At 45.3% G+C, this 143,654-nt stretch overlaps 2 protein-coding genes across 2 annotated transcripts; both read left to right on the top strand.

The window, feature by feature from the left end:
• The first annotated feature begins 8,704 nt into the window (after positions 1 to 8,704).
• Positions 8,705 to 9,450, top strand: SF3B5 (splicing factor 3b subunit 5). Its single transcript, XM_054197012.1, has one exon. The coding sequence runs from the start codon at positions 8,879 to 8,881 to the stop codon at positions 9,137 to 9,139; it is 261 nt and encodes an 86-aa protein (XP_054052987.1). The 5' UTR covers positions 8,705 to 8,878; the 3' UTR covers positions 9,140 to 9,450.
• A 26,709-nt stretch (positions 9,451 to 36,159) lies between these two features.
• FNDC1 (fibronectin type III domain containing 1) lies at positions 36,160 to 108,257 on the top strand. Its single transcript, XM_054197139.1, has 20 exons — positions 36,160 to 36,252; positions 63,189 to 63,398; positions 65,140 to 65,238; positions 66,416 to 66,530; positions 67,242 to 67,429; positions 68,074 to 68,181; positions 71,502 to 71,690; positions 72,408 to 74,783; positions 76,660 to 76,781; positions 78,583 to 78,694; positions 79,634 to 80,014; positions 84,726 to 84,791; positions 86,732 to 86,893; positions 88,888 to 89,118; positions 90,236 to 90,344; positions 98,620 to 98,699; positions 100,789 to 100,818; positions 103,049 to 103,210; positions 104,302 to 104,424; positions 106,416 to 108,257. The coding sequence occupies exons 1-20, from the start codon at positions 36,162 to 36,164 to the stop codon at positions 106,529 to 106,531; spliced, it is 5,070 nt and encodes a 1,689-aa protein (XP_054053114.1). The 5' UTR covers positions 36,160 to 36,161; the 3' UTR covers positions 106,532 to 108,257.
• Positions 108,258 to 143,654: the final 35,397 nt, after the last annotated feature.

The raw sequence follows: 143,654 nt of genomic DNA, 5'->3' as shown, positions 1-143,654 counted from the left end.
CTGCTCTCAACACTGTTTTTTTCTCTAGATTTATGGCTATCTGCTTCTTAAAGCACAGGTACTGTTTCTGTTTCTCTGGCTGATAGAGCATTGGACAAACTACTTTCTCTCAACGCAGAGTTTTTTCCAACTCCTCTTGAGCATCAGATCTTCTCAGCTAAAAGCCCAATTTTTCCTGCCACAAACAGCAGTCAAAACAATATACCTACATCTGCAGGAAGATTTTGGCTTATGATTTCTACGCCACTGTTTTGGAATTCTACGTATGCACAAAAGATGCACCTTCTTTCCTAACCCTAATATACCATTGAAAAGAGCTTATTGCGAAGTCCTTTAAATAGGGTAATAAAAGTCTCTTAAAAAACGTGAAAAGTACGGATGCTGGGCTTTTGACTTGAGCTCCGTGTGAGGATTTATTAGGATAGTAATGGTGACTGGCTTCAGTAGTGCAGGAAAATACAGATTTTTTATTTTCCCCTGTGTGAAGGAAGAAACAGTTGGGCAGATCCCAGGGGTTATGGGAGAGAGAACTGAACAGCAGAGCATTTCAGAAGGAGACATTCCATGGGTACCACTGAAATGACTCAAAGTGTAATTAACGATCCCTTCTATCCCCAAATACAGGTGCCTGTGCATTTGGGAATGAGATGAGTATCAAATTGCAAACTGAGTCACTCGACAAGCTTGTTTTACCCTTCCAATTATGCAAGCAAGTTTGTGACTCAGCATCTGCACAGGTCTGTTCTCCACTGACACGACAAATCAGTTCTGCAGCTGAGTCAGTCAGAGCAGCCCTTTTCACACTGATGAATCCAGCAGGCAGCCACGGTATGGGAAAGATCTTGGAGCCTTTATTCTGTGTGCAGCTACCTATGTGAGATAGAGTAAATGCATTTTAAAGGAGAATAATCTTCAGCTCATCTTCACACAAGGAACTAATTAAATGGGGGAGAGAAAAGATGTCACGGGATTACACTGATTGGCATTCATGGTCCTTTAACTAAAGGAGATTAGATTTTCTTTCCGGTAGCATTTTCTGTTGCTACTGTTGTGTGTTCATCCCTTGCTTATAAAAATCATCCGGCAACTTGCTGTAATTGCAATTGTAGTTGAGAAATAATCTCTTTAATTGTCTTTGACTTTTCTTTCAAGGGTTGCAAATAATTTCCTACATTTACGAGTGTGATAAGGGTGAAGGTGTCACGCCAGTTACAGGCAGCGACAGACTCATGCACACGTTGGCATGGGAATCTGCCCCAGCCTGTTCCTGGCATGCCGGCTTTTTTTGCTGGCACATCTGGGACCGACAATAATCTTTCCTTACCCTTCAGGCTTGATCCTTTTGAGGTGCCAGGTACGAATGACTGTTGCCAGCGGTCTTAGCGCTTGAAATACCCAACGCCTCGCACCTACTGAGAGAACCCCTGGGCTGAATTTGGAGCTGAAAGTGAAGAACCCACTGGGGAGATTGCCCTTCCCTCTCTCTGCCTGTCAGAAATACATCCCATTAGTCCTGTTCAAAACCAGGTATCTTTATGCCCATGCCCAGAGGTGAACCTCACCAACAGCCACATTACTTGGCATTATCATAATCCCACCGTGAGGCCCCACTGCGTGAACTGTGGTATGAACACTGCAGGAGAACGCCTTAGCCAAGGGATGCTCGTCGTTAAGTTACACGAGGCTGAAAAAGATAGGGAAAAGGGAACAGAGAGTTATGTTTTGCCAATGTTTTAAGTTCATACTGAAGGCTATTCACAGCTATATGTGAATACCGAATTGTCTATTCTTCACAACAGCTATTCTGAGAGATGCATTAGCCACCTTCCACGCCATCTACGCACATCCTGTAGGGCTCCAGCTCGCAACCCCAGCACCATTTTCACAATGACTGGTGCTTTTCTTAAAGCTTCTGTCCCTGCAACCATTTGAGCACGTGAAAATTTCAGCTTTCATTTTCTAAACTAAGTACCTTCAAATATATATATACATATATATATATATAAATACAAATAAGTATTTTCAAACATTTATGGAGAAAAGCAAATGCAAACTGAAGGAAATATGGAGTCTCAAAATGCAAAAAGAAAAAAAAAGACAGCAAAGAATATATGTTACTTAAAAACAATGGCAAAGAAAAATCACCATTTGAAAAGCCCACTTAAAAATTTCCAGGTGCAGGTGGTTTCTGAGTGCCTGGGTTTGACAATACTTTTCCAGCAGTTTTTTGGATTTTGTCCAGTTCAAGGTTTCTCAGTCTGCATGGTGCTGAGGAGGTAGGGAGAAATATTACAAGCTAAAGCAGATAACATCTTTCTGCTGTACTCCTTGCATATGTTTGCTTTCCCAAATCAACAATTCTATTTCAAACTTTCAAATCACATGCCAAAATGCATAGATGCAATGGCTGTCACCATACATTACTAACATTGTCCAATCTTGGCTATAAAGCCACTTGCTTCCAGTGGCTTACTCCTTGTCAGTTCTCAACACTCTGGGTTTGCTTTTTTATTTTGAGGACCTGGTGAACTAAATGATTTTCAGCTTGTGGCAAACAAGACATTCCCAAGAATGAAACCAGCAAGCAAGGCGACATTTGTCTTGAGTTATCAAGAGCTGTGCTTGGTGCTACACGTTTCTCTATGGTGCTCAATGTTTTGAATTATTATGTTCTTTCTGTCTTCTTAAAGGTAATAAACAACAATACTTTGATAAAGCTGAAAGTGAGAGGCATTGCATAGCTTTATTAGTGAAAGCTTTAATTTTACAGCAAATGCAAGAGGCTTATGTACGTTTCTTATTTCAAACGAGGAAGTTCCCAACCCAAGTTGAAAAACAAGCGGTTAACTGGCAGTTACTGGTTTGCCTTTTCCTAGAGGTGCACGGAAGGAACAGTTATATTTTTCTTTCTCTAATGATGCTAATTTCCTGAATATCCATTGCTGCCCCCTCTCTCTTTTGCTGACTGCCTCACGAGCAATCCACAGCCTGAAATTTCATAACGTGAATTAGTACAACACGCACCAAACAGACGAGTTGATGACTCCCTGATACCAGTGGCTCCCTGCTTCTCCAGCTGTTATTTCTGACTTTTATGAACTGGCTGGCTGTGCATTAACAGATGAGTTTTGCCCTTGTGCAGAATACAGACGACAGATTTTTGTCGAGATAAGGATGATGACCCCAATGTCCTCTGTGCTCACTGCAGAGCAGGAGGTGAAACGGTGAATACTTGTGCACGTGTGTGAATGGGGGGGGAAGCTGGAGGGGAAAAAGCCTGGTTACAGGTAGTCTTCCTTGTACAGAACATTTTTAAGTACCATTCTGAAGAAATCAGTATTTTTAAAACATGATACTTACGTGGCAGATAAAAAAAGAAACAGCTGCATTAAGCAGCTTCAGGAGTCAGACTTAAAAAAAGGAAAGTCACCTCCTCTGTCCTTACTCTTCCCTGCATATAGAAAGAAGACAAAGATAGGATATACAGAGCTACTCAATGGTCAAATCAATTTCTTCTAATTTAAGCTTGTGTACGTTTCTGATATCTTCTCTAGGGCCTACTTAAAGATGTATCTTTCATCACTGCTATTTTGTATACCTTATTGAACACAATTAATAGCTGTATTAGCTGCGACAGTTTACCTGGGGTGAAAGAAGGAAAGACACCCACAGAAAAGTGTGGGCAGAATACAGCTGCATCTGGGATAGTCCTGTAGTCTTCCCTAGTTTTTTTTGCATTTACTATTATTACTTCATTTTATTTCAAAATGCATGACAAGAACAAACCTTTCCCATTACAAAAATGTATGTGGACACAAGCAATTTCAATTCACCTGGCAGACTATCATTAGCTCTATTTTTATCCTGAAGCAGTAACTAATCACATTAGTGGAGGGGCTTTTATTTTCAAAGTGATGGCTTTGGAATAGAGAACTTCCCTCTAAAGAGCAAGTGAGAGCAGCCTCTCCCAGACCTCCGCCGCACTCTTGGTAGAGGTGCTCCGTCTTCTCCCTCCCCTCTGCACCACGTTTCTCAGCTCATCGCATTATTTCAGAGTCTCATCTGTGAGCGCTGTGCTAGTGACCCCTGCTGTGGCTCTACCGTTAGGGTGCTCCTACACCACGCTAGGAAGTTCTCAATGGCCTCTAAATGAAGCTAATTAGATTGTGGTACATACCTAAGGCACACAGCTGTTATTCAAAGGTATACCGAAGAAGGAGTAGTGCGTCATGGTAATTTTCACAAGCAAGTGATGGAGTGTGAAGCTACTAGACCAAATCTGTGCCCTCCATAAGCTGCTCCTCGCAAGGGACGGTTAGTGCAGGTCACAGATCTACTCAGTTTGACAGAGAAGGGGCAATTAACCTGATCAAGACCTTTAGGTTTTCACTCTGCCATCACACAACAAAAGCGTGCTCTAGAATATATTATTTTAGAAACGCTCGAGGGAGTTTTAAAAAAGCTTAGTGCATAACTCTGGTGGCATATGATGCAATGAAAACCAAACAAAAATACCCTAAAAATGCTGAAACTGACATTAAAAAGAATTCATGATTTTCAGTCCAACATTTCATTTCCAGCCAGCTGCAAATCACTCGGTACAACAGCCTCCTGTCCCAAGGTTTGATACACCATAACATATCAAAGCCCGATGCTGCAAAACACTACCCCATACTAAATGATGCCTGTCCTGATCCTCAGGTCAAGAAAATTTTTCAGCAGTGAACTTCTCCAGTTGCAGTCCGATTTAAAATAATATGATTCTCTTTTCCAGACAGGAACATCGATACACAACAGCTGGAAGTGTATGCTTTCAATGGTAGGATACACAGTATTGTTTCTTTTCCTATTTTGTATTCCACATTTTTATTCCAGCTTTGGCAAAGAATCAGCGGCACAACCCTAAAAGAAGCTTTCAGATATTTGGGTATTTACACACTATAAAATCAAAACAATATCAAAACACAGTTTCTAGCAGTCGGTCTAGAGAAAAAAACTTTTTTTTAAGTTTAAAACTTAACCATGCTTGCAGGGGCTGTATTTTCTCTGTCTCAGATGCAGCCCCAAAGGCTACATGCTGTGGCAGTGTGAAGGAATATTCCTACACTGGAGCAAAATCCCAATTCTGACTGCAAGGAAAAGAAATTAGAGGAGCTTACGCAAAACAAATTGGAGAAAGATACTTGCTTATGAAAACTGGTTTTCACAGGACCTCTGAGAAAAGCACTAAAAAGATCTTCCACATGTTACAGGGCCAAAGTAAGGGCTTCCTGCGGCTGTTAATGTTGGTAGGCTGGTAACAGCATTGAGAAACCGCACACATTACAAAAAGGCTTTTGCAGTGTATGTGATGACACAGCAAATCTGAGGAAAGAAAAAGACCATGCAATTAAAGAAAAGTAATTTTTGCGGCCTACTAAAAATGCTAAGTGGTAATGTGACCCCTGCAAATAATTATTTAAGAACACTGCTACAGTAGAAGCAATACATTTCTAAAGAAAATGCATACTTTTAACAAAAAGGGTAATTTCTCACATAATGACATTAATTTCTTATTTTTTTTTTTTTACTTTCTAGCACCATTCTTTCTAGGCTAATGCAGCCTCAAGCATTTTTTTTTTCTTGCTCTGAAATTGTATTTGTAGGATAAATCAATATAGTGAAGAACAGAGGAATTTCTGGAAAAAAAAATTATGGCATGTCTCTCCATTTTATCATCTTTCTGGGTGTGTGTTGGATATCCCCTTGTTTGTGAAGTATTTATGGCTTCACCCTTCTACCTAAAGAGTCAGTAGGAAATTAAAAAACTCATTTATATCTTGCAGTCGACTGCCACTGTCACTCTGTTGGCCTACCTGCCTCCTCTACCCTCTTTCTCTTCTTTTTGGAAGAGCAACCAACTCCCGTTTTACGAAATAAGTTTCTGCAGGTCCAACCCTGACATCCAGTGGCTGCTGCCGTTCACGACCTGCTCCTGGGGTCTCGACCATTCGAATCTTAGCTTTAATCTCCAAATAGATTATTTCAGCATTTAAATCAACACATTACGTGATTTCCATAAGTAAGCATCGGTTGTTTCAGAGTTGTTTCAGACACTAATTATTTATCAACGTGACTTCAGAGACTAAGACAAATATATTTTAATAATTATATTTAATAGTATTCAGTACGAAACCCTTGAAATATCCCAGAATGCTAAATTATTGAGGAATCCTAATCGCACAAGCGTATTACCACTCAGTGATAATTCTCTCTGTATAAAGTCTACATCCGTGCCTGCATGTGTATTTACATCCTCTCCCGCCCCCCAGTCACTTCGTATTCCTAAACTTGAAATGAAAGTGCCCCCGTGCTGCCATCCGTTTTACAAGAAAAACAACACCCAACAACAGATTTTATTTTTGCGCGGAAGAAGAAATGGAGATAAAGTGAATATAATCAAATGTAATTCTTCAAAGCTAGCAGCTGAAACTTTGTATTTTTCAGGTGAAATTCCAAGTTAGGTAATTACTTGCAAATATTTGTTATTTGGCTGTTGGCTGGTAATTTTACTACCTATTTTTTCTTCCTAGTATTAGTAAGCTTGTCGTCTACTCTCAGCGGAATTTTTGATCAAAGCCAATATACAGTGAAGTTTTTGTACATCTTTTCACAGAGTTCTGGATGCCTGAACGCAGTGTTTTCATCTGGCTCACTATCAAGCTTGCTGAAACTTTCAGGTTTACACTTCCCTCTCAGGGTGTTTTTTTGAACTAGAACGCTAAGACCTGTTTGGTTTAATGCAACTATTACTCCTAGAAACTCCTGCGGCAGCTGCAAGAGATGAATAAGATTCTGGGCGTCTTTTCTATTCTGAAAACTGATTATTTCAATCAATACATCTCCTGGCTTAGAGTTTCCAAGATGATAATTTGAAAACACCTCTGAGATCAGTCCTATGTGTCACTGTGTTGGCACTGAACATCTATCAAAAGTTAGTGTCCTTCATACCATCCTGCTTTTTATGAATATACCATATAAAAAAGAAATGACAGCTTTCCCATGTTCAGAATATCTCTTTCTTTGTCTTTCTATATACCAGCATATACAGACACTCCTGAGGAGTTGCGTGTGTTTGTTTTTTTCTCTCTTGGTCTCTCTGGAAGCAACCACAGAATCCAATTGCTGTATCCAGCTGTGTAAACTGCTTCCTGCTAAGTAAGCCTTGATAACAATGACTCAACAGATCCTCGTAAAAATAATACTATAAAAAAAATTATAGTCTTCATTTAGTTCTTTGCACTAAAGGGTAAGGACACTTCAGAATGTTGTTTTGACATTGTTTTCTGTGGCCTTGGTTTTATAAGATGCTTGCTTTTAAGCAAGGAGCTTAGAATCAGCCGGGTTTTCACAGAATATTTCTGTGGATTTCTTTTGACTACAGGATGTTTACAAGGCCAGGAAGAAATAAATCAGTGTCCTATTGGAAAATTTCCGGCAATGTGTCCTTCCTATTTTAAAACAAGTAATTAAAAACACTACCATCATATGAAAGCGGGAATCATTTCATGTATTTTAAACTTAACTTTATGTAAGCTCTTGAAGAGAGCTGGAGAAGAAAGACTACTTATGTGGTGGATGATAAAATCTATCTCAAGCTCCATTTTGACCAAAGAAGATAGGCAATTCAATTTATAATTTCTGTGGGGTTTACATCTGCTTTTAACATTCACGTAAAAATACTACCTGCGCTATCAAAAAAATCTTTTTTCAACAGTAATACTTAACTTTTGCTTAAATCCCTTGACCCTGCTCAGCTGCAAAGCCTGTCTGGGGAAAAGTAACTAAGGAACCTCACCAAGGTACAGGGATGGGACCTGCAGTACTTCCCTCAGCTGCATGTAACAGGCTGAACCTCACCAAACTACGTATTTGGGGAGGACCCGCAAATCACAGAATCACAGAATGGCAGGGGTCGGAAGGGACCTCTGGAGATCATCTAGTCCAACCCCGCTGCCAGAGCAGGGTCACCTACAGCAGGTTGCACAGGAACGCGTCCAGGCGGGGTTTGAATGTCTCCAGAGTTGGAGACTCCACGATCTCTCTGGGCAGCCTGTGCCAGTGCTCTGCCACCCTCGAAGTAAAGAAGTTTTCCCTCACGTTCAGATGGAATTTCCTGTGTTTCAGTTTGTGCCTGTTACCCCTTGTCCTGTCATTGGGCACCACTGAAAAGCACAAACGCTGTGCACTTCTTCAGCCTTTCTCTAATATGGACTTCTTCTATGAGAACCCCCCCAGAAAGCGCTGCATTGCCCTCTAGCCGAGCCAAGGGCTAAGGAAAAGGAATGTTTTGGGTTGCTCTGGGCACCTCCTGGCTCTTTTCCTGGCAGCTTTTTCTTTCTCCAGAGCCAGAATCCCTGTGCCGCCTGTTTAGGGAGGCAAAAATGAGATGCCGTTTATACAGAGACAATGCCAGGAGCTGGGATGAGCTGTGCCCTGAGGGACGGCCCTCAGACTCTTGCCGTACGGGCCAGGCCGCAGGGCCGGGAGGGGATGGTGGTGGGGGGGGTGGGGGGGGCGGGCCGCCTGCGCACGGTGCCCTTCGGGGCCCGGCCCGGCGCGGAGCGAGGACTACAGCTCCCGTCATACCCTTCGGGCGTGCTCCCATCGTGCACCGCGGCAGGAAAGCACGTATCCCCGGGAATTATTAATTTTTTTTTACTTTTAATCTTCCCTTCCCGAGCGGACCGCGGAGCAGTAAATAACAGCTTTCGGCCGAGGGCCGGGTAGGAACGGTGGTTGCTGCGCTCCGGTCGGAGGGGCGGAAAAGGTCCCTGGCGTGAGGGCACGTTACATCATTTCCGTTCGCCATCTCGTTCCGCGCCTGCCGGCCGCCGCCATGACGGACCGCTACACCATCCACAGCCAGCTGGAGCACCTGCAGTCCAAGTACATCGGGACGGGCCACGCCGACACCACCAAGTGGGAGTGGCTGGTGAACCAGCACCGGGACTCGTACTGCTCCTACATGGGCCACTTCGACCTCCTCAACTACTTCGCTATCGCCGAGAACGAGAGCAAGGCACGCGTCCGCTTCAACCTCATGGAGAAGATGCTGCAGCCCTGCGGGCCGCCCGCCGACAAGCCCGACGAGTCCTAGCCCGCTCCGCCCGGCTGGGCTCCCCGAGGGCGACTGCCTGCCTGCCGGCCGAGCCCGGCGCCGCTGGGCTGCCCCTGCGCCCCCGGGAAGGCCCGAGGAGCCCCCTCAGCGGGCCCGGGGAGCTTTGGCGTCTGCGGCCCGCCGTCCTCCTGGTTCCTCCGCTTCCCTGCTGTGGTGTTCCCTCGAAGGACTCTGACGGGGAGAAAGGCTTGTAAAATGCCAGCTTCTGGACAGCTTCGACTCTTTTAACTGTACAATCGTTCGGATTTTTTTTTAAATGGGAAATAATAAAACTTATTGGGCGTTTGTAATGTTTTGTTTGGTAGTCTGCTCTCAAGAGGCCTTTTTTCTAAAAGGAGTGCTGATCACTCAGTATTAAGCTGCTCAGTGCAACCATCCGAGGCGGAAGTCCCGGATACTTTGCAGGCAGCATTTTCCCCGCCGGGGGGAAATGGGTGCTTGCTTAACTGTGTTGAGGAGAGAGAGGAAGTTTGTTGACACTCAAAGGGTTTGACCTGTTGTTAGTGTTTATTGTGTGGGGTGATTTGCGTAAGTCAATTGCTTTGGTGTTTTAAAACTCCAAAATGGATTTTCTTTAAATACCATTTTCTTGCCTCATAATCCTCTTGCCTGTACTCTGAATTTTCCAAACCTTGATTCTCTGTAATCCAACTTAGCTACTCTTTTTTTTTTTTCCTAATGCTTTCTAGTCAACTAGTGATTAAATTTTTTTTTCTATGTTATGCTAAACAAGTGTATTGTGGGGTTAGAGACTTAATATGGAATAGGTGATGCAGAGACTTGGGAAAAGCTAAACCATTTTTCCATATGACTGCTCCAGATTTTTCTTCCCAAGAGAAACATAAGGGTTACTCACTACTACTTTGAAGTAAAATGCCTTGAGATGACACAATGTTAGACTGCAGACTGAACTGATGTTGATTTTGATTCGTCACTTAAAATAGGCTTTGTTTCAGTTGTCATAGTAAGAATAAATTTTTGAGTTCTAATTAATGGGAAGACCTCAAAGTAAAACTTAAAGATATGTTGCTTGGAGAAATTCAGTGCTCTCGTTTCTGATGTGGAGCATTGTAACTGTAGGTGAGTTTTTTTTATTGTGGGTTGTGTTTGGGTTTTTTACATTGGGTAGGAAAATTCAGTGTTTTCTGATCCTATTAAGACTATGCAAGCTTACCAATGTTTTTTTTCTTAAATCGGTGATCTCAAAACTTTTGAGTGATAAACTTCTCACACTCTTTATTGGGTTTTATAAAACTAAGCTGTTCATAATACTGTAATAAAGTAAGAAAAAGCATGCAAGCTCTTGAGGCAGCATTCAAGTCAGTACGTCCACCTTCTGAGGAATTCAGAGATGGCATTTTTCCAGTTTTGTTGCACTTACTAACATGAGGGCATGGGTGAAGTGGTCCGAAATAAATTTTACCTGCAAGCTTTGTGGGGAACAACTCCGGTTTCTCACTTTCCACGCAAGCTGTAGCAGGTGGTTTGAAGAGCGTCTTTTCTTCACGTACTGAGGAACGTGGCAGAAAGATTTTCCTTAACTGAGTTCAGGCACTTACGAGAAGGTATGCAATGCAGTCTTAATCCAGCAAGGTTACTGTTACTCTTAATAAAAGTCTGTTCTATTACCAAATCTTAGGAACTTGCCTTTTCCATATGCGAGCAGGCAACATGCTTAGTGGCGTGGACGAGTCCCACGGTGAAAGCCTTTTTCTCTTGTCTTACGTGCACCATAGCTACTCTGTCCAGAGAGAAGAAAGAACAGAAGCAGCAATTACTTAATTGCATCGCCCCATGAGTAGTTCCGTAAGCTATCTTGTCTGATGGCTGGGACTCGGGAACTGGAAGAGCTGGAGTGAGAATACAGGTGCTTTTGTAATGGGTTGGAAACGGAACTTGCAATGTTTTGTGAAGGCAAGTCTTGAATCTCTTACATGGAAGGAAGAAGCAGAAACTGCAACTTAATCTGCTTATGCATAAATTGGAACTTAAAACACATTTCAAGGAAGATTTATTTGAGTATAAACTGCTAACAATTAGCTCTGTCCATGGGTATTCTCGATACTCACTCAATACATTTTAAAATATGAGCAACAAATACATGATACGTAAGTAAAGATAAATGCCCCCTTGCAGGCCAACTCTTTGTTATAAAGGCCAAACAGCCTTCAGGGACAAGTCAGAGTTACGCGGTGGGTGAACTTGCTGGTTCTGCTGAGTATACTCACTCAAATCCCCTCTGGACGCGGGGAAAGGCTGTGGACGTTGTCTATCTGGACTTTGGTAAGGCCTTTGACACCGTCCCCCACAGCATTCTCCTGGAGAAGCTGGCGAATCATGGCATAGACAAGTGTATGCTTCGATGGGTAAAAAGCTGGGAAGGCCGTGCGCAGACAGTTGTGATTAATGGGGTGAAATCCTCTTGGTGGCCAGTCACCAGTGGTGTCCCTCAGGGCTCAGTTTTGGGGCGAGTTTTGTTTAATATCTTTATCAATGATCTGGATGAGGGGATTGAGTGCACCCTCAGTAAGTTTGCAGATGACACCAAACTAGGTGGGAGAGTTGATCTGCTTGAGGGTAGGAAGGCTCTACAGAGGGACCTGGACAGGCTGGATCGATGGGCCAAGGCCAACTGTATGAGGTTTAATAAGGCCAAGTGCCGGGTCCTGCATTTTGGTCACAACAATCCCAAGCAATGCTACAGGCTTGGGGAAGAGTGGCTGGAAAGCTGCCCAGCAGAAAAGGACCTGGGGGTGCTGGTGGACGGCCAGCTTAACATGAGCCAGCAGTGTGCCCGGGTGGCCAAGAAGGCCAACAGCATTCTGGCTTGTATCAGGATTAGTGTGGCCAGCAGGAGCAGAGAAGTGATGGTGCCTCTGTACTCGGCACTGGTGGGGTCTCACCTCGAGTACTGTGTTCAGTTCTGGGCCCCTCTGTACAAGAGGGACATTGAAGTGCTGGAGCGTGTCCAGAGGAGAGCTACCAGGCTGGTGAGGGGTCTGGAGACCAGGTCATATGAGGAGAGGCTGAGGGAGCCGGGCATGTTTAGCTTGGAGAAGAGGAGGCTGAGGGGAGACCTCATTGCCCTCTACAACTCCCTGAAAGGAGGTTGGAGAGAGGTGGGTGTTGGACTCTTCTCCCAAGTGAACAATGACAGGACCAGAGGAAATGGTCTGAAGTTGCAGCAGGGGAGGTTTAGATTAGGTATTAGGAGGAATTACTTTACTGAGAGAGTGGTCAGGCACTGGAGCAGCCTGCCCAGGGAGGTGGTTGAGTCACCATCCCTAGAGGTATTTAAGAAACGTCTAGATTCGGCACTTCAGGGCATGCTCTAGTGGCAGAGATTGTAGGGGTTTGGGCTTTTTTTTTTTTTTTCTCTTTTGTGTGTGCATGGTTGGACTTGATGATCTCAAAGATCCTTCCCAACCATGAAGATTCTATGATTCTGTGATTCTAAGCACGTGCCTCTGTTTTAATGTGGTGGGAAAAGGTTTTTAGAGTGTCCATGTTAAGTAATGATTGTGAAGCATTACAAACAGTTTCTTAAAAAGTGGAGAAAACCAAAGGAAATTAGAATTCCTAAGAATTCAAGGTAAACTTGAAGAGAATTGGGAGACACTGAAGAGCATGTTTCTGGACTACAGTATTTTTCCTAAATCCCAAAGCATATTTAAAACCAATGAAGGCAGTGAGCTCTTTTACATTTTAGTATTGGAAAGGGTAAAGCATCCTAAGAATAGGGTTAGTTATGTGTGCTACTGGGATGCATCTGTTTTTTACCTCTGTCCTGATTGAAAGATGAAGTATGAGGTGAAAGGAGAAAGGTTTGCTTCTGGTGCCTTAATTATACATGATTCAAGAGGAGAACCAAGCTTGACTTTTACAGAAAAAGCATGCAAAGCTTCATGCTAAGGTGGTTTATTTTGCTCATAAATCGGTTATACTTAATCCGGAAAATATTGCTGTAGAAGTGCACTACCACCTTCATTTTTAATGATGTTTGTTACCATTCTCTTGGTAACGTGGCTATCTTTTCCTCCAGGTAGCATAAGTGTGAGGTTTACTACTTATTTATAAATTAAGAAATCCTGGCACTTTACTCAATTTAGTATATTCCAGTTACTTTTTATTATAAGTGAGTATTTCTTTTTTTGCTACACCAGAGGGCAGCAAATAATGCTGCTACGCAACTGAAGGCACAGATAACTATTAGAATTGCACACTATCTTGAAAGGTTCCTTTGACAAAATAGATGGATACTTAAAAAAATTGCTACAACTTTCCAATAGGCAGAAATACTTAACTTTTTCCAACGGGATAGCTCTAAGATTCAAAACATATATTACACCTTTTGTTCACCATGGGTGAATAGAGCAGTGTGGGAGCCCTAGGACTTCACCATAGCTCTATAGTTCTGAATACCTTCATTTTTCTATTTTCTGATTTATCAGAATGATAGCAGTGCATTAGTTAACATTTGCATAGGGAAATAATTGCACTAGTGAGTTATTTTCCGCAAACGGTAAAAGTTGGGCCATTTCTTTTGCTTTAGTCATAGTCAGCATAAAACTCAAGGTGTTTTTAGGATCATTTGCGTATATTAAACATTCATGGCTGATAACATTCATAGTCTGTTTTACCATCAGGATTTTACTTCAGCACATCAGATAATTCCTTTTTAAAGCTGAGCTATATTAAGCATCACTGGTTTCCAAAGTTTCCGAATCCCCATCAGAGCTCTGTTGGTGCTGTGCTGTTGAAGTGCTAATTCCATAGAGTTTCTAAAGCAAAATGAAAAAAAAAAAAGCCAAAAGACCTATTTTGTTTCATAGTACACAAAGGAGTCTTAAATGTGCACTCACAACTTCATTAGTTGTTTCTCAGTCATTAACACTTAATCATGCAATATTTCATTTTAGTACTATTATTAGAATACATTTATAAATCTATGCTCTTGTGGCTAACTAAAAATGCATGCTTTCCACTGCCTTGAGGCTAGCTTTATTGCCCAAAAGAACTTAAATGCATTTTAAACGTATTAAACTGTGGCACATTTCAGTAAGTTAGGCATCCTTGTTTGGAAATTCCATTAATGTTCCCTTATCCCTTGTCTATTTGTTGTTCTCCTCCTATATTCTTCTTTTTCTTAATTTCCATCAGATTTGATTTGACAAAGGCCTTACGAATATAATGCAGTACAGTGTATTCTTTGGTGCCCTTTGAAACTGAGCCATCGTTCTATCATGAAGAAATGTGTCAGGATGCTCACGTTTCTGTGAGCATTTCTGAATGGTTCTGACTGCCCTAAAAATACAGCTATAGTAACATTTTTCTTGGGTTCAGAACTGTAACCTTTTGCTTTTTCATTTTCATGCCAGCTTGATTTTTATTGCAGTAGCACACAAAATATGCTGGACTTCCCTGCCCCCCCCGCCATTAACACATAGCAGAACACTCGAACGCTCCCTGCCACAAGTAGTTTATAACTCAAATTTGTTTTGAAACCCACCTCAAACAGCTGGAACAGTCCACCTCAGAAACGTCTCCTCAGACTCCTTGTTTTTTGTGAAAAAGAAATGCCCCATGTTTCCCTTTGCAGCACAGCTGGCTTAGGAGTTCTTCACAGCCTGATGCCTCTTGGGTACTGCAATGTAAATGCATCGCTGAAATGGTGTTAAGATTAAACTTGCAAAGTTAGGATTTGTAAACATGCTACAAAGACATGAGGTTTTGTTTAATGTCTCACTTCTCTCGTCAGGTTTATGGCTTGACCACACACGGCACTGGCGTAACTGGATAGTGAACTGCTGTGGACAGACTGAGCATAACCAACTGGATATGCAAAAATGGCTTTAAGTTGCTTTTGCTAAGGAAGAAAACATAGCATGTTTTATATTCTGGGCCAGAAGCTACTATAATCTGTGCAGAAACTGTGGGGTAATAACCTGCAGGCTACTGTGTAATTGGGTACACGCGTAGCTAAGAACACGTGCATAAAGCCCAAAAAATCAGACTGCTATAATTAAACATTGATCACAGTGCACAACAGGGCAGACATCACACGGCACAGGCAACCAAGTCTTGCATTTCCTCCTGTTTAAGTAGAATGTAAGTATTGTTCTTTTCATATAACTTAAAAAAAAATCTGCTTCCTAGTTTTTTAAAAGGGAAATTAATCCTAATATTTACCAGCCTAGCAATTCTCCCATCACACATCAGCAGCTATGCTTGATCCTAAAATTTTTAGTATGCATCAAGTACTAAAAATTTATTATTTTGCTTACTCTCTGAGCTACAGAATTAATGGAGAAGCCAAAGGATATTTAGAGGTGGAATGTTTTTGTTAAATACTGTTTTCCAAGAACAAATAGTGAACTTCCAATGTCATGTTCAGGACATAGTTAAAATTAGTTAAATTTGAAGCATATTTCTTCACGTGCTACCTTTCCAGTGGTAGCATGGACCCAGTGTTTAAATAGTCATCTTAATGTTATTCTGATAAAATTTCATGGAGTAAAAAGAAACGTTAGGAAAATTGTGACTTTAATGGTTACTGTCTTACTAAGTGTCTTAGTCCATGTTTGTGGGGGAAGAGAAAGTAATGTGAACAGGGAAAAATCTGATCTATCGAAGTTGGTACCTTTAAAGCTGAGCAAAATAAAGCATACTTTGTTTTGATCTGAAACGATCAAAGCAGTGGGTAAGGCTATGGGGATGCTCTCGATGTCTCTCTCATGTCTTTCTAGTGCAGGGCCTGTGACAGCATTACTTTTTAACTGTAAAGAAACAGGGTTTCAAGGATTGTGTTGAAGAACATAGCTGCCCTTCAACTCTCCTTCAGTTGTGTCACTGCCAAGACAACATTGCACGTAAAACTTTGAGGCCTTGAGCTGTTAGTTCTCTGATCTCCGTTTTGACGAAGAACCATAACATGAAACTCATCAAAAAAGGAAAAAAAGATTGAGGATGTAAGGATATGTAGGACCTGCTCCTCCTTGCCTCTTACTTTTCCAAAAAAATTTTCACATTAGTGAGTGGCTGAAAGCAGGCTCTTGTTCAATCTATGGAGTAGCAAATCCCACGAGAACTAGAGGAAAACATGTTTCTTTAGTATTTCTTTCCTCTTTCTGGTACGTCTGCAAAGCTGCAGTCTGGTGAAACCCAAACTAATCTCTTTTCTGCTGTCGTAGCACAATAGCACAGGTTCCTGACACACTCCTGTCATTGCCGATAAGGCTGATGGTTAGCCTTGGGATGAGCTGAGGCTGGTACAGGATTTTCTGAACTTTGCAGCATTCATATTTTATGTCCTAATTGGTATAAATAAATATTGAAGAAACAAATGTATGATGCCGATGAATGGAGAATAGTAAAGACTTTTGCTTTCTGTTTCCTGCTGACAGTGTACCGCTAGTATAACTAACGTCACACTTGGACATCTTGAGTGGAATGTGTGCAGATTTCAGTACTTCATATATTAAAAGGCCGAGGGTGCGTTTTGCATTATTAGACCACTGTTCGTGTTGGTTTAAGAGATGACCGTAACGAGAACGGCTAAGCTCACTTCTCACCTCCCAACTGCTCAACGGTGCCTTTGGGGTTGCCCTTCAAAGCTTGGGGCGGGGGGTGGACCCTGCAGGGTATCACTGGGTCGGACCTGGTCAAGCAGGGCCTCCACAGGCTTTCCTGAGAGTGTGACAGGCCCATCCACTGTCTGGGAAAGCAGCTTGCACCCACATCAGAGCTCTGGGACGTTGCTAAGGAGCTGCAACAGGCCTTCCTACAAGCGGCAGTAAAGCCTGTTTGTTTAAGGAGCTATACGCTGCTTTTCTTTGCTTGTTAAAATATTTTCCCTCTAAGCAATTGGTCCCGAAGCAGCTATTTGCAGGCAAATCTGTGAGCAATTTAACTTGTTGCGCCGCAGAGCTAAGGGCGGCTGTCCTGGGGTGACCCTGGGAAGCTGGAGTGAGCGAGCGCCTTGGCAGACAGCTCCCCCAGCGCTCTGCTTCGTGACTTCATTCCCAGTATTTTGACTGGTTGTTTATGAGGAGGCTTTAAGGGAAGGAGATGATCCGTATGCTCATCAAGCAAGCCACAGAAAGCAACTGGGGCTGTGGGATCTCAGCAGCAGCATAGGATGACTCTCTTGGTGGGAAGTCAAGACTTGGGGCAGTGCAGGGCCAAAGCGTGGCCCTGTGAGGCTTTGCTCACTTGCAGGCTAGGACTTACCAACCTGAGCAGGGCACTTGGATATTCGATCTGCTAGTCATCCAGACCTCAATCTTATCCAGCCATTTTAGCTGGAGCTTCCCATTGAACCACAGACTGAGCTTCAGGTATTCAGCATCTCTCTGGTTCAGGCCTTTAGTTGACTTCTCACTTCTGCTGATGAAATCTTGTACCCTGCTCTTGAGTCAGGTGAAGGAACAAGAATATGTATCCTTTTTTTTGGAAAAAGCAGATCCATATAGCAGCTGCCTTTACCACAGCCTAAACATGGTGAATTCAGATATTCATCATCACGGTAGTTTGGTGTGAACTAACTGATCATCTCCTCACAGTGCCTTATGGACCACAGGTATTGTTTTGGTCAGTAAGCAGAGATGAAGCACTCCAAGCTTTGGCACTTCGGCACACTGAATAACTCACGTTAGAGATAATATGTTCCCCTCCCTATGAAACTGTTCCAGATTAGGGACAATCCCTTCTCTGCGTTCACTTTTACAGTCTGCCATCTGTGCACCGTCCCTGCCTAGGTGCTTTGCAAGCGAAGGAGGAGCCCCAATAGGGCCTTCAGTCTCTTCAGAAGAAACATATATGTGAAACCCTGTGGAAGAGAAGGTCCCCTAGGAAAACTGACAGAATAAGGGCCAGGAGCGTCTCTTTCCAGCTGCCTGAACTTCATACCAAAATCTTGTGGCTGAGAGCTCCAGAGCATGGGCCTCATCCTGCCAAGGGTATCACTCCGAGCTGCTGTTTCTTTCTCAGATATGAAGCATGATGCTGATGAGACAAGGAAAAGCCAAACTTAAAACTCCGAAAACGAATTGAAGCATCACTCTGCAACACATGCAGCTCACCAGTGAGACTGCCAGCACTTGCAGAGAGAAAGTGAGCTGGAGTCCCATAACGTATGAGGACCATGTTAAGGCATTATCTTTTGGACATGATGTATGTTTACTAGGAAACGAGGAGGTGAGGGGCAGTAGGATTGAGGGATTACAGTGCTTAATAGTTCTTAGAAAAAGAGATTTCATCCCTCATGCTGCCCTTATGGCAGTTAGCTATGAGTCTTTTGCTGAAAGCTTATCTCCCCCACAACTTCTCCAAGGACACTACCAGAAAACCGAGCGTCATGAACGAGGAACAGAGCATTTTTCTTGGCAAAGCTGAGCAGAGAACTTCAGGCCTTGTCTACACAAAGAAGATAAAGGAGGATGTGAATGCAAAGCAAAATGCCTGTTCCTGGCTATCACTTTGTGGGGAAGCTCTTTTCCTGCAATAAAGATATCTTAAACTGAAGATAAGGACTTGGGAACAAGTTACTTGTGGTAAATTAACTGTGAGGACACATCGGCTGCTCCACGTCCTTACTTTAGTGTCAAATACAAGGTCTTCTCCCTCTTTCCTTGGAGGTACTTCCCTTGCATCACTCGGGCACTGCAGGCAAAAAAAAAAACAGGGCAGAAAAAACCCCTCAGGCAGCTGCCACAAAGTAGTTAACTACAGTGTGCTGCAAGTTCAAACTCTTATTTCCCTTGCTCTTACCCACATGTTTTTGGTGTGAGCCATTTAGGGAACCAACTGCAGTAATTCAGGATGAATCTCTCACGCTGAAGGGTAAGAGTGCCTCGGCAGACCGGGGAGCAAAGAATTGCAGAGAACTTACCAGGGCCCTGTGAATGCGTCCCAAAGATGTAGGGGATGGCAGCCAAGACAGCAGGTCAATCCTTGCTTATAGGCATCTCCCATTTCTCCATGGTGGCCAGGTAAGAAGATGGTTCAAGGACCAAGGGTCACACACCCACAAAATAATACTTCTCTTTGTGCATGTCACAGCTTCATCTGGTTGTTTTGGGGTGCATTCAATGAGTCACATTAAAAGTTTTTATTAGGAAAGCAGTAGCCTCCAGTCACAACCAGAATGTGATGATTTTGTTGTTTGCCAGGCAAGGTGGATCCGTGGGGTGCCTTTGCCGCTGTAGGATGGGGCAGGGGTGCTATGGGGCATTTCTGAGGGCACACACCCCCCTGCTGCACCACATGTCCCCACCAGCACTCAGCTTACCCCACCAAGCTGCAGGCACCCACCTGAGGCACCTGAAAATCAGTGGCCAACCCTGTAAAACTTTGTAATTGTTGGGGGGGGATTCACACCTCAGAGGGCAGCTACAGCCTTTAGTGGCTTGTTCTTTTTCCCTGCTGGTCAAGCCCTCTCTGACTTGCCTCCTGCTGAGCTACCACGGGGTGCGTAGGGTGAATTGAAGGAATAACCGGGTTTTCTCCAGTGTTTTGCTTGGTTTGGAGACTATCCCCATGCAGTCTTGTGGCTTGTTTGCAGGGCTCCTTTTGTTACCTGACAGGGTTTCATCAGAGAGAGTTGTGTCCCCTCCATCTTAGTGCACAGGGGGATTAAAGACACGGGACCGTTGCTGCTGCAGTAAAGGAGACAGCATTGTGGCTGAATTTCCAGGGAGCAGAGCCAAAGTGCCACTATTTTCACCCAGACTGGGGAACTAGTGAATTTCAGGCCTCTCTGTGACCTCCTTTGCGTATCATGTTTAATCACTGTGTCCCTGATGTCAATGGGTCTCCGAGCAAGAGGTCAGCACTGAGCTTGACTGTTGGCCCTGGTGTAGCCTCAGTGCAGCCTGCTGCCTCCCTCTCCTTACCCAGTCTTCCATCGGTCCTTTCCATCCCGTTTTTCCCCTGTAAGCAGCTGGCTACACTGTGACACACCACCCACAACAGTCGCGCTACTTTGCTGCTGCTTGACACCCCAGCCATGCAACACTTCTTCCTGGTGCTGATACCTTGGTTTCCTTCTTTTAATGATGTTTGAGGAGAAAAAAAAAAATCTTACTTTGGCAAAGCCCATTAGCCTATGAATAATTGCTCTACTTTGGGCTGTCAGTGAGCAACTGGCTTGTGTCAGCTGCCCGGACAAATAATCTGGGGAACGCTGTAGCTTCAAATTAACTCTATCTGTACACATTTTGAGGTACACTTGCATGAGAATCACAGACCTGGGCTGGAGACCTTCCAGAACTGAATTCTCCCCCACAGTCGCTATGGCTAGAGTAAACAGCAGAATGCCATCCGTGGAGTTTATAAAAGCAGTCTAGATGGGGAGCAGTAACTCTGAGTAGTTTTTCCATGGTGCCAGGGTCCAGGCAGTGTCAAACCCACAGCCCCGTTGCAAGGTTGGGCACTGGCATGATGCGCTGTGGCCCGTAGTCACCTGCTGATGGGCAGCTTCCCGTGGGGACCTGCCTCTCTCACCGCACCAGGCAGCCGGCGGCTGCCTCACTGGTGAGGAGTGTGGCTGCAAGGGAGGAGGGCCAGAGACTTTGCCAGCTGTGGGTGACCATGTCGGCATGCAAAAGGCTGGCTTCTTTTTGGGGACTTTACTGGGTGAATGGTGTACAGCTATAATTGTTTTTTGTGCTTGTGGTGCCCCGGGAGATCATCCCAAATCCTGCTGTCAGGCCCCTGGGAGCACAGTTCGTACTCCACACCAGGCTCGGTATCTATAGCATCGTGCAGCATCTGCCTGCCTGTAAGACAGTCTCGTGGGGCTGTGTCATTCCTGGACCACAGGAGCATCCTTCAGCTCCCTACAGTGCCATGACTGCGGTAAAAAAAAATCTCATGAGCTGACACTTCACATGTGTACGTGCGTGTGTATTATACACAGACTGGCCAGCAGTTGAATAATGTATTTTCAAGTGCTGCTCCTTCCAAGTATCATCTTGGCACACTCCAGATATCTATCTTTCACTTTCAAACCGAAGGAACACTGACTCATCTTGAAAATCTGTCTTACGAAGCTGTGGCTTATGAAAACATGCTCTTCCCAAGGATGCCGCTTTGTTTATCATTTCATGTTGCGGAGATGTGTTGTGGACGTGCAGATCCTACAAAAAAACCCCTCACCTTCTTGTAAGAACACTGCAACTGCTCATCAGATGTGCCAGAAACAAGTACATGCCAGAAACAAAACTTGAAAAGGGCAGGAATCTGCACCACGGACAACGCAGAGGCTCGAGCACTCTGAAGCAACAGCAGCTCTTGTCCTTCTGTTTTTACCCCGCTTTTCAAATGAGTTGATTTAACATAGTGAGATTGTTGTACTTACAGGTAACAATTGTGATTTCTCCTTTGCTGGTCTGTGTACCTGGAGGAGGACCCTGTAACACCCACATCTGCTTAGTTTCAGCTTCAAATCCCTCCTTAAAAATATGTTTAGTTATAGTACTTCCAAAAGACTTGACAGACTTGGGCTGTCTCCCTGTTTCTTCATGCTCTTCCACATCTTTCTAGAGTCATCCCATTCCCCAGCCAGCGGTTAGACCTTTGATGGTTATGGGGCCGGTTTTGATTTGTGTGTGCTCACTGCTACTACTGAGAAGAGAGAGAAAAACTGCTTAAAATAGCAAGATTAAGTTATTTGGGTAGTTCATTAGATGGTCTTTGAGCTATTGGTTCAACAGTGTTACCTGTGCGTCTTTCACGATTCCAATAGTCCTTGCTTTGTACCACCCCGTCGCTCAGGAACTCATTTGCCAACGGGACAGCATTTAATGCACAGAGGTGTGATGGGCTGGGCTGCCACCAGTTGCAGTGGCATTTACAAGTGAGTTACAAAATGATGGCCAGGTCGAGATGTTCAGCTGCGTGTTTGAGGACCTCATCCTGCTGTCCATATCTCTGTGCCATCCATACCTGGTCCTCTGGTTTGGCCTCCACGCTTTGATTACCTACATCTTTGCTGAACAGCGTCTAAGGGAGGAAGACGGTGAGGCAGACCTTGCCAATGAGCTGGGCAGCCCCACATCAGCAATATCTGCTGGTCTCTGCACCTATTCCAGCATGCAGAAAAGAGAAGAAGGGGTTGGCCATGAGCTACACAAAACTTCGGGGCTCCGAGGTGTTGCCTGGGAAGCATCCCCTGTCCTCAGAGAAACTTTAACATTTCAACATTTATTTTTGTTCACGTCAATGAAATGAAAAAACAAAATACTGAAAGGTTTTGTGCAACAAAGTATTCCAAACTGTTTTGGTTAGGAACAGCTGAAACGTAAAGTTTATTTTATAATGTGAGCGTTTACACCCAGTGAAGAAAATGGAATCCAACTTAAAAAACCCACTTGAAATAAAACAGTACGATGCCTTTTAAAACCATTTTGTTGACACTTTGATGAAGATCAGTGCATTCTCCTAAAATATTTCAAGTGTAGTTAAGGCATTTTCCTACTTCAATACTATTCTCTAAAAAACTTTTAACTGTTTTTATCTGACCTAGAACGCTGTCTCTTGCTGCAATTTAGCCATTCACCAGGAGGTGGGGCTCAATGTCTTGTAAGTGAACTAGAATTGGAAGATAATTTTTACAACGTCCTTTGGATTCGAGGGCTTGAAATGTGTTTTCTCTCCCCCCTATTTTACAGAGGAAGTCCTTCTGGATCCGCATGACAGCTCCCCAGGCCATAAAACCTCAAACTTGGGAGGCTTAAATGTTCCCAGCCTGTCTGATCCCAGTGTAATCTGATTGAGCCAAAATATCATAGAATCGTAGAACCTGTTAGGTTGGAAGGGACCTTTAAAGGTCATCTAGTCCAACCCCCCTGCAGTAAGCAGGGACATCTTTAACTAGATCAGGTTGCTCAGAGCCTCATCAAGCCTGGCCTTGAATGTCTCCAAGGATGGGGCCTCCACCACCTCTTATCATCATTTAAGACACATCAAAGTCCAGAATCCTTGTTCCAAGAGCAAGAATCATTGTGACCCTGGAGATGCTACTGACTTTCTTCTGGCAACTAAGCAATGGGAGAGAGAGGAGCATTCACCTCATGTTTCCACCCCAGTCCCAGCAGGAACCGAGCACAGTCCCTATGTACCTGCAGGCAGAAGCTGGTCAGCTTGATTTCTGCGTGGTGAGTCATGACACTGTGCTCCATGCCCCTCTGGGCAATCTTGGTCTCACACAAGCTTCCAAGAAAGCTCTCTCTGGCACCCAAAGCCCTGCTGCCTTGCAGTGGAGACTGCTTCTGTACCAAGGTGTTAACTCCTCAACTGCAATGATTATGCTGCAGTACGGATGGCGTGGACCCAAACCCCACAGTGCCTCAGGGTCGAGTGTCTCCGATATTGAACCGGAATTAATTCTCTGCGAGGCGGCGACAGAGCAGCAGGGGTGGCTGAGGGTGTCAGCCCTGTTGCTAGGACGCTGCACAGCAATGGGCTGCAGCAGAAGGAGCTTTCTCAGTGTTTTCTGCTTAGATACAAAATGTTGCTTAAGTCCACTCTGGGTCATGCCAGGTCATGTTTAGGTAGATATCTGGAAGCTTTGGCTGGCTGCTTTATGGACGTGCTCAGGACCAAGTCTTCATACTGAACAGTACTTGGCTCAAACCACAGCATGTCCCGCAGCTTTCCTCAGCTGTAGTTTGGGAGGAAGGATAGCTGCCTTCCCTGCACACTGCAGGGGATGTTTGACTCAGAACAGCCCTTATTCATGGGCCTCTTTTATGGGTCGCCAGAAAGATTCATTTTGGGTTCAGATATCTTTGGTGCAAGTTCATTTAGATTCTTTTCCTGGAGCACGTGGGTGGGATGAGGCGCTGACACCTCCTCTGTGTGTGAACTTTCTACTGAAATTGGGTGACCAGAGCAGCTGTTCTCTGCAGTGGATCTGCAGATTCGAATCACAGCCACAGAGATGTCTGTTTTGGGTCACACCGACGTTTCACCTAGATCAGTGTCCTGTCTTTGGCAATGGCCAAAGGCTGGTGCCTAGGGAAGGGGATAAGAATAGAGCAAATGTATAGTGATTGTTCCCTACAGTACCCATCCGACCAGCAGTGATTTCCAGCTGAGAAATTTATTGAATTAGTCGTGGTACCTCTACATTTGATAGCCCTCTTAGAGACTTTGAGTGGTTCTAGTGGGCAGTTTTCTTAGCTCCTCTTTGTCCCATAGCTAATTTCCCACCGCCTCAATTTAGAGACACTTTGAAAATTGTTTTGCTCTAATGGACCCATTGGAAATCACTTCAGAGTGGAATGCAACAGATTCCTTTCGTTAGCCATCTATGTGCTGGCTATAATGATTAGTGAAGATTCAGTACTTTCAGTTTTGCACCATCCATCAGCCATTCACTCAAGGCAGCAGAACCTAGGACCAGTGGCCAAAAAATCAACCTATTGAATCAGAATGAGTGGCTCAGTGTCCCCTCATGAAAAAGAAATGAAAAATCATTTTCTGCATATTTTATTTCAAAACAACAGTCTTATCTCCATTTCAATTAGTGTGTTGTTTATTAACAGTGAAGGTAAGTCCCACTGCCTATTCAAAACACTCCTCTCTTTTGCATCCTGAAAAACAATCAATAGACTCATAGCAGTATTGGCACTTAGCAGAAGTTAAGCACAACTAAGAGCGATGTTAACACGGCAAACCCACTTACTCAGGAAGTTCTTGAGACAAATCTGAAACGCAGTGTTCCTGTCTGGCAGCAGAAGACAAATTAAGCATTTTTCTTAGCTTCTAAAATGCATTTAAATGCCAGCGTTCTCATGGGGAAAATTGGTTTCTGAAAAGAATTTGCATCAAAATTATCTTTGTACCCACTTCCCTAGAAAAGAGTTGATTGTCCTTTATTTTCATAACCTCTGTGCCAAGTATCCCAAGTATGAGGAAATATTGAGTCGTGCATCCTATTTGCACCAGCGGTTTCCCTTCAGGCAGCCTCTTCTGCCAGAAAACTGATGCCAGTTCCCCTGGCAGTTCAGTCTGGATGGGGCACCGCCACCCAGTGCAGCCCTGACGCGGAGGTGCAGCAGCTATGGACCTTCTTAATTCTGGTGCTGCCAGAGCCCAGAGGAAGTTGAAGTCTTGTTCTTGTGGCAGTTATACTGCAGGAGAAAAGAGATGAACCCTGCCAAGAAGTACCTACAGGCAGAAAAAGGAAAGACGTACAACAGCCAGGCAGCGGAGACTGCTGAGAAATGACCACAATGTGGTGATGGTTTTTCAAAGCTGAGTGCCTGCGGAGGTAATCTACATTACTTGGAAGTATAAATGTGAAGGGAATTAGTTAAATGTCATCTCCATCCATCTGCATGGACATTCTTGTTCAAACTGAAGATAACTTGGTTGATGTTATTAAGACAGTTTCACTTCACAATTTTCATGAAATACGGTGAATTTTTCTGACTGTCCCAATGTGGACAGGCCATGGTACAACTCCATTTTCCAAGCTGGGGCTGGAGGAAGGAAGGATTGAAGGAAGAGGGGTCATTCTGCTTAGACAGGGTCAGAAACAAGAGAGCAAAGTGCCTCGTTAAAGAGATGAGGCTTGAGCAGAGACCAGCCCTTGTCAGCAACTCGTCACATGCAAAGGTTCTATAAGGGAGAAAGCAAGGCAATGTCAAAGGCTGAAGGATGATAGAGGCTGAGAATGGTCACTTAGGGAAGGTCTGAAAGGTGAAAAGAGAAGCCTTTGATCAGGTGGAGCCAGCAGGTGCTAGGAAGCAAGCGAGCAAAAATAGAGAGTTAAGAAAATGATTTTGAGTAATGCTCTGAAGGGAGTAGGTGCAAGAGCAGACAAAACTGGAAAGGAGGAGGGCTGTGAAACGATGTGAGAAGACATTACAGAATTTAGAGACGCTGCAGAAGATGAAGAAAACTGAGACATAGAAACAGTCATACCCAGAGGAAGGAGGAACTGATGATATACAGGAAAAGGACCGAGGAGACTTAGAGGAAGCTGGTATTGACCCGTCAGGCACTGAGAGCAGTGCTAACGCAGATACCATCATCGCAGTCAAGCAGACCAGTGAGGGAGCAGCTCATGGCAAAGGCGAGATCCGTTTCAGTGAGTTTGAAACGTAGACTACAGCTGCAAGGCAAATCAAGGGAAAAGCGGAAAGATGCCAGATAATCAAATGGGCACCAGTGTGGAGGTGAGAGCTGGCGAGGGTGTGGTTGGGAGGAAATGATGTAATGGAAAGTTAAAGTCCAAGGGAGGTCATCCAAGACTTACCATGGGACAGCAATGCCAGGATGGGGCAGGAAGAAGAGTTGGATGAAGTGGCGATGATGGAAAGAGGGTGAGTAAGAGCAGGGAGTGTTGGAATTAATTAGTAATAATGAGAAGAAACCCCCCCCAGCTTCCCTCCACTTTCCTTGGAGTAGAGGGCTGGACCTTGTTACTAAGAAAGGTGTGGGAGAGAAAAGGAAGGAATAAGAGGATCACAGGAAGAAGAAATGGTGAGATGCTATCTGAGGATGAGGAGTGAAAGGTAAAAAGGGAGGAAATATGATTAGGCAAAGGAAAACTGAGGGAGGACAAAGCGTCAGTTCTGGAGAGGACAGGGAGGTGGGTGCAGTTGGAGAAGACCTTTTAAAAATGCTCCTTTGACTCCAGACTCCGGGCTGCTTGCAATTCCTAACAGAAAGGGAGAGAAATGCAGGTCCCTGACACTCAAGACGTGCCCCCTACAGCTGCAGCGTGCTCAAACCATCGCTAGCTCTTCCTCTGCCAGGCTGAGCTCCATCTCCCTTTGTGGCACCTGGATCCCGACAGTCCATAATCCCAGGCCAGGTGTCTCAAATAATTAAGTACCTTGTCCCTGAAGCAGAGAAAGAACTTCATCAAGGCAAAGCTGAGGGGTAAACCACCCTGGATGACACAAATTGCAGAGAAGAGCTTTGTCAGGGTTGCCCTATGCTGTGTTTCCAAACTGGTGCTTCAAGTACGCAGAGCCACCATGTGTTGGAAAAATCTTTCTCCTGAGGCAGCAGCAGCAGAGCTGTGCCCCTCCCAGCGTGGTGGTCTCGTGTTCAGCGAAGCATCCCCCTTGTTTCCGGGTCGTGGGCAGAGCCGGAGCGTGTTGGCAGCGTCCTCCAGCCCCACCCGGCAGCCCCAGCTGTGCCTGGGGGGGACAAGCTGCGCTCCGAGCTGTCCCCCATGAGATCAGCCAGGCAGCGCCGTGCCACTTTGGGGCCGTCCGTCTGAGCCTACGCGTCCGATGGGGATGGTGACTGCACGTTCAGGGAAACCTTCTTCGGGCGACGAGTCCTAAGAGCCAAATACCAGCAGCGCCTGCCGCCAAGGACTGTGGCAGAAACACCCGGCCCTTGTAGGGCGGCAGGCAGGACGTGGGGCGGGGATCTGGCCTTCCTCATGGCCCTGGTGACAGTCAGACCATTCATGAAGAAATCAGGCACAACCCTTCAATGTTTTGGGGGTCGGCTTATGCAACAGCAGCATTGTTTCCAGCCTCCAGGCTGACATGAAGATTTAGGCAATGGGGCTGCTCGGCGGGAGGGCTCTTGCTGAAGAGGAAGGGGAAGCGCAAACATCTCAGCGCTGCAGGAGACTTGCTGGAAGTGTGTAAGGAACCAGGGGGGCTCCGGCTAATTGCTGTATGCAAAATGAGTGGGAGGCAGGAGGTCGTGGCCAGAACCCCCCTTTCAAGCTGGCATTAAACTGCCCATGCTCTGCGTGGCTCGGAGTGCTTAACAGGTCTGAGTGACACTTTGCCTTCATGTTCATCAGGTAGCATGTTGTAAAGCTCTTTGGGAAAGCTTGACTTTAAAATATATATAACATCAGTTTTTCTTGCAGGGGGGAATCATATTTTTGGGAAGATCTCTTGACCTCAAAAAGTTCCTTTGTTCTTCTCGTCTATCTAATTACCGAAAAGTCATGTCTGGTCAACACTTTTTCAATTATCTGTTTAAGATCTGCAACCACAAATAACTCTAAATATTTTAAGTCTTTGTGAATCACCCTAAAGGTTAGAAATCTTTTGTCTTTCTTCCAAATGTCAGCAGATACACCCACAGTTAATTCCAGGTATTAAATAACACAGGTTCAAAGTCTCCTAAGTCTGCAGATCACCATCTGCATTTTACCATGTTTTCGGGGTACTTTTACGGAGGGATAACATGACCTCAGCGATGTGACTGGCAGCAAATTCATGGGGTCATGCTGTTTAGCAACTGGAAGGATTAGTCTTGACTAGTGAGATGCCTCTCTGCCTTGTAGCTGACAAAATCAAACACTAGTTTGAAATTCATTGCACTGGGTGCCTGCCAGAAAATGCAATGCAATGCAGTTTATTTGAATTCCAAGTGTTCTGAGCAGGGCTGAAGCTGGAGTAAACAATATCCCTAAAAAAACACTGTGAGAGCAAAGCAGTTGCAGTCATTAAGGAAAAAGCAACCCCAAGCCATTGATCAATCTTAGTTTTTTTCTTGCCAAATAGAGACATAACAATAGCCTGCTTTTTTAGCAGAAGGACCTCAGAGAAGGAATATGCTCTACTGCTGTAAAAAAGTAGGGGTGTCTTCTCACTCCCAAGTTTCCAGGAATGACTTTCTTGGAGGTGCCTATTGGGAATGGGCTGTCTCTTGCTCCCTGGTGGAGGAGCAGGGGGAGCATTAGGGAAAATGAGCTTGGACAAGTCTCTAAATCAACAGTGTTTATATGGGTCCAGGAGACATTTATTAGAGTTCCCAACTCTAATAAATGATGAATCCTCTGAGGCTCTTATCATCACGAAGCATGCCTGATCCTCTCACAATCCCTGTGAGTGCCGAGCCTGGTGAGTCCTTTCCTCACAGGACCAGAGCTCCCTGTCCTGGTCCCTGTCCCCATCCCCATCCTGGTCACTGTCCCAGGGCTGGCAGCACAGGAGCTTCCCTGCCATCACTGCTCTGAGCTGCTGGCTGTGGTGTCACCTGGCAAAGAGAAGCAGCGAGTAAGGGCAGCCTCTCCTGTGTCCTCAATGCTCCTAATTCCTGGCAGGGCTGTAGTTCCTGCCGGAGTTAAGCAGTTAAGGAGTTAAGGGCAGGGGGATGAAAATGGGGGTCTAAAAGTCCTAAACTCTCCATCATGTAGCCAGGCTGTGCTGCAGGGCCTGTCCATGCAACTCAGATGCCCTGTACCCCTTGGAGCTGTGATGAAAATCTGTTTATTATTTTCACCAAGTGGCATAGGTCAGGGGTTTGTGTAGAGCCCCAACCTGTATCTCTGCTTAAGGCTTCTTCCAGTGCTGTGTCTTGATGTTACCACCAGCTGCAATGTGGACGCGCAAGAGCCGTGCAGGAACTGCAGCTTTGAAACTCTTATGTGCCTTTCCTGTTCAGTGATCTTCCGTTGTGGGGGGCTCAGTGCAGAGGGGTGAGGCATTTTTTCCTTTTCTAGTAACAGCCAAAGTCATGTTTAACTTGGAAGAACCCATAGTAAGAATGGCCAAGCTGACACACCTTTTGTTAGACTGCTGCTTGCCAAGACAAAGTTTTAGGACTCAATACTTTGTGAAGTTGAAATGGTCTTGAAGGTGGGCAGCCAAGGTTGCTTCTCTCATGATGCCCATCATCAAAGTTCATGTCAGTTCTTCTTTCTCCTGGCAGTTCACAGAGTGTGAACACTGATGTCCAGGCATCACACTGGCAAATGTCCCATACCTCTGGGGACTGTGTGCTTCAGGCAGTCAGCAGCACCTAGGTTTGACAAGCTTCAGGGCTTGCTTCATTTACCCACCTTGCTTTTCATTGAGTTGTCAGTCCCAGAGCTGGTCTCAGGTTTTGTGACACCATGCCAGAGCACAGGGAACTTGTTCTTGAGGCTTTAAATGTAAATTTTGCAAAGGCTTTCATAAGCAGCACTCGTATTCTGCTATTTTATTGCTGACTAGTTGCAGTGTTGAAAGGTGTCTGGTGAAGCAGCAAAGGCTACGACTCTACATGGCGGAATTACTCAGTCTCACCCAGAGATGAGGAATGGGGAATCATGGCATCATATTCTTACACTCACTATTCTGACAAAATCACATTGTAGAGTAACACAGTACTATCTCCATATCCATAAACACTCAAAGGAAAATACTCATTTGCTTTAGAAGTTGAAGCTGTTTAATGGAGAGCAACAGCAACCTCTTGCTGCCACCCACTCTCATCATATCAGATAATTAGTGTCTATATAGGTAGAGTACTGGAAAGAGAAGATGGAGAATCAGGATTTGGAGGCAGATGCTACCATCGTAGCAAAAACTGAGACACTCCTGCTGAGGCAGGCTGATAAAAAAGCGAGAAAAATGACCAAATGAAAGAATCTTAGAATAAGCAGACTAACATAACTAACTTCCGGAGGCGGCAGGCTGGGGTGCCATACCTTCACAAGGCTGCAACCCCACAAGCCCCCAGCTCCCAGCGCGTTCACACTGTAAAACCACTGTCCTGAGCGAAGCGCGTGGTGCTTCCCAACTGCTCTGCTCGTGCTGCTCTGCTTCCTGTGGTTGGCTCAGCCTTTGCCCAAGCCCTCCTGGCTGGGTGGCCTGACCGGCTGTCTCAACAGCCATTTTCATGGGGCTTGCTCTCTGGACCAAGGCACGCTTGCACGGCACGTGCCGGCAGAACTTGGTGTCTGCTTGGGGGAGAAAGTTACAGCTCATGTCGTGGCATTTGGTGCCACAGGGCTGGAAACCAAACCACCCTGCCTTGGCTTTGTGGGAAGGAGGAGCTGCTAAAATAGAGCCCGACAGAAGTAGGGCCAGGCATTTCGCACCTAAAAGTCACAGAATCGTAGAATCATTTAGTTTGGAAAAGACCCTTAAGATTATCGATCGCTGTCATTTTTGTGAGGAGGATGGCATGAAAAAGACACGGTTTCAGACATAAACAACTCAAGAAGCAAGGAGCGCCAGCTCTACAGCTGCCTGAAAAACCTTAGTTGCTCCTTGTTTGTGTGCAGGCATTCTTTAATGACATAATCTCCTCTTTTTTAGTTTTTGTTTAAATGAGTTTACCAGATGGGCACTGAAGAAGTCAGACAGCATTGACATTCATCTGGTAATTTAATTTAACTTAAACAACTTTTCAATTTCTTCTGACAGTTTGTTTTCAACCTGTATCTCGAAGATGAATTGAGTAAATATCCCAAAAAGCTTAATGAACACGGGCCTGAACCATTTCATTATTAAAACAATGGAAATCTTCCTTTTGATTTCAGTGGGAGAATTATCAAAGCATATAAACAGAAGTAATTAACAATTACAGTAAAGAAACTACTTGCATACAAGCGATCACTAGAAGAAGAGGCAAAACTCAGCAAATAAATTACTGATTAAAAGTGATTTGCCCATAGCAAGTATATGTTCTACCTTGTCTTTTTTTAAAAAATGAGCATTTACTTCATGTGATGCAGCTGTCTGTGCTTCTACCAACCTGTGCACATGCTTACACTGAAACAGGACAGCCTGCAAGGAAGAGGGGTGCTTACCAGGTGCTCATAGGAGTTTTCTATGGCTGGCAGGCATTTTCTGGTTCTCTTTCAGCCTCTTTTCTCTCTGTTAGTGGCCTCCAACGGAACTGTGGACGTCAGCCCAAAAGCATTACACGATTAACATGCTTACTGTTTCTGTTCATCTTGAAGTAAAATAGATGCTCAGGTTTATGTATATAAATAATCCTTACACTTTGTGCAGGTTTAACGTTAAACAGATGCAAAATGTTTACAGGACAAGGGTCTCAAATCATTTAAACAGATTTATGCTGAGCGGTGATAGCCATTAGAATAAGCGGTCAGAAACTCCCCTAGCAGTGTTTCATGCAGCATTCCCACTTTCTTGTGCATTAATAAAGCAAATGTCACTGGAATTTAGTGGAAGGCTGCTATGTTTTCACTTGGATCCAAAGCTGTGATTGCAGCTCGTGTGGAAGCTCGCTCTCTTAGATGCTCATCACAGCAGATGTGGCTTCAGCTGCTGGGTGCTGAGCCATGCCTGTTTGGTAGCCCCTGCTGCCACGTCCATACCTGCACTGGTGCTGGGGATGAATCCTGCCTGCTTATGCCCAAGTGAGCTGCAGCCAGCACTCTGGATTGCAGAGGAGAGAAACTCTCTGTATGGAACCCTTGAAGTTGCCTGTAAATATCTGGGCAATTTGGCTTACTAAAGTTCTTCTTTTACATGCCTGCCTCTGTCTGTCTCTTATAGTTATAAACCTACCCCTACAAACTGGTGGGATTAGCATTTTAGCTCAGAGGCTGCAGCTATCTTTCCTTTGCATTAATGACAAACATTCTAGAAGTGAAGAGTGAATAAGTTAATTGGCCAAATGCAAAAAGCTGTTTTGTTAGCTGGTATAATTAGCGGAGCTCAAAAGTGAATGAAAGGAGATGAGGCAAGGAGCTCTGCTAGATTGTGCCAGCTGAGGACCTGCTCCAATGAGTTTTTTAGAAATTCAGCAAGCAAGCTGCTGGTGTGCTGCATCTTCTCTGCTCGGGGATTCTCCAGTGGACAGTGATCATTTGTCTGGCCTCAGTTGGCTGGAAAGAGAAGCATTAGCATAAACAAGAGAGAAAGTATCAGCAACCCCAACTATCCCTTGTCTTGGTTTGAGCTATAATTTAATCAGATGTTACACTGATGCCAGCTGGGCTAATTACAGAAAATGCCTTTCCTCCAAAAAAACAAATTGCACATTACCATGGGAACAACCCCATGCTCATTGAAACATGGCATCTTGGTTGATTCCTGAGTTTATCACATTCTCTCTGGAATTCTGCCTTTCAAATGAAAAACCTTTAAGGCTGCACAGCACGTGCAGGTGAGCAGAGTGGGTAGTTTCATCCAGGCAGGTGGCTGCACTCCTGCAAATTCAATCCTCTGTCTGCCCTGGACGCACTTGCACTGGGTGAGCTGTGAAGAAACAGCTGAGGGAAACATAAAACCTTTCAGATTTGTGAACTCTACGAAGATTCACCGTTTCCAATACATCCATATACCATTTTCCCTCCCGCTGGAAATTGCAGTGTTTTGCCCTTTTCAGAGCTGTTATTTAAAAAGCAGGGAGTGGGTGCGAGCCTGCTGAGCGATGTCAGCTCCCGTGGAGGGTCCCCTGCGTTGCCTCTGCCACCCACAATGAAGCTGGGAGATGGAGGGGCATGCTGAGGCTGTGCCTCCTGCCTTGCCAGGTACCCTCTGCTGCTGAGAGCAGGCTCACACGTCCGTGTCAGGGAGCACTGGCACAGCTACATTGTCCAGTATCTACATCCACTGCAATTCACAAACGGCACCGTGTTCAACAGTACTTTCCTCACACAGAAATGCTCTTGCTACAGATTTTAGGTGGGATTTGGATCTCTGTGATGTTGAGATCCCAGACTCTAATAGAACTTTACCCAGTTCTATTTGATAAAACTTTTGACCCAAACATTCAGATCTCTTGGTTTGGGTGTTTCCCCGCCCCAGCCGTCATACCTTGTTGGTGGAGTTTACTTTCTCTCAGGAATAGCTGCTTCCCCACATGAGAACTGCATATATAATTAACTAGTCAGTGTTCGAGTCAGTCCTTGATTCATAATCCAGAAAAAGCCTTTAAAAGTTGCACTCAGGGTGCAGGTGGCATTTGATGTAGAAGGCTCGCTACGCTCAGCACCCCACTGCATGACTGCTGCTATCGCACTGCAGGCTCCATCCTTGAGGAGGCCCCTCAGGAAGGGCAGAATCAAAGCCAAAGGGGGGGTAACGAAGCAGTGATGCTCAAGCAACAGGGGCAGCATTCAGAGCAATGAGGGGAACAGTGAAAAGTGAGAAGAGGAGAAAGTTACCAATGTTGCTCCTTTCAATGTGGAGACAACAGGCTGCAACAGGCAGCAATATATTGAACGTGTGGTATTACAGATGTGCCTTACCTTGAGCTGTCTGAAACCCTGTCAACTAGAGACTCCTTTTTCATATGCTGCTTTGTTTTTAAAAGCCTCTCCCAGGCTGTAGCAGTCAGGTTCTGGGAGGAAATATTCCAGGAGTGGTGAAAGACAGTCTATCGGAGACCTCCGCAGCTGGGGGCTGGGATGGGCTCCCTTTGCTTGTCACAGCATGCCTATGCTGTCACATAATTTGGCTCCTTGCTTCAGTTCTGGGCTACGGTCCCCACCTTGCAAATGGCTGCTAAAATCTCAGACCACTCCCAGGCTCCCATCTGGGGTGCAAATGATCACCTTGCTCTGCAGCAAAACTCAGGTGCAGTTCTGCAGGGGGCTGCCCCATACCCAGTATGGATGAGCAGGCCCCAGGTTTGGCTCCCCATGCTCCAAAGAGCCCTCCAACACCACCTCCACCATAACATCGCCAGGGTGTGCAGCCCACAGCGTTTTGCTGTAAAAATCCCATGCAGCTCGCCAGTTAATACCGTCTTCCCCTCATTTTGGACACTGCAAACTGAAAAAAACGCACACACATAACACCCGGGGCCCAAAGGCGATGGCGTGCCTGCTGTTAGCAGCAGAGACACCGCTCCCATGGGCTGGGGGGTCTGCGCAGCTCAGGCGGGAGGGCTGGAGCAGCAAGTGGGGCCAGAGTCCCTGGAGCAGGTACGTCCAGCAGCAGAGGTGCAGCCTGAGATTTTGGAGGTGGCTCTGTGTTGGTCCCCCACACACTCAGCCACAGGGCTGTGCAGCAGCACGCCAGGACGGGTGTCTGGGCAGAAGCAGGTGCGGAACTGGGACCTGCCAGATTCCTGTGCGAAGCCTGCCCATGTTATTTGCCTTCCTTTCAATTGTGCTTTTGCTTGTTTGATCTATTTGGGATTATTATTATTATTTTTTTTTGCCAGAAAATGTGGTGTTTATTTTTCCCAGTGCCTGCAGAAACTTTTATATCTTATGTTTCCCTCCATAGCAGGCAAGAACTGTAATGCGTCTCCACCCCCTTTTTTTTTTTTGCTTAGTTTCTGCAGCAGAGGACCCATTATTGATTGTTGTGAAAATATGGGTCTCCTTCAGTGATGCAGCAAAAAGTAGATGGGGAGGTGGAGGCAACCAGAGAAGTCTAACTGAGAAGTCCAAGACTGGACTGAAGCAAAACCCCCCAGCCAGATGTGAGGCAGAAATACAGAAAGAACAAAGGATGACATGAAGAAGGAAAGACACCATGTAGAAGTTCTGTACAGTCATTCATATTCCAGCTGCGAGGTGGTGGTGGGGGGTACCCCTGAGCCTCCCCCATTCTCTAGCAGAACTGATAGCTACAGCTCCGTGAGCGATGTCTCGCTGCCAGGCAGCTGCCGAGGTTGCAGTGCCCGTGGGCAAGGGGAAAGGAGGTCAAACCCAGCGCAGGCAGGGCTGTGTGGGCAGGGCCGCCGTGCCACTGTGCTCCCCGAGGAGAAGGCTTGGGCAGGCGGCGGTGTCCACGCTGTCACCCACACCCAGGCCAGAGCCCAGCCTCATGCCCAGCCTCGGGTAGCTTCTCCGTTGCTCGGGCAGGAGCGGAGGTGCCGGTGGAGGGAAGTGATAAAGGTGGCGGGCAGGCCGCCCGGCCAACTGAATGCCCACCCCGGCCGGGAGGACGCAGTGCCACGGGGGACGAGACGAAAAGGTGCGTGTGTAACACGCGTGGGGCAGCTGAAACTCCCCTGGGTGCAGAGGGACAGGCTCTTCTCCACGAGGAGAAGTTTTCAGAAGGAGCCAGGTGAGCGCAGGCAAAGGGCCGGGGGATACTGCGGGGACCGACGGGCGGGGCGGGGCGGGTGTGCCGGGACGCGGGGCAGGGCAGGGCCGGGCCCGGCCCCGCAGCCGGGGCGGGCAGGGGGTGCCGCGGGGGGCGGAGGGTCGGCTCCCGCCTCCGCGGGGCCGCCCCGCTGCAGTCTCCCGGCAGCCCGGGAGGAGGAGACGGCGGGGCGCTCAGGAAGCAGCGGGGCAGCCCCGCGGAGACGGACGCCGGGCGGGCGGCAGCTCCGCGCCCCGCCGCTTCCCGCCACCCCCGGCCCCATGGCGGGGCCCGCCGCCCCCCGCGCCCCGCCGCGGCCCTGGGCCGCCCTGCTGCTGCTCCTCGCCGCCCTGCTGCCCGCCGCCGCACCAGGTAGGCAGCCGCCCCGGCGACAGGCGACCGAGCCGGGCAGAGCCACCTGCCGCCGCCCCCGTGTTTGTGCCGGTCCCTCCGGCTGCCCTCCCTCAGGCTGGGGAGGGAGACCCGGGCGGGGAGGGAAGGGGGGGGGGGGGTGGGCGGTCTGCAAAGACGGGGCAAGCCCTGGCGCCGAGGGTCTGGGGGGTCGCCGGGGCTCTGGGAGAGCGGGACCCTTCGCGGGTCAGCCCGCGGCGGCTCGGCTGCGCTTGGGGCAGCTCCGGGCTTCCAGCCCGCCCAGGGGCGCTCCCGGCCAGACGTGAGCTGAGGGCAACCGAGGGCTGCTTCCCGCTTGCCTCTAGCCCGTGGCTGCCTTATTCCCGCTGGCACCGGGTGCTGGCCCCTTCGTCCCGTCGAGCCCCGCTCCCTCGGTTCACGGCGCTGACACCGGGCAGACCCCGCGCCGAGCATCTCTCCCGAAAGTCGGGCGAGATCCCTCTTTTTTCTTCATTCCCGCCGCCGGAGCACTGAGGATCGGAGCCTGGATCAGGCCGGGCGAGGCTGGGGCTGCTGTCAGGGTTCTCCCGGCGCTCAGCCTCGGCTTTCAGCTGCTCGGGAGGTCGGGTCGCGGGGTGGGGTGGCAGATCTTCCCCGTCCTCTCCCGCCTGGAAGCGGTGTACGTTCAGTGCAGCCCCCGCGGCACTGGCTGCACCGCGGGCAGTGCTGCCTCCCGGCACTGCCTCAGCTGGCGCCCGCAAGGTGTTTGCACCAGAGCACGGCTAGAGGCAGGGTGTAGCGGGACGTATGGAGGCATTTCAGCACCAGATTTTAACTGCTGGGGTTACAGTGGCCAGGGCGGTACGGGGACACCTGCTCCCTGGCTCTGGACACAGTGGCTGCCCCATCTCCAGCCCGATGCCGTAGCTGCAGTGGAACCAGTCAAGGATGGTCGCATCTCACCCTGTGGCAGCTCAGGGCTGGGCAGGATCTAATGTCACCCGTGACTCCTGGGGCGTTTTAGTGTGCACCTAAGCAAACTGGAAAGATCTGCTTAATCTGGAACAAGGAAAAGATCTTCAAGGCTGGTTTGAAGACCCTACACAGCTCTCTCTTTGTGGGCTGCTGGAGGTGCGTGGCCCTCAGGGTGCACAGTCACAGAGTGCGTCTGCAGGAGGCTGAGCGAGCGCAGCTTTGGGCGCAGGTGCCCATATATCCACTGCTGTCTCTTTCTGTGACGTGTTGTGCTTGTCCAGGTTAAGCCTGGGATCACTCTCCTGGAAGTGGGTTTGCAGTAACGCTGCTTTGCAGCGGTGGGGAGTGGAGGGGGAACGGGGTCTTCTGTCCCTGGGGCTGCCTGCCGGCAAGCGGGAGGAGAAGGAGGGAAGGCAGCATGGGCGACATCCATGGGAAATGTCATAGCCTGTGAGGAAAAGTGTTAGCTGTTGTGACAGGCAGGCTTTTGCTTCTCTGACTGTGTAACATCTAAAGTGATTCTAGGGGAGTCTGAAGCTTTACGGATGTTACATCCAAAATTTCAGTACAGTCTTTCTTCGTTTGCAGTCCCACACCAATGTGATGTAAACCCAAGCCAATTTCTGAACAAACCCAAATGTCTTGGCATAGCGTTGCACAGAGCGCTGCGTGCTTCCCAGCTACGGACCTCTGGAGCGCACCAAAACCTGCTGGAGTGGGAACACTGTGCTGTCTACCCCCAGAGGGGCCGTACAGGACTTGGGTGTGGGCTGCATGTGTGTTCCTTCTCCCTGGTGGTGTGCTGGCCACGCTGAGTGGGCACCACTTTCCTTTTCCAGCCTAGGGAGTGGTTCATAAGCCACTAAACCCAGACTGTGCCCTGAAGAAGTGTAGTCTCAGGCAGGAGGGCTAGTGGGTCCTGGAGTCCTTTCTCAGGGGTTAAAAGCTATTGCTGAGCGCCTTTGCTGCCCTGCTTCCTCATCTTCTATCCATGTTTGAAATGGTCCCTTCCCATTCTGCTTTCCTCACCTTTCCAGCACGTGTTCTGTCGAGGTGACCTGTCCCAAACTCACTCTGCACTTTGGAACCTTTGCCTGAGTGTTGTGTCTGGGAGGCAGGGCGGCTGCCTCGGCTCAGCCGAGGGGCTCTGACAAACGAAATGAAAGAGCCCTTCATTTTTTTGTCTGTGGAAAGAGAAGATTTTTCCCCAGTGAGGGTCTGTCATTGGGCTGGTTCTCTCATTGACTTCCCTTCTCTTTATCAAAATGCAAAGTCAGCGTGGAGCCTGTGCCCGGGATTGCTATGTGCAGTCTCTCGGGCCAAGGAAGTGTAAGAGAAGGGTGTTGTGCTGGAGCCAGTTTAGGGGGAGATCCCATTTGTGTTTTGCCAAGAGAGATTTTGGTTGGTTGCAGCCAGATCCTGTGTGTGGAAGGATGTAGAACACACACTGACAGCAGAAAGCAGCCCTTCTGTAGAAATCCTCCTCAGCTGCTGTTATACAAACAATATCCAAGCACCACCTGCGGCCAGTGGCAGAAATTTGGGAGAAATTTTAGGAAGAGGCTGAGCTCAGAACGAGAGCCTTGCTGACAGCAGCACTAACTCTCGTTTTCCCCCCTTGGCTAGACTGTGTGACATAAACAGAGAAAGCAGGAGTATCTCCAAGGGAATTTTCCACTGCATTTAGCTCTAAGGAATGTATCTTCTCAGTTATATAGGGCAATGCTGTAATGGTCTTAACTGTATAGCTCTGTACCAGCCTCTGGGTGTGTCAGAGGTATGAAAGCCCTTGTGCTGTCCAAGTCTTAATTCCAACTCTTCAGACAGCACATGGACCGAGGTTGGCTGTACATGTGGTTAGGAAGATGCTTTCAGAAAATAGAGGGGGGCTGAATAGATCATGGAGCAAAATAAAGACATGGCATGCTTTTTCTCTGCCTGCAGAGGGAATGGGATCTTGTCTGTATGATCTAGTGCATTGAGTGAGTATTCATACACCCAAAAACTATAGCTCTCTCCTCAGACACATTCAGTGCTCAAGTCACATGGACATTTCTCATGCAGGACACTGAAATGGTAAATGTGGCTTGTGAGTCTCAAGATAACTGAGGTTGGACTTCATGTCTGCTGCAAGTTGTCTGTAGCCATCTGCAGGTGGTCCAGTATCTTCTGATCAATGAAGCAAAGCAGTATTTTCACCAGGTTCAATTTCTGGTGCTCTTCCAGGAATCACAGTTTCTCTAGCTGGCAGCTATGTCACTGTGTCACCCAGCTCTCTCCATCACTGGGGAAGTGCGCAGGTGTGTGGCTAAGGTGGCGTCGGGATGTGCTGGCATCAGGCATTGGATCTTTTAAGTTTACACTGCTGCAGTTCAGGTATAATCAGGACTGGAACCTTTTCCTGACCAAAGACCTCCAGAGTGAGCCTGTGTTTGGTAGCCTCAGTGTGATCCCAAATATTCAACAACCTGCAGCGAAACCAGCACCTTTTTTTTTTTTTTTTTTTTTCACAGTTTTGAAATGTCAGGATCCACTAATGTTGTTTAACTTGAGTTGCCTGTCTTCATAATTAGTATTTCCTAACTCCCCTCCTTGCCTTCTCAAACGAACTGTTCTTAACTAGGTGCACTCACGTATCATGGGAACATTTATCACTTGTTGCGTGTGTGATTTACACTGAGGGGGAGGAGGGAGCGTGGATGTTTAGCTATGCCTCCCATGGACCGCTAACGCACTCAGCAGGTGAGGCGGTCACTTCCAGAGGGAATGGCATAGACATTGATGTGCCATTCTCTCGGGAAGCCCCATGCTGCTTTTTTCTCCCCGAAGCTGCAGGTGGACTGCGCTCTTGAGCAGCCTTGAGAGGGCTCTCACAGCCCTGCAGCCCTGATCCCTCGGGCAGGTACCAGCGCTCCCTCTTCTGCTTCCCCCTCCACCCCAAATCGCCGCTTGTCTTCTCTGTTTTACAGCCCCCTAAAGCAACAGTGGTTTCACTGGTGTCTTGCACTACAGTATTGCCTTTATTACTTTGAGTGCAGTTGAAATTTTATTTGCTTGGAACTACGAGTCTACGAGTGTTTTTGTTATTCCCCAAGATGAGAGATCGCTTCACCTCGGCAGCCCGTGCCCCTGCCCGGCATGGAGAGAGGGATGCACCGCCTGTGTGTGAGGCAGTGAAAGCCAGAGGGGAGCAGCAGGTCTTGAAGCTGGGGAGACCCTTTCTTTCTGGCTCATGAGGAGACCAAGTATTTTGCTTCCATGTGGGCTGAGAACATGTATTTTCGCTATATTTGCACTGACACCATAGCTTCTAAGGCTTATGTCTTCAGGGCAATAAAGGAGTGATGGGTCTCCTGGAGAAATGGGAGGTCGTCTGGAAGATCCTTTGCTATGCGTGACCCAGTATAAAACCTTTGAATTCAGATTTACATTTTTTATGTGTTTGCTATACTGCCGCTTATTCTGCTGCGCTGTTGGCTGCAAAACCTACAGTCTGTGTTGAATGTTCACAAACTGCAGTGCCAAAATAAGCACTGCCAAGATCAAGACAGTGGCTTAAAAAGCACAAGATTTAAAAAACAAGAACTGCTGAGATATTTTGCTTTGCTGTCTGTTCTCTGAGTCTCCGGGACACACATTTCTAAGCTTTCCTCCACACCCTGGATGTCTTAGAGGGGCAGTTTGGGTTAGCCTGCATCTCCACTGCCTGCCTCTACCAAAGGGGCACTTAGGCCAGCAAGGGGATTTTGCACTGACCCTGTACCTGGTTAGATGGACTTCCTGATGCTCTCATCCCAGCTTTCGCATTTATTCTTACTTGTGGGTACCAGCAGCGTTTGCCTGCAGCACCTCCTTAGTTGGATTCATTTCCTTTGTGGAACGTACAAGCACCTGGAAAGTGTCAGGTTTCCCTGGTTCCTCTTTAAACTTTAGGAAAGCTTGTAATGAAAAGGAACTTTTTCTACGGTGGACCACACGGTTGAGTGCTTAACTACTACACTGGTAGCAGAGTTAACAGGAGCAACATCAAACAGTGTTTCCATGGTGGCTCCTTCCTTGCGTGGTCTTGGCTTGCCTGGGGAGATGGGAGGTTGTGCTGACAGCTCATGTGCTTCTGGTCCCCAGCAAGACCTGTGGAGGCTGCTGAGCTCCCTCCGCCTCCTTTGTCTTGGAGGGGTTCCTGGTACCCATCTCTCTCCAGACCTCTCGTCTTGTGTCCTGCCCTCCTAAGGCACATGGCATCTAGGTTTCTGACACATGTTGCTCTGCTGACACCAATTCCTCTTCCCTGGTTCCCTGGGACTGCTCTCTGGGTTGTAATGTAAGGTCTTCTCCCCTCCGCTGCCCCTCAGAGTTTCTGCAAATGTATGTTCAAACTTTGTCGTGTTTTGTACTGTTCACAGCATTTTCAGGATGGTTAAAATCTGTGTAGGTTTTATTGGATGTTTCCCGAGCAGCACGCGGTCTCATCTAACTTGTAACTGCTGACCTGCCGTTATCTCTTCATAAATGACATCTGCGCCATGCGATATGGGAGCTCTTCCCATGTGCCAGGTTGGCGTGGGTGCCCTGGCCATGTCACACCCCCATGCTGCGGTAAGAGCTGAACGTGCTTTGGTGCTGCTCAAATTGGACTGTGTGTGTTTGGTGTAGGTACTTGCATTTGGCAGAGTGGGTCTATATTTAAGGCAAATAACCCCAAGGAGTGGAGAAGCAAAGAAAGGTGGAAGAAGGACCCAAGTCATGTAGAAATTGTGTGCTCTAAACAGAGAGCTTTTCCTAAACAGAGAGCTTTTCTTAAACAGAGAGAAATTGTTAGTTACATCAGATAAAATACTGAAATCCTGTTGTAAGGAAGTCAGTCCAAGCTTCTCCTCGCCCTGGAGGAAAACCTAAAAGGTACATCCAAATTTAACTACGTATATATTAGAAAATGATCTGGAGAAGTGTGCGTTTTAAATCACCCCTCTTCAGTCAGTAACTTGATCATCAAATCAGCTCTTCATTAAACAGAACAAATTACCCTTTGAGGACTGTGCAGTGTGTTCATATTTTGTTGTTCCAGTGCAGTTATTTCACTATTACTCAGTCATCAAGTCCTCTTGGGCATCTTGCAATGGTCCTGGTTCCAACAAATCTTTCCGACTGTTGTATTCTTCTGGCGTTAAACTGATTATTTTTCCACTGGAGGAGTCGGTCGTTCTTAATATATACATCTGCTGTAAAACAAGTGGCAACTCTTCAAATGGTTATTTGTCGTCATGTTTACTGTATAGTTGGCTGCAATATTTTGGCCGAAACTCTTTTTTTGGAAAAAGTGCAGAACTGCTGGAGCTGGAATGTTAGTTTTTCCTTGTCTCTGAAAAGAAGACAAAAATAAGAGAAACTGAATAGTTAGCATAATTTGTTGTGCTATTCTGTAATGAAGTACTTTTTACCCTCCTTGCACAGTGGCATCCTTGGAAGGGCGTACACAGTGGGAAGGGGTTTGGTTAGTAACAGGCAACAACTACTGAGTTTACCTTAAAACTCCCTCAACAGAAAGCAGTAGATGTGACTGACAAACCATGCTGCCGGGGCTAGTGTCTCGCCATGCCCAGTGTCCATCCCGAGCCCCGCCACCTGCCTGGCCAGCCCTGGCAGAGCCCCAGGATGCTCCCACTGCTGAGGGAGGGGAGCATGGGAGCAGCACCCTGTGCCCACCTCTGCCGCCCCTTCGGCAGCCTGAGGAGTAGCCAGGCCTCGTGTTTTCAGCCTCAGGAAGCCAGCGTTTAGTTTTACCTGTGCTGCTGAGGTCCTTGGGACAGCTCGGAGAGCACTGCAGCATGCAGGCTGCGGCCAGATAGGCGGGAGGGCTGGATTTAGATGCTGTTATTCCTGCTGGGCAGCATCTTTCTTCACGTGGCAGCCCCGCTGAAATACCCAACGGCACCAGAATCTGTCCCTGCATGAGCAGCTGAGCTGCGCTTTCGCATAGTCTGAATGCCTTTCCCTTTCGTCACCTCTTGAGGCCATGCCGTTTGGTGACATAATTGTGTGGTCTTCAGCGTCGGATGCTTTGCAGATGGCCCCGCACGGAGAGGCTGTAGCAGCGTGAAGCTGACGGCGGTCCGGGGACTTGGCAGAAGGCTTGCCGCACTTTTCAGGAGTGGCTGCTCTGGGTTATGTGTTCGCAGCCTTGCTGTCCGTGGCAGCTGAGCTTCGGCCTCAGCTTCTCTCCTAGCTGTGCCATTGGTTTGACGTTTCTGCTCTCCCAAAGTAAATGTATTATAAACAATTTAAGAGCGAATGGCAGTGATGGAAAGGCTCCATCTGGCTCGGCTGGACTGAGACTTCAGCCCGATTTCAGATGCGTTTATGTTTAGTATATGTATTTGGTACTGTGGCTGAGGTCTTATTCCTGGGGAGGTGGGCTGGGGATCAGAAGACCTAGTTTCATTCATAGGTCTGAGACAAACGTTCAAAGTGACGTGTCACCTTTCCTGGGCTCCATTGGCCCTGTTTTAAAAATGGGTTGAATGCTTTTTCCATGCTGTGGTGCCAGAGAGCTGCTCAACCTAAGCTGCTGTTCTCTTCTACTTGAAACTTTCCAAACAAGAAGTTATGGCTGAAATCTTTTGTGAGATGCTCAGTAACATCTTGGCAGGGTTTTATCAAACCTCAGGAAGAGACTGTTGGGTTTGTACTGTCATCGCACATAGTGCAAAGCAGTGAGCTGACTGTCCCCTGAGGTGGAGAGGGGTGCTCAAGTTCCCCCTCTGTGACTCAGGACACAGGTTCTGATGCTGTCCCTGCTGTAGACCCCCTCATGTGTGTTGTGCTGTGATGTGCGATATGCCAACGCACCTGCTGTGTGAGGTGGCACTCCCTGGAATCAGTGGACACAGCTGAAGGAAGTACATGCATATTATTTTGCTGGATCAAACCAGCAAACTGATGTGTCTTGGTGTCTGCCTCTCCAGTCTGGGGATGTTAATCCAGCCATACCACAGTGAGGTGCTTGAGGATGAATTCAGCTTACTGATCAGGTCATGTTTCTCTGGTGAAAGAGACTGTGAGCACAGGAGTGGAGAGCCTGAAAATGTAGGGTATCCCAGCTTTCCATTTATTCCAGTCAGTAAACTTCAGAGTCTGCTTGGGACTGTTTAGAAAATGACTTTTAATTCCTGCTTTTTGTTGTCTTCTGTGTCCTTGGCTTTGGGAGTGAAATGATTTACTATCAATCTAGATACTTGCTTTGTTGTAGGATCTTGGAGCAGCTTCGGTGGTGCTGGAGCCCTGCTCCCGAGTCTCAGGTCCAAAGCTGTATGTACACAGAGGAGAGGGGAAAAGCTGCATTTGGAGTGTGATGTTGTAAAGACCTGAGTATCTTTTCCCACCAAGATGGCCCACCAGGAAAGTACTGCATGGCATCCACACCTTGAAGTGTCTTGTGCTTGCAGACAGAGATGAAATTGCTCTCTTCCTGAAAAACCAAACCCAACACAAAAATAAAATAAAACAGAAAAATAAGCTCTTCTGTGACGGCACAGCTACGGTATTGAAGATATAGAAAGTCTAAATCTTAAACAGGAATACTAGACAGCCAAATTTTCTTGTTAGATACATATATTAATGTACTTTTTTGTTTGTGATGCGACGATTGCTTTGCCAGAGCACTCAGTTCCTGTTCTTCACTCTTTATGGCTACCGTATGGCAAAATGGCCCCCCGAGGTCTGGGGAGCATGCTGAAACAGGTGTCAGGGAACCGCGCAGCGAGCACTGGCTGGGTCTTCATGAAAGCCCTTCCCAGTCAGGATCAGAGCTGCTGGGTTTCAGTTGCTGAGTGCAAGGTAATACCTGTTTATTGCCACCAGATGTCTCAGACCATACGTGCTCCTCAGCTGCCCTCGCAGCAGCGCAGTCCCCAGCCTAGGCCGTGTCATGCCCATGGAAGTGCTGATAGCTGAGGGCTACACACCTCCGCAGACACACTCGCTTTCCTCTGCAAAAACCGCTGTTTAAGTGACTCTCAGGGAGAGATGATGAGTGGTATGAGACATCATGTGGTTCTGCTCGTGTTTGGTACCACGCTGTGCAGGTTGGGCTGGAAACCTGCAACTGATGATGTGACATGGGAATGGGAATGAGTGTGAAACCTTGGAGGGGAGGAAATGGATTTCAGACCGCCACTTTAGTAAAGTTAAAAGAGAAATGGCTTTGTGTTGGCCTAAATCTTTCCTCACAGTGGTGACCGGCCAGCCGTCCCGCATGGCATTAGCACAGTGCCATGCAGGAAGGCGGGTGTGGGCACAGTTGCGTCCGCACAGCAGTGCAGTGGGAGCACAACTGGGAGAGGATGGTTTCGAAACTCCCCACTGGGAATGGAGGGAAGGAACCGTCCATATATGCGTCAGGGGGCAGGAGGAAATGAAAGAGAAAAGTAGTTTTTCTCTGTCGCCGGAAGGGAGAGGGGAAGGATGTCAGCCCAGTGGAGAGAGCTGAAGCGAGAGCTCAGATAACTGATGGACCTCAGGGTCCGGTGGGGGTAAGCGTCAGAGTATGTGATGAGTCAGTATGGAGGTTTCTGAAAGAAAAAGGTGTGCCTTAAGAGAGGGGGGATTCTTTTTAGCCTGTTCTCACCATTCTGCCTGCTGCAAGTTTTTTCTTAAGAGTGGAAAAAGCAGAACAAGCTACTAATAATTGCAGTAAGGGTGGCAGAAACAGGCCCTAGGAATCCAAACATAAGAGCCTCCTTAAAGTTAGCCACAGGGTTTGCAAGACTATAGTCAATGAGAAAGGAGCCATTTGGGTTTTGCAGCAAGGGGCCTCTTGCAAATATATATTTTAAGATGCTTGTGCTGTATAAATATATATATTTAAAAAAAAACCCCACTTTTATGATGGTTACAAGCAGTCCTTGTAAAAACTGAGAAGGCAAATAGTGAAACTTTGAAATGTCTGCAGGAGCTTTTGAGTAATTTGGGGCCCCTTTTGTATGGAAGGAAATCACTGTGTTTCAGGAAGTTTTGCTGCTCTAACAAAATGTTTGTGCTTCTGAATGGTAGCAGATGGCCAACCCAGAAGATGGTAGCAAGTTGCTTAAGCTACTTGTAAAGCAGTGCAAATTTCTGTGCCTTGCTAGTAGCAGCTAGCCTTGGTTTTGGGGATCCAAGCTAGGGCTTAGGGCTTTGTCTGCTGTCACTGTACGGCTGCTTACCCAGTGTTGACCATGCAGAACATCCAAATCCAGGCTGCCCATAACTATGTTGAGCAACATCTCCTTGTATGCTATGCAGGTCTAATTGGAGCACTGTGATGGTAGATGTTACTGTCATAGAAATAAGGGTTGATTTTCAGCAGGACCTCGCTATAGAGACTGGCCAACAGTGGTGACGGGATATTCAGAACTCAGAATCAAAGCGGGCAATGCCATTTGGGTGTTTTAGTATTTGAAAACTTCATTGCATCTGAACAGTAGTGGTGCCAGTTCAGTGTCAGAGGGTCAGAGTCAGAGAGCGTACTGTATCAGTACACCATTTTATTCCACTTCTCCTTCCAAATTTCCCACTTCAGGTGTTCAACCAAGAACACATGAATAACACAAAATAGGAGTCCATGCACATTGGTAATGGATGTCTCCAGCAGGCTGCTAGCTTTGGCATGTTAAATACTCTGGAAGTCACACAGAATAACAGAATCACAGAATGGTAGGGGTTTGAAGGGACCTCTAGAGATCATCTAGTCCAACCCCCCTGTCAGAGCAGGGTCACCCAGAGCAGGTTGCACAGGAACGCGTCCAGGCGGGGTTTGAATGTCTCCAGAGAAGGAGACTCCACCACCTCTCTGGGCAGGCTGTCCCAGTGCTCTGCCACCCTCAAAGTAAAGAAGTTCCTCCTCATGTTTAGATGGAACTCAACATGAAAGTTGAGAAAAAAAGAAAAGTCTACCATGGTCCTTCCTGAGACTTGCTCTCCTGATTTTTGCAGAGGCTTTGTTGACACTAAGGCTTGATTTTCTTCCCCAGATGTCCCTCTTGCTGTGTATCCCACAGGTCAGGGATGCTCTGTGCTGTGTGGGGAAAAGCTGCAAGTTTTGTACCTCAACATTGGAGGCCAAACCATCAGTTGCTTTGTAGATACTTGTATTTTCAGTTCTAGATATCCCTGGGCGAAACCAAGGAAGGCGGCATGGATTCTCTTTTACAAACTTTCAGAGCTGTGAGTGAATCTTTTTGATATGTTCAGCTGCTTTTCAAGGGTATTAATTGGGTAGAATCTTTGCTGACCGTCCCAGCTACTTGCAGTTGCCACACCAGTGTACACATGTGTGTCTATCCATTTCTTATCTGAGCCTAACCTAGTGCAGAGCTCCCAAGAATAGCAATACTATTCTGGACATTTCCTTGGCATGTTTTTTATCCACTATCTATGAGTTTTGAACTTTGGGAGATGTGGAGTGTGTGCCGCCAGCTTTCCTTTCCAGGGTACAAAGCTATGTATGTACTACTTGAAAGATCTTTTACAATAAATAATGTGGAATAAAGTTATTTAGAAGAATCAGGGCTGGTGTTATTTCAAGATATGAGTCATGAACGGTTCTATATTACAGGTAGATAAATAATGTTTTAGTGTTTTTTATTTGCATTTTTTTTTGTGAAGAGGAGGAAGCAAAGATTGTGTTATTTTAGGATGTGCTTTTTCCAATCCCTATAAAGAAACTTAATCTCTGAGAACTACTAATGAAAGAGCAGAGACTAACACTGAACTGGTGTTTTGTTCTTAGCAAATCCGTACCTTGGGAAACTCTCAAACTTTTCTGATTTATGAAAGGTTTGCAATGTGAAATAAAAATGGAGAATTTTAACTTTTTTTTTTTTTTTCATTCAATACATGATGAAACTTGAATTCCTACTTTCTGACTTTGCGAATCTGGGGCATTTTTGGCAGGTTCTAGTGGAAAGATGAACGTGCGCTTCAGCTAGAGATGGAATGAAAAGACTTTACATAAACATGTGAATCTCCGGTAGATTAAAAAAATCTGTGCTACTTTACAGGGTAAGGATGCAGGTTTAGATATTAGAGAGACGTGTAAACCAACACACACTCCCCACAAGTAATCCAGAGCCCTTAGGGACGATGATTTGGTGAAGTCTATAATATGCATAAAGGAATGAACCAAAACCATAGCCACACCATCCAAATTGCCAATGCTTTGGCTTCAAAGCCAATCTTTGCTTCAGAAATGTCTCACTGACATGCCCACCCACCTTTTTTCTTCTTTTTTTTTCTGTGAAAATCCAAGTTTAGGTACCTAAAGAACATTTGAAGCCATGATTTTTTGGGTAGTTGTGGCGTGGTTACCATTTGTCACTGTTTCCACCAATGACTGAAGTAATCCATTTGGTGGGTGTTAAAGTGACCAAGGTGAACGGGTTTTTCAGAGGCTCTGAAGAGAGGGGATTAGAAGGTGGCTGAGAGTTGTCAATTTCCCCCACAACCCAGCACCCCGAATCAGTACGTTAGTATTTGTCTCCTGCTTTGAGGATCTGCCATAAAATGTCCCAGCAGCCAAAAGCTGAGCAAGGTTTGGAAGGAAATTAGGTGTTTGAATAGGAGTATTTCATTAAATGAAACTGAGCGTATGAAGTGAATAATGTGAACTAAGCATATAAAGCTTTGTGCTTTATGGATGTGGGTAACCACCGTTTGATGAGGTTGGAGTGAAGGCTGGTGCAGATAGAGAACTGTGCTGCTTGCTGTGAATTTCCATAAGCCTAGTCCATATTTCCCATCAGGATAATAACACACGATGTTTTCTTCAGCCTTTGAAAGATGCAGGGCCTCATTCTTCACTCGACTGCCTCTGTAATGCGCCATGGGTTTTTGTAATATTGCACTGACGTGAAAGCAGAGCAATGGAGTGAAGATTTAGGTTCATAACAAGCAATCAAGGTGCGCAGCATAAAGATGCTGCCACGGTTTAGTTAGCCTCCTAACGAGCAGTGCAATTTTAGTAGGTGTATTTTCCGCCCTGGAGATCTATGGCCGTACCTGCAGGGAGCAGGACCGGGGTTGGCTCGGGAGTGCACGCGCTCACTCTGACTGGTGTCCTCTGCCAGCCCACTTCAAAGTTAGCTCAGGCTGCTGGGACGCGGGCAGGGGGAGCGGTGGTGGAGGGGATGCATGACAGCCCAGAAACAATACTCTCTCTTTTTTACTACCTCGCCTGTGGACAGCATTGGAGGCCCACCTAGAGGGGAATGGGCTGGTTCACCTGCAAGCTGTCCGTACAGGGGTGAGGATAAATCTGGGTAGGCTGCAATGCGGTGACTCCCAGACCCAGGTCCCATGTCTAGGCCAGGCACCGCGGCATCATGCAAGCTCCATGCTGGAGTCAGTGCTGGAGAGAAGGTCATCCATGGGCTTGTGATCCTGCACAGACCTGGGTCACCCTTCCTATCTAGCCATACCTGTGTGGGCATCAGCTGTGGGTGGAGAAGTGTTGTTTTCATCTTCAACTTAAAGAAAGCTCCGCATATGTTTCCTTGTGTGGAAATCTCTAAACAAAGCTTTTCCTCGATGGCATCTTCACAGCATATGAGAAAGCCACTGAGATTAAGTCAGTCTGAGTAAATTCTTTGTTTTATTTAATGTTTTCAGGATGAAACCATTGGAAATTTCAGATAAATGGAGCAGTGCTAGCAGGTGATGTCATTTCTTCTTACCGCCATGGTGGATTTCACCATGTGCATTTGTACTAGGGGTGAGTCCTTTCCTGTAGAAACATGTGGAGAGATTATGGCTCAGAAGCGTCAGCTGTCAATGTGGGAGTCAGTCTGTCTTACAGGAGGGATAAAAGCCATCCTGGTGCAAGCTTTGCACCATCTTCATGCCTTCTTTTCCGGTTATCATGGACAAATTTGCCAGATGGTTAGAGGAGAACGAGAGTGTTGCTGCACATCACGGGCTGTGCAGCCAAAATCCTGCCTGAGCTCCAGGGGCAACTTACAGTAGCCCCATGTCCCTGACAACCTTTGAACTGTTTTGAGGACAAGCAGCAGACTGAGGCAGCGGAGGGTGAAGGGGAGCCCTGCTTCCCAGGAGCTTGCAGTGAAAGGGCCCACTGAAACCCATGGACTTGCCCTGGGCACCAGTGGCAGATGGATCCTGCCCATGCAGGAAGATACTCTCGTGTGTGTGTGCCCTGGGGTCTGCCCTGAGGAGTCGCTCAGGGGGATGCTGCTGCCTTGGGAGTCTCACAGGGGGTCGTTTCTTCTCCTACCTTCTCCTGCATTCAGAGAGAGAAATACGAAGTGGGCTTCAAGCCACTATCTCTCCACTAAGGAAAGTGTTATTTCTTGTGATACCAATGGGATGCTTTAACACCAAGTAAACCGTGCATCCAGGGCCAATGCAGTTAAAGACCCCAGGCTTTGTATAGGTGGCTCTGAGATGTGCATAAGGATAGTCCACGCATGCAGGTGGAAGTAAGGGACATCCCAGGAAAGATGTGGCTTCCAAGTATTCATCACTGCATTCAACACAGTGGATTTCTCTTCTCTGGTGTCCACCTGTTCTCTTCTATGGGCAGTGCCTGATTTGACAGCAAAATACGCATAAAAAAGCAGTATGAGTCAGGTGACCCTGATTTTAGAGAGGAGACTAACCGAAATTTGTGGCAATGTTACGTCTGCTGTTTACTTTCCTGACAGGGTTTTGAGGTATTGTATGCTTCATTTTTGACTGTCAGAAACACAGAAGTTACCTCATTTTTGAGTAAATAAAGAATGCAAATATGAAAACAAGAACAAATTGGAAGTGAAAATCATGTGGAGGCTGCAGCATGAGTTGCTTGGTGTGGCTTCACGTTCTGATTTTCTCAGGCAGGTTTCCTTCCCATTACCGAACTTCTAACTGGAGCTAGAGAACAGCCTATATAAGGATTATCAAGAGGAAAACACACTCAGTTAACTTTATCCTGTGCTTTTGTCATGTTTGTGATTGCAGTCAGATTAAATTCAGACTTCAGCACTTAAAGCACCCTTAGGCTCTGATTTGTCTCAGAAAGAGGGCTTAAAATGTTGTAAGTTGATATTTGTGCTATTTCTGCAGTTGGATATCCACCAAAGCCAAGGAATGTGAGTTTCTTGCCCACTAGGAAGGGTCTGAGCGTCACGGGAGCCGCCGGCTGAGACAGCCAGGAGTTCTGCAGGGTGGTGCAGTGTCAGCACCGGGAAACCTCAGGTGCATCTCGGGGGAGAAGCACTAATATTCCCTCCTTCCTGAGGATGAGGGACTGAATGGATGTACATGGAGGAACCGGTTGGGATCGATGGCTTTATCAGGCCCGTTGACAGCTCATGCCGTTCCTTTTTGTCATATGGATGGTGTAAAAGAAATAGGTCAGCTTTGCTATAAACTTGTTTTTCTGTTAAATCAGTGAGTCCCCCTTCCTGGAAACCAAATTTCCATTGACAGGTAGGGTAAAGGAGAGGTTCCTACTGAAGCCAGGGAGCTTTGGGTCAAATCTGGAGTACCACAGAGGTCCAGTCCCTCCTTACACCGTTCTGTTTTCAAGCCCAGAAAAGGTTAGACTTCAAGTCAGTAAACAAAGATTTAAAGGATACCCGCATATACAATGGAAACTCACTCAAATATTATAGATTTGACTTTTATTTGTTATCAAAAACTTAAAGGCTTTAAGCCTAATTCTGCTGATGGTGCCACCTAATCCAGCTGTGCTCTCATCCTGCAACTGTTTGCTGGACTCTTGAGGAATAGAAGGAGTCAGAGTTGTGGCTCTGTCCTGCGTGGGAAGCCAAATCCTTACATTGTCAGTTGTTCTGGCAGGATCTCTGGCCAATATGGTTGAGCAAAGTCAAAGAGAACAGTACACCAGAAATAAAACTGGTTTTGCCAGATGAAGAACTTCGAGTACTTCAAATGTAAGCAAGCTAATAATATTATGACCTTGAAAGATGCGTTGAAGAGAATCCCGAAGCAAAATTAGAAAGAGGAGTTCTATGAAGAAAAACATAGAATAATACCAACGTGAGTTAATATTAGACAGCCAGGTGGAGGAGATGTATCTAAACAAAGGGGTAGTTTGAGTGGCAGGTTTAAAAGCCACCTTCCAATGCTGCTTTTGAAGTAGCTGGTTTTAAAAACACTTCTGAAATGGGTCTGCCAAATGTTCAGCTTTTTCCATTTTTTGTTTATTAGGGAGTGGAGAATAATTAAAGTTTTTATGACATAAAAAGTACATTCTTCACTAAATGTCACTCCATTTTCTCTTAGCAATTGAAGATTTTTATTGTAGAAGGGTTACAGCTCTACATACCGTACCTGATTTTACAGTCTGTGCTATGTCTAGCCATCTCCATCTCAGTGCCTTATGCTTGGAAGTTTTCAGGAGGCCTGGTGTTGGATTTCATGTTTTATTCTCCCAGAAGTGGCTGCTGAGTTGAACAGCGGGCTGTAGTTCTCCAGGAACTGAAACAGTGGCCTGATGTAAACCATGTGTTTTGGAGCCCGGGCCGTGCGCTTTGTGTGGGTGGCAGCAGGGAGCCCTGGGGGCCAGAGCCGTGCAGCCAGGAGAGCTTGTGACCCTCCTGCTCAGTTCTTCTGGACTGTCAGGGTGGGTTTTTTTTGTCATCTCGATGGACCTGAAGGAGCAATGACTTGCTGCCTCCCCCTCTCCCTCCAGAGTGGGACTAGGTTTCAAAATAAGCTGGAGACAGAGGGTGCTGCCCTACCAAGGCTGGGAGTGCACCAAAGAGCTTTGGAAGAAGTCTTGAATCAAAGAACTCAAATGCATGCGGTGAGGGATATTTTTAAGTGCCCATGAGACAAACGCCAGTCTCCAAGTGATGATCATAAATGAAAAATACATCCGGTAGTGACACAATTATGTAAAATAAATCAAAGGGGCTTTTCTTAAGGCATAGCTCTCTATAGCATCTCTTGAGAAGAGTGTGGAAAGGGAAAGGTTGAAAAAAAAGCTTCCTTTTTTAAAATTATAACTCCAGGACCCATTTGGCATTACGTTTTCAGAGACAGCCCATAGTGCCTCAGTCCCTGGGTGCTGTGATGTTTCTCCTTTCTTCTAGCGCCAAGGTCGTGTTTTCTAGATCTCTCACCGTGTTTATAACTCTCCTCCTGACTTTCCTCGGTGGGCCTGTGTCTTTCTTAAAACAAAGTGACTGGCTATGGGACACAGTTCTTACAGCAGTGAGTTTTTACGGCACAGTAGTGTAGAATAATCTCCAAATGATCCAACCAGAATTATATTGATTTTTTTTGGATGACATTGCACTGTTATTTTGGTTAATCTGCAAGAAACTACAACTGTTGGATCCTTGTCTTGAATACTACTGCTTTGTATGATATTCTCCATTTTGTGTTTACTATTGTGGTGTCTTTTTTTGATTTTTCTAATGTGTGTTGTGTGTTCTAAATGTCATCTGTGAGTCATATATATCTGTGTTTTATATCCATGTATATATAACCACAGGGAAATGTTAAGCGTGCAAGCACATACATATTACTAGAATGCCTTTACTATTTTATGTATATCTTATTTTTTCACGAATGTTAGTATTAAAAATCTTAAACAATAGAAATTCAGGAAACTCGAAGTTACAGTTGCAGTCTTGTCCCCACAGTAGTCTGTCCCAAAGGAGTTGGGAGCATCGAGTCCTCTGCCTGCATCAGAGGGAGCAGCCCCGCGCTGTTTCTGCAGCGGAGCTTGTGGGAGCCTGTTTATGTCGTCAGTTAGTTAAGGAAAAAGTCAGTTGAGGGGAACTGTTAAATAGTTACGATTTATGGACCAGCTACCAGGCTCTTTTTCATAGTCTGGAGTAGTATTTGGAATGATTTTTGCTGTCAGATGCTATCATAGTAAAAGTATGTACATCTATTGTTTTGGATTCATCAGGAAAGGCAGGGATGAAGCTGTTGTTTGTACAGATGCTGTAGCGTCCCACAAAGCCATACCGCTCGCAGGTCTTCTGCCTTGTCCTCCAAGCTTACTGATGTCGAGCCATTAGGAGAACATCTTGTTTTAGGGCATGTATTTGACAATGGAGCTGTGAAGCTTGCAGAGGAGGACACCGACTAGTTTTGACTTTGAATGCGATTGCTCTGCCATGCATGGGATGAATGGAGGTAATGACCGGCGCTGGGGTATGAGAAAGGAATCTGTGATTTTGAAATAAAATGGTTGCAGCCCTTTTGCCCTCCTGCCCCTGTGGCAGAAGTGTTTCTTAATTCCATGGTTCAGCCCAGTGGTGAGGTCGGCCACAGTCAATGCATCGCTGCACCTATGCCAGCTGGCTTTGTCGGCTCTGTTCCCTCAAGGAGCCCACAAAGGTTATGTCCCTCCACTACCACCTTTCTTCCAACTCAGTGAAGAGGCGGGTGCTGGACAACACCCCAGGTGGCCGCTTGCAGACCAGAGCCACAACTGCAGTGTACTGCCACTGCCCCTTTGGGGTTGCTGGGGGTTTTTACCATCACGGTGGTTTGGTCACTGGAGAAGCCTGTACAGGACATGTCCAAAGGCAGTGGGCATGGGAAAGGAGGGTAGCCCGGGCCCGGCGGGCTTCCTTCAAAGGGCACTGACACAGAAGGAAACCTGTGCATGGACGTCAGCAGGAGAACGTGAAGCCTTCAATAACTCACTGTCGGTTGTTCTTAAGTCATAATAGATACATTAAACATGTAGAAATACGTTGTTGAGTTTGGAAAATGCCCTAGTCCTACTGTACTTAGCGTTCAGAGGGCTCTTCAAAGGGAGCACTGGAAACTTCTGTTAACGCTGTCAATTTAAAGAATGTCCTCTGGATGCCAGGTAACTCCTCTACAGATGTATAATGAATCGCTTTGCTTAAATCAGGCATTACCATTGGATACTGGTCCTCTGCCCAAAACTCCTGGCTGGAGCCCGGTGAATTATGGCACACTTTCCATTGTGCTTTGCAGGAACTAAAGCGTTCCAGTCCCTGCTTTCTGCGCCAAGCAGGAGTGTGTGGAAATGTGCTGAGCTTTTTTTTTTTTTTCGCTGCGAGAAGCAAAGGATTTATGTGTCACTTGTCTCCGCTGCTTTAACTGATTGGCTTATTTCCAGGCGGAGATCTGATGCTGAGTGTATAAATTAGTGGCATTAAAAAAAGTTGATCAGCCCACATAGGGACAAGGTTGACAGTGCCTTTTAAAACGCTGGGGGACCTACCAACCTGGTAAGCCTGAGTCTGGGTTTGTTTCCCATTTCAGACCTGCTTTCTCTGATCATATACTTGCTCTTTTACATGTGTTAACTGCTGCAATGCTACAAAGAGCCCCTCTAGATTTTAGTGCTATGCTCTGTGCCACGTCTGGTTTGAAGTAAATCATCGAGCCTGGAGTCTTCTGGAGTTAGAGCAGTCAGCACATCTCGATTTAGAGGGCCACATCAGCACTGTTTGAGCTGGCTCACCGACTGCAGGAAATATCTTTGCAGAGTGAACTCTTCTCAGGATGGCCTTGATCCAGCCCTCATTGAAGCTGGTGGAATTGCTCCCATTTTCTCAATGCAGCTTGGATCAAACCATCAACCTAAAAAAAACCAAAAAACCAAAGCTAAAAAAACTGTAGTACTTTGCCAAAATGACACGGTGAGTTAATTTTTGGGTGGAAAACAAGTATCTTCCCGTAATATTTTGTCTGTCCTCTTTCTTCTTCACTTTTCCGCTGGTGTGGCTTTGGGATAGTTGTATGGAGATAGGTAACAGGGAGAATATGTGAAGGCGAGGAGCAAAGCAGCCGCCCCTGTGTGGATTGTTGGATGAGAAAGGTGGGATGTTCTCTTTCCCTTGTGCCTCTCAGTGATAGTAAAACGCTATTTTTCTTTTGCTGTTCATGAATAATCGTATTGAAAGCATTGAGTTGCACAAAGGACTACACAGCTTTAGACACCTGGGCTCTGCTAGTAAAGCTGTACTTTTTCCTTTTTCAAATGTGCTCTGTTCATAATCTATTTCAAAGCACGTGAAAAAGTAAAATGGTGTATTGGAATTGTCCCAATTAAAGCCAGTGCATAAAGTGATTTACCTGCTGGAAGATCATGTGGAGCATCATGTGGAAAACAACTCCCATTGCGGACATGAAGAAGGCTTGGATGATCATGTTGCAAAATATTTTTGAAATCCATAAACTCTTTTTCCTGGCAAAGGGCTGGCCATGGCACAGCCCTTGATGCACAAACACTGCCTCCTGAGCAGGGGGCTTCCCTCCCTGGCTTCCCTGGTACCTCCTGTGGGGCTGGCGTCCCTCAGTCTTTCTGCACCCCTGGGCAGATTCCTGTCTTGGTTTCACAAGTTGCCAAACGGGGCAATTGTAGAGGTGCCCTAGGATGTGTTTGCCACATGTGCTATGAACTTGAGCATCACCACTCAAGCAGTTGCATTTACGACAGGCCACCGCAATGGGTTTTAGGAGCGTGGATGTTTTACAAAGAGTCTTACTTCACGAATGGAATTGCTTTTAGAGATGCCAGCTGAAGAATCAAAATGTAGCGTCTCTTTTTTTCTGTTCACTTATCCACTATCATTTGTTGCTTCAAGTTCAGCTGATACCTCTGTGGTGGTAGGGCTCAGACACTTATGAGAGTGCATTGTGTACAGGAGTGTTTTATCTCAAAGAAGTAGCTCAGAGATCTGGGAACCACAGCTGGCTGAGGCATTTTTCTAGCCCTGGTGGTGGATTTTGGGAGGGAAACATTCGTCAACTGAGCTGTTCAGCTCTGGAACTGGGTTGCTCTTGTGAATTGGCAGTAGTGCAAGATTATTATCTCAGAGGACAATTGATTGTGGTTAGGGAGCAGTTAAAGACTTCTTAGGAGAAGGATCTACTCTTTGAGGAGAGTGAATGAACTGAGCAGTTTGGCACATTTCGTTTATTCTTCCATACTGTTTTGTCTAGTAGAGGAGTGGTAGTCTCAAATCCAGGGTTTAGAGTGAATCAGTCTCATTTGATGCTTAGAACTTAATTTTTAAAATAAAAATACTAAGAAAAATCCAAAATATCCCTCCCCCAAGAAAAGAAAATAATCAAAAAATCCCATCAGTTTGCTATTGCAGTGTAGACTGTGATGTTTTTTGGTCAAGTTGCCCATGACAGGATTTCATTTCCCAGCTGGCATTTTTGACCTTTTCTAATAGAGGCATTTGATCACTTTCTGATGAGTTTGTTATGTCTAAGCAGCTACAACTTCTCTCTTTAAGCTGTGATGGCTGGGTCACTGTGCTTAGCTTCCCAAACTTCTGCCTGAAGTGAAAAGAGAGGTTGGTAGATGTTTATAGACTATATGACTGTGCCAAATATGTGCCCTCTCTGCAGCAGAACACATTTTATAGGTCCAGTTTTCCAGTCCTGGAGTGATGGCACATAGAAGGAAAATGCAGAAAAGTTTTTTGTGACTAGGGAAGGCAAAAGCAAACATTTTGTACCTATACTTGTGGTGGTAAATTGAAGTGGCTGATTTTTTGTGACCTCGTATTTCAGCTACTTTTTTGCACTTATATCTTAGTAGGTTTGAGTTCTGTGGGATATTTTTCCTCACACTTACAGATTGCTTACTAGGGGTCAGTACTTCCCTTTTCTTCTGGAGCTATTTTGTGTTTTCCTTTGCTAGATAATTGATGAGGCCCTCCGAAGAATCTGTGTGATTTGGCAAGTGCAAGCTGCCTCCTTGTGTGGTTGTTTAGAGGATGTTTTACCCTCAGTTTAGACCTCATGCTCTGGGCTTACATCATGTGTAAAATGTTCTCCCGCAGTCCTGACACGCACAGAAACTTTGGCAATATTCGTGGACATTTCAACTGCGAAAAGTCAATACTGAGGCTTTAGTCAGCCCTGCATTTTGGGGGCCAAGATACTATACACAAATTCCTGCAGCTGTAGGTAATGTTGGATTTCTACACTGAAGACAGCACAAGGGAGTGACTCTCTCTCATTTTCCAGAACATACACAGAAAAGGATTTGATTGTATGGTAATTGCAGGTAGCTGTTTAGATGAAGCCTGAAGATGTTTACCAGTTGATTTAGTTTGGCCAGAGCAGAGGTACAGAAAACTGTTAAATCAGTTTTGGAACCAAAAGTGAAAAAAAACTTAGTGATATTTACCGGGGAAAATAGTGGGAAGATGGGGAAGAATCAACCTTCAGTTCAATCAAGCACGTGGTAGCTGTTCCCAAAATTTATTAGAAAAAACAGGGGCTGGGAGTGAATGCATCCGAAGACTTAGCTTTTTCATTGCTACTGATTTGGGACCTCGTCCAGAGTTTGCTGAAATTCAGTTGAGCTCCTGGTGTGCCAGAGTAGGTGTTAAATGGGGAACAGGCAGCTGCAGTGCTGTACGCTTTCATAAAGGTCATATCTACTGGTTCTGATAGGAGGAACCACAGGCACTGTAGTAGTTGTCAGCTATGCAGCTTTCATGCTGATCCAAACTCTTGTCTTGGGACCTGTTAGGACCATGTTCCGCTGAGGATTCAGGCAGCTTGCCCACGTTTAGACCATTGTAGAAGGTAGGGAGAGATGCCCGGCAGGATCAGACTGCAGCCCGGGGAAGTGGTGGAAATGCTCCCCACTGCTCAGGGTCCCTAAAAGCGACTGGTGTCTTGGTCCATTTCTGGATGCCCGTTTATCTGGGTTGGACTCAGCTGGCCTGGATGGAGCTGTGGTATTGATGCTGGGAGTGAGCAGCAGTGCAAGGTATCCATCCTGTGGCATGGGGTTGGGTTATGCCGGGTAGCGAGCAAGATATTGGGGTTTCTGTTTGTGCTTGGTCCTGTTGGTAAATCTACCACTTCCTGTGTCACTGGGAGTGCAAACTCCCAGATAGAATCCGATGTGTCTTTTCTCCCTCTGGGGCACTGATGTTTTATTTACAGATCTCTGTACAGCTGTTGCTGAGATCGGTGTACTTGTATACCTGGTAGATATTTGTGCATAAGTGAGGTAATTTTTATTGTCACATTGATCTGTTTGGAGGAGGCTGGAGGATTTGTGCAAGGTCCTGTTGAAGGTGGTTGAAGCCCAGCATCCAGTGGCTACAGCTTTGTCTAGTCCTTTCCTCATTTCCAGCCACGCTATTTCACTCTTACCCTTTTCTCAGTTTCAGCACTGTTTCTTCCCTGTCTGTATCAGATTTCCATGTGTGTTCCTATTTCCGTGTCACCTTTAATATTATTATAGTAGTTATTTCACTGACTTTTATCTCCCCTGTTTCAACTCCTTCTCTCCACATCCCTTTTCTTGGACCCGTTCTTGTCTCCCTTGGTCTAGGATTGAAACGATGCCTTGATTTTTCAAAAAGTTTTGCTTCCTTTAGCCCAGCATGTCAAAAAAATCCACTGCCTAGTCTTTTGTGCAGGTTCAGATCTTGCTATCTCCAGGTTCCTATCTAGCACCTAGACGTGCAGTGAATGGGATCCTAGGGATGTCGGAAGGTCATGGGATGCGTCTTTATAGTGCTTGACCTGTGGTGACAGCATCATCTAATTCCTTTTTCATTAGCTGTGAGCTGTTCAAGACTATGGTTCCTGGGAAGTTCAGTGTCCTCACAGGAAGGGGCTACTTTGGGGACTGAATGGTTTAAATAATGCACTGGATTCATTTCTTCCTCCTCTCGCCTGTCCTGATGACTGTAGCTTGTTTAGGACAATGTTTTTGGTCTGGGTTTTTTTGTTGTTTTTTTGTTTGTTTGTTTTTTTGTTTTAAGATGAACGAGCCTGGCCAACAGGACCAAACTTTAGTCCTGAGGACACAGTGAGCTTTGCTCAGAGTCCATGGTCCCAGGGTTATCCTCCCTGTGGAAGTCCAGGCTATTTCCTGGAGCCAACTCGAGAAGAGGAGACCAGTGCAGGAGAGTGCTTGGGTACGGGGGCTGTGACAGCAGGAGGCAGTGACTTGCTGTCCTGTGGGGGGCTTAAAGAGTGGGAAATGTCCTGACCAGGGAGGAACGCTGGCCCTACAGTGTGTCTGAGTCCAATGGGACAACAACCCTACAGGTGCTCATACAAGGTGGCGTGAGCCCAGCTTCACCTTCTCCCTCTGTGTGGTTCAGGTCAGGGCCTTCAGCCTTATTCCTGGTGGCTCCTGGGCTGTGGGCTACAGTGAGGTGGGCAAGTTCCTTCTGCTGCTCTTTGGTTTTAATGAGAAATGCCTTTCTTGTCAAGCCCGGCACATATTTCACACAAAAATACTGGGTTTGACGGGTCAGCATTTACCAGCAAAGCTATTTAAACCATTCTCTGATAGCACCATCCTGGATGCCTTCGGATTTGTACTGGTCAAACTGTGACAAGGATAAATAGAAACTGGAGCTAACTAGTGAAATGGGAACAATGGGCAGTAAAGTGTGGTGCTACTATGAGGAAAGTAATTAAAGTCTTAGAAAGCCCTGGTTTTAAAATCTCAGCTGATCCCCTGCATTCAGCATTAGGGTCAATATACTTCTTTTTGCCTAAAGCCACGTTTGTTTTAAATAGTTTCAATATGGCTCACTGGCTGGTTCCTTTTGTATGCTTAGTCCCTTGCAACTCTCTGTTTTAATTCCAGATGGAAGCTGCGGCCTTGACTGGGGGAGCAGAACTGATGGGCTGCAGCATCCCTCCTGGCCACCCTGGGCCAGCGGGCTCTCAACACTCAGTGACACACAGGGCCACTGAGAGGAAACCCAAATGGTGTGCTTGCACCACAGGCTGGCAAGCTGCAGGTGTCTGGGGGAGTCACAAGTTGCTCTTCGGGACGTTTGGGTTGGACATTAGGAAAAGCTTTCACCCTAGGCAGCTGGTGCAGCACTGGAGCAGGTCCACAGGGAAGCTGTGCCATCTCCATCCTGGGAAGTTTTGAAGATTGAGCTAGGGAAAACCTGGGCTGGCCTCACACAGTGTTGGAGATAGTTTGTCTTTGAGCAGGATGTTGAGAAGAGACCTCCAGGGGTCCCTTCCAACTTGAATTTTGACCTCTTTCAGTTCTCCACGCTGGTGCTGTGAATGAAGGCTGTGCTCCTGCATGATCCGTGACTAACGGGCTTTTGAAATCTGTGTTGAGCAACTGCTCAGGAGAGCAAGAAAAAGAAACCGTGTGGAAGCAGGTGGTTTTTTTTTCAATAGAGTGCATAACTGAGAACGTTCCTTGAAAAGTGGTCAGGGACCCTCATGAAAGCAACTATGTTTATTGTATAGCAAAAAGCATTTATTGTTTGTTAAACACGACCAGATCCACTGCTGTGATCCAGCTAGTATGCGCTGCTCTGGCAACACAAAGCGTCTGTAAAACCAGCTTAATTGGCTGATTAATCTGGATTTATAGCTGCTTCGTTTTGCTGGGGTAGTGAGGAGCAGCCAGAAGACAGGAGCTGCTGAAGTCCATGTGTTTAAAATGATGATCTGTCTCTCTGTATGCAAAATAAAAAGGCAAGGTTTACCATGCTGAGCTGCTGCCCAGTGTTTCAGTAGAAAAGCAGAGTTCCCTGGGAGTGTGCCGTTCTCTGCATATGTTATACACCACATCAGCACTGAAAACTTGCATTTCTCACAGGGATTTCAAGAGAAGCTCTGCAAACAGCTTTGAGAGTTGCTATGGTCCCTTCCAAAGGGTAATTTAATAGAAGAACATTTGTTGGGAGTGTGTAAGAAGATGCAAACTTGTCAGCAGATCAAGACCATTGAGCAGTTTGGTTATAGAAGGTGTCACTGAGCAGAAATATAGGAAAAGGACCTGCTTTTGGTGTATATAGGGACATGCAGACATCAATACATACTTTAAGTGACGTATTTAAGTGCTGTCATAAATAGATATGAGCTCCTAAACTGGTGCTAGAAAGAGGATCTCACTATTGCTCTGACAGGGGGTACTTTCGTGCATCATCTTTTGTTGTCTGTCCAGGTCTCTGTCAGCTGTTGCTGCCCCAGCCTCTTGTTCTTTTGACATTGCTGTGATTGCAATGACTGGCTCAGCCAGCAAGTGAGAGGGTTCGAACACAGCGTGTAACCTCAGTGTTGGCAGGTTCACGCAACCTTGTGCTTGGTGGGATGGCATCGCTAGAAGAGACCGAGAGAGATCCGCTTTGAGTGCAAAATATGAAAGATAAGAGGCAAAAAATTGCTACAAGTGTAGGAAATCTCATCCCTGGCTGAGGACTTTCTTCCTGCTCTCTGCTCTGCTTGCAGCCTGCGCAGTAGCATGGTGCTGGTCATATGCAATGGAGAATGCCATCAAAACCGGAGATGCTGTTCAAAGCAACCAGACCGGTTGCTTGAGTAATCCTTGCATCAGTATCACTTCTTAAAGAGCGCTGCTAAACTTGCCAGCAAATGTAAAAATAAATGACTCGCATGCGGTACCTGTTACAGCTCTGAATGCTCAAGGGATCATGTAATGGGAGTTTAGGAAGTCAAGAGTTGAAGCATGTGCAGAACAAACCTGTTAAATATGAGGCGGTTGGAGAGCAGAACCATTAGTGATGGGTTTAGGAGAAGAGAACCTGCTTGTAACGTGGATTACTTTCTAAAAGAAAGTTTAAAAATAGTGAAACGGTTCCGTGCTTCATTTTTCACTGAACATTGTCACTTGCCAAAAAAATAATGTACTGGTGTGCCTGAACTAGGGAAAGGGCATTTTTTAAAATAATGAAAAGATCAAAGCTACAAGACATCCCCTGTTTCTGGCAGGAGTTCTTGTATTACGATATGTTTTTGTTTTTGGTGTCTTGTACCAGTCTGTCTGAAGAGCCTGGGAAAAGATGCTATTGAGTATTGTACATCCTTCTTGGAAAACTTGTTGCTACTGCAGTTGGGTTTTATAGCAAAATTAAAAAACTATAAAATTATGCTCTTTATTCTCATGTAATTTAATAGATATGCTTGCAACAGACATATGTGGGCTGCTATACGTCACATGCTTCATAATAACTGTGATGGATTTTGTGTGTGTATCTGCTTATTTTTTGAAGAGAAGGACATGCCAAACAGACCTCTGAGAGTGCGCGCCCAGTCTCCAGACGGCAAGTTGTCTTTTCGGTGGAAGCCACCTTATGGAGCAGGCTTCAGGAGTCCACGCAGCAGATCCCAAGGTTACCCCCGTGGGTATGGAGAGAGCAGCCGAAGGATGAGCTATGCTCCGCTGCTGCAAGAGCGACAAAACCAGGAAGCAAGAAAACTAGGTGAGTCAGATTTCTCTGACAGCATCTACCTGAGCCAGCACACTTCTGTAGTCCCCTGTGGCTGCTAGGTGATCACAGATCACCTGGTGGTGTAGCGTCAAAACGACTTATTCATTTAAATGAAAATGCTTGCTATAATTGCATTCTGTAACATGTTCTTAACAGAAAAATACGATGACCAGGGTAGACAGTTGCAGCAGACCTTGACTCCATGTTAAATAGACACCATGTGTGAGTTTTTTGTATTAATAGCAGGGGGAAGCGCTGGGGAAAAGAGGCTTAGCTCAGATTCTCCTTGCATGTGGTGGGACCACTCTTAAATCCGTTGCTTCTTGTCCTCTTCTTACACTTTGTGCCCCTATGTTATTTCAGGTCAATGGAGGAAAAATCAATGCTTTAATTAAATGTATCCACGCTTACCATTAAAATTGTTTCATGGGCTCCATACTACAATGATACAGTTGTGTGCCCATGTTCTCTTCAGTTCCTTCATGAGGTCCTGGTCGCTAAGGGCTCCTGAGACGCCCATGTTGGCCTCTTCCATGCTCCCTGTCCTGCCATGCTGTGATGTTTTGTACTCGTGCTCTAGATAACCTGCCCTTGATTTAGAAGTTTTCCCATCTAACGGTAGCAATGGGATTTGCCACAGTTTTATTTCCCCAGAGGCTGAGCGTTTCCCTTTGCGCTATTTGTGTCACTTGCCTGTGTTGTGGCTGACCCATCTCCGTTCTGCTGCCTGAGCTCCTCTCTCCTGAGCGGGCACAAGGTCTGCAGTCCGGAGCCTTACTGTGATCCTCTTCCTGCAAGCTTTTTGCAGCTCTTTGCTGTTTGGGCGCGTTTGCTCGAGGTTAGGCTTCTTCCTGTCAAAATCTCTCCTGTAGGCTGGACGCCCTTCCCGCAGATGGTCTGGTCTTGGGTTACAAAGTGGGTGATGATTCCAAAATCACAAGTGGCTGCCAGAATTCCTGGCTTTGCAAAGCAAATGTCTATTTCCCCTTCTGCTTTATGTTTTTTGTATTAAACACACACCTTTATCTCTGTTTGTCCAAAGAGAGAGAATTCCTCAGTCACCTTTAGCAGTTATTCCACCTTTTCCTAACAGGAATCTCTTACTTCTGTCTCATCCCTTCTCTAGCATCCCTTCAGTTTTTTATCTTTCTATGCACTGCTCATGAAGGGGCTGCTCTGGCGTCTGTGCCGAGGTGGCAGGGTTGAGACACGTACTCCCCATTCGTTTGATGCTCAGCACGTGCCACGGCTCTGCAGGTTGAGAGCCTGTCCAGGCAGTACACGGATTTACTGGGGGTTCGGTAACAAACTTAATCTAGATGAGAAATAGCATATAACGTGGTTTTCAGCATCTACTTCTTGTTTTCAATACTTTTATGCTATGTTGGTTTTTTTTTTTATTTTAAAGAAAGGGAACAAACGCTTTTTAAATTATCAGATTATCAGGAGAAGAACTCAAGCCTGGAATGTGGGACTCTTGTAATGGTCTTTTCATGTTAATAATTTGCTTTCCTGCTTCTAAAATACCGACTTTACTGTTCTTACTGCATGCATATTGAACTCTCTGGCATAGATGCTATGTATCTAAATAAATTACCTTTCAAGGAAGTTTCTCGTGTTGTATCTCCAAGAAGAATAAAACAGAGTTCTGCCTGAAAAGACAGATTTTTTTTTTTTTTTTGCAATAAAAAAGGTTACAGGAAAGCCTCTGTTTTTTCCCCTGCATGTGCAGCCTCTGAATCAGTTCATGTGGTTTCACTGCCATCAAGGAGCTCCCAAGGACGGAGCCAACCTGTCTATAGGTCATCTTTAACTAAAAGGAAAGTCACAGGTATGTTTCTTTCACATCTGCTGTCAATTCATGGGGGCATTTGAAAGGAATGAGATAGCTTTGTGGTTTTTAGACTGCGAGTCTTTTGGTGCTGGAGCTGCTAGGTTTTTCTCTGTGTGTTAAAAGAGCTTGGTGGATGTCTCCGTTTGCCTCTCTAATTCAAGCAGTATTAATAAAATGATAAAAGGTGCTTCCCTGCTGCCTGCCTTCTGTGTGGGCAGTGCTGGGTTTCAGGGTAATGTGCCACCCGCTGAAGAGAAGGGCAATCTTTCCCTGGACTTCAGTCGCACATGAGTCCCTAGAGAACGAAGTCGTACTCCAGTTTACTGGCCTTTTTCCTTTCCCAAGACATCAATATTTTTCCAGTGTTACTCTTCAGTAAAACTTGAGCTGGAAAATTGCACCTTGTGCATTCTATGCCTCTGGCAGACCTGGGAATGGTCACCGTGACACTAATAAGAGGAGTAATAAATCTTTCTTGGGGCAGTAGGTAGACTAGACTGGAAAAACTGATCAACAGATAGAAAAAGGAGCCTCATCAAAATTAAAAACCTCCAAAAAATCAAACTAATTTAACTTAATTTTAAAGTTTTGTACATTATTTGCGTAAGATATTCTGATATGTCAAAACAGCCCACTTCAATTTTTTTTTTTCAATATTTTTTTATTTTTGCCTTATATACCATAAAAAATGAAAAGCTGAATTCAAAAATCCTATTGGAAGCACTCAAAAATATAAAATATGCAGGAACTCTCCCTTGTGAAGAATCTTTGACAGTCCCTGGTTTTATTGCCCTTCAAAATGGAAACAAATTTTAAAACCTCGAGATTTTTCATAGGGCAAAATTTCTGCTCTCCAGGCAGCTCTAGCAGTGAGTTTGCCAGAGATGATGAATGTCAGTATGTTAATAAGACGTTTGCTGTAAGTAACAGTTTGGGGACTGATAGAATATAGAAGGACTGTAGAATATACTGATACTCTGAGCAGGCCACTAACAGAAGAAATGATGTTTCCGTGGGGTGCCATCAGTAATCAATGTACTTGGTTTTCCACTACCGCGGTATTTGTTATTCATCTGCGCTGTGTGTGTGTTATAATGTCAGTTGAAGACAGTAACTGTTTTTTATGAGAACTCCGACGTTGCTATCGATACGCTATTTTGTTTTGCCATTTCAGAGGAGGAAGAGATGGAGGTGGCACAAGACATAACTGTTCGAGTTATGTCCTCTCAGTCTGTGCTCGTCGCTTGGACCGACCCCCTGTATGAAAAACAGAAGGTTGCAGCAAATAGGTAGCTAGCCCTGTGTTTTCTTTTCTGAATGCATGCTGTGGGTGAACTGCTGCCAACGCCCTACTGATGGCTTTTGCATTTATTTAATTACAGTTGGTTATGAGAATAATTTAACTTAGGGATAGAAATTTGCATACCCCTACCTATGACAGTGGCTGGTAGGGGATGCTTCAGAGAAGCTGTTAGAAACCTGACATGGGTGGATGTGGGGTCACGTACCCTCCTTGCTTCCCTCTGCCCTGATCTCTACAATTTAGAGATCTATAGGCCCTTAGATCCCTTCTGAAATGTAGTCAGCACCAACCTGGGATACTTTTTCTTTGAGATCACTGTACTGCAGGTGAAGGAAGCATCACTCTGCAATGTGAAAGATGCCCATCAATGCCTCCTGCATCCACTGACCCTCCAGAAACCCCTGTGCAGCTGAATCTGAGAAGGTCAGGGTCTCCGACGAGCGGGAGAGCTTGGCTCACAGCATTATGCCACAGCAGTTGGAGACCACAATAAACAGAGAAATGGGTTGGAATATGCCAAAGCATCTGAAAGCACCAGACTGTGTTGCTCAGCCTGGGAACAGTGAAGGGCTGTGCAACCTGGTGCTGAAGCACCCCAAGGGGCGCAGCAGGAGAAGTGGTTGGTTTAGATGTTCTCGGCTTCCTTGTGGAAGCAGCTATCATGTGAATTTTTATTTGCTTGTGTTTCTGGTCCCAGGCAATACAGTGTTCGCTATCGGGAAAAGGGGGAATCGGCAAGGTGGGATTACAAGCAGGTGTCCAACCGGCGGGCGCTAGTGGAGAATCTGCTGCCAGATACCATGTATGAGTTTGCCGTCCAAATCTTGGAGGGAGAAAAAGAAGGAAAATGGAGCGTGTCTGTTTACCAACGGACTCCAGAGGCGGGTATGTATTAAAAAGGTCCTTGGGGTGATGCGAGTTTTGGGGTTTAAGCTGTGAAATATGTCTGACTTGAGGGAAAGCCGGAATAAGTGCTTGCCTGGGGCAGCAGAGGGTTGGGAACCTGGGGAAACCCTCGGTGCCACTGCCTGCATCCCTGCAGCAGTGCCCTGGAGAGCACATCAGGGCTGCTCTTGCAGCAGGATGAGAACTGGGGAAGATGGTTTGGGTATTTTGGGGGGATGGGTCAGCAGCTTGGACCCCTGCAGCTGGATTTGCCCTTTCCTTTGGGAGGAGCAGCCTGTCTGCTGTCCCGCTCTGTGTGTAGCAAATTTAAATCTGCCTCCACAATGGAGAAGCCGTGGGGCCCCCTTTGGTACAGGGAAGTGGTCCATAACAACTGAATTATCACATCGTTCCAGCTAAGCCACAGTAGCTGTCTCATGCAGGCAGCCGGTTCCTAAAAGTATGGAATAAAATTTCACGACAGGAATCTGATACAGAGACATAATACAGGCACACATGGACCTGAGCCATGTGTGCTCTTCACATTTATCTTTGAAATGGCCGTATAGGAATTTCTGCTATGAGGAGCAAAAGGTGTATGCTGTGTTTCTTACTTGCCTCTTCTGCATGTGGCTGTTTCACAGCTCCTGCCAGCGCACCTGAAAATTTGGATGTTTGGCCATTAAAGGGCAAACCAACCTCTGTAGCAGCATCCTGGGATGCTCTCCCAGAGAGTGAAGGAAAAGTCAAAGGTAAGTCATCACTGTTCGGTTTTTAACCCCCTCAAGGAGCCAGTCTTCTCGAAGCCAGACTGACGCTCCGCAGCAAGCTGGAACCGCTGACTGTGCCAGGATTTTTTCATTTGTTAATGGCTTATACCCGAGCAAGATTTTCTTGTTTCCAGCCCAGTGTCTCCTCACTGCTGCTGGGAAGCCATCGTCACCATGTGCCTGGGATGTCACAGAGCTTCCCGGGGTGTCATGTGTGCACATATACCTCTTCTTCCGTTAATAAGCAGGTCAAAATGGAGCTCAAGAAGGAAGTTTCCCAAAGGATTTGTAACAGTTAGGCGAAGAACGAAAGGTTGGGTAGTTGTGAAGAAAGTGAGTGGGTTGATGTTGTGTTTTATTTCTAGTTTATCGCAGAAGGAAAGTCTCAGCTTAAGAAGCAAGTGCAAATCGCCTTGTGTACTACAGCATTATTGTACATGGTTGCAAAGCTAATTTGTCAGTGGTTATTTACTTGCATAGGATTTTAGAGAAAAACTTTCTGGGATTTTTTTTTTTTTCCTCCTTTTTCCCTCTGAAAAAGAACAGGCTGATTTTTTGGCTGCTCCAGTTCTTCAGTGGCTGATGGGATTGTGTTCTCGAGTTACACAAGTTTCTCCAGGTGCCTTATCAGCACTGTAGCATCTCAGGATTTAAAAAACCTTTGGCCTGGAGGGAAGTCTACCATGTCTGCATACAAGACCTAGTTTATATGTGTTTTTCAGGGCAGTGGTGGAATTCCTTCCGCTTTGAAGTCAGTAGGAGTCTTGCCAATTGCTTCAATGGAGCTGCAATTGTGTCCAAGAATTATTATTTCTTAAAGTAGGGTCAGGCAGGGACACTATCTGAAGTTTCAAATCTGCTCCTAATTTTGAGCAGTCTGTAGCCCTTTGTCCATTTTTGTCTGCTGATTTTAAGATGATTCATCCAAGGAAATCGTTTCAATGATACCTGATATTCAAAGGCTGAAGACCTATATATGTCTAATATATCATTGTTTTCCTTGAGTATGAAGTGTTACAGGAGAGGTCTTATTTTTAAACTAAATAAATGACACAAATGACATTTATACTGGCTAAATGAAACCCCTGAATTAGCACTCCATAGACGTTTTGATAGTACGTGGTAATCAGGAATTTTTGTCTTTGGATTCTTTTGTTTTTCAACCCTGTTGTTTTATATATTTATAGCACATATTAAAGTAATGGGAGAACATGCCCTCCAGTAGCCATTTGAGAGTTACCAGAAGTAACACCAGTGCCTCTGCAATTAAAGCAACTCCTGTGTATCTTAAAACAAAAAAAACCCCCAAACTCAGAGTTTACCATGCTTTCTAATACATTCTTTTTTTTTCAACTGAGCATTAAATGCATTTGCATATGAAATATTGATGATTTTTTTCTTTATTTTGATGACCTATGCATGTCTTACTTCTTAACGCCATGGATATGGGCTCATTTTCAGAAAAAAAAAAGTTTTCTGTTTTTAAAGGTGTTATTATGTTGTAGAGGTTTCCCGTTATAGGACTGTGACACCTCAAGTGTTATTGTGTTTCTTGGTGTAGAGAGAGAAAACTGGCAGCCCTTGGCATTTATTTTCAAAATTCTGTTTTGGTCCAATACCCGTGCCTCTTACAGAGGACTGAAAAGAAAAGGAAGCCTGCACATGGCTGAGCTATTTCCTACACTCCTTGGGAATGTCACGGGAAGACTCCTCTTCGTGCCTACAGTTGTTCCTACAGGGGTGAACTTTCTCTCGATACAGAAAGTTCATATAGAGCACAGGTACCACAGTAACCCTGAGACGAAAGGTGGGAGCAGGGTGGGTTTCCTAAGTGGCAACAAGACCACGTGTTGCTCCCTCTACAGTGGTGTTTGGCCCCAGCTGTAGTTGAGCACGATGCGTCCAATTTTGATTTTTTTGGACAAGTGTGCTATCGCTACCATTTGGCAATATGCAGTGGTGTTGTTTCCTGGTGGAAATATATTTTCTGAATAAGAACCTCAATCATCCAGGCATGAATTTTACCTACTGGCCTGTAGATTACAGCTAAAACCTCTCTAAGCAAAGGCTCAGCTGGAAACACTTATATTTCAGTGCAGCAATATTGTTCCCAAGATTAAAGTAAGTGCTTTGGTGTTTTCATGGGTATGCTCCTCAGGCTCCAGCACTGCTGAGGAATGAGTATATGGCCTTTGGAGCTGGTGGAGTTTCACCACAGTAGACTGGCAGAGCTGCTTTTGCATGACTAGGGTCTTACAAATACAGTGCAATTCTAGCTGTGTCAAGACTCTGTTGGAAATGTAAGAAAGTAATTAATACTAATTAATAATGTCACTTTTTAATATTTCATACTGATGTTTTGAATGATAATTATGTGAATACACCATTTTGTTCTTCTTCCAAATAATTTCAGCGGGAAAGAAAACTTAATGTTGTTATTTGCTGTGGACATAGCTACAGTCAGCAACGCAATTGTGTGTTGTCTACCATCGTGAGCAAGTTATGTTTTGGAATAATGTTCTCTGGATCATGTGTTGTTGATTGCAAATATCTTGGTAGCTAATCCGTAAATTCGTAATTTCTCTTTCTCTTGGGAAGTCTAAAATCTGCTTGTGGTCCATCAGCCATAACAGCGTGGGTATTCGGATTTTAGTCATCTGCACTACCTAAGCTTTGCACAGTCCTTCAGACTAGATTTCCGCAAGTAGTAAGACAGCATGTATTTTCCTGGCAGTGTTCGTACATGTTTTCTGCCTACAGTGCATTTTCTCTTTGTAGACTTCCTGTTATTTCTGATTTAGGGCAGTTAATTTTTTCAGAGGACTCATTTTTTCCCCTTTATTAGTCGGTGTCCAGAAACAGGAAAAGGTCTCCTGGTGCAGCACACCAAACCTTGCAGTAGTTGGTGCTGTGACTTTCTCATGTCCCCTGCACCTTCTTTGGAATGCACAGCTGCCGTCCAGCTCCTGTTGGTGACTCTTCACTCTGATGGGCATTGCTGCTTATGTATTTTTACAAAGGTATAGCTAACATATCAGTCTTATAGCATAACATCTCAGTCATTAGGTCATTGATGTGATTTGGTTTTGTCTGTTAAGATGAATAAATGTTTAACTTACCTACATATATATGCATATATATCTCTCTCATGTCTTTATACTCCAGCTGTTGACTCAGCGTGCATTGCTAGTGTATTAATTTTAGTAATGCACGTTCTAATTCATCCTACCCATACAGTCTGTCCGCTGGAAACAGGACTGTTTTCAGTTTCCTCCTTCCAACCGTCTGCCAAATCATTTCAGAATACATTCTTTCATACGCCCCGGCTCTCAAGCCATTTGGAGCAAAGTCCATCACCTACTCTGGAGCTACAACATCAGCCATAATAGATGGTCTGCAGGCCGGGGAGCGTTATATTTTCAAAATTCGTGCAGCAAACAGGAGGGGACCAGGTCCTCAGTCTAAAGCCTTCAGCGTCGCCATCCCAGCTGGTGAGTACCAAGCCGTGCACCAGTTGCGTAGTCTGCCCATTCTTGCCTCGATCCCACTTATGTTCATTCTTACAGACTTTTCTTAGCTTCCTCTGCGCTCCATCTAAACCATGAGATTTTATTTTCTTAAAACTGTTTCTGTTACTGCAGCATATAAAAGAACATTTTATGGACATTTTAACATTTTAAATAAATGCATACCATACTCTATTTCCTGCATGAAAACACTGTGTGCTCTTGTTATTCAATGGCCAAAGAATACAATGCTTTGGGTCTTTGGTTGTGCTATTCCTGACAACTCCCACTTTTGAAAGTCGGTTGGACTGGCTTACTGAGGTCCTGCTCCTTGCGTTTTCTTCTTACCAAAAAGATGCTGTTGTGGGGACAGAAAATTTGCTGAGTTAGCTAAGAATGTGGGCCGCAGCCTCAGATGGGATAATGCAGCACCACGCCACCAACATGACTAAGGTCGTCTGAAGATTTGGTTCCACTGATACGACGTTGCAGTCCCTGCTTTTAGAAGTTTGATTTTAATTGCTTTAAGTTTTACCCAAGTTACAATAATTCGACATAGGCTGGTTAATACAGAAATAATTATTGTCTCCTGTTCTTATAAGTTGTCTTGCACTTGCTACCCGGCCGTTTTCTTCTCTTAATCAGTTTTTTGTGCTGCTTCTATTGTTATGAATAAACACCTTTTTTTTTTTCCCTCCTCAGCTGCTCTTGAGGATTCAGTTGCTCAGCAACAAACAAATATTCAAGATAATTCAGAGGCTAAAAAAACTGGGAATGCTGGCTCATCTTCTTCTCAAACTTCCTCTGTTTCTTCAAAAGTCCAGCCATCACTTTCCTCTAAGCGGTCATCTGTTCGTTCACCTAATATTAGTGATAAAAAGAGTCTTCTTTCTGAATATAAGAATAAAATATTGACTCGAGGAGGGGTCCTAAGTAAATCTCAGTTACCTTCTAGAAAGACAGGTGAGCTGGAACCTGATCTCCAATCCACCGAAGTGACAGATGATCATGATTCCTCCCAGGAAGCTCCAACAATGCCACCAAAAGCCCAGGATCAGAGGAGAGTTGCTAGACCCTTATCCCCTAGTCGGCCGGTCCACCCTGTCCTTGCCTCAGGGAAGTTCCCTGTTCGAACCCACACATCAGAGGTGTCACAGCAGACGAGCACAGAGAAACATGAACCACCAGCACTGTTACCATCGGCAGCACAACACTCTTCTGCCTCGTCTGTTCCTAAATACACAGATAATGAAGCAAAGCAAATGAGGCAAAGCAACCCTAATGTGCCTGCTGAAACCTCTTCCCGTCCTCTGCCTGCCAAAAATAATGATCTTGCAGGTAAAGTGGAAGGAAAGCCAGGCCCCATGCTGGTGAAAGTGTCTTCTAAAACTTCAGAGCCTAGTCGCCTGGCTTTGCCGTCAAATCGGCAGTCTGCTATCTCTCATGATGTTGTTCCAAGCCATCCCAGTAGGTCTGGCTCTCTAGGTCATTCACATCAACCCTCTTCCAAATCAGCAGATTCCCATGCTCGTGATAGCCACAATGAGTTTGACAGTGAAGAAGCAGAGGACAGAGCAGGACAGCCCAGTTCTAGATCGCAGCAAACAAGGGTGCCCTCAAGCTCCAGTTCTCACACGTGGAAGGATTCCAAATTAGCTGCGGTGGCAGTCTCATCAAGGTCTGCTGTTTCTGGTCATGGTTCACCTCACTCTCACTCCTCCACCAGTGCCAAATCCGACAGAAAGGATATTGATAAGAAGTATAAAGAGGACTCACAAGATGAAACCCCCTTATTTCCTTCTCTACCCTCTTCCAGGCAGTCTTCTTCAGCAATCTATTCCAAGAGAAGAAATCCTCAGGTTGATTCTGATTCTTACCTCAGAGAGACACATAGTGAAAAGTCACCCCGCTCTGACTCAGCAGAACAACAGAGTCGAGTGGCTGCTGCAGAAAAGCATTCTCTTTTGCAATCTTCTCTTTCCAAACATAAGCCTGAAGAGCAGGACAGTCGAGAGGTAAAAGAAACCCTTGCTCGATCAAAACCAAGTGTATCTTTGCCTAAAAAGACGTTCCCCTCTCGTCTTCCATTGGAGAAGACCTCTCGCTCAGAGCCTCCACAGAGGGCACAAACGAATCCTTCCTTACTGCATTCAAGGGGTCGTCGCCTCCCATCTCACGTCCCATCCCAGAGTAACGAAGAATTGCAGGAAGATGATGAGGAGGATGTAACAGAAGGCAGTGACAGAGCAAGCAGGCGCTCTGTGCTTCCTAAAGATGTGTCCTCTTCTAGGGGATTACCTGCATCTTTCTCTCAGGGAAGCTCAAGTTCATCTCTATCAAAGCAACAGCAGTCAGGTTCTCAGGAACCTTCCTACAAACCAAAACTTACTCAACCAGACTCCAGTTCTGCCGGTGATACAGCAAAAGACAATCAGCATAATCCAAGGTTGTCACCCACTTCTTCGAGACAAGCTCGTCCTTCATTACCTACCCGATCAATGGTTGCTACAAGAACAGTGTCCCAAACAGAGAAGAAATATGGCCTGTTGCCCTCAAAAATGTCCAAACCTGAACTTCCTCAAAAAGTTCCTTCCTCCTCTTCATCTAAATCTCGTCAGTCAGTTTCTAATGAAGAGGATGATTATTACAGTGAATATGATCAGAAAGAAGTGAAAGAGAAACCCACATCTTTGGCAGCAAGATGGTCCCCTTCTGTTTCTAGAGGTAACAAAAACACATATGATGACACTACTAGCAATAAAAGGAAATCTATGGACACATTTCTACCCCACAAAGTAAGCTCTGAAGAGGAAGAGAAGGAAAAACCTCCGATATTAAAAATATCTTCTCCTGAATCACCAGGAAGCTCTGCCATAGCATCACGGATTACTCAGTCCTCTAACAAGCATACCCCATCTAAACCAAGCTTTGTCTGGCCACGTTCTTCTGTATCTACCACCACACAAACTGTTTCTCCAACAGTTTCTTCGTCCACTTTGTCCCCTCGCCAGCGACTATTGAACTCCAGGCTACGAAGCCCTTCCCAACGGCAATTTGTTAGACCTCCTTATAGACAAGGTATCTTGTCTGTGTTGTAGTAATCTCACTGAATAGTGTTTTTCCTAAAATTAGCAGTTAGATGAATGCCCTCCTTCAGAATACAGGTTCAGTTATTTAGTATAATGTATTACTTTTTATTTTGGTTGTTCTCAGGGAGCCCAGTTCTTGAGGACATTGCCTGATCAGTCTAATGTGGTGCCCCAGACCTTTGGGCCTGTGGTCTGATCTGCACAGGATCCCATGATCCACAGAGGAGATGGCAGAGTTAGGTACTAAACTGCAAAAAGGGCTGTGTTCCTTATTGAGCAATGACTTCACCAAAAGTACATTTATACTCAGAATATGACAACCTCTCAGGTATATTGCTCTTCATCATGTGGATTACTAAAAGCCTTTTGTAGGTTATATAGTGCTACCTTGCCCACACCTAGGCAGTAAGGTGTTTCCTCATGCTGCCCAGGCATTCTGTGTTTTATTTAATTATTTTTTTAAGCCACTTCCCTCTTTTTCTAAGTAACAGCTCAGAGTTGCACATTCCTGTTGAGAACTGTTCATGTCCCAGTGAAGCCTTCTAATACCTTTATGGCTGTGATTTACCACAAATATTAGAGGCTTGCTTTCTGGCAAAATATCTGCTGACCCTGGGTAGCGGAACAGAGGGTCCACTACACGTCAAGGTGTGTCACCTATTGATTACCCATGTCACCTATGGAGAATCTCAGACAGTTTCGGTGACTTTGCTAGGTAGAAATGTTTTTTCTCCCTCCAATGCATGGCCATCCAAAATAGTATTGAGTGACCTGAGTGTTTTAGTGAATACTTTCTGTGCTATATGTAGATAACAACATTTTGTTCAATGTGGCCTCACTGTTATACAGTGAGGACCATGCAACTGGACTATTGTATGTGCTATGCTTTAGTCAAACTCGATGCTGTGTAGAGGTCCACCAGCTTGCAGAGCTTTCAGATGGGAGTGGACATTAAATAAGACTATGGTGGATGAGATGCATTGCGTGAAAGAATAGCAGCTTTTTCTGTGGAGGTTGTATATCAGCTTACTGCCAACCATGCAACTGAGACATTAATAGCCAAGGAGTGTTCAGTTTATATATAGATATATATATTTATTTTTCTGGAGGCAAGTCTCTGAGCTAGGATGTGAAAATTGCTGCCCTTTCTGAGCTGCGGGGCCGGCAGCTCAGTGCCACTGCTTCTCCACTTCTGAGCTGAGTGTGCCTCTGTGTAGCAGTGTTTTTTTCAGCTAGAGAAGGAGAATATTTCCTTTTAGAATCATAGAATTGCCTAGGTTGGAAGCGACCTTTCAGATCATCTAGTCCAACCATCAACCTAACTCTGACAAAACCCAATACATATACCAATATATGACCTTTACAGGTTAAAAAAAAAAAGGGGGGGGGATAAATCCCATCCCCTCTCTTTTCAGTTCCTCACTACAGCTTTGTATACGGATAGGACCGAACAAGTGCTTGTGTTTAATGATGGTTTCTTCCCTCACCCCACTCCTCAGATGTTTACAAAGATCACAAACATTTGTGTCTGTAGTGCCATCTAGGAATGTTGCCCTACTTTACTTTCTTAAAAAAAACCAAGAGGGAATGAAGAGACCAAATAAACATGGTAGAAACAAACCATGAGTGTTTAACCTCTTCAAAAGAAACCATTTCAGATGCTTGTGTCAGCCATGGGGATCTGACAATGTCACAGCAGTTGCTCCAAGCAGAAATGAAATGCCTGTTTGCTGACTGTGGTGGGGGCTCTTTCTGCTCTCATTTATGTCCAGATCAGTCAGAAAATGCATTTCTTTGCATTTAAAAATGTGGTTTGTTGTATGCACAGCTTTCTTCAGAATAGCGTGTTTACTTCTCTGTTTCAGGTTACAATGGCAGACCTAATCTTACAACGAAAAATGGAAATGGAAATGGAAAAATAATACCTGGTAATAATGGAAAACCAAGTGGACAGAGAGTAATCAATGGCCCTCAAGGAACAAAGTGGGTAGGGTGACCTTCTCTCCAAATTCAAGATTCTTTGGCCTTTTATTGTACTTACATTTTCATTAAGAAAAGAGAGGAGAACAGTGCCCTCAGTCAATGAAGCTGTGAAGTGAGGTGATACTTAGTGATCTAGTTTCCACTGTTCCATTGAAATCTAATGACAAATTCTGCATTTCATTATTGGAAACATTTCAAATGTGTGATTTAAAGCGTGATGGCTTGAATTTTCAACTATAGCATCACTCCCATAGATTTAGTGAATCATGTTTTCCTCAAAGTCAGTGGGATTACAGCTCCCCAGTGACTCAGGGCTTGTCTGGTGTGCAGTGTGAGTGGGGACTGCCCGAAGTAGCTGCTGTGAAGGACGTGTTCAGCAGTGCTTCTCCCAGACTCACACTGCAGGGAGAAGCACGTGAGCAAGAGTATCAAAAAGCAAATTTACTAAATAAGCGTCACGATGCTTTAAATGTACAAACGTAGGCATCTTTAAGCATTTTGCTGTTCATATATTCTGTTTCATCCATTCTGTTTTCAGAAGAGCTCAAATGCCATTGATAGGGAAGGCCCACTAGGTGCCTCCAAGCCGAGATCTTGTCTTTTAGAGTCCTTTGCAGTGAGTTTATAACCAACCAATGCAGCGAAGGAACTGGTGTTTGCCATGCGTTTGCCCAAACACTGAGCAGGAGGAGACTGTGACCAGCCTCCCTGGCGTCGGTAGATCTGCTCACACGCTGCATGACACATAAAGACATTTATTTTATGGACACCTCAATCTTACTGTTTGCATTAGAGGAACATAAAAAATGTGCATCAGGTGTGTCATATTCAAGGGAGGCATTTTGAAAAGCATGCCCAAAGCCTTTTATATAGACTCCAGAAAGTGGGCTAGGAAAGTCCTTGGGAGACCGTGGAGCATCTCTCTCCACCCCATCAGAGGAGGGCATTGCTGCAAGCAGGATGAACATCTTGTAAAGAAAGAGAATCTGTGTCAACGTCTGGGGCCTGGAGGCCTTCAGAGACTGATCTCATGATCTATTGTCCCTCCTGCTACAGTCTTCTCCCCAGCACCAAATGTAAGTCTTGCCAACGTGGAACTGCTGCTCACCTCTTCTTCCCAGTTTCCTCCCAGCACTTAACGCCACGTTTGCATTATTGTGTTCCGTGGCTCAGTGTCTGTTACCTCTGGTTCAAACAGCATACAGTTCAACTATTTTGGGTTGAAATAGCAACAAGAACTGGATTTTGACTGCAGTTACCTCTTGAATGCAATCCAAGCTCTCAGACAGATTTGTTCTATGAGACAGAGGCTTTTCTTCGGTCTTGTACCCCAATTAAAATCTTAGCTACTTTGTTTTTTTGTTTTCACTGCCGTTTCAATCTAAATTAGCTAGTTTAATTTTTCCTTTTTTTTTTTTTTTTATTAGTAGGCATACTTTTTAATCCCGTCTTCAAAAGGACTTGGGGTCATATTCAAATCAGTATTACAGGAATTCACTACAGGGGCTGCACAGCCCAAGAAAATCAAGGGAGTTGCTCCTTTGCATGTGAGAGCTACAGTAGGCGATATGAATACAGTTGCTGTGCAACTCTGAAGCCCAGCTCCTGGGGGTTTGCTTTCTTCAGCAGTGATTTTTCAGTGATTATTGTACAATTAGTGACTAACTTTTAAAAGTCTGTGGGTGTTGTGGCTATTCCCGAACACCACACTTAGCATCTGAATTTCCCCAGGATTTCTGCTTCTGTGAAATTTCATTTCACCTCCTCTTGTGTTAGCTAAATTTGAGTCCATCTATTGCTTTTAGATTGTAGATCTTGACCGAGGGCTAGTGTTAAATGTTGAAGGAAAATACCTCCAAGATTCCCAAGGCAACCCTCTCCGAGTGAAATTAGGAGGGGATGGACGTACAATTGTTGGTAAGTGACAGCTTCCTTCTTACAGAAAAAAAAATACTGGTTTTGTGCACTTGGTACAAGATTTTGAGCTGTTGAATGCTTCAGGCATCCCCAGGTCCCATGCAAGCCATTTGGAGTTCCTTGTACCTCAGGTCTCCATCCTGCACATTGCAGGACCTCGGGATACTTTGGGGCATCCTGTGGGGCTCCTGAGTACGAGGCAGCAAGAATCACCTGAGTCCATCTCACTTGTATCAGCATTTAGAAAGGAATCCAGAGCTGAGACAGAATAGGGATGTTTATATCTCTGTATACATAGCAATAATTATTCCCCACTGCTAGCACTACACCAGGCCATATGTATGAGATTTATTTTATTTTTTCTTCTGAAACTGACCACAAATAGTAAAAAACCCTGTGTGTGGTCTGTGAAAACACTGCTGTTTGCATGTCAGTCTACCTGTATAGATCTCCTGAATGCAAATTCAGTGCCTGCTGTTGAACTGGTCACCATCCAGAATTTGGCACAAATATTTATCTGCATCTCACCAGCTCATTCCACTTTTTCCTTGCACATGTTTGACATCAGGGAGCAGAATAGGGATTCAACATACCTTTCATCAACAGTTACCAGACTGACTTAGATTAAATGCAGGCACAGCCCGCGTGTTTTGATTCTGCAGTGAAACAAACCTCCCTGCAGTCTTCCAAAGAAGTGTTTATCAAACAGCTGATAAAGTGAACACCGCTGTAGTTTTTCTGAGGTTCTTCTGAACCATTTTGCAGCTTTCTTAGCTGTGGCTCTTTCCTAGATAACAGCCACCACCTCTGTCAGCTTAGTTACAGAAAGCTGCAATCATGCTCTCAGTGCTCTTGTGGTATCTACTGTTGATGAATGCCCTGCTATAAGCCTGAAATTGATTAATAGTGAGATTTTGTGGTTTTATTCTTCTCTCCTAGATGAAAAGGGTGCTCCAATGGTGAGTCCTGATGGATTACCTTTGTTTGGACATGGCAGATTCAGTAAACCTGTAGCAAGTGCACAAGATAAACCAATTATAAGCCTAGGAGGGAAACCTCTGATTGGTCTTGAAATGATTAAGAAAACAACCACTCCCTCAACCACTACAACAACAACACCCCCAACAACTACCACAACAACTACTGCAACCACTACAACAACTGTTGCAACAACTACCACCACCACTCCTGAACCAACCACCACTGAACCACCCACTGAGAAACCACCCCCGACCTGTCCTCCAGGCACCTACGCACAGTATGATGATGAGGGCAACTTGCTGTTGGGGTTTGATGGGCTGCCAGAGTGCAACGCAGAAGGTAACTTCCTTTTGTGCTGTTCGAACTACTTTGGTTGTGCTGTTTGTACAGCGCAAATGTACAGTGAGAAAGAATCTGCATCTGAAGATTTTTGTCAATGCGATAAGGTAGGAGCGGAGATTAGAGCACCTGGAGAAGGGTTTGGTTGTTAAGTGGTTTTTCATTGGAAAATGTCAGCTTTCCTCACAGCTGAAGTTTTTCATGGAAATATGTTGATGTTGGCAAAATTCTCACCTTGTCTTGGATCCAGTCTTGTCACATATGTTCATGCATGTGAGCACAAGTATAGCCATTAGTTCTGCTGTCAAAGCACTCACCTATAATGAAGTCCTCACTCCAGTTCAGGCCAGGGAAGGACCTGAAGGCCCTATACATTTTATCTATCTATCTTGTGTTTATTTCTCACAATAGATTATGAAAAGCCACTCTTTTGAGCCGTAGTGGGACCGGCTTTTTCAAGATGAGATTCTTGTTCTCTTGACAGCCCTCAGAGGTAGAGACTGTCTAGCAGGAATGCAGCACAGCACACATGAAGCTGTGGAAAGACAACTCCAACTCTGCACAGATAAGGCAGAGAGTTGTACACTAATTTCTTTCTTGTCTGAAAATATAAAACAGGGACGGTACGTGTTATTATTTCCCTGTTGCAGTTACACAAGCTTAGTGTGCGGTGCCAAACTGAAATCCAAAGTAAACAAATACAAATGCACTAGTATTTGGGTGTTGATCCAGTTCCTACCGTGTTTTACCCTGTGATCACCTGAATGTTGTATTGCAAACCAGTCAGCTGCTTGTTTTACAAAACCGGATCAGGGAACACCATGGCAGTCCTTATCCCCAACTCAGTCTACAAATGGGCAGTAGAAGCATGGCCATAACCTAAACAAAGGGATGGCAGTCAGACATCTGCCAACTGCAGTGATCAGTTTTAATGGGTAATTAAACCCCCTTTCCTTTACCCCATACACCTGTATCAGTGAAGCCAAACTAGATTTACCATGTAACCATGGCCTGAGAAGCCGAACTATCGCTTTGAAGAGTGCAGAAGATATGGGAAGATGTGGCTTCAGCAACTCACAGGGAGTCTAAGGATGGCATCTTTGGAGAGGATCTCAGAAGCAGAAGACTGAAAATTCCCTTACCCGCTGCCCTGGGTAAGTAATGAGTCACAGATGTTATTGCCTTGTACAGATGGAATTAGAATGATTTATGGTGCTAATATTTATCTAACAATTAGCCCCCTGTTTGAGTATGTATTTATGGAAGTGTGCATGCATATATACATATGCATAGATGTGTGTATACGCACACACACACAAACATATGTATATATAAATGACCATCATAATTAAATATTTCCTTGAAGATTTTTCATTTCCCTTTGGTGCTTTCATTGTTTTTAATTGTATTTACAAAAATATTACAAACATTGCTTTATATGGTCAGCCTGGTATTTTCAAAGTTGCCTAAAGGGGACCAGGATTTTTGGTAGGGTTAGAGTCCCTCCCACTCCAACCAGCTCCTTTTGCTTACCTTAGATATTGCTTGTATCCTCCAGTCTTTCCTCTCTTTGTCCTCATACCTGAGGGACATCTGAGAATACATATTATAAGAACAATAGGAGTTTATGAAATATGGCTGGGCTTAGTCTGAGCAAAGGCCCCAAAAGCTGAACAACAAAAAACTTTGCAGTATTATTTTTAGCAGAGTTGTGGGCTGGGGAATTTTCATGTGATTTTATGGACACGTAAAAACATTCTGTTTGATTTTTTTTTTTTGCCTTCTACCAGGTGAGCTTGCTGCATCCTTGAGCTTTTCCTAGAGGCATGAATGAAAACTAGTCATTTTACACAGGCTGTGTGTCCAATGAGAATGGCCTTTAAGTCACTCCTAAACTGTCTGGCATTTCGACAATATGTTTGCAAATGCATCAAAGTGGAAGATGGAAAGGACACGATGGTGCTGGATTTCCACTTCTTACCTGCTATATATCTTGAGCAATATTAATCCCAACCTGGCAATTTTGAAAGTTTCTCTGAAGAATAATCATTAGAATTTTCTTGATCGTCTTCTTTTTCCTTTTTATTTTTTTTTTTTTCATCGTGGCGATCTGCCTCAACATTTGACAAATGCAGCAAAACAACCTGCCTGTTCCACAGAGGAACTTGCTTGAAAAGAAAGCATCTTTATGGTATTTATTTAATGATGGCTGTTTTTGTTTAACAAGTGCAGTGTCTATTTCAAGAGGGATAAACAACTACTACTTGAATTATTAAAACATTTAATGCCGTTTTCCCTTGACCATTTCCAAATCATATTTTTAAGTTGTCTTTCCCTTTAATCTCAGTCTGGAAAATACTCCAGAACATTTAATGAAATACTTATTCTGCCAAAGCTTGCTGTTTTGTTGCTAAGTGCTTTACTCCCAAACAGCCGGGGGCTGCAAGTGCCAAAACCCACCGCCAAACGTTCTATTTAAGCTTTGGCAAATTCGCTTACTCTCTGGCAGGATTTCTGCTTGACCCAGCAGAATTTGTTGTCAACATTTCACTAGATTCAGCAGTCTTTAACTTTCAAGAAGGACTTTGACAACACAAGTGTGATTTGTCAGTGAAATCAGCTAAACTTTTTTTCACGAACGCAAAAGGAAAAATAAATATCACTTGTTACACGTGATAAAATCAAGCAATGGTTGCACAGTCCACTGTCCTTAGAGGTGCCAAAAGACTACGGCAAGTGGTCATAGCAAGACTTAGCCTCATCTGGTACTGTCAGGATTTACTGAAGAGCTGCAGTGAACGGTGATGGAGCAAGCTGGAGAACTTCAGCTGGTGTATGTGGAGAAAATTATAAAGCGAGAGGTCCTTTGGAATATATCTCCATCATCTTCATGCCACAGCTATTGCTAAAGAAGCACAGGAAGGGAAGCAGAAGAGACTGAACAAGCACAAAAATAGAAAATAAAATTTGTGTATGCTGGATTGTACATAGGCGAAAGGCTGACCAGCTAGTAGGTGTGAAGTTTAAATCTGCCTGTGAAGGACTTCAAATTTCTGCATATCTGAGCCTCTTGTGTACTTGGATGTAGTCAAAAATAAGTGCATACATTGTAAACATTGCTTGATACTGGCTAACTGTAGTGAGAAGATCCGTAGAATTAATGCAACAAAGGATTTACCTTGTCAGTGACTACCCTCAGAGAAGTCAAGTGGCTTCCAAGTGGATGGTCTCCTGAAGAGTGGCTGCAGAAGTCTACCACGAGAAAACGTCAGATTTTGCTCTATGAATGCCTGACAAGAATTAAACCATTTCCCGTGTTTGCAAAACTTATTTTTGCATTAAAATCACTACTATGTATTTGAAAGGTACTTATTGTAGTACAAATTAGCCTTGTACGATTATTGTTGGTTCTAAATAAAAAAATGCCTGCAAAATGGAAATGTATCATTCAGATTATATTTGTAAACTATTTGACATTGGCAGTTGAAATTTTGCATTGTTTGTATTACTGGCTTAGTAAAATTAACCTTGGTGCTTCCATATCAAGTGTTACAGGAACATTATCAGTTTCTGTGTAGTATCCTGAGGTCAAAGCTGTCTTTCTCTTGTCTTTGTTCACACACTGGCCTCTCCCCGGCCCCAGCATTTCATTGAAGACTTCTGATCGTAGCTGCAGTGGGTTCCGGCACAATGCTGTTGCTTTGTTTGCATTGCTTTTCATGGCTAATCTGAGCTTTGTGTGCTCTTTGGCTTCCCTGCACAACACGTGGGGAAATGCGTTTCCCAGGGTGTTCAGGGAAGCCTCCAGGATTCACAAGACGGATACGTGACCTGCAGAGATATTGAGGTAATATATAGGCATCTGGGAAGTCTGTGGATGCATTTGCATTGGTTTTTGGGGTGGATCGGGAGAGTGTTTTTGGTGTGCACCTCACAATCATCTCTTCTTGCCATGTTTTCGTTTGCATCGTGGAGCAATCTCGGTGCGCACAGACTGAATTCCTGTTGGATGAAACTAAAGCGGCAGCAGTGCTTTGGGACGACACGTATGTGCCCTGACCTCTAATGGGCATTTGGTCCACAGGATCAGACTAGAGCTAGTGCAATGTAAAACCCTGTGAAATCCAGCACCAATTACTTTATTCTACAAATCCATTCCTTTTGGGCTGCGTTACTTGCTAGCGTAGACACAGTCTGTAAATATCATGGCTCTGTGGGTTGTTTGATTTTTTTTTTTTTTTATTCCCTGGCAAATATATTTGAATAGAAGTTTTCAGTTTACTTGGATTGTTTGATTAGGTTTTTTTTGCGTATTAATTTCTCACATTTGCTGCTCCTGAGACTATAAAACATTGTCAAATCCTGACCTGAGGGTTACATGGCTGCTGGCAGCCTACCTTTGCTCCACAGCTCCCAGGGCCAGGGCAGAGCTCCTGGAAGGTGCATTACTCTCGATTTTGAGTAGCAGTCTGAACCTATTTTCCCTCAACAAAACTCTTGGCTACTGCAATTAGCTATTCAGCTGTTATTCTGAATAGGCAGAATGGACTCTCGCTGTGTTATCTGGAAACTAGGCAGTTGTCTTATTTCTTTACAAATCAGCTGGCTAAAGATTTTTATTTTAAATTTTATTTCAGAAGTATTTTACTAGGAGGGTCGGGGTAGGACCGTTGAATTCTTATAGCGTTTTTTTTTCTTTCTTCCTCAATAGATACATTCTCAGGACTGGATTCAGATGTGACAGCAACTCCAGAGGCATATGTGATATATGATGATGGTACTGTTTAAATATAAAAGTCTATTGCAAGTGGCATGTTTTGGGTTGGGTTTTCTCCACTCTTCTTTCTTTGGGATTGGGTTCAAGGGGGCAGGTGAATGGGTGATTAAGCAAGCAGTGGTGAGCTGGAAAAGGTTTCCAGAGTCCCGCGTCACATGTGAAGTTCAAGGTTGTAAAAGCAACTGTTTCTGGGCACGAAGGTCCCTTACTATCAGTCCTGCAATCTAACAGGAACCTACTGTGGAAATTAATTACATTCAGACCTAGGTCATAGTCACCGCTTCAGTCTTAGACTTGCTTTCTCTGGTACAACTTCTAACTCCAGCCCACTCAAAGCCAATGAACTCTTCTAAGAAAAGAAGACCAAAATATTGTCTGAGCCCTGGAAACTTGAAATACTTTAGTAAGTTTTTAGCACTCTAGAGCACTGTGAATATATTTTGGGGTTTTTTTGATGTGTAGTTTGCATTCAGACGATAAAACATGCTCATACTGAATAAGATCACCTACATACAAAATAATTAATCTGCTGAATTCATGTGGAATTCAAATTACAGAAGTTAGAAATCAGATAAAAGGAGAAGAGGGAAATATATTTGCAGTTTTATTCGTGCCATCCTGATACTATAATTCAGGACACACAAAACTTAGCTGAAGAGGAAGCCTCAAGTCCCAGCATTTAATTTTAAGTCTGCACAGGGAACGCAATTCTTAATTACTGGAACTAGCACTCATTTTCTGCCATCACTGACTTCTGATGTTCTGCTGCTTTTAATCCTCAGGTTCCTTCTCCTACCCCTGCATATTAAAGCAGATAAGTACAGAACCCTGTGAAATTCAACGTGTTCTATTATTAACTTATTAGTAGAATTTATGGCTCTAGAATAATAAAAGTTTTTTTCTTTGTGGATGCAGTGCTGGAATCTTAAGTCAAACCAAGAGCAGCAACAAAAAAAGCCATTTAGAAAGAGAGTGCAGCAACTGAGAGGGAGATATAGACTTTTTTGCTTTTTATTCTGATTGTGTCATACTGAGGCCAACTGAGAATGTGGGGAGGAGAGGATGAACTAAAAACTGCACAAGTCCTGTTCCCTACATTCCTTACATCCCCGTGGAAGTGGAATGTCCTCAGTGCACAGATCTTTTTCTAGGCCTCCACTTAGGGGCAGGTCACCTGCAGAAAACAGATGCTTTAGCAGTTCAAGCAGAAAACACTCAAAGCCATGAGCAGAGTCCTACAGCCTGTAAAAGGACACAGCAAGAACGTGAAATGCTTCTTTCCTTTCATTTTGTGTGTCAATCTGGTAGCACAGTAGCTTTTCAAAGAGCACTGGATTTAATGGGACTGAATATCAAGGAGGACTGAATCAGGAGATTCATGTGTGTCAGTTGCCTTCCCTCATGGCCCTAATGGGACCACAAATGGCAAGTACAAGACTCCACGTCTCTAAGTTTCAGGAAGCCTTAAGAGCAGTATGAACCAGCTCTGGCATTTTAGAATAATAACAGAGAGTTTTCTTAAAAAGCCATTTTTTCACTGCCTTATCTCCTTCCTTTGGCATCTGAGGGCTGTTGACAGGGATTCAATTACTGTGCTGTCTTTCTTTGGGGATTTTAAGGGGAGGTGGCAGACAGAGTGTGTTCAGGATATTGCTGTATGAATACATTTGTTTATTGTCACCCTTTTTACCTGTGTGAACAAGGTCTAAATCAGCAACAACACTAGTATTCTGAGGCAAAGACTTTGTGCTTGCTGTCCATCAGTTTGGTAGAAACCCTTGCAAGGCTGAAGTGTCACCAACCCTGACTTAGGGGCCCATAAGGAGGGTGTGTGACACTCCTTTGGGATTGTGGCTGGTGACAGAAATGTTTCCCTTCTCATAGTTAAGCCAAAATAGCATGAAGCAAGCTAACATTTTCATCTTATGTTTCCTCTGAAGACTACGAGTTTTTTGAGAGTACTTTGCCACCAACCACCACCACTGTCAGCACCACCACTGCTTCTACAACAACAGAATTGGAAGTTGTCTATCCGGAGACTAGTGTTGTTGGCACCGGCCCTATGTCAGAATATGATATTGCTGGGAAGAAACGCTTCACTGGTAAGGATGTCCTTTGGTTTATGTAGCTTACTACTTGTGCTGCAAAGAATTCTTGTTCTAGCAAAGTCAGCCCTTAAGCTGAGACCATTGCACAAATAGGTCCAACAGGCTGGTGTGGGGTCCTTGTAAGGACTGCCACCTGGGACACCCAAACAGCAATACTTTGTTCATAGCTTTGATAGTTGCATGTCTACGTGTGGACCCACATGGATTTTGTTGAACCAGTGCAAACCTCTACTCTTTCAGTGTAAGCGCTCTGCTTTGTGTTCTGCACTGTATTTGGTTTATCTGAAGTCAGTAAGAGAGCAAGAGTGTCTACTCTGGTGCTCAGTTCAACTCAACTGCATCATTTTAAGTTCACGCTAGTAGTTCAATCAGTGCAACTTTCCATGTAGGTGTGAGTCTTCCTCTGGGGGACCTAATTCTTTTCCACTGACCCGTGCAACCCCAGTGATTTCACCCACCTTGCACAAGCATGTTTGTCAAAGGTGTGCTTCAACGTCAAGGAATGAATGGTATTTTGGATATGAACTTTCCAAAAAGTAAAACCATCAGAGATAAATTTGACATTGCTATTTGTATCTTTGCTCTGTAGAAGGAACTTGGTGAAGGAACCCCCAATACATTGACATGAGGCTGGCTCCTGTGTACGTGAGCCATTCAAGTGTGTGGGTAGGTGTTGCAGCTCTGACTTCAGAGCTGCGCTGCTGCTTCGTGAGAGAAGCAACTGGGGGCCAGACCAGAGGGATTTGGAGGTATTAAGGCACTGCATTCTGGCCTCCACCCCAGACTGGTGACCCCTGCCTCCCCCTAGCCCTTTACAAACCTCTGGCATTTGAGCTGAGGTCAGGTCAGCTGCTGGCTCACCTGGCATTTCAGATGGGAGTTCAGGGAATAGAGAGTCAGCTTTGACTCATGTCTTGCCTTCCCTTCCAATATCTACAAGCTTCACGTGGCTTAGAGTGGAGCTCTGCTGCTGGAGTGAAAGATTTGTTTTTATATAAGCCAAGACTTTTTCCAGTGCATCTTCAGTTTCCCTGTCCAAACAATTTCATGATGTTTCTATTCGGGTCTCTCACTGACAGTACTTCTTGATTCATTTAGCTGGAGAGGCTAAAATTAACTTCATTGCAAAATCTGGAAAAAATCCCTTTAGGGCATGACATCCAATAAGATAAACCAAGAAAAGTTGGTTTATGAACATCTCAAGGCACTAGGGAAATAATATTACCATTTCAATGAATTGTATTATTGCATAATAAACATTGCTGAATAAACATTTCCAAAGCAAGTTCTATAGTCCTTACTTCGAATGTTACAGTGACTTTTAAGGTAATAAAAAGATGGTTTAATCTTTTCCCAAACTGAAGTGTAATTCTGGTCAGTATAAAGCTTTTGAAAATAAACGTTACAGGTTGGGAGCACATGTTTGGAAGGTAGGGACTCATGACTCCTGGTGCCTTAGTACCCAGGGAACCGCAGCAATAATCCCTTCATTTAACCTGGTCAGACTTCACCTTGGAATTACTTTTCTTGTTCTCTCTGTTGTTTCGCCCCAGCTTCAGGATGTTTGTGTAAGAACCAACCACTAAGACCTGGTAAAATCTTAAGATGATCTAAGGCCCTGGCAGGGATCTGTTGCCACACGTGGAAAGGCAGAGAGTTTGGGTGACATTTCCACCCCACCTCTAGAGCAGCTGGAGGCAGCGTGCAGAGGGTCCTGCAGTCACAGACGATCCTTCTGCCTTTGCATAATTGGGTACAGTTGTGAGTGTGGGCTAGACCGGAATATTGGCATCCCGTTCCCCCTGCACTCAAATTGAGTGTGAGCCATGCTTTCTTGGCAGCAGGGAACCGTCTCTGGGCTGGAAGTGGAGGAATTTTAAAATGCATCGCAAAACTTGACTCTCTTTTCAGGGAATTGCCAGTCTGTGTGCTACTCTGTGGTACCTACAAACTGCTGACTAAACACCACCCTTCCCTGTCTCTTCCAGCTCCTTATGTGACCTATCTCAATAAAGATCCAGCAGCCCCCTGCTCCTTGACAGAGGCTCTGGAGCACTTCCAAGTGGAGAGCCTCGACGAAATCATCCCGAATGACCTCAGAGAGAAAGATCTGCGTCCCCTGAAAGCCCCTCACAACATCACTGTCGTGGCAGTCGAAGGCTGTCACTCCTTTGTCATCGTGGACTGGGCCAAACCTGCTCGAGGAGACATGGTAACAGGTACTCTCCCGAGGGGTAGTGGGGAAGGGGAAGGTTTTCTTAAAGGACCCTTTTTGCCTTAAGCTGAGCCAGTGGCTCATGAAGTTCTCACTCTGCAATTTTCTGAGAGGTAAGCTACTTTCTGAAGAGTGAGAAAGGTCCGTCTGTCATCCTTTGGTGCCAGACCAACCAGCTCATGCTGGTCCAGGTATTTCAAAGTTTTTGCCACTGCGTTTGTGGCAGCTGTTTTGAAGGCACCGCTTCTCACCTGGATGGTAGCTGTGATAGTGCTTTGCTCGACTGAGCACTTCTGCCTCCAGGTAGTGCCCTCAGCACCACCGCAGGCACCTCCCAAGCCTGCCTTTGGAGCATCTTTCACACTCAGCTTCGGTCCACTTTGAGATGAGGTGAGTGTGGCTGGAGCCACTCTGGGTGTGAGCCTGCAACTGACTTCACGAATGAATCTCAAAAGTTGCTGGAAAGACACAAGAGTAAATAAATAACCAAAATATTTTTGAAATTAATCAACCTCTGTTTGTCAGAGCTGAAGTCAGCATTGGAAGAGGCCACTGTTTTGGTGCTAACATCCAGTTTTTGAGGAGCCTCACCCAACTCTGTGGCTGACAGCGATGACAAGAGGGTTGGGAGCTGGCGGTGCTGAAGCAGGGATGATGGTTGGGAAGGGAGAAGGTGGCACTTGAACAGGCTGTGTGGTGTCTATCCCACAGCATTTCATTCTTCAAGGCTGTTAATCCAGTACCTTCCCAAACACAGTTTGCATAATGTATTTTTAAAAAAAAAAAAAAACAACACAGAATTTCTAACTACATTAGTTTCTGCACAGTCAGTGTATCACTTAAAACAGTGAACGTGTTACCTCTGTCATCTTTTTGCCTTCACTGTTTTAAATCAGTATTTGCACCTGGGTACCGTCCTCTGATGTAATGCTCCATCATTATTAGCTAATGACAGGAAATTCTTGTAGCCTGGGATTTTCCAGGGGTGTTAGGCATCAAATCACTTTCATATTCTAAGATGCTTCCACCCCTTTTAACTCATAAAATCTACCATGACACCTAGGGATATTATTTATTTAAAATTTTAGAATCCTCACAACTATTTGTCTTCCCATTTACAGGCTATCTAGTTTACAGTGCATCCTACGATGACTTTTTAAAGAACAAGTGGTCAACCAGGACTGCAGGGACAACTCATTTGCCAATTGAGAACCTGAAGCCCAACACACGGTAAGGATTTGAGCCACTCCTTTTCAGTTCTGTTAGGGAAGTAAAACAAATTTTGAGAATTGTCAGTCATTTTTCTTGGCCTTAGTATAAATGATCTAGATTTTACTCATTCTGTTTGACAGCAAATGGTTTTATAAACTGCACAGCTACTTACATGGTTATCTTTACCATATTAATGCTGGAGCAGATGACTGTGTGTACATGCATATATGTTTGTGTATATAAAACCACGTATCAGTAACACAGAAAACGTTATTTTAAAAATGCATTTTCTAGTCTTATGCATAACTGAATCAAGTTTTGGGGGGAAGACTATACTAATGTATACCCTTGGTGTGATGTGATGTGGCCATTCCCACATACTGGCATGGCCAAGATTTGATACCTAAGGGCTGGTGAGGAGAGGTGCCGCTCTCTTGTCTGTTCTCGCTGTCTGTTCACGAGTTGTGCTGGAATGAAAGGCTTCATGGTATATAATGAGACTGTGGCAGTTGCTCAGAAGTCAGTTTGGCAGGAGCTTTAGGTCTTTATCTTGCTAAAAATCTCACTGAAATGGCAGAACATGCATGCTTTGGGTGATACTGGAATAATTCGTGGCAATTGGGTGGGAAGTAAATGGCCACAAAGGGACTACATTAAAATTACTTCTTTTGGCAGACGCTCAGTGGCTCTCATACTTTTCGCTCAAATTCTGAGTGTGAAACACTTTTGGTGCTGCTGTGGGCTAGGTGATTGCTCTTCATGTGCTGATGCCTACAGTCTCTTAGACACTGGTGGCAGGTGTTGCTCCTGTAAGTGTTAACGTGGGAGATGCACTGGGATTGTGGGCTAGGACTAGCATGCCTCACTTCGTGACGAGCTGCAGATCAGAGCATCCACTCCTAGGACAGGCACATAGGGTTTGTGCCAGGGCAACACAGAGGAGCAAAATGGCATCACCTAAAGTATCTTTCCTTTCCAAGATGACGTATAGACGAAGGGAGGGTTCTGCGGGTTAAAAGCAGTTATCTGAGCGTCTCAACCTAGAAAACAGAGAAGAATTGTTTGGGCATGGCCTTCATCAAAAATCTTAATAGATTAAATAATAAATAAGATAAAATAAATAAATTATGAAAAGTCAATGCATTGTAGCATTTGGGTCTCAAATATGACCAGGCGTATTTTTTCTGACCATTTTACAGTGCTTCTCTGCACAGCCCTAACTTTAGCGTAGGCTCACACACACCTTGCCCCTGCAGCTGCTACTGATGGCCCTGAAACATCCAAGCACCAAGAAATCAGACTATGTGTTAAGTAGGGAGTGCTTCTCCACAACAGGGGACCTCAAATCAGGACATCCCCTGTCTCCTCCCTGGAGACTTCTCTCCAACCAAAGAGTTCTGGGGACATGGCATCTCTTTGGGAGAGCCAGCACCAGAGCAACTTCAGCAGCAGCTCCTGGGTCCACCAGGGACATGTCCACCAGAGGACACCTGCAGCGTCAAAGACCCAGGAAATTAGCAAGCAAAAGGTGTATGGAGAGGCAGGATAAGCATACACAGGACACCCAAAGAGTTAAAAAAAAACAGAAATAAGATGTTACAGGAAAAACTTTGTGCCATTTTACCCTTGGCTTTTCTGTCCACAGCACTGTCGGTCACATACTTCATGAGGCTTTTTCTCACATATCCAAGAGATAAAAAAAGGCAACCTATTCTGAAGATTAATAATCTAGACCTCAGTGCAAGTCCTTAAGAGTGGTGGATGGTGGATTAAAGCAATATTACTTGCACAGTAGAGAGCTGCAATTTGATGCTCCGCATCTGCTAGTGCCCTTGTTATAAAACATCATTGTTACAAAAGTATGGAGGGAGGTGTGGGGCAGAGTTTCGCTGTGGGTTTCACCCATTATAACAAGATGGAAGAGGCCTGAGATCTAAGCTCTATTGCTAGATAGTGAGAGAAGCGGGTGCAGACCCTCCTGCCTTTGTATGTCCACGTCCTTGTGCCTTGAGGACATCCTTTCCCTAAACCTCTCTCCTCCTGCCACTAGTCCCAGTTCCTGCCTCGACATGCCAGACTCCTGTACATCCCCTGCCCTTCTCCCCTTCACTGGTTTTCTGTAGCCTCTCCTCTGCTCCCACACTCTCAGCCTGTTCCCCACACAGGCCAGGGAGGCTTTGCCCCTATGCCCCAGATTCCCTTGGCTGGACTCCTCTGTGTCTTGCTTCTCCGCCATTTCCAACTTCCAGCCCCAGCTCCTCACCTCTTCACTGCCTTTCAGCCAAGTCTCCCTCTCCTGCTGCCCCAAGGACAGTGTTGAAGACCACTGACAGCTCTCTGCTTCTTGTGCCTAACATCTCAAGGGCTTCAGGTGACCAGAAAGAGGGGTTACAGTGAAAGCCCCCCAGGAGCCCTGCAGCCGCTGTCCTGGCTGCGCTTGGTGCAGGGGAATTGATGGGAATTGAGCTGCCAACCTGTGATATATCTTCCAAGATGCACGTTAACTCCAGGCTTCAGAAGGTCACAATTTAGCTGTATTTGAATGGAGTTTTATAGGAATAGCCAGGTTATAGGTTCACGCATCTCCATGAACCTACTGACTCCCCTATCACATGTTAAGGTTCTGGTTCAAAGTAAGGGAGGTTCAAGCAAGAACTGTTTGTTTTAAGCATATTATTTCCCCAGCATCTTACTGAAGAGTGGTATAATCCATTGGCCTCTGTTATACACTCCGTGAAGGAAATAAAGGCTTCATGTGGGGTCTGTGGTGGAGAAGGAGGAGAAATTTCCCTTCTTTACGACAGGGGAATTGTGTGTATTGGCCAATCTCGTTTATATTCTCCAAATCCACAGACTGAATTAATTGCATATTTTCTGTCTTAAAAATAACTCCCTAACCACTGGTAAAAGACCCCATGCCTAACTAAGAAAATATGGCATGAAATCTGAAGTTAGTCTAAAAATTTTGTGTTTGCACTGTTAGTGCGTTTTGTGAGAAATCTCTGATTAAGTCAGATTTACTGTATGCAGATGCTATTGACTGCTGGGTGTCCCATGAGGGGCTATGGGTGGTGCAATCTCACGGCGGGCACAGCGTATCAGTAACAGGTTGGCATCTTGGCAGAAGTCAGCCCCGGAGAAGATTTGAAGCTGTCAACATATCCTGGAAAACATCTGCCTGGTGTTTAGGTTTTACAAACAAACCGGAAATCTGTGTTTAACCCATGTCATAAGTTTTCTTCCAAGGCCTGGTCTGACCTCCAGTTGAGAAGTGGAAGTTTTTCCATTAGCAAAACTCTGGCCAGCTTCAGTGGGCACAGGGAGCTGCTTCCTCGTGACATGTGAATATAAACACTACAATTACTTTAAGCCTTATTAAATCTTAAAAACAGCAGTCTTGACAATGTCCCTTCCCTAAGCTTAATTCTCAGCTGTCACAGAAGGCTGATGCAAAGGGCTGGATGGCATCTGCTCAACCACTAAATCCAGTTTCCTGCAGTCACAAACATGATAATACGCGTCATAAACATTTCAGTCTCTTTCTTGAGCATGCTTACGCTTTTTCCTGCCTTTCTGTGGGAAAGCTGTGTTGGTGCCTGATGGGAGTGGCTAGATAGTCTCGTGATAGTCTATCTCATGATAGTCTCATGGTCCTTTACCACCATATCTCCATGTCTCATCAAATCTTCTTCCCTGTCCGCTGTTTTTGTTCCCTCCAGGGACATTTTGATCCCACAGTGCCTGCTACCAATTCCACTGTTGTACAAGGCACTTCATAGGAAGCTTTCAAACGTTTACTCAGGGCCCACAACTGCAAACAGATCTTGGATCTTCTGGGTCTGGGGGTGAGATGCAGTGAAAATTTCTGTTTCCTTTCTGTATCCCTACTAAAGAAAAACTGCAGTATGTCCAACAAATAGCATCAGCCACAGCTGGCTGCTGTGCATCACCGGACAGTACAAAAGAGGTAACAAGTCAATGAAACCCTCGTCCTGTGCAAGCGGTAGATCTGTGTGGCACATACCTACATCATACCAGCTGTGTAGGAAGCTCCTCTTCTCACTCTGCTCTAGTGTCTTATTATAATATTTCTTGTAAATATTCATGGAAAACGTAGTGCTAGGCTGTTTTTGATGGAGGGAGGCACTTTGCACTAGCCTGTGAACCTGCAGGCAGCTGATTTATGTGTTTTTCTTCTGGAGGAATGGTGCAGTTGCAGGGGGAGGGTGTCAGCCCCTGCTGCCCTCTCCACATGCTTGTGGGAGGAAACCTGCCTGTCCTTCCCAACCTCCTCCCAGCCTCTTTTCCCCCTCATCCACTGATCCTGCTGGGCGGTGGGTCTGCGGGGTGCTGTCACGTCGGCTTGTTCCCTCCCCTTCCCGGGCAGCACGTGGCTCTCCCTCCAGGCACCTGCGTGTACCCTCCACACATCCACCACCCTTGTGCTGACCCAGGAGGTCCAGCAGCAGCCACCCCACCGTCCCCATGGCTGGCATGCGGTCCCGGTGCTGTGGATCCCACCCTGCCACCTGCAGCACATGCGGACAGTGCTGCTGTGTGCACCATGGCTGGCTGGTGTCCCACCATCTCAGCCTGACGCTGGACAGGGCATGGGGCCGGGGGGTCCATGCAGGCACCCCTTCGGAGAGGCAGGAAAAAGGATTTTGCGGTGAATGATTTTTTTTTAAAAACAGCTGTTTCCCTTATTAGCGTGTTAAGCAATTATCTCACTTTCTGGCTGCAAGTGCCAGCTATTTAATGCGAACAGAAGGGAGACACCTTGAGTTAAGTCATAAAACGATTTTGCTCAAAGTGACAGGTATGGTGATACGATTAGTCATATAGTCTAAATGAATAAAAATATTACATATTCATTGCCCCATTACAGTTTATTATGTCCTTTTTTGACATGTCAGTAGAAGTGATATATAAAATCTCTAAGGAGGTTTCTCCTTAGGAGGAAAAGCTTTTTTCTTGTCTGTATTGAAAATGAGTAGCGAATGGTGTTGCGTCTCTTGCAGTTGTTAATCTTTTGTGCCTATTGGTAACAATTCATTGCAGTTCTGCCTAGGCAAAGTGTAATCAAAGCACAATCAACTTATATATTACAAGTTTTGTTCATGTATTTATGTGATGAAGAACAGTTGAGTTACACTGGTTTGAGATTTCCTGGTAAATTCATCAGCTGAACGATTCTGACTAATGAAAATGTCAGATGCCTGGACCTAGGAGGGCTTTGGCAATTTCTATTTTATTTGTCATGTCTGAGAAAGAAATATATCCTGACTGCATTATTTCATTGACGTTCTTAATGCAGTAATCATAGCATCGTCTATGTTTAAATCACAGGTCAGCAAGTCACGAGACCTGGCTCTCTTTCTGGCACTACTAAAGGCTTCTTGTATATATAAAGGCTTAGGAACTAATTTTCCAATTTAGTGTAGAAAAAAGTACTCAGAACTTCCTCGCTGCTCTTTCCAGAAAGTCAGGCAGGCATCCTGAGCAATCATGCGTCCCAGACGGGCTTTTATATACATAGCAGGACCCCGGAATGCACAGTTGCCCTGATTGCGTAGGTAATCGCAGGTAAGATGTAGGCTGGAAAACATTTTTCTCCTACTCTTCTGAAGTAGTCACACCAAGTGTTGGACTAAGCCAGCGCAGCTTGGTGCTGCGTTGTGGCCATTTCAGAAGTCACATGAGGAATTGCTGCCTTGTGTCCTGCCCCTGTGGTCAGCCTTGTGCCGATGGCCCCTGTCCCGACCCAAGTGGAGAAGGTGCGAGTGGGTGAAGGAGGTGTGGATGGATGCAGGTGTCCTGTGAGAGCATTGGCAGCTCAGGGGATTAAAGCAGTGCTCAGGCTGCCGTGCTTACTCGGGTGGCCAGAAGCGGAGGAGCACACGGGAGGCTTTTCACTCCCCTCTCCTCTTTCTCCAGCCATACTAAACACTCATAAGCTGGGGTTGAGAAATCAAGGCCAATAGTTAAAACCACTGGCAAATATTTCTGCCAGGAAGAGGATTGGGCTAGGAATGAGCAAAAGACACAGCCTTGCTAAATGTCACTATTTAAGGTGGTTTCTTTTTGCCACAGTGTGTGTCTTTTAAAAGAAAGCTGTGAGTCCTTTGTGAGCATCGTATAGTTGTTAATTACAGGCAGAACTGTCTGCAGAAAGCAGGAGTGGAGCTGGTTTCTGCCATCAGCTGTGGGACGCAGCAGGGACAGGGGGCATGTCCCCCTTGCAGGGGTGGGAACGTGTCCCGCAGAGGGTCTGACCATGCGTGTGCTCCAGGTCTGGCACAGATACAAGGTAAAGCTTGTGCCATGGATGAAGCCCAGAACATTTCAGTTCCTGTAGCTTCCACACTGATCACCTAGCACGTACCCTGGAGGTAAACACCTTGCTACACAGTAAAATCCTGTGTTCAGATGACGGCCACCCTTCTGCTGAAGAAGTAGATATTATTTGCACGTCTTTTCAGTCTTTCCATTTTGATTTTGACATGAAGCAGTTCACTTTGCATGAAAGGAAACATTCTTTTTAATGGAAAAAGAGATTCAGTTGTGCCAAAAGGGCTGGTTCAACTGGTTCCCCTCTGGTTTCTCCGTGTGAAGAGTTTTGCATGTGCTTTGCTGGTGCTTAGGCCAGAGAGGTTCCTTTCAGGAGCAACCTCCAGGCCCTGCTCTGTAGCTAAGTCCTTGAGGAACAGATACATCTCATGGTACAGGAAAGTGCACACAATAAAAATTGAGTGGCAGACTAAAAATAGCAAAGTTCCTTCGACAGGATTGTGTTGAATTTGCCTGCAGCCTGGTAGGCTGTAAAATATGAGCATCTTTTGTGGCATTAAACCACGTTATACTCTTAGGTTGCAAGGGCTACTGTCATTTCTTGTGGACAGAAGAGAAGACACAAACCGTGCCAGGTGGCAATAGCTTCCAGGGGATGTCAGACCATGTTTGCCGTGAACCATGCTGTCTGGGCCCAGCGTGGGCTGTGCAAGCGGAGCAGCACTGGCAGGTTTCTGTGCAGGATTGGGAGAGCTTTGTCAGAGTTAGGTTGATGGTTGGACTAGATGATCTGAAAGGTCCCTTCCAACCTAGGCAATTCTATGATTCTGTGATCAAGAGCAGCCTGATGTTTTTAATGGGGCAGGCTCACTTTCACCAGGAGCATCAGGCCTTCCACTCAGGTGGGACATTGCTATGGGAGGTAATCCAGTGCTTGGTGGCACCCGTAAGTGCTCGCCTTGTTATGTGGGTCATGTGTGGTGCTTTTGGAGGTGTCTGCTTTTGGTCGAGAGGCTAAATCAAGATTCAAATGCTATGTGGATATTACAGAGGCGTGGTCATTTTTTTGTTAATTTCTTTACAAGAATGAAATTGAGCAAGCAGGCAGGAAAGGAAGACCTTAACCCAGGAACTTCAAAAATGCCGTGCTGGAACTTTTTACAGTAATCTTCCATTCTAATTGGTTTCTGCTGGACTGGATACAAAGAAAAAAAGGAAAGAAGAAAACATTAATCTGGGGAAAAAATGTCAGAATAGGCATCAAATAAAAATTACTGTATTTGGAAATGAAGTAAAAATGTGCTTACACATTCTTCTCTAAGAGTGATAATAATTTTGCTTCTATCAAGCAAAGAATGGAGTTCTAGTGGCGAGTCATGTGCTTCAAGTTAAGCATATGATTTAAATACTTTGGGGAATCAATAAGGCAACATGTGAAACTTTCTCATATTACTCAAGTATTGTGATCTTAATGCTGCTAGCGTTTTTACAGAAAGGTCAGAAGCTCAGCTTCTGATCTCTTATAAATCTGATCTAGTTTTAGTTTGCAGTTCACACCACTGCTTTTGCGGGAGTTGGGGTTAGACGAGATGATCTCCAAAGGTCCCTTCCAACCCCTACCATTCTGTGATTCTGTGAGTTAATCTGATTTAAAACTGTTCCTGAGATCAGAATTTAATTTCCTTGCAACTTTTCCTTTTAGTCTGTTGCTATTGGTTCTTTCATATAAAGTGGATGTAGTTGTGTGTATTTTTTGGAAAGGGTGGTGATAAAAATAAGTGATCCAAAAATATGCATGTAAGCAATTCCAAAAAGGAGAAATTTGTCTGTAACAGCCAGCTCATACCCTGGCTGAGTATCCAACTCCATTTAATGCAAAGGACACCTGAACTCGGTGGAATTCTACTGGTTTGATTCTCACCCTGTTTTAGTAGTATTTATAATAAAGCAATTGCAGTGGAATCAGTGTTTTAATCTTATTTTCCCTCTCTTTTTGTTTCAGGTATTATTTTAAAGTCCAAGCAAAGAATCCCTTTGGTTATGGACCTGTTAGCTCTTCAGTCTCATTTATCACAGAATCTGGTATGCTTTGCTTTTTATTTTCATCTCAAAACTGAAGTCCTAGTAACAGATGTCACAGGGCAATGACTGAAACCAGCATTGTAATAATGGTGATTATCCTGAACTTGCTGCTTTTGAGATATTTGATTTTAGGTTAATTGTTTGTTTTCAGTAAAGCTAGGAAAATAATATGCACTCCTAATGCATAGGAGTCATTATGAAAATCTAAGTGACATTAAAGTGAGCTTCAGGGGAACAGGAAGTTGAATTTAAAATACAAAAGACTACTAATGTTCAACAATACAGAAGCAATGGGAAGTTTAATGTCTTTGATAGATTGACCAAACATTTAGTAAATTAGCTTCCTAATTGTGAACAGCTGAACAGTTGGAAGTGGTTGTCTCTGGAAGAAATATAGGAAACAATTGTTCCATCAGACGGGCAAAGATCTCTGTTCTTTTTTTGACAAGGCATGCTGCTCTTTCACAGGGATAATAGTGTGTTCAAGAGCAACACCCCCTTCTAAAAATAGTACGTTAAATGAGCTATTTTTACCCATTTCTTCTTCCATTGAGCCAGAGGCCAATGACTCCACTAAGAAATAAAAGGCAAATTATTCAGTCTTTACTTGAGCAAAATGTCTGTTGTCTCTTGCAAATTTTGCCCTTTTGGGAAAACATGAGGTTTACGGAGTCTCTGCCTTTGCTCATTTGGCTTCAACCCATAGTGCTCACTTCAGAAGCTCCATTAAGAACCATTTCTTCACAGAAGAGAGACAAAGATGCAAGATCAGTAAATGGTCCTGCATAACATATTGAGTTTTTTTTTTAAAGGAGTAAGAAGCTCAAGTATAAATCCAAGCATAATGTTTAACATTGGACAAATACGCCATGCTGTATCTTGCAGGGAGTTTTGCCGATTAGCTGCCTGCCAGTATGTGAGCCTGGATGCCTAGTTTTCCTGTCCAAAGTCAGCTCCCTTGCGAGCTTTATTTAACAGGTTAAATCCACCAGATTTAAACTTTTATTTGCAGCACTGATCTTTCGTTTGTCATGTGGCCAAAGGTGGCTTTCCATCTGGCAGAAGTACAAAAGCAGTTGCTAAATCTAAAGCCAGATGGTATAGTTACAGTGATGGAGCAGGTCAGAAGAGACAGAAATGGTTTGTTCAGAATGCTCTTCGAGTCCAATTGGAAGATGTGAGCTGATGAGAATATTCAATAAAGAATGCCATCCTAGGAGCAAGTAGCTTGTTGAAAATGTTCGATCTTACCCCGGTAACCCACTGAAGAGAAGAGAAAAGCGTTGTTCCCTTTCATCAAACTGGAAAAACTCCCTGGAATTTTTCTTCCCCAATGGTATACAAGCACTGTGCTTTTTCTTCAGGTATTTTGTGCATACTATGGACTAATTAGGAGATGACAGAAACTGCAATGTAATGAATACAGAGAAGCTAATGCATTGGATCGTGTTGGTTTGTTATCCTTACTCCACACCTATTCCATCCTTCTTTTGTTAAAAAAGAGTATTCCACATGACCAGAAGCTCCTGAGGCAGTGGGCAGTGCACCCTGCACTGCCCAGGGGGCTTCTGCAAAAATTCTGTCACTATGACAAAAAGAATTAAAATGATAAATTTCACCTATTTATGAAAACCACTAAACAACTGTACTAAACGTGGTGGATGTCTGAGACCAAGATTTGCATACAAGGGGTAGGTTACATATCCCTTTGGAAGTTAGGCCTGCAGGTGTAACTTACACTATATATTCAGAAGCCTACAGGGAAACTCTCCTCCTGCTCTGAGGACCCCCTGAGAGGAGGAAATCTGTTTCAGAGTTGGCTTTGAACTTTGATACTATTCTCAATATTTTTTTTACAGTATTAAATATACAGCCTTGTGGCAAGTTTCCTCAACGGAGAAAAACAGCGGAATAACAAACACTCATTAGCTCTGCAAATCGAGGAGACATGTAAATCCCACGTTCATAATGTAGCTAAAAGTAGTTGCTTTGCAACTGACATTTTCTTGTTTGACACTGTATCTTTCATATTATAAAACAAGGTTTGGAACAAAATATTAATTTATTTGTATTTGTTTCATTCTTCTAGACAATCCCCTCCTCATTGTCAGACCACCTGGTAAGTCTTATTCCGCTATTTCTTTCATGACATGCATAAAACCTGTGTAAAACAGTTATAATATAGGTGTTAGAAGCACATTAACAGGCAATTTGAGTTACAGTTTTAAGTGAGAACAGGTTGTGCTAATTCAAAAAACATTTTCTGTCATAAGATCCCTTATTCTGGTCTTTGAAAAGAAACCTTGTAAAGATGTGTTAGATTGAGCACTTGATTTTGGCCCATCTTTTATCTGGTACAACAGCTTTAATTGCTTAGTAATAAGCACTAAACTGTATTGCTTCTGTATCTGTGTCCTTTAGTTCCCTGAGCATAGCTTGGACAGTGGGATCAGTTTGTTCTGTCTCTACTTGTTAGCCTCGTCTATAAGCCTAACGCCCTTACAAATAATAAAAAAATTCAAGGGTTTGTAGCTGACCTGAATGACAGGGATATGTCACGATGCTGTTGAGCCTGCTTTGCATTTCCCAGCCTACTGACTTTGCAATAAGCCGGTTTGGCCCCTAATCAGAAGAACTGATTTCCTGGTGCTGGGACCGACCTTGCTGCTGTGTCCGTTGGTAGGGTGCTCTGGGGAGAAAAGCAGGAAAAAAAGATCTCATGGTTATTACACTTTGTCAGCTTTCCTAAGCAGTTCAAATGGTTGGTTCTGGGGCTTTTTGACTGCATTGTTCATGAAAACAATGTCCAGTGTCTCCCTCCCTTCTATGTTTTATTATGCTTGTTAGTCTGCTTTTTCCATGTCCTCTCAGATGTCTCTGATGATGCACAGGATTCGGAGAGCACAAGCACGTGGTGTCTCTGGCAGTCAGTGTGGGAGGCCTCTGAGAGCAGTGGCCTTCCCCTGTCACTGGTCACCTTCAGGTTTTTTGCTGTCAGTTATTTTGTGGGTCTGTTCATGGAAAGGTGATTTTGGAAGGTGATGGCTTTTGCATTTGTAGTTTCTGCTCCGACTGGACAAAGATAAAATGTTTTTTGTGTAGCTGCAGTGGTAGAGGTAAGATAGACCAAAAAGAGGTGTCAGAGCTCTGGGTGAAATGAAAGAAATGGAGAAATGAAAGAAATGAAGAGCTTCTGAACATCTAGCGCAACCCTTGCAGGACATTCTAAGTTTATCCTTCAGGATTTTCAGAGGTGGGCAAAGGTGGTGGACAAAAGCAGACCATTCACAGCAATAAAACTGCATTCAAGAAATAGAGAGTTTATTGCTTTATTCTAAAGCCAAAATCCTGCATTCCTTTCACTGTGTGACTAATTGTGTAAAGTCGGTCCAGTTACCTTTGTGTCCATACTGGTGGAGTTTTGAGGATTGCTGATCAGCGATTGCTTCTCACGTGCAAGCGTTTGCAGGATTTGGTCCGTGTGCCTACTGAGAGGGAGGAAGAATGACTAACAGAAAAAAATTTCAATCATCTCATTTGTAAACCTCCTCAAAATAGCACAGTAAAAATGGTGCTCTGTGCTGTAGCTTGGGAGAAAAATATCAGTTACCACACTGGAAGCTTTTTGTGTAATTATATGTACATTACTACAGCAGCAATTTCAAAAGAAATTATATTGTCTTGGTTAGTATAAAGCAAACATTTAGGCAAGCCAAAAGGGATATTTAGTCTTTTGTGATACAGACTTCTCTGCAGCAGCGCTCTGGACAGAGTTCCCCAGGAAAGGTCTCGCTTGTCTGTTGTTGGAACCTCGTCTATTTTGATGTAATGTGGGAAAACAAAACCGAAAAGTATGTTTCTGATTTGACCTTTTTAACCAAATAGCAAGAATAGACTTGAATTCGCATCACAGGCTGTTACTCACCGCAGAATTTTTAACATCTGTTTTTTATAGCAAAAGGTGTAAGTCTCGTACTTGGTGTTAAAATGCAAGTGACTGTATTTGGGCAGTGCCACTGTCAGACTTAGGATCAGGCTCCCTTTAAAAAAGAAAGAGAGTATCACTAGGTAGAGAAGATGTCTTACTGAAAACAGTGAGGCTATTTGTTAACTTAAAACTGTGGTTCAGTACATGAAATCATATTTTTTTATCATTTTAACAGTTATTGCTGTCTACTGCCTAGAAGGGATTTAATCAAGTCCCTTGCATTTTATTTATTTATTTTTAAATTTTTATTATTTTATTTTATTTATTTATTTGTAAAACATACTATCGGATGTAAACCTCAGCAAAACTCAGACTGAAATGCTAATGTCTGTCCTTAATGTTGAATTTTATCTTCTCCAAGGTGGTGAACCTATCTGGATCCCCTTCACTTTTAAGTACGACCCCACCTATTCAGACTGCAGTGGCAAGCAGTACGTGAAACGGACTTGGTACCGCAAGTTTGTAGGAGTAGTTCTTTGCAACTCCTTAAGGTACAAGATTTACCTCAGCGATGACCTGAAAGGTAGGCACTGAGATGAATTTCCCGATATATGATTACTTGTCATCTCCATCTTCTCGCTTTCTTCACCTTGTCTGTGAAGGAATTGTGTGATGGCTATCTTGGGAGTCCTTCTCTTGAGAAGGTCCCATGTAACAGCTGAGCTGCCCTGCTTTTGCGTTACACTCATGCCCTGGCATTAGCTTTCCAGCAGAACTCTTTAGAGTTCAGAACTCTTTAGAGTTCTCTCTTCCCCTCTCCGGAAGAAGTTTCCCTTGAAAAGCCTGTGTGTTTTTGCATCCTGAGAAAGCAATGTGCTTTGTACTGTGAGAACAAAGTTCTGCTCCCTGCACCTCTCCCTGGGAAGTCCCACGCTTGCCCCATGGGCAGGTGAGCCCCAGCTGCACATGGTCAGACACACACCCCGGAGAGCCCCAGGGCAGGTGGAAGTGGGGAACGGTGGAGGAAAGACTGGTATTACAGTGACGGGGTGGGCAGTGCTCCCAGGGGTTAACAGTAGCTCTTACGCGGGTGTATTTGATGAGACTTAATGAAGAAAGCTTTCCATATTGTTGGTCTGAGGTACTGGGATTATCTCAATGGCTTTTCAGATTGTGCTGATGTATTATTTTTATTGCAATGCATTTGTATAGTTTAAAGGCAGTGTTTAATATCCAATAAGAAACAATCAGGGCAGCAGGACCCACCTCATCTGCTAGAGGGAGAGCTCCACAGTTTTCAGTTTTCATTTGAGACTGCACTCAAGCTGGTGGTATTGACAAATGGAGTCCTTTTTACTTTCTCATGACATATTGAAATGACTGGCTCGGTTGAAATTCCTTCCACCTGTTACCTGTGGTGCAGTGTCCATGAACTTGCAAAATGGGGAATATTCCTTACCGAGCTATAACCCATTTCTCTTTTCCATAGTATCTCCTTCTGTACTGTGAAGGTAGCGTTCTCCCTCTTTTCAGCCACTGTTTTTTCATTAGAAATACTGTGTTTGTCACTGTAGTACTTCTCCTGCTTTCTCCCATGTCTAGTTTCCTGGTGGTAAATAGCATCCCAAACAAAAATAATTCTGAGTCAAATAATCTGTCTGTATCACCCTTCAGACACCTTCTACAGCATTGGGGATAGCTGGGGAAGGGGAGAGGACCACTGCCAGTTTGTGGATTCGCACCTGGACGGAAGAACGGGACCTCAGTCGTACATTGAAGCCCTGCCCACCATCCGAGGTATGGCAACGCGGGAGCGGGTGCTGGCCAGGTGCTTCTCATCGCGTCCATAGGTTTCAGGGGTAGGGAGCAGGGCATGGAGTGGGGTTCTTTGTCCATGACTGTTGGCAGCTCTCTGAGGAGGCCTGCTGATGCAGTAGGTGATGAGACGGTCTTGTACTCAAGCCCAGCTGAACAGGTTATGAAAGTCCCAGAAGAACTTGTGGGTTTTGAGAGAGAGAGAGAGAAAGAAAGAGAGGGGCATATGATGCAGATAATTTACAGAAACAAAATGCAAAAACAGAAAGAAAAAATTGTATAGGTCTATGAAACCTTTCTCCCAATTGTACGACATACCTCATTCAACAGAGGTGCAAACTCTTCCACAAAGGACCAGATGCAATCTTTGCAAATATGGCTTTTGCAAATGGTTTCTTACCAGTTCATTCAATACAAAGCACATAGGAGTACGTCTAGTGTGTTCTAGAAGTACTGTGCCCAGTTCTGGGCTCCCCGGATCAAGAGGGACAGGGAACTGCTGGAGAGGGTACAGCAAAGGGCTACCAAGATGATTAGGGGACTGGAACACCTCTCTTATGAAGAAAGGCTGAGGGATTTGGGTCTTTTTAGTTTGGAAAAAGACGACTGAGGGGGGATCTTATCAACACTTATAAATACTTAAAGGGTGGGTGTCAGGAGGATGGGGCCAGGCTCTTTTCAGTGGTGCCCGGGGACAGGACAAGAGGTAATGGGCACAAACTTGAGCATAGGAAGTTCCACCTGAACATGAGGAGGAACTTCTTTCCTGTGAGGGTGGCAGAGCACTGGAACAGGCTGCCCAGAGAGGTGGTGGAGTCTCCAACTCTGGAGACATTCAAACCCCGCCTGGACGCGTTCCTGTGCAACGTGCTGTAGGTGACCCTGCTCTGGCAGGGGGCTCGGACTAGATGATCTCCAGAGGTCCCTTCCAACCCCTGCCATTCTGTGACTTAAGGTGGGACTGCAGGATGTTTATTCTGGCGTGGTAGATATCTCCCTCTGAGGGAAAATTCTCACCTTGAAGGAGTTCCTCTGAGTTAACCGCTCAGCTCACATAGCCAAGAGGACTTTCTCTCGCTTTTGTGGCTTTCTCCACAAAACGAACCCAATCATGAAAGTCAGCCAATCATTTCAATAAGTCAGTTGATTTAAATTATTCAGTTGGCTTTAATGGTTTCCATGTTAAGTTGTTTGTTGATATTCTTTTCATGGTGATGTTACCAGGAAGAAACTGAAATAGCCACCGATGTATATCACTGGGAAGTACTGCATTTCTCAGTTCAAAAGAGGGATGATTAATCCAGATGTGTATTACTAGGTCTAGGAGACAGAGATAGAGAGCACACAGAAATTATATTATTGGCACAAGACATGAGTGTTTCAGATGTTCCAGTGCACGAGCTATGCGGAGAAGAATGCTGCACCTCTCCTAATGCTTTAAGCAGTCACATTCTTTCTGCAGATGAAGAAAAGGCTATCGGAAGGGAGAGAAAGGGCTTAACTCCACATTTACTGCATGAAATGATACCTTTTTATTTTGCGAAAAGCTGATGTTTGTTGATAGTCTCTTGAGCCTTGTGAGATAATAGGATTTGATGGTATTTTTTGCCCCAGAGTCCTTCATGTATTTAAACTGACTTGCAAACTTCATAAACACAGCTGAAATATAGCCACCTTTTGGAGTGAAATGCAGAAGCGCTTTGGCAGACTACAGCATTACACAATAGTTCAAGAGATTTTGGACAGTAAAACGAATCAAAACTACAAGAAATGTAAAGGACCAGAGTGAAATCATTCAACAAAGATCTAAAGCAAATACCAGGGCTAGCAAATATCCTTTTGACAAAACTCCCTACCAGACAGCTTCTAAGTGTTCATTTGGGCTGTGGGATTGACTCCTGCTGCGTCTGTTACTTTTGTTAAATTATTATGTCTCTGTTTTGAAATGCAAATGGCCGTTTTTCCCCCATCAGGGTATTACCGCCAGTACCGCCAGGAGCCTGTATCGTTTGGACGCATTGGATACACAACACCCTACTACTACGTGGGCTGGTATGAGTGTGGCGTGCCTATCCCAGGGAAATGGTAGCAGTCTGCTTCCCTGTCTCAGGCAGGGCAGGCTGACCATGCTTTTCAAAAGATTTCCACCAGCGGACTGTAAGCAACTGATTCAGAAAAGAAAAAAAAAAAAAAAAGAGAAATGAGGCAAACCAGTGAAGACCAGCTGCTCAAGAAACCCCCATGAAGCCAAACATGGTCCCCACTTTACCAGCCTAAATCTGTGGTGCTGCTTGATTTCTGCTTGGAAGTAGGGATGGGATATAAATTTCGTGTCCTACCTTCTTCCTCTGGGTCTTTAAGGCACGGAGAGGTGGTTGCAATGTATGTGACCTGTGAAAACTAGAACTGTATTAGCCATGAAAATTTGGAAGTTTCTTATATCTTGCGGGAACGACCTAAGCATGCTGTGCTTGCTTAATGGGATGCTAAACTGTCCTTTGCTGCCCAATGGGGCTCTCCTATGCAATCATGCCATGTAACCGGCTGCCCACCAAAGGCAATATGTGCTTCTGAAGACTTGCCCTGTGGGTTTGCCCACTGCTGGACTAATCACTACGTCACAGTGTAAATTCACTTTGAGGTATCTATATCCGTATCTATATAAATACAGTACTGTACATCTGCAGAAGTACTGCTTAGAGTACTAAGTTTTCTCTGAGTTTTTCTTGTTCACTAGATAAATATGTTTGGAATTTTTATGTAAAAGGTGCTGTTAATTCTTTGAGATATGGCTATGCACAATATATTAACCAAGGAAAGAGCTGTATTCTTCTTGTGAGTACTGTTGATCTAACATTTGAAATATGGATCAAAGACCTGTGTCCCACTTCCTTGGCAGCCTTTGGACTGGACGTTCAATGGGAATCTACCCCTCTATCCATGTTAGAGTGGCACTGTATAGTCCAGCAAAACACATATTCAGCAGTTTATCAGCATCAGTTAAGCTTTCTATCCTTTACCATTTAAAAGGTTTAGTGCAACTTTTCTTCAATCCGTTCTCATCTTATTTTGTATGTTATTTATTCCGTGTCAGTATCTTTCACTTCACTGTGCAGATGCATGGGATGAGTAACTTGCAAATTAGAAACTGCTTTTAACTTATTTGCTCTCCAAATAGAAGCCCAAGCCACCAATACAAGAGTCAACTAGCAGGAAACCCATTTGACTTTGATCCGTCCTGGGGATAAATTGGGATACAGTTCATTTAAAATACTACCAAAATTTCTTCCATCCAGACCAGAAAGCAAAAGCCGACATGAATGAAAGGTATAATGATGATTTTTTTAGCAGGCATTTGGAAGCTTGCAATAATGTAGGACTTCTTTAGCAGTCCTTCTGGGAAATCTAGCATTAATGGTTTACTCAGTAACTTTCAAGGTCTTACCATTTCATGGTAACGGCTCAACAACCTTTGCTCGTGTTAGTAAGACTTTACCATTCTCACAGCCTGGGAGAGTGGCAGCATACCTGGGGGATGGATTCGGTCTCTGGTCCATCTCTCACTCTCATTCCAGCTTAAGTGTAGTGTAGAACTAATACCTTATCAGTCGCTTATGGTAGTTATTGTAAATTGTACGGGGACAAAAAAGGAACTAAAGAAATTAAAAGAGCATTTTATTTTTCATGGTGATTTGGGTTTTAACATTTTAATTGTTCTCACATACTTTTGCTTCAGTACAGTGCCAACTATATGGTCTTGAAGTATAACTTTTTTCCCTAATAAACCTATGATACATGGTTCCATTTCTATTTCATCCTTTCTGGTCATCTGTGTCAAGTAATCTGACAAAGTGACAAATTGTTAGCTTTCAAAAAGTCTTCCTTGGGAGAGGAGTGGGTGTCAACTTTTTCTATGAGGTGTGTGTTGTTCCCTTTCGAAGGTGGTTAGTAGTTAGTGTGAGGTTGCCAAGGGCAAATCATGCCTAACCAGCCTGATCATATTCTTTGTTGAGATGACTGGCCCTGTGCACAAGGGGAGAAAAGTTGATGTCATTTACTTTGGCTTTCATCAGGTCCTTGGCATGGTCTCCCACTGTGTGCTTGTAGCCAGACTGGTGGGATATGGCTTGGATAGTTGGACTTTAAGGTGGACATAAAACCAGCTGCGCCCTGAGGCTCAAAGGGTTGTGATCAAAAATAGCGCAACATCCAAATGACAGCTGGTTGCAACTGCAACCTCCAAGAGCCAGTACTTGGGCCAAGACTGTCTAGTGACCTGGATGATGGGATGGAGTGCATGGATGGAGTGCACCATCAGCAAGATTGCGGATGATACTAAACTGGAACTGGGCAGTGGTTGATGTGCTGGAGGGCAGAGCTGCTCATCAGAGGGACTTTTACAGGCTGGAGAAATGAGCTGTCAGGAACCTCGTGCAGTTCAGCAAAGGGAAGTGAGAAGTCCCACACATGGGATGGAATAGCCCCTTGAAGCTATACAGGCTGGGGTGACTGTCCAGAGAGCAGCTTTGCAGGAGTGGACTTGGGAGTCCTTGTGGACAAAAGATCGAATGTGAGAACTCCAGAGATCCATTCCAATCTAAATTATTCAGTGACTTTTTATGATCCTAGAGGAGGCATCCAATAATAGAATGTATTTTTTTTCTTTTGTTGAATCAAAGTCATGCCTTGGTCCAGAGCCCAGTCTTCAGCACGTGTGAGTGGGACTTCTGCCACTGACTCTTAAGAGCAGGGCCCGGTTTCACCAGTCATGTTTTGGTCTACTGCTTAAAGATGGATGTTCCCTCCCCACAGCCAATGCATTTTGCATTTTCACCTTCAGAGACCACGGGGTTTTGATTTGTTCATCTGCAGAGATGTCATTCCTTCATTCCCTGCTGGAAATACCCTTGGGGTGGGACGTCCCATTCAGGGATGTCATCATGGGTGAAGAGCTGAGGCTATTGTTTTTTCTGCAGCCTCAGCTGGAGAGGAACTGGGGACAGGGGTGGAGGGCACTGTGCTCTGTTCCCCTCCAGTGTAAATCTTCTCTGAGACTAAATCAGCCAGGGCAGGGTCAGCAGTAAGACACAACAGGGAAACACATGAAGTGCAATGGTATGCAGTCTGTTCCCTTCACTTTGAGGTCTGGGTAAGTCCTCTGTGCTGTATGAGGTGATCTGATTGACACATTTGCAACCTTTGCCCCATGTGCAGAGTAACACATTGTCATGATAGTAGGTAGTTTCTTGAAGAGATGATACTATTTTTGCTCTTTGGTTATTTAAGAGGTGGTGGGATTAAAGAGGCAGCTAAAGCCATGTGGGTCAGAAAAGCCACTTCCCATCCAGATCCTCTCTCCAAGGCCCTGGCAGTGTCCTGACCCATGGGTTGCTCTGCCCTTTCCTTTCCCCCTTCCCTGCTGTTCCCGTGACACACTGGTCCTGCTGTGGCACCATAGGAGAAGCAGCATGCCAGCTTGGAGGTAAACCCTGTCTCCATTGAAATGGCTGTACAGCTTTGTGACTGCGCTGTGTGACAGGGGATGTCATGTGGATCCGGATGGTGCTAAGGGAAAAGGGACAGGTCTTTCCCTCCATCAGCTCTCCTCCCATGCCCCCCCTTGCTGGCAAAGCCACATCTGCATCTGGTCTCCAAGCCTTTGGCGCCAGCTTGGAGAACGCCATGTCCCTTCAGAGGCTCTGAGGGGTGTTGCACCAACCCTGCCTTCTTGTCAGAGCGATCCTTGAGGGAACAGGATGGAGGAGAGGGAGGATCCCCACAGAGAGAAAATACGCACAGCTTGTGCCTACATCGCCTCTGGTCCAAGTCTCTCTGGGGCAGAGGGACGCCAGGGCCCTGCCTGGTGGGGAATTGTACAGGGCTGGAAAAGAAAGGGAGAAAAACACAACAGGGGAAGGGGTGGGGAGGAAAAGACAGGCGAAGAGGTTGCTCAAAGCATTGTCTGGCCCTGGTCAGTTCCAGATGCTAATCTCTGATCACTGTACCATATTTTTGTGAGAATTGGGATTTCTGCCTCAAAGGCGTCGGGAACAATTGCCAGCATGTGAGAAATGCCAAGGGCTCTCGGGGGCAGCCAAAGCCCAGCATGTGGACCCGGGATGCGAACAGAAGAGCTCTTTGGTAATGAAGGAAGCATTGGGCGTCACTTGGAAAGATAATTGAAGGCCTTCGCAGGAGGTAAACCAACCCACTAAACAATGTGAAACGCTCCTTGTGGTTCCTCCCTACAAGAAACTGTAGAGTTTTCTGTCTCCAAAACCCATGTCCTTTTTCCTAGCCAGGCAGCTAGATGTTATTCATGTGAAGAGCTGTCTTCCTCCATCAGAAGAGAATGAGGTAAATGCAGAAAGGAATGAGGTCAATGCTGCAGCAGCCCAGCTCTGCTTTCCAAGGCGAGACTGGCATCCATGGATGTATAAAAAAATCCCACCCCTGGAGAGCTGCCAGTCTGCCTGAGGGCTGGTAACATTTGAAAACAAAGCCATGCCTTATACTGCTGCTGCCTCTTTCTCATCGTGCTTCTGTGTCCCATAAAGCAGGAAGAACTCCCACAGGACTTGTGCCACATCACTGTGCCAGCTGCAACACAAAAGTCGGTGAAAAGTACGGCCCTGCTGGGAATGAGCACTTGGAGCAGAATGACGCCAGAATCGTAGCTGAGTGTGAGAACTGTGGTGTCAATATTGGGATGTCAAGTGTCAAAGGCTATGGCAACAGCCTGGGGACGAGGTCCTTGGGTGCAAACACCATCACAAAATAAAAAGTATTTTTCTTTTGTTTAAATGGGAGTTTCTGTATCTCAGTTTGTGTCAGTTCACTTCTGTTCTGTCGCTGTACACCACTGGCAAGAGTCTGGCTCCATCTTCTTTACTCCCTGCATCAGGGATAAGGTCCCACTGAGTCTTCCCTTCCCCAGGCTGAAAATTCCCAGTTCTCTTAGACTTTCCTTTGTGGTCCTTTGTTGGACTCTCTCCATTATCTCTCTTGTACTGGAGAGCCTGGAACTGAACACAGAGTACTCCAGGTGTGGCCTCACCAGTGCTGAATAAAGGGGAAGGATCACCTTTTTGGAAATTGAAAAGGAAAATTGAAGGATCACCTTTTCTTCATTGAAAAAAAAAAAAAGTGCTTTTTTTTTTTCTTTTTTCTAAATGGAAGTTACAAGCTGGCTCCCAGAGGAAAGCATGACCATTTGCGAGGCTGTGAGGACAAGAGAGGGGAGGACTGTAGTTTCTTAGACTCCCGTGAAGAATTTCTGATCTTGGTTTCTTGCTGTGAGTAGTTCCAGCACATCCTTTCCAAGTGTGACTTGTGTGCAAGCTCACAGCTACGTCTGGGGATCAGGTCAAATGTGAGTGCTGGAGATACCCTCATGCGTATGCAAAAAGCCTCTAGATGGCAGGAGATGCCGTTTGGCCAAGCCTTGCAGCAGGCCATTACAGCAGGGGATGAGTGGCAGGAGTGCAGATGGCATGTACATTCAGCATTGCACACACATAGTGAGAAAATTGTTTTAATGAGAGCACTATTTTGATTCAGGAGAAGCAAAGTCCATTCCCAGGTCTTAGAGAAAAATCTCTAAGAAAGAGCCCATCCCTCACAAGGCAAAACTTGCAGTCTGTTAAGTCTAAAGCTTTGGAAGGTTATAAGTAGAAACAGACAAAGCGCAAATACACAATGTGCTCCTGCTGTGCTTTCTCAGGAGATACTTTCCTAAAATTGCAGGCATTGTGATTTTCTCTGGAGTACTGTGGGCAGCAAGAACCAGTTTATCTTGCAGTAGGAGTAAAAGCATTACGGGCTATTTCCAGGAGGCTTTCAGGCTCTTCTTGCATGTACTTGCGATCGTGTTTCTGCCCACCTAATTGCTTTCTGCACTTCATCCTTCTGGGAGTCTTTTTGCTGTGAACTGCAGGTCCTCTTCATCCATTAAAAATATGGGCTGTGTTTATTTAAGACTGCTAATAAAATCCCCATAAGCTTTCGCTGATTCTCCATCGTTAACCTTCATTTTTTTCTTCATTGACCTTCTCCCTTCTGTAATTGGAGATTCTTTCTTGGAGCTGAGTGATGCACTGACTGTGTCATGAAAGTATGGTCTAAGTTATGTCCAAAAATGCTTCACAATGGAGGACTCAGGTTAGTGTTCCCTCCTGACACCCACGAGCATGATCCGTCTTGTCCCACTCAATGTCTTCTAGCAGATATTTAACCTGCCTTGCCCACATATTTTTCTCTTGCATAAACAGAGCCACAACTCTGTGTGTCCCCCAAAACCAACCAGTAGCAGCATTTCCCCCTTCCCTATGGTCAGTAGCACATAAGGGAATGAAGTGGAGGCAGTAACAGACAGGAGAGGACCTGAGATCAATTCATCTCCACTCCTCCAGGTCACCCAGCGTCTCTGTCTTCAGGTAGGCCCCTGCCCCACCTGGCCCAGGCTGCAAAACTTCTGTATGAACCTTTTTATGCTGCCCATGGGAGTACTGGCATCATGTCTCCTGCTTGGGCAAGCTCATGGGCTGGACTCAAGCACTACTGAGTCACCTCCTTCACCCAGGCTACATGTGTCATCACACTGAGTGGTGAGGATCATTTTGGAGGGAAGGGGCTGCTCCAGATGGCTCCTCACAGGGTCCTGGCTGCCCTGCTTTTTGATTGGGACAGCCTTGAGAAAGGCGGAGACCATCTGCAGAGCTGCATCCTTCATCCCACCAGGCCTCCTTGGGCAGATGCTGGGAGTCCCATCCCCCAGGAAAGGGCAGGGTGAGAGCCAAAACCGGTATGACATGGTCACCCGCACAGGCAGAGCTGCCTGAAAGGACCAGCATACCGATGAGAGAGGTCCAGAGGCTGCAAAGAGCAGATACACTCCGTGTTTTTGTGTTCTCTATCCAAACAGCAGAGTATATAAATACAAGTCAGCTGAGGTTGTGTTTGGTTTATGCTGCTAATCAGGAGTGAACAAACAAGAGAAAATGGTTCCAAGCTGTGAATATGTTACCATTTCCTCTCCCCGAATGTGAGAAAAAACAAGACCTACAAAATTAGTACTATTGTCAACACCAGCTTTAGGCAGCGGGAACTTAAACAAAGCAGAGAAATAACTAATCAGAATGAGGACTCGTCCATTAATTTCAAGGAGCGCTATGGGTTATTATTGTTTTTATTATCTTTGCAGTTCATGTTTTTGTACTTTCCTGCTCTGAATGTTTACCTTTCAAAACTGCACACTGATAAGCTTGTCTGCCGTACTGCATCAGCCTGGGCTCCCCCCCAGAGTGTCCACGGTCATGCTGCAGCCCACCAGCTCTCCTGCCAGGTGCTCTACTAGTCCTCTCTCTGCAAAAGCTCAAAACTGGTCTTTCCAACAAACATGACATGACTTTCAAGGTGATGGGGAATCTTCCTCTGGTGGGAAAGCTGGTGATTTCTAGCTTTCCTGCTTGCTTTTTGCACAGAAATGGTCCAGGTTAGGTCGGAGATTCTTATAACTGACCAGCCATTTCCCAGTTGCCTTTAGGGCTGCTGCAGCTCTCATTTTACATTTAGAGATTATAGTATTTTTCTGGATTTTCAACTCTCCTGCTATAAATATGCTTTAAGAATTTTTGTTCCAAACAGAAATCTGCTTAGGTTTTTTCCTTTTGAAATTTTCTTTTGAAAAATTATTCTGGAATCACTTGTGCTGAGAAATCTGCTTGGACTGGTTTTCTTCAAAAGTCCAAAGGTTCAGAAACAAGAAAAAACATGTTCCTCAGAGTAACTGAAATGCCATTTACTCATACAGTTATTGAATACTTGAGTATATCTGGAGTATATTATAATATTGTATACATCAATTGATATATTATATTGCATCACATTTGATTAACCTGTACTGAAAACAGGATTGCTTCAAAGAACCATCGTATAAGATATAGAGACAAAAAGGTTTGTAAGGATGGTTTCAATTGCATCTGAGGAGAAGCACGTATGGCACTGAAGTATATAGCGGATGTACAACACATGGTACTATATAGCAAATTCTTAGTGAGTCTTAGTGATACACGAATATTTTTAAGAAGTGGATTATGTATGTTTTAGAAGAGTTATAACACTTATGCATTTTGCCCAAGACTGAGTTTGTGTCACTGGACAGAGTGAGGGCATGGGGTTGCTGTCATGCTGAAGACCCACCACCACGCACTTCTGGAGACTTTGCAAGGTTACTGGACCTGCTTTAGAGTCCCAGCAGCAGGAGGAAAAAAATATCCTCCTTAGACATGGAAAAATACCCTAAGTGCCAACAATGGGGGAGTGACTTAGTGCATGTGAAACCCGTGTGCAAGGTGCCAGAACTTGGAAAATTCTGAAAACATTTGGAAATCTTTCACTGGTCCAGCTGCTGCGGCGCTCTCAAGAGGTTGCACGATGTCCCTTGCTACTGCCAGTGAGCCCAAGCAGCTTGGGGTCAGTTCAGCTGAGTGATCAAAACGTGATGCACTTCTTGTGGTCCTTCAGACTTCTGAGATTCCCAGGCCTCGGCGTCCTTTGCAAAAAGGGAGAGCTGAACCATGGGCTGCCAGTGCAAGCGTGTTTCCTTCAGGGACCATTGCTCTGTCACCAGCAAAAGCAAGCTGCTGAGGACAGGCGTCTAGTTTCTCCATACTGAGGCGTGTTCCTATCATCCTGGTGCCCAGTTGCAGTTTTCTATTCTTGTCATCCGAATTCTCATTTGTACAAACATTCTGTGCACCTGAGGGGTTGCAGCTCCAAAGAAGAGCTTATGAAAAGCAGTTTCTTGAAATAATCATGTAATGTATCGGTAGGGATGTAAAAATATTGTAATGTGGGTTAATCTCTGCAGCATATAGAATATTGGGATTTTTATAGCTGTTGTGTAAAACAAGCAAGGTGATTGATTGCCAAATTTGCCTCTCTCCATTCAAGGCTTTATTTGCTGGCTCCGTTTTGTGGAGGGGAGTGTGCTTCTCCACAGTGTGCGTTCGTTTTTCTATAGCTATCAGCTGCTGTCAGCCACATCAAACACAACACATTTGTTTTCCAAACAGATAAAAAGGCAAGAATCAGTATGATAGCGAGTTGTTCTCTGGGTTTTTGCTGGCTTTGCCATGTCTCCCTCGTTCATCCCTTTATGATGATAATATATGTCTTTGGCATGCAACTAAACCTGAGGTTTTACATTCAACACCTGGCATTTCATTCAATAGCAGTACACCAAACGAAGGCTGCTTTCGTTCTTTTGGATCTCACCCTGCCAAGGAAAAACAGGAAAGGAGATTGCAAGAGTGTCAACCCACCTCTGAGGGTTTTCCTGTGTCAGAGAATCCCCTTGTCTTAATGTTGCTTTATGCAATTACAGAAGTATTAAAGGGACCTTCTGGAATCCCCACTGACTTCTCATGCTTCACAGGGCTGGACTCCGATATCTTGGAGATCCCTCAGCATGGGTCAAAATCTGGCTGTGGACTTGTCCAAGTTTCATTGCTCCTGGGAGGCTTGTGGATTGCTTAGGAAGCTCAGTTATAGGGAAGGCACCTCAGTATAGGGCCTTGTTTTCAATCTTGTGTCTTTCCTACCACCTTTTGTTTCTGTTGTTCCCGCTGAACCTGACAAACTTTGTGAAAAGCCACTTTGGTACAGGATCCACACTTTTCACACACATGGGTCTGTAGTCCTTTTCCAGGGACTCAACTATGATCTAGAACTGCAGGTTCTTCTGTGATTTGGATACCCAGGGTGTGGGCTAGCCAGCTGCTAACAGCTGCAAGGAAACTGGAGCTGGAGGCTTCAGACCACCTGATTAACCCCCACCTCCTTCCCTAGATTGCAGTAGAAACCTTTTCAGTTCTTGAAAATGCAAAATCTACCTTCTGAATGCTGAGGTTTCCTATAAAAAATGGCGTTAATTAGCAGTAGTTGGTTGCCTCAGTACTGGGTTGGGGACAAGTTATGTTTTCACATCGGTTGTCAGCCTCAGGAGAAGAACATTTAGTTGTCTTGAATTTGAATTGGTATATAAAATTGAACAACTGTATACAGATGCAATAAACTAAATGCTTGTGTTTGGGCTCATGTTGCCATTTCTGCCAGGAGGGCAGAGTAGCTGTGAAAATATGTCAGCAGAGATGCATCAGCAGAGACGGCTCTGCTGTGCTTCACCTATGAGGTTTATTACTTTTAGGGTTGGAAGTGGCTATAGAAAACTCAGTATTTTAGAAAGCATGAACAGTGCTGTGTAAGGTCGTTTGCCGTTTCCCCCGTTCCTGATTGATTCTAGGAGTCTGTTCTAGTCGCACAGCAAATGGAGCTTTCTTTACGTGCATATTATCGCCGTGTTTCCCTATTTTATGAGAAATGTTTATTTGGCTACCCTTATGTTGCTTTGTGTTTTATGATGTTGAACTGGGAAGTGGTTCTCCTCCAAGATCTGAGGAGATCTAATAGGAAATAATACACGCCAAAACATGCAGACGTGGTTTGACAGAGACAGTCAAACCCCAGATGAATTGAAATTCTTCCACTTAGGTAGGAAATGGGGATCTTAATATCTGGAATAACCACAGAGAAGCCAGCAGAGCAGTGCCAGGTTTACACTTGGCTCCCTAGCTGCACGGATGCTCCAGTTGTTGGCTGTGTCGACACGGACAGCTTAACCCGCTCTTGAACTCCACAAAGCGTCTCAAGGAACGGTGCATCCACATCTGAACATGTCTTTCTTGCTTAGACTTGTCTTCCAGAGCTTTCAGCTTTTTATATAGAGCTTAAATAGGCCACATCCAGACACATGCGTTTGCTTATCCAGTTTGTCCCTGTGAAACTAGCAGGAGCTAGCCAGCTGTAGGGGGGCTGGAAGCCAGCTGTAGAAGAGACATTGCTGTTCAGAAAAGAGTCAGTCAATTAGTCACGTGCTTTTTGCAGTGTCGTATGATGAATGCTTCATATGAACTAGCTACAGGGGGAACTCCATATAATAAGCGTTGGCACGGTTACCAACATTTGATATTTCGCTCTTGCAAATGGCCTTTAAAACAAACTGCGCTGTACTTCCAGAGTTTCTGAGCAAACAGACTCAGACAGGAAGTAATTATAATCTAGAGTTGCATGAGAAGGAAATGGAGAGCAGAAGCAATTTCTCATCCTCCAGAAAATAAAAGGGGCAAGAAATTAATTAAGGCTAACATGGGTATTCAAAGAGACCTTTTGCAGGTCTGCCATCAGCAGAGAAGAAGGGATGTGAGTTTGGACAGTGCTGAGGTTATATCACAGGGAGATGTGGTTGTTACCTGAGACCATGGGGCTTTGTTTTACTGTAACCTCTCTGTCCTCCTGGCACAAGGTAAAAGAGCTGCCAAGTGCCAAAACCTTCACTGGAACTTTGCTTTCAGGAACCAGAGTGTTTCTAAGTTGGTAGCATAGATGGTAGTAAGAGAGATAAAGGCAGATAGGTATGGTAAGAAATGTTCCCATATGAGAAATGGCTGAAAGTAAAGAGATTTGAGTGTCCCTCGATGGCCGAGAAAATTGAGACAGGCCCACAGCAGACTGCAGCTGTCCCAGGAGAGACCTGGAGATGAGAAGGACCCAGTAGAGCCCAAGGACAGGATGCTTAAAAATCCCTTCCCCTTCTCTTGAGGTTGGTGTGAAAGAAGAGTAGCAGAAAACTTGGCATTCAGCGTGTGGGAAGCCAACTTGTATGTAAGTAGGAGGAAGAAGAGTTAATTGCTGAGTGGGAGGGAGGCAGAACTTCACACTGGGAGGTTTTACTTATTTTATGGGGCTTGCTCTGGGCTGTAGAGCTTTTATGAGTCTCTGAGGAAACATCTGAGCTGGCTAAAAGTTCTGCTGAGCTGGAAAAAGGACAAAAGTACAGTGAGCTGAGATAAGAAAAAATACTTAACCCAATTTATATTTACCCTTTTTGTAATCCACAGATTATTGATATGCCAGTATTTACTCTTTCCCCCCCAGCCCCCACTAATAAAGCACTGAAATGTCAGAACAATTTTTTTCTAAAGAAGAACACTACGAAAGTCCCTGGAAATCTTAAACTGGAAAAAAGTGTTACATTCCTAAGCCCTGCCATTTCCAGGATGCTGGGGACAGGGACAGAAATCCCTCAAGAATTGAAAAGTCATCAGCTCAGTTTGGTGTTTCAGCCGTGTCACCATTTGTCCTGTGCTGAGAAGGTATTCCAAAATACACAGCTCCTGCTAGCGCCACTGCCAGAGCACTGCTCCCTCACCCATGCTTTCAGGAGTCTTCTCAAACATAAGAAAGGGCCAAGAGTGGAAAGCCTGAAGACCTAACAGAGCCAGAACATTTCTGAGGCGGGTACCCACATTTTGCATCCAGACCATGAGTGCCCAGGATGAGTTTATGTCTGATCTGTCCTGCCAGTGCAACACGGGCTGGTACCGGGCAGCTCTAACCCCATGCTTTTCAAGCCCAATCACTTGTGACTGAGACATCCTACTCGAGGTCCAGATCTCCCCTGCCTCACGGAGGCCGCAGGTAAGTTTTCTGAAGTAAGCAGTTTCTACAACTGTAGCTCATTTTCCACTTTATAAATACCATGCAGAAACTAGAATGCCATTGAAATGTAGACCCGCATTAAATATCCCATTTGACACTTTGAGGTGCTATAACATGCCCTTCAGAGCCTTACGGAGTGCAGCGACAACCAGCAGAGCCCCAACACCCCCATCTCTATTACGTCTCACTATGAATCCAAAGACATGACCCAAGTTCGTTATCTTCTGACAGGGAAATGCTGCACTATCCAAAAACTTTTGAAGTGTGACATTTCCTTCAGAGCAGGGATGAGGAACATTTTCCTTGCTGAGAGATGAATAGGCCTAAGAATTTGGCAGACCAGGTCCCTTAACAATATCCAGTAATGTAATGACATGAGCATGGAGGGAAATCAGATGGTTGGGGACCATAAGAATGACATCACAGGTCGTAGCTGTTGCCTGGCCGACCTGGTCATGCATGCCCTTCTTCACAAAGTAGATCAGAAGACTCTGCTGTTGTTGTTCCCCTAGTGATCACTATTATCCCTGCTTCCCAGCATCATGTGCACCACGCAAATTTTTCTGATACATAATCATATTAAATTAATAGAGGAAAAAAAAACCTTTTGTGAACAGAAGGCAACATTGTATTTACTCTGTAACTATTTGCTGGCCCAAAGCTTGTATAACTCTTCACTCAGGTCTGTGTCAGCAGACAATGTTCCTATGGGGAGGGAAGGCATAGAATCATAGAATCATTTAAGTTGGAAGAATCATTTAAGTTGGAAAAGACCCTTGGGATCATCGAGTCCAACCATCAACTCCACTCTACAAAGTTCTCCCTTACACCATATCCCTTAACACCACATCTAAACGAGTCTTAAACGCATCCAGGGATGGTGACTCCACCACCTCCCTGGGCAGCCTATTCCAGTGTCTGACCACTCTTTCTGTGAAGAATTTTTTCCTAATGTCCAGCCTAAACCTACCCTGTTGCAGCTTGAACCCATTCCCTCTTGTTCTATCGCTAATTACCTGTGAGAAGAGACCAGCACCAACCTCTCTACAGTGAGATGTAGCGCATGTATCATGCAAGCGCCATATGAGAAATATCTGCAAAAGAGGCAACAAGAACACTGATGTATGTGATGTATGCATGTGCCATATGTCAACTATGGGTACATACAGATGCAAATGGCTCATGGTAGTGTCCCTTCCCCTTCCATGGAAGCTTAAGTGAAGTTGCACACACATGCAATTGGTGTAGACACAGAGCAGGACAGTGTTTGCTAATTTACCCAGCTCATTAAAGGAAAAGTGAAAGCAGCTGGCTTTTCATAATCATTAATTAATTATCTAGTCTAATTCAGAATGACACCTCCCCCTCCCCCGAAAACAGTAATTACAAAAGCAGTGCTAATAAAGTTTTTGCTGCTGTACCTGAGATGGGCATTGCCTCGGGGTACAGGCACTGCACAGAGGTGGAGTGAAGGACTCCACCTGTGTCCAAGCCTTTAGCAATATGCCTGTCTGTCAGACCATCGGTCTGTTAGTCCATTGACAGAATACACTCTGTCCTCAGCCTGCTTTAGACTGCACAGCAGCTCTGGGCAACCTGTTCAGCTCTCAGGCTGTCCTCAGGGTGAAAAAGCTTCTCCTTATATCCAAACTGAACCTCTTTTATTTCAGCTTACTCCCATTGTCTCTCATCCTCCCACTGTGCACCACTGTGAAGAACCTGGCTCCATCCTTGATGGAGGATGCCCTCCCTGTAGGTACCAAGGGCTGCTGTCAGGTTTCACCAATACTGTCTCTTCTCCAGGCTGAGCAGGCCCAGCTCCCTCAGCCTCTCCTCATGAGGCAAGTGCTTCGGCCCTGACCATACTGGTGGCCCTCAGCTGAAAATTCTCCAGTTTATTGATGTCCTCCTTGTATTGGGGCACCCAAAAATGGACATAGTATTCTGGATGTGGTCTATGCAACAGGTTGCCCAGAGAGGTGGTGGAGGCGTCATCCCTGGAGACATTCAAGGCCAGGCTTGACGAGGCTCTGAGCAACCTGATCTAGTTAAAGATGTCCCTGCTCACTGCAGGGGGGTTGAACTAGATGACCTTTAAAGGTCCCTTCCAACCCAACACATTCTATGATTCTATGATTCTATTGAGTGCTGAGTAGAAGGAGCGGTCACTTCCATCGATCTGCTGGCTGTGCTCATACTCATGCAGCCCAGGGAGCTGCTGGCCTTCTCTGTTGCCTTTGGACAGAAAGGGCAGAGACAACAGTACAGACTTTGCTCACACTTAAATTAGTCACTAATTTTATCCCCGTGGACCTGAGAGCAGAATTTGGACTAGACTAAATAGCTTTCGGCCTCAGTACTTGAGCTTTGTCTCCCATCATGAGCTGAGGAGGAGAGCAACAGAGGGATGTAGAAACCAATTTAAAAAAGATCTCAAATACATTGAACCACAAAACCCAATGAATTTTTAAACTGCTACCTACTAAAACTTCAAGGGATGAAAGCAGGGGAAACTGCTATTTATCTAATCCACACAGCTAAATCCAATTCCCAGCCACACACTAAGACCTTGCTGGGCCGGCTCCTCCTCCTACCTAGCACCAGACCAAAGTACACAGTGCTCTCAGCCTGAATCTTTAACTGCTCATCCATTTTCCTACACCCATATAACTAACACACGAAACACCAGCCGTGAGTTTGCTGGGGCTTAAGGGACCTGTACCACCCCTCTAGGTTTCCTCGAAAGTGCTTCTCGTGCTCCCTTGAGAGTGGGTGATGTACAGAGTCCCTGGTCATACTAGAGCTGTATCCACTATTGCAAAATGTGAAATTGATATGGAAATTCAGAGATGTGGTGAAATGTTGGCTCTACAAAGTCAGTGAGAACCGAAGGAAAATGTGTGTATTCCTTCGTCAAGCTGAGCTGCCTGTTTAGATCTATGATTCCTTCTTTACATGCTTTGCAATTACGGTCATGGTACTGCCTGTGAAACATCTGCACCAGCTGGAGGTCAGCTGCCCACAGCATCCTGGAAGCCTGGCAGGACAGACGCCTCCAGCCATCAGGACACTGCCAGTGGCATTACTGTGATCAGGGGCCTGGAGTGGTGACATGTTGCATTTCAGAAAACAAGAACGTTCAAGTTACAAATCCACTGAAGTGTTGACTGGCATGGACCTGGAAAGGCTAGCCATTTCTGGTAATGCATCATATTCTTTCCATCTGCATCAAGCTTTTATTGCCATTGCAGCAAAGTTCGGCTAATTTACTTTCCAGCATTTTTTCTTCTCCATGGTGCTCTTCTGCTCTTTGGCAGTCTGACTAACAGTACAAGTACTACAATTCTTTCCACTGTCTTACTCCTTGTATTTACAGCCAAGTGTTGCTGATCCAGAAGGTTTACATAAGTATAATAAGCATCCAAATCTCTGTACTGGACCCCAAACCATCAGGGATTTTGCTGATCATTGCTAAAAAGATCCTTTTTGGGGACCCCGTTTTGCAAACCAAACACTTACGTGCATAAGCAACTTCCATAGATTTATTGACTCATGGGCATTTGCAGATCATGAAATTTTTGTTTCACATTGAAGAAATTTCCCACTTAAGCCCAGGAGTTATGTCTTCATGGATCCAGGAAAACATTTTGGGTCATTCAAGATGAATATTTTGAACTCTTTTGAGGGATGAGGATCCATTCCTGGACAAGGAGGCAACAAGCACCCAGGAGATACTGACTTAATTTAGAAGAAAGGTTGAAAAGAGAGAGGCCTTTAGCTAGCCCTTAGCCTTAGACCGTGCTGTTTCACTATTGCAACTCACACAGAATCACCAAGTGACACTGTACTTCTCACCCCAAAGATAGTCATATCAATTAAGCATTTTTTTACATATCAAATTTAGAGTTCTCTTCATTTCCATTCCTGAGTTGGAGCATTTTGCTCTCACAAGGTTTCCTCTGAGGTCCCAAACGCTGGGCACAAGAAACAGAATACCTGTGGTACACTTCTGCCACCTTGATTTCAGCAGACACAGGGCAAGCAGAACACCAAGCACTCCAAGAATTGCCTGCAAAGAGGGCAAATTTGCCCTTAAGACCTGACAGTGCTGCATCTGGGCAGCACTGTGCTCTCGCAGAACAGCTCAGGGGTGCAGTATGCTAACTGCATCTGTCACCCTTGGAGGGCTAGAGGTGGGTCAGCGGTCACCGAGAGAAGGGGGTTTCGGTGCTTTCCCTCTCTGCTGCCTGCTCCTCCAAGCAGGAATAATCATGTAAATGGCAATTAAAATGAGCCTGAACTAGTGACTCTCTTCAAGTGCAGTCCAGAGATTAAGTGCTTTATGTTTTTTCAGGCTGGCTGAGCTGCAAGCAGCCTGGCAGCTGTTACTCACATCCCAACAGGTAGCTGTCAGCACCTGAGAGCAAGCTGTGCTGGTGCATTTTAGCCCATCTTGTTAGCATCAGTTAGGGAGAAGTGACTGGTAAGGAGCTTTCTCCCTCTCCCTTTCTTAATAATGCCAACTTAGTGTTTAAACTCCTCATTAACCACTTCCTACACACTCATTTCTGTACCCCCAGGTGCTCTGGATAGGTTGGATCAGCATGGTTTGCTGTGGCTTGTGGGAAAAATAGTTGGAGCTGCCTGTAGTTAATGTTTTCATAGCAGCCTTGCAGGCTCATTTCCCATCTGGTGCCACACTGGCACTTCCCAACGGCATTGCTGTAGCTAGGAGCACCGTGGTTCAGCCTGCTCTGATGGGGCCAAAGAGGGGAGATACCCTGCTGGATTACAGCTACCTGGGGCTGTGCTGACACCAGCACTTGGTTGGAGCAGGAGTGCACTTTAAAGGTGAGTATCTGCCTTCTCCATGCACAGCCCACAAGGATTTGTACTGCAAACTGGCCTCGGGGAGCTCAAGCTGGGCTCCTGCCAGGTGAAACCAGCATGAGAGTGGTCCCTGGGAGCACTCGTAGTGTGGGCCACTTCCTCATGGGCACTCAGTCCAGGCTGGAGCTGGGCTGAAGAAAACCCCAAGGTGACGAGTAGTGTGAGGTGAGTCCTCAGCACTGATTCACTCTGCAGATCTGCGCCAACTCTGCTGCACTGCTTGTCAGCACAGACAAAGCCACAGCCTCCTCCAAAATCCACCTCAGTTAAGAAGCGCAGAGTTTTGAAAGTAGCTAAACATTCCTCAGAGTGATTACATACAGCAGCAGGAAAGCTAGGAAATAATAACCAAAAAATAATCCTGCACACAGAGAGTGAAGCTAGGAAATCTGGTTTGGATAAAGGCAGCACAGGCCTGAACTTTCACCCAGTTTCAAGCTGCGCTTTTATGCCCTCTGAAGAAAAGTCTTCACCTGGCCTTCCTCAGACCTCTTCCCGAACCACTTCCACTCCTGACAACCTCCTCCAGCTCTTCATTGCTCTGCTGCTTTCAAATCCCCTTGTAGCATCCCTGTGCAAGTGCATGGCATTTGAGGATATTTCTGCGTGGCATTTGAGGGTATTCACTTTGAGATCTCAGAGCTGCTTGTCTGAATTTTCCCTGTGGTGGCCTGAGCTACCTCAGCTGGGGATCCTATGCTGGGGAAGAACTAAAGCCTGTGGAAATGCTTTGACCACAAAAATTAGGGGCAAAAATCTTGCCCTTACTGAATTTCATGGGAGACTTTCCATCATTTTTGGCTGGACAAGATTTCATCCTGGAGCACTGCTCGCCTTTAGCATCACTGTGAGGGATCAGTGTGCAGCCACAAAGTTTTCACTAGGGTTCAGACATGAAATGGGCAAGAAATGCATGCTAGTCAGTGTTGAAGAAATCTGTCAACCTGGTATTTATTTTAGAACATATAAAACAATTTCCCTCCTCTCCCCCACCCCCTGCCCCAAAATTCTTAAAAAAATTTCATTGGAAAGAAGTCTATACTTCCAAAGGATTTTTTCACACAAACATGAAGAGCCCCTCAGTGCTCACCTGGTGTGGTGGTGGTCGTGGCATGCCCCTAGATGGGGGGTCTCCAGCATCTGCAGCACAGCTCCTGACACCCGCCCATCTGGGCAGGTGGATTTCCTGTACAGTCAAAGAGAAATAGGCACATTTATGGAAAGATTTGGCTCATCCTGAAGCAGGGAAGGGATCTAGCTCTAGGCAAACACCTGAGTGTTGGTACCTCCATGCTCTCTAGCGGCAGGATTCAGTTGCCTAAAAGCAGATGTCTCCCTGAGATGTAATATCCTATCTTGCATGGTCCCTAGACACAGCCCTGGAAGGCTGTGGGTCACCCATAGGTCTTGTGTTGTACCTGCCAGCCTCACGGCGTGCCTACCCTTAGACACCTATGTTTAGGCAAGGAAATGAAGGTGAACTGCACGGCTCTGTAGACTTTGCAGACTCCATGGGGTAGCTCTTCACTCAAGGCTTTAAATGTTACCACAGGCACTTATATGGGGACACAAACATTTAGGTGCCCATATCTGGAGATAAATCCCAAGGTAGATGCCCAAGTTGGTCAGACGACTCTTATCCTAAGGTTTCCTGCTGCTTTCTATTGCTCTATGCAGGGAGGTTATGTTGCCCAAAATTACTTTTAGGCAGCAGTGTAGCAGATGGCTCAAGTTAGGTGAGATGAGTGCCTTTTGGGGTGACCTGAGGCCAAACTCCTTCTATATCTGGTCCTGACCCAGGCCTGGAGCAATGCAGACTACCTGGAGAAGGTAGCTCTTCTGGGCCACCTTGCCCTCAGCCCCTTTTCACAGCTGGGGAAAGGCCCAGGATGAAGCCTCAGGAATTGGGATCTAACCTGGGCATGGTCCCTCTTAGCAGCTGCTGCCAGATCACTGTGCAGCCTGCAGCTGGCTTCCCTTCGGTCTATTTTCAATCTTAGCCATCACCTCAAAATTAGCTAAGGTTGTAGCCTCCATGCTTGGGGATCAGAGCTTGGTGATTTGAAGTGAATGGCTTGGGGTGCCAGAGGCTGGCCAGGCAGAAAGACACTCGTGTTTATTATTTTAGAAGAGTTCATGCATTCTGAGCAAAGCCAATAGCTTGTAGGGTCCTTTGAACCGTCAAGGTGGGGAACACGGGACACCTGCCTCTGGGGAGGGATGCCGGGCATTCAGTGCAGCTCTGAAACCCTAGCACGTAGCACAGATTTGGAAAGTCTTGTAATATTAGCAGAGTTAAGAGAACAAGGGCCCTGAGAAGCTGAAGCTCTGCCTGGCAGCACCACTAGTGCACAGGGAACGTCGCTGGGAATTTGGAAACCTGCACTATAATGGGAGCAAAGCATTTCTCATGACTTCATTGCATTTAGGATATCAGATGCACAGTGAGAATAAATGCAGGGTTAAGTAGCCTGTACTCACCGATAGCCCTATGAGTGAAACCTAGAGACGTCCCAGCCGTCTCATGCCGTTGCCTTCGCAGGGTCAGAGAGAGGGCACTGCCAATACCTTAGAAATCCCCACTTGTCAGAAGATAACTTTTGAAATAGAGATGTTTTAAAAATAATGCCAAGGACAACAAACAGATTAAGGCCGAAGGACAAATTGCAGGATGACTGCAGACATAGAGTTTCTCTTTTATTTCAGAATACAAATGCTGTAAGGTTTGTTACCAGTTTCAGACTTCAATTATTTGATTTTTTTCTTGACTGGGAGAGGAATGATGAAAAACAAGAAACTAGTAATAATGTTCTACATCTGTTTGGCAAACAATTTCTCCCTCTTGCTTTAAGCGTGTTCAGCAGCTCTACACGTCTGCTGATCTGAGAATATTTAGTGAGCAGCAAGGGTGAAATATATTGACTTCTAAATAATTACATTAAAATTGCAATGAGAAAAACAGAAAGAGAAAACTTCAAAGTTACAATTCTTGTATGGCTTGGCACGTTCCTCTTTATTTATTATCTGTACTGGTGTAGAGCCTGCATCAGGGAGCAGTAGCCCACTGTGCTTTGGAAAGCGGGTAATAAATGTATCCCTGCCCTGTGGACCTGACAAGCAAAGTCAGAGAAACTACAGGGAGCGTAAAATTCACGGAATTCAAGTGACACATAACTGGGAGAAAGATAAGCTTTAGGCCAAGCCTGTGGAGGAGAGAGAGTGGGATCTTTGTTTTCAAATGACAAAGCTGTAGGAAATGGGATACAGTGGAAGCTGTTTTCAACACTGATTTCCTTTATCACATTAAACAATAACTTTTGTTCTCGACATCTTTTTCTACTCTGGTGGTGGTTTCCTTTTGGAAGGGAATTGCTCAACTGTTTTACGGTCCAAGGGCCCATTTCTCATATGAATGATGCATGCACAGAAGGGCCGAGTGGGAGTGGCTCCTCCAGCCCCACAAGGACTGTCAGGATCTGACATTCTTTTCTGACAAGAAAAGAAGAAATGTTAAGGCCTTGAAAAAAAAAATTATGCGCAGCAAATCCAAAGGAAATGAACATTTCAGACTGGTTGAGCAGATTCTCTGTTTTCCAAATGTTTATTTTGATTTTGACCTTTTAAAAATGTTTCCAAATGTTTTTTCTTCTCAAATAACTTACCAAACCTTTCGAAAGGAAATGCCATTTCAAATGTTAGAAAGCGAATCCTTGGGATGCCAGAGTGTCCAAATATTCCAACTATCCCCACACTTCTCTCTCTGCACCAGGACACTGCACGAGTGTGAGAGCTTTGTGCAGTGGCAGCTACTTGGTGACGTGAGAGAGTGGCAAGGGTTTGCCCATGGCATGGTTCTGGTGGCCAGGCTGGTACTGGCTGTTTCTGTAGAGGTCGGGCCCAAAAGGACCTTTTCCCAATGCCCGAGTGGTCTGCCATGCCATGCAGAAGGTTTTGACCTAAAGTATTTGTCTTCCTTACAGCAGCTGTGTGTCAGCAGAGATAGCTGGAGGTACTTATGGTCCTCAACGGTCCTGTTAAATTCCAGTTTGCTTCTGACCACATCAACTTTTCTTAAAAGACAGGTTTTGCCTCCTGTCCTTTCATCCATGACCCAGAAGTTCACTCAGTGTATAGATGGGGGCTTCTCTGCTCATGTGGCCTGCCGCTGTATAATTTGAGAGAATTGGCAAGGGATAGTCCGGCAGCCTGCAGTACCATGTAGAGCTGCTGTGGAAATGTTCTGGGTTCTTGGGGAAAGAGCCACCTGATGGATTTTCAGGTTATGAAAGACTTTCTCAACTGATCCTAGAACAGAATTCCTCAGCTTTAGGGCTGCATCTCAGACTGATATTTAAAACTAACAGTTTAGTTGGTTTTATCCAGCTGCCTATCAGAAACAATGATTCTCCAGCTCTCCTCCTCTGGAGCACAATTCATGATAGCTTGAAAGCCCTCAGCTGAGTTGCATCACATTCACAGCACCTTCCGGCATCCCAGATCTGAGTTCCCAGAACTTCTCTCCCCTAAATCCTTCCAAGCCGGGCTCCTTTACTCAGTGGTTTTGGCTGCCACAGGGAATGTATGGCTTGAACTTTGATGGAGCCTGAGTTCTGCTATCAATCAAAGGAATACTTTCCTGCCACCAAAAAAAAAAAAAAAAGGGTATGGCACATTAAGTCTGGAAAGTTCTGTGGCTCGGAAAGCAAGCCTAAGCATTTAGGTAGAGCCCACCCAGTCTTTATCACAATACCCCACCCTTCTGAACTGGAAAAGACAATAATGACAGGATGAATCTTGTCAAGAGCTACTGTCTCAGAAGTGTTTATTCCCGTTTCATTGAACAAGTGAAATCTTGGACTGCAGACATTTCCAAGTCTGAAGGACTAAGCTTATCTCTGTAAATTAATGGGAGAAACTCAAGTCAGCCAAAAGAGGATGAGTCCTTATGGTAATCAGCAGTTTCGTAGCTCATTATCTCTTTCTTTCAACTCATAAGCCTCTTTTCCACATAAATATTTCAACATCCAGGAGAATGTGGTAGGAAGCCAGAAGCACAGCATGCATTCAAACCTGCTCTCATAAATTTGTCTCACACTGAAGTTGTCCTGAAGCCTGACCCAGCTGTGAGTATCAACTCACACAAGCTAGAAGAACAGGAGGAGAGTTAGCCACCTTGCTCCTTCAGTTGCCCAGTGTAACTGGTCTGCCTTAATCATATAGTCTGATGCACAGGGATGTAGGGTAAAGCTGGCTCCCATCCCTCCATCTGGGCAGCAGAAATTAAGCCAGCCATATGGCCTGCCGCTGTTGCTGGTAAATGGAAATAATACCATGCCTTTTCACATTCTCTTGGTGTGGCCAGTGAGAAGCATTTCTCACGAACAGACTGCTTCAGATGCTTAGAAAGAAGCTCTACAGCACATTTTCGCATGGAAAGAATTGCTTTGCTTGCTCCCTTTCCCTGCAGTGGATACACTGCTCCTAATGATCACTTACAGTTGTTAAATTCATAGACTTAGGATGTATCAAGAGATATTCTATATGTATTATACCTCTTCAAAATATTTTTTCTCTCTTTTACTTTTTTTGCTCTGACATTCTTTATTATGCTTATCTTTCTTTGCAAAAATATCTGAGTTTCTTTTCTGATCTTGTGATTGGCCCTGAGCTCCTATTTCCTCTGTGTATTCCTCTAAACATTTATACTCTTTGTTTATTCAGTTGCTTCTGTCTCTTCTTGCCTTCAAGTTATTTAGTAAGTCTTTCAGCCCCACTCCAGTCTTTCAAAGCAGAAGGACCTATACATAGAAAAGCTCCGATGCTCAGGAGCTCTTACAGTGCTCAGTGGTAGGAGGTTGTCTAGGTCTGGAAAGCGAGCATTGCAAACATTGGGAGGATGCCTTGCTTGACTTACTGGCAGTCTGGGATCCATTTTTGGGATACCTGACCCTCTAGCACTATACACTGTATGTATCGGGAGTCTGAAATCCAGATCCACCTTGGGGCCCAGATTAATTGGTTATGGGGACTGATTTTCTTCACCTGTGGTAAAACTGACCTAACTGTGCTGAAGCTGGTGCAGCCATATGAACTGACATCCCTTCTTTTGTCTGTGAGTTGGTTGATAACTGAATTATTTTGCACTGATCACTTATTCTACATGGCAAAAAGCCTCATTTTCTCCAGGAAATATTGCTCCCATTGTTCCTGCCATTTCTTTGCCACAGAACTGTAGAGACTGGTAGACTACTAGAGATGTGTACCATTGAGAAGAAACATCAAGAGAGAGGCAGCAGAGTCGCCTGCTAATGGCGAGGCAGGGGAATGCGGTGTGGCTGGAGCGGGCAAAATGTACACCCAGCAAAACATGCAAAAGACGCACAAGGAAGAGTGAAAGAAGATTCAAAAAAGCCCCCTGATACCCATGTTGACTCCACAGGGGCTTTTGGATCAGCTCCTGCATGGGCAGGAGGCAGGCAGGCCATGCAGAGCATGTGGCACAACCTGTGGCAGCCGAGCCTTAACAGTGATTGCAGGGACAGTAAGCCGCTAATTGCCAACATAATGATATGCATCACATAATAACAAATTGGTTATGAGATTCCAGGCTGGATGAGAAAGGAGCACAGGCCTCGTGGGGGACGCGAGTGACACCCTGGCCCTGCAGCTCAGGGCAGCCGCCAGCAAGAGGCAGGGCAGAGGCAGAGCCTGAGGGTCTGGCCCCAGCCGGGGAGAATGGCGGGCAGGCTTGTGCCCTCCCGGGGCTTGCACCGGCCTGCTGAGAGAGGCACGGCATGTGGCAGGGCTTGGGGGGCAGCCTGGCTGGACGCCGAGCAGACCTGTGGGCCCGTCTGGCCAGGATATTTTGCACTGTCGCATCAAACAGTTTGACAATGGTCCCGCAGAGACTCGTCAACGTCAGGTTGTTTTTACAGCAGCAGCCCCTGCATGCTGAGTAAGTCGATACTTTGCTAAGCCTGTGGTATTTGGATTTAAAAGAAAGGAAGGGAATCAAAAAACCAAACCCTGAGCATGCCTGAAGATCAGGGCTTTGGGATTTTAGAGTACGAAGTGGTCTGGCCCCAGTGATGGCAGCACTAACGCACTCCTGCTGGCACAGGGACTGTGCATCCCACCCAGACTGTCCCATGGACCTCAGTAAGACCCCAGCCATATCCCACCCAGCCTGCCCCACAGACCTTGATGAGACTCCAGCCACATCTCCCCCAGCCTGCCCCACGGATCTTGGTGAGACCCCATCCATGTCCCACACAGCCTGCCCCATGGACTCAGCAAGAGCCCATCCCGGAGCTGCCCACATGCAGCACGGAGGAGCCAGGTGCTACCAGGCCAGGAGGACACTTGGGCTGCTCCCGGCCCTGAGCAGCCCCTGGAGAAGGCTGGTGAGCCCACAAGAGTGTGGCAGGAGGCTCTCTCTGCCAGGGCACACGGAACACACATTTTGGCTGCGTGCACCAGGCACAGAGAGACTAAATGTGCCTCGTGGCCCAGAGGCCATGGGACATCGGTGGCCACATGACTCATGGCTGACTCTCCCTGCTTGTGGTAGGAGACACAGCTCCTTGTGGTGTTCCTGCTCCCGTGCTCTGGGAAACAGGACATCAGTGAATACAAAACCTAAACCTTTGGATGAAGCTTTTTGCCTGTTCAGAGTGTGGCCAGCTTCCCCGAGTCCCTGCAACCAACAGGATGGTGTGCAGCAGGCTTGAAGAAAGACAGGGGACAGGCAAGTCAAGACATGAAGGCTTAAACATGGCCATGGTTAGTCAATCTGAGCACCAATCCTCCCAGTTTCCTGCTCCCCAGCAGTGGCAAAGCCTAAAGGTCTATGTGCCCCATGGCCACCTCCACTGCGTCAGCGCGAGGAGGTACCCTGGGGGTGAGGAGATAGTGACTAGGACAGAGATGTGCCAACGAGGTGCGTCCATCACTCATACAAAGCATTGTTGGCTGCCCTGGTGGAAGGGACGCCCATCTGCTCTGGGTCTGTCCCCAAAGGGGAAAGATAAATCCTACCCCTGGTGTACTGGGAATCAGACGGTCATCTCCAGCCCAGCTTTACAGCCAGGACATCGTTCTGTGCTGCTGTCCACCCTGTCCCCTGCCTTTATAGAGCAGAGGGGAATGCAAAGCAAGAGCACCCAGGGAGGAGGGTCAGGCTTCGCCTCTGACTTTCAGAGGTGCAGGAGAATAGAGGAATAAGGCACACAGAGCTTATTCCTGCATCACTCTAGATCCAAAGCTGCAGCTCCAAACTTGTAAATGGTGTGGGGCATGGCAAGGGGCAGAGAGTACAGAGCCACGTCATGCCTGTGCCTCGACACAAGCTTGCAGACGAGCCTGAAGGGCTACTAGCAAACACAGGTAAATGAAAATGGTCTGAAGGCTGCCTTGTTTTGTCGTTTTAGGTCAAGCCAGGCCAGCAATGGGAATGGGAAGGACACAAAGGACCATACATTTCCTTTTAACCATTTCCCATTTGATTTTATGGAGAACCCAGTTTTACCGGATACCAGGATCTCAGCATGGGGCACAGGGCCATCACAAGACGTGGTGGTTTTAAATCAGCTCGTAGCAAGACTGCTCTGACCTCAGCTTGCAGCCTGCTGTCCAGTATCCTGGTTTGAAGACACACAATACTTTGGATGCCAAGTGCTGGATCCAGCGTGGTTCCTTAGGCCAGACCAGGAGCCGAGGCTGGTTTGCATTTGTCTTTGGCTGCTTCCATGCTGTCTGAACTCATACACGTCCAAGTTTATGATATATTATCAGGCTCTTTGTTTGCTCCACGCCTCTCAAGATTCATATTTATAGATCAAAAATACATATTATTTTAATGAGAAATGTTGTTTGGAAAACTGACCAAAGTAACAGAGGGCTGTCACGCCGTGAAGGGGAAAAGTATCTCCAGAAGCAGCTGAAAAGAAGTTAAAGCCAAATCCACTTCTCCTTGAAAAGGTGATTACAGTTAGTAGAGAGGGGTTCTGCTCAGTTCTGGGCTGTTTATGACCACACCTAATCATGACAATGTTCTTTACTGCTTTTGAACAGCTCTTGTAATATCCCTGAGCATTTTCCCATTCTTATGGTTGACAACTACCGGTCAACAGCTTGAGGTCATCTTTGTATATATAACACCAGAAAACAATAAACCACTCATGGATTTGGTGGTCACATCCCAGTTACCATTACATTTTCTTCTCCTTGCTATTTTATCCAAACCTCAAGGACAAGCAAGTGTTTCCCAAGGTCTGGAAGAGACGATACAGCAACTGTGTTACCCGTTGGCAAAAAACTAGGAACAGGAATTGCAGTGGCTGTGGCAGTAGCAGGTAGTGTGGTGGCAATCAATGTGGATTTCTGCAAATTCAGTTCAGTATATGGAGAATAAGCTCTCAAAGTTTCTCTGGAAGGCTGTTTAAGCTGTTATTCATTAGGACTGGTGCTTCATTTTACTAGGTCGGTCCATGCTCTCTTTTCCACATTGCAAAGTCCTTTCATGCCAGAATTTAATTCTTATGGGAACTTAATGCCTAGAAAGAGCATGCTGGGATTGTATATAGTGAGGCCATGAGCGCTGGGTTGGGACTTAAAATCACAGCTTAATTTAAAGACAGATTTGAGACAGGTTTTAGCTGTAGCCAACAGCACCTGGCAGGGGAATTACACAGGAGTATTGCAGGAGAGGAACCCAGGGTTTCCTGGGGAAGGGGGAGGTGGAGGGTGTTCATACCATCCAACTTTGGGTGTCTGACTCAGAAATAAGACAGGTGCCTCTTGACAGAGTTTCCAGAAGACAATCAAGACTACCTTGATGCCTCACTTAATACCACCATCTGTCCTCACACAACATATCCTTAAAGCTATGTCACTGGTATGGGGATTATCTGTGCAATAAAGGGTCAGAGTAAGTGAAGGAAATCCTGCAGTCCAATAGTATCATTCACCCTTTGGCATCACTTTTTACCTGGAAGAAGGCAAAGCATACTGAGCTCACTATGGCTTATGACTTGCATAAGGTAAAACCCTTTATCTAAGAGTTGTTTTCTTCACTGTTAAGTATGGAGCAGCTCTAATGGTGGTGAGCCATGAGTGGATTTGGGAGACAGCGTGAAAAAGTGGCAGGCTGGACTGCGTAAACCCTGCACAGGGTGTTAGAGACCAAGGTGCAAGCGCAAATGCCCTTGATTTTTCACAAATCTGTACAAGCAGTGTTAGTCCTCACACGTACCAACAGGGCAATGAGCAAAGGAACTTTGGTTATGACCAGGCAGCCTGTCAGGGAAGAATAAAATGAACCACTGTGGCTCCAAAAATTTGGGAGGGCTACATTGAACAGATGGCTGCGGTAAACAGAAATTTCCAGACCTTGGTAAAACACCTTCCTTCCTATAACACTGATGGAATTATGGGGAACTTATTGTCCTTGGTAATCGATCAAGCTGTTTAAAATAGTAATAGAAAACATCAGTTGCAATGTCAGTGAAAAACATTTACAAAAGTGCTGATGAATATGATTTTAATCTCATATAAAATTGTGGTGAGAAAAAGGAAATTTCTGTTGGATGCTTTCCACAGTAAACCTTCTTTTTTAGTTGGTATTAATCCTCCCTGAATAGCTTCTGGTCTGATTATATTTTACAATAATGTGGAAAGGAACACCAGGCCAATCATGCACTGTGCTTTGTCCAGGTAGCTGTTCACATGAAAGGAGAACAGGAAATTAACGCTGGAAAAATAACAAAAAATTCTTGATATTGATTGACTTTCATGATCTTTTTAAACCTTACGCAGTCCAAGAAAAGATAGTAATGAGTTAGCTGTTCCCCACTGGGAGACTGTTACATTTCACAAGCAAGACCTAACCCTACCAAACTCTTGAAGGTCCAGAAATTTCAAAGGATAGTTTAAGGTTCTGGTTTGGTTTCTTTTCCTTGGGGGGGGGAGGGTAGGGGCTTGGGGGTTGGGGGTGGGGGTGGTGGTGTAATTGAAATTTCAACCGAGTTTTTGCAAAGATAATGCAGAACTAGATACAGCCAGGGAGTAATTTCCAAAACAGTTTTAGTCTGGCTTCCATTTTTGTTCTCCTAAGTCAGGAAATCAGATTTCCAGGGGAACATCTACATGGATCACAGTACGGTGCAGAGATACATAAGCTTGCCTTGAACAAGGTGACCTGAGTACCAGAAATAGTACAGCCATTGTGGCATGAAGTTCTCCATCAACTGTTTTGCAGATGCCTGGCTCAGCTGAGGTGAAGCTAGCTGAGATATCTCCCTGTTCCCTGTAGGCTCTTGGGCAAACATACTCCACTTTGGTCCCATCAGCCTTTTACCCAAAATCAGAGGCCAGTATGTGGACATCAGCCCTTGCTATGCAAAGGTCCCTGGGGACCTTACATTGAAGTCTGCAGTTCCTGGGAAGTACTGTAATTACAGGATGCAGATACAGCAGACAAGTTCCTTGCTGCTAGGACTGCTCCTTTGACCGGCTCATCTGCACTAAACTCCAAGTACCCTGCACTGTTCATTCTCCTTCAAAGCACTGTATTATTTAGGGGCCTTTCATTGGCCAGGCTGGATCTTTCTGAAGGGTCACCTGATGTCAAAGCAGGTCTTGACATAACTGTAAAATACATGCCAGTGCCAAGGAAGTAATACAGAAAATTGGACAATAATGACAAGATGGGATTTTGCTAATATTTGGTGAATCTTGGGGAAGAGTCACCCCTGACTAAATACATTGCCTTCTCACTAAGCCCGTGTCCTTACTCTATAGCTGTCTTATTTGAAGAGCTGTCAATTAACTACCAAAAAAAACCTGTTGTAAGACAGGCCAATGATATTCATAGAATCATAGAATCATAGGGTTGGAAGGGACCTCTGGAGATCATCTAGCCCAACCCCCCTGCCAGAGCAGGGTCACCCAGAGCAGGTTACACAGGAACGTGTCCAGGTGGGTTTTGAATGTCTCCAGAGTTGGAGACTCCACCACCTCTCTGGGCAGCCTGTACCAGTGCTCTGCCACCCTCAGAGTAAAGAAGTTCCTCCTCGTGTTTAGATGGAACTTCCTATGTTCAAGTTTGTGCCCATTACCTCTTGTCCTGTCCCCGGGCACCACTGAAAAGAGCCTGGCCCCATCCTCCTGACACCCACCCTTTAAGTATTTATTAGTGTTGATAAGATCCCCCCTCAGCCGTCTTTTTTCCAGACTGGAGAGACCCAAATCCCTCAGCCTTTCTTCCTAAGAGAGGTGTTTGAGTCCCCTAATCATCTTGGTAGCTCTCTGCTGCACCCTCTCCAGCAGTTCCCTGTCCCTCTTGAACCGGGGAGCCCAGAACTGGACACAGTACTCCAGGTGTGGCCTCACCAAGGCAGAGTAGAGGGGGAGGATAAAGATAACCTCCCTTGACCTGCTGGCCACACTCTTCTTGATGCACCCCAGGATGCCATTGGCCTTTTTGGCCATGAGGGCACATTGCTGGCTCATGGTCATCCTGTTGTCCACCAGGACTCCCAGCTCTCTTTCAGCTGAGCTGCTCTCCAGCAGCTCAGCCCCCAACATGTACTGGTGCAGGGGGTTTTTCCTCCCCAGGTGCAGCACCCGACACTTGCCCATATTGAATTTCATAAGGTTCCTCTTTGCCCAGATCTCCAACCTGTCCAGGTCTCTCTGTATGGTGGCACAGCCTTCCCGTGTGTCAGCCACCCCCCCAGCTTTGTGTCATCAGCGAACTTGCTGAGGGTGCACTCTATCCCCTCGTCCAGGTCATTGATGAATATGTTGAAGAGGACTGGACCCAGTACTGACCCCTGGGGAACACCACTCATCACTGACCTCCAACTAGACTCTGTGCCCCTAATCACTACCCTCTGAGCTCTGTCTTTCAACCAGTTACCTATCCACCTTACTGTCCATCCATCAAGCCCACTCTTCCTAAGCTTCCCTATGAGGATATTAGTCAAGTTAAACCCACACAGTCTTTTGCATGGAAATTTTCTTACATGGCTGCCGGGAACTTTACTGGACTCAAATTTCTACAAGCCAGGTTTAAACCAATGCTAGGCACTGAGCTGGGAACTACAGTCTGGGTCCCATTTAGTCTAAATGGAGCACCTTAGCGTGCAGAATAGGCCAACAAGGCAGACTGCAACTTTTCAGTTCTTTTCTCAAAACATCTGTGGCTTGACCTCTTTCTAACCTGGTTAGTACTCAAAGCCGTTGACAAATCAAGCAGCTGATCGCAGAATATTAGCCACAGGATGCTGGGTTTGTGCAGTGTATTACTTGTATCTGTCCTTTACTTTTAAATGCAGAGGAAGGAAAGGTCTCATTCAAACTTACGCCATGGTCATACCCATCAAAAATCTTTTCTGCAGTGACTTAAAGCTTTTTCCTGTGGAGCTGAGGTCACTAAGTCACTTACTTAAGCACTTTTGAATATTGGTCATCGCCTCTCATTTTCTGTGGCATTCACATTAGACACAGCATTGTTTAGTTCATTAAGTTATGGGTCCCACTTGTTTTACTGATGCAAGAAGCTCCATTTGCAAAGCTGCTAGGATTTGAGTCTCGGAAGTAAAGATGAGAAAGTTAAGTACACAAAATAAAAGAAATTCAGCTTTTCCAGGTTTAAATCTTCTCACTTTATGCTTTGGATATGAAAAGAAAACTTGGCAGAGATTGGATTGGAAATGACAGTGCTCTTTCGAATTACAAATTACATTTTGTTACAGGGGCACCGGAAAGACATTATCAGCAGGGTGTCTATAATTTGTTGACATGTACAACAATTTGGAATTATGCACATTTCAATATAGATACTCACTTTGATCACAGTGTGCTATCAAGGATTTTCATGCTGAGATCTGACCTCTTCTGCTTGAGAGCTCTGTGTTCCCTAGTACCGAAATGGCTTGTAAACACTTTTGGCTGCCCTCATGGGTGGAGCTGATGATTCTCCATGTTGGTGGGTGGAAGGTCTATGAAAAGCCTTGCAGCGGAAGAGCCTGGCTCTTTGACTCCAGGCACCAGTTTCCCTTAGATTTGTTTCTTCACCTATTTGTGCAAAGTTTCATTTTTTCTTTATTCCCCGTTTGCAATGGCTTTTCTGTGGGGAAACAACAGAGGAAAAAAAAATCTCATTTATAATACCTCATTTAATTGTGTGCTGTTCTGTCCTGTACAATGCAGTCTGTGACCACTTTAAATCCCTAGGACAAGCTGAAGTTTATCAGGAGGTGAAACCACAGGTGTTTCTTTTGTTATTTAAACAACAGAAGTTGAGAGAGGGATGTGCAAAGCTGCATCTCAGATTTAGCCTTTTTATTAGTATATATCTGCAGGGAGCTTTTGGTTTCTGCTCTCTGTGGTTGTTTCATATTTTCACACACCACATTCAGCATTAAATCTAGTACTGGAAAGAGTACACAGTGACCCATGTAATGGATAATTTAACATGGTTTACCTTCTACGTTTGTGCAATATCTGTTAAAACGTGCGCTTGGGCTAGCAGTGTCCAAGCAGTGGGCACTGTGAGAGTCACAACTCCACTCCAGGAAGCGACAGAGATTCAGAAAGTAATTCAGATTCAGTGAGGGGACCAGCTATCAAAGACATCCTCCCAAAGTGGCAATTGACACTAAATGAAGGAGATGAAATACACTACCAGTCCACACATCTGGCATGGCTATGAATGATCACAAAATCAGCAGGGAAAAGCCAAGCAAAAAAATTGTCTCAAGATGATCTCTCATTGAGAAGATTGTCTTAGAAAATAGGCAGGAGAGCAAAGAGGGAAATCAACTGGAGGCAGCAAAAATCCCTGCCTTAGCTGTCCGAGTTTGGTTCAATGGCAAACCAGCCTTCATCGCATTCCCCCAGTGCGGCAGAAGAGTCCGAAAACAGAGAGATGAAATCTGGGTGTTCCGAAACTACTTGAAGTGTGAAATTGCTTCAGAGGACATTTATAAAGAAAGCTTTGGGAGAAAAACAATGCGCTTTATAAAATTGTCTTCTTTTTCCCAAACTGGGATGGCAATAGTCAATTTGGTTTGCCTTGCTAGATCTCTGGGGCACCCTGAATCAGTGAAACCCACGTCTGCTCTTAGCTTGAACAACTGTGCAACAGTGGGTCAGAAAAAGGCCACCTGGGCTGCTGGCTCCTGTCCCTGGGTCCGGCTGGTGGCCAGGGCTGAGAGGCATGTCTTGGGAGGGCTGGCAGACCCCACATGCCACACACGATCAGCCACAGCAAACTGCCCAACACCTTAGAGCAAACTCCAGAAGCCAAAAAAAGATCACGTGCCTCAGGAAAGCAGAAGGCGAGATCAAAGGTGCCATCAGTGTCCTCAGTCCATGCAGCAGCAGAGAATTTATGAAGTTAAAATAGAGACGGGCATTTGCCCTTGCTTCAGAGTCATGAGGATACTGTAAAACAACCAGAGTTGCCCTTCTGCCATCTCTTAAGTTTGAAACCTGAAGGAAAGAAATCTGTGTTACCCATGCTCACCGAGCTGCCTGCCACATCGGTCTGTTCAGAAGGGGGCTTGTTTCCCTTTTTTCACTTCAGAGGTTAGAAATAGTTGCCAGGGCTGTCCTACAGAGACCAGGAACAAGACTATATTACACATTGGAGGGCCCCAGGGCAGGGTATGGCACACACTGCATGAGTGCACACATGCCAGGCTGTGGCTACCCAGGGATGGTGCAAATTTGCCACACACACCTGAACCTGCCCAAAGTCCCCCCAGATGGACGAACTTTGCGGTGAACACGTGCACATGCACAGCCCATCCCCAGCCTGCTCCCCAGGGCTCGCTGCTTGCCAGAGGCATGCCACATCTGCATCCCTTGCTGCATTCGAGCTCTCCAGGTGCCAGAAGTGAAGCGGGAGCTGCCGCTGCCTGCACGCTGCCTGACGTAGCTGGCTGGCAGCCCCTTGGCCTTCTGCTGTGTGGCCAGTGGGTGAAGTCATGCAATTGTCTGCAGTGGAGAGGAATTCAAGATACCAGCCCAGTTCTAGTCTGTAAACACATTTATCTTAGCGCTGTTGTCACTAGCGTGATTAAAAGGGGAAAAATGGAGAGAGACAAAATGTCTGAGGAAGAATAACTTGACGAAAAGGGAAAAAAAGAAGAACAAAAAAGAGCTTGATTAATGGACTCGTATCCAAGCCAAGGGATAGATACATTGAAAAGTGCTTTGATTCATTCCTATTCACTTCCCGTTTTGATGCACTTTCAGTTCATTGAGGAAGGGCTTGACCGGTTTATTCCATGTGCACACTGCTGCAGTGCCAATGGTGACAAGAAGGTGGTTACACTGACACGTGTTGCTCTGCCATGTCTCCTCCCTTGGCTTTCTCAAAAGGTTTCTGCACAGGGACGGAAAGGGAGCCCTGATAAACCTTAAGGTTATGTCCTCATTCCCAACATACTTAATTTCCTTGTGTCCCTGAAGTGACTGTGATCCAGGATGAACAGGCGACAATGCCACAGCAAACAAAGAAATGAAAACTGCTTTGCAGCCACTGAAAACTGCTTCATGGTCACATTTAGGTATCGTATTGTGCCTTTCCCAGACTTGTCATTAGTGTGAAAAAATGGCGTGCCCAGAACACCTCAGCAGTGATGAAAGTGCAGAGCTCTGTGCATTGTTTGGGAAAACCTTCAACTCTGCTGTCCAGAAGAAATGCTTGAGCCTTCATTTGGAGAAGCTTAGCAATAGATAATCTCTCAGTGTGGGCTCTCCTGCTTACCTGGATATTAACACTGATGGATAAGGTGGTGCTTTCTCCTGTGAGAGAGTCCCTAAAGAGTGAAAGCAATACCATTGAAAAGCTCCATGGGCAAAACTTGGCTGAATAGTGAAGGAGTGACAATGTTTGTCACAAAACTTTCCCTTAGTTCCTAGACATCTGTGGAATACTTTTCTTTCCGGCCATAAAATGTATGGTTCTAGCCATCAGGGTTTTATCCAGAGACTTTACTTGCCGTTTTACCTTGTTAAAAGTTTGATTCGTTTTCCGCGTCAGGAGACTTTGTTCTAAAGCAGGTTTAAAGAGCAGCTACACTGTCAGCAGTATTCAAAACTATTTTTCCAGCTTGCAGTTTACTAGAAGGACTGACTTCACTCCCTTCCCAGTGCCTGGGGGAACTCTGCTGCTTGGGTTAGCACGGGAGAAGGCTGTGGTAGCCTTAGAGAAAATGGACAAGCTCTCAATGTACTCTTCTTGCAACATCATGTCAGCAATACATTGAGGGCCTCTTTCACTAATTGACTTTAACCATGGGAGACATCCAGTCATTTTACAAAAACAGTTTTTCATGGCTTTTGCTTTTAAAGAATCTGCAAATGGCCTGGATGCCCAGAAGAACAGATGCTGAGATTCGTCAGTAGCTTGAAAGCAAGGAGCTACAACTGGCAGGCAGAGCTGTCAGAAGTTAATATAATGGAAAAAAACAACACATTTTCCATGTAAAACTTCTCTGTTAAGTAGAACACAGCGGCAGGATTTTTTAAGCATTAAATAGTCTTCAAATCCCGTTCCATGTCCCAGAGAAGAGGAAGTATATGTATGCCAAATGCTGGGAAGAGGGAGGAGATGGAACTGGTGACTTGCAGTCTGGTTGCAAGGAGTTCATCGCACCCTGGGTGATCAGATATATTGTGTTGAGTACACATTGCGGGCCACGGGACTGACATCTGGCTGATGTGAGACGGGCAGAACCAGATCGTGTTTGTGCCAATGTGCAGGGCCATCTCTTTGCACATCTCAGTTATTCTTGGCATAGTGTATGTGAGCAGTCCTGCCTTCCCCTCCCCACCCCAAGGTACATAAAGCTATTCTTGTAGGCTGAATCGCCTCTAAGCCTTGCATTGCCCAGCCAGCGACACTGTCCAGCTGGTGACTGGAGGAAGTCACTTGGAGGACAGTTTCCATTAGGGTGAGAACCAGTTACACAAATGGAGGCTATCTGGCATGACCTCGCCATGCATCCCTAGAGAAGTATGGCAGCCCCGTCTCCCAAGGAGGCAGTGGCTGCCAACTCATCTGTTCCCAAATCTGCCAGCCCAGAAGCTTGTCAAGCTTGAGCTGCCACCCACGTTGGGCACAAATCCTCCTGGCTTTGCCTGTCCAATACAAATCCCCAGCCCATTGCCAGAGAAAACCCCTGCCTGTTTGCTGGGGCTGCTTGCAGTATGGTTTGCAGCAGCCTGAGCCTCCCTGTCTTTTCCTTAGATGAAAGGGCTTGACAGCTCTTCGCTCTGACAGCTCATTCTGCTATGACTTTAATGAAGCCTGTAATTGTCTTGGACTACAGTAGTTAATTTTGGACTGTAAAAGCAGCCAGTAATTGGATAGGAAAAGAAAGGATCTTTATATTGCCTGCCAAAGTGACCTCCCTTTCTCAGACACCTTCTCTTCTTCCACAGCATCTCAGTTGTGACTTTCTTCAACTTCTTGTCTCCACGCTGGCTCCAGGCACCTCCTCATCCTCCCGCGGAGGTCCACATGGCTCCCCCTTCCCCTGCTTCCCCATAATGCTTTCCCCCTCTCCCTTTCCTAGGTGGTGCCTGATACTATCTCCCACCCTGCTCCGGTCCACTCTCCTCCCAGTAGAGCCCCAGTCTGGGGCATGCAGCAGTGGCAGCCTGGAGCCTGCTGGAGCTGGGTTCAACTGGTCAGCCAAATGGGAGATGTCAGGCTAAGCTCATTTTTAAATTGCCTTCATTTTTAAATCTGACTGAATTACATGGGCACAGCTCCATAGCAGAGAAGACTCATGCTGTTAAGCAAGCAGCAGCCCAAGGAAGGCCAGGAGCCTTTCAAAGTGCAGAAAACAGTTGCGGCTGAATGAAGCCCCCTACCGAGGCTCAGTACAGCATCGCACAGGTACTTTGAGTTCGGGAAGTGATTAAGTACTCTGCTGTCTCAGAGCCTCAAACTGTGCAACTTCATGTCAGCAAAGAAAGATGTCTCAGCAAAATGGAGCCAACTTTCTTCTACAAAACTTGTGACATCTTGGATACTGCTTCAGAGAAAAGCTGTGAAGTATCAGGGCATATATGACTGCCTGTTGATATCGATGTATTCATATGTTGAGCCCATTCCAAACCCATGGTGTTTGCTTGCCTTGAGACGAATTTGATAAATGAGAACTCCTCACAGGAAAGACAAGTTTTGGTTCTGTTTGAAGCAGGTTATCAGAGCAGAAAAGGTAATTTCGCATGCAGGGCCAACTGTCAAGCTGTGCTTTGCTCTGCTCTGGGGTGGCAGAGTCTGTGCCAAGTTCATCAAAATCCTTGCATCAAAAGCCATCAGGAAAGCAGCTGGGGCAGCGCCGAGGCACGGGGTGGTTGGCAGAGCTGAGCAGGGGGGCCTGCTCTGCTGCCAGAGGCTGCAAGCACCTGCAGCTTTCAGGGGGGTCAGTGGGCTACTGGTCTTGTTGCTTGTTTTAGGCTGGGAAGTGTTTGTTTCTGCTCCTTTCCCATGTGACTAGTGTTGGATTCTGCTGGGCATGATGACATTTTAAGGGATTCTGCAGATTTCTTTGTTAAATCAGGCCCTGGAAATCTCAGTGCTGAGTTCCGTTGCTGTTTGGTTTGCTCAGGCACACTGAACTCAACAATAATGATTGGAAATGCATCGAAACTGCTCGCCACAGGCCTGAAGAGACCTCCCACACATCTACTGGGCTCATGCAGGTTGCCTAATTTTGCTTTTTTTCTTCTGGGCC

The sequence above is a fragment of the Rissa tridactyla genome, chromosome 3 (genome assembly GCF_028500815.1).
Source record: "Rissa tridactyla isolate bRisTri1 chromosome 3, bRisTri1.patW.cur.20221130, whole genome shotgun sequence".
Taxonomy (NCBI): domain Eukaryota; kingdom Metazoa; phylum Chordata; class Aves; order Charadriiformes; family Laridae; genus Rissa; species Rissa tridactyla.
Note: the sequence above shows the minus strand (reverse complement) of the source record. Positions and strands in the feature narration are given on the sequence as shown.

Excerpts from the sequence above, each read along its gene's own strand:
- SF3B5 (XM_054197012.1), top strand. The coding sequence starts at position 8,879 with ATGACGGACCGCTACACCATCCACAGCCAGCTGGAGCACCTGCAGTCC.
- FNDC1 (XM_054197139.1), top strand. The coding sequence starts at position 36,162 with ATGGCGGGGCCCGCCGCCCCCCGCGCCCCGCCGCGGCCCTGGGCCGCC. Across the intron at positions 78,695-79,633 it reads GGATGGACGTACAATTGTTG|ATGAAAAGGGTGCTCCAATG; the intron begins GTAAGTGACAGC and ends CTTCTCTCCTAG. Across the intron at positions 100,819-103,048 it reads CCTCATTGTCAGACCACCTG|GTGGTGAACCTATCTGGATC; the intron begins GTAAGTCTTATT and ends ATCTTCTCCAAG.